General features: G+C 34.1%; 12 protein-coding genes and 1 long non-coding RNA gene across 14 annotated transcripts in view; 12 read left to right on the forward strand and 1 right to left on the reverse strand.

Moving 5' to 3' along the window:
• Positions 1-740, forward strand: part of LOC123682707 — a 1,799-nt gene extending 1,059 nt beyond the window's left edge. The window contains exon 4 of the mRNA XM_045621468.1: positions 165-740. Within this exon, the coding sequence (XP_045477424.1) occupies positions 165-404 (240 nt within the window). The 3' untranslated portion in view covers positions 405-740. The remainder of the gene's footprint in view (positions 1-164) is intronic.
• Positions 741-11,777: 11,037 nt separating this feature from the next.
• Positions 11,778-17,935, forward strand: LOC123683023. The gene is made up of 5 exons (XM_045621921.1): positions 11,778-14,782; positions 14,916-15,298; positions 16,344-16,433; positions 16,497-17,717; positions 17,806-17,935. Exons 1-5 carry the CDS (start codon positions 14,182-14,184, stop codon positions 17,854-17,856), a joined length of 2,346 nt encoding a protein of 781 aa, XP_045477877.1. The 5' UTR covers positions 11,778-14,181; the 3' UTR covers positions 17,857-17,935.
• Positions 17,936-25,647: 7,712 nt separating this feature from the next.
• On the forward strand, positions 25,648-27,033 carry LOC123683024 (E3 SUMO-protein ligase ZBED1-like). The gene is made up of 2 exons (XM_045621922.1): positions 25,648-26,473; positions 26,540-27,033. The coding sequence occupies exons 1-2, from the start codon at positions 25,648-25,650 to the stop codon at positions 27,031-27,033; spliced, it is 1,320 nt and encodes a 439-aa protein (XP_045477878.1).
• Positions 27,034-37,850: 10,817 nt separating this feature from the next.
• LOC123682706 lies at positions 37,851-40,636 on the forward strand. Of its 2 annotated transcripts, none has more exons than XM_045621466.1 (2): positions 37,851-38,420; positions 38,502-40,636. In XM_045621466.1, the coding sequence occupies exon 2, from the start codon at positions 39,739-39,741 to the stop codon at positions 40,447-40,449; it is 711 nt and encodes a 236-aa protein (XP_045477422.1). In that variant the 5' UTR covers positions 37,851-38,420; positions 38,502-39,738; the 3' UTR covers positions 40,450-40,636. Both variants share the same exon structure in this region, with proteins under 2 accessions (XP_045477422.1, XP_045477423.1).
• A 12,499-nt stretch (positions 40,637-53,135) lies between these two features.
• Positions 53,136-53,746, forward strand: LOC123682714. The gene is made up of 3 exons (XR_006747857.1): positions 53,136-53,199; positions 53,258-53,458; positions 53,530-53,746. It is a non-coding gene; the product is annotated as an uncharacterized LOC123682714 (long non-coding RNA).
• A 313-nt stretch (positions 53,747-54,059) lies between these two features.
• Positions 54,060-64,186, forward strand: LOC123683025. Its single transcript, XM_045621924.1, has 8 exons — positions 54,060-54,088; positions 54,156-54,931; positions 56,442-57,077; positions 57,144-57,392; positions 60,157-60,231; positions 60,297-60,377; positions 60,533-60,741; positions 61,848-64,186. The coding sequence occupies exons 1-8, from the start codon at positions 54,060-54,062 to the stop codon at positions 63,321-63,323; spliced, it is 3,531 nt and encodes a 1,176-aa protein (XP_045477880.1). The 3' UTR covers positions 63,324-64,186.
• A 4,748-nt stretch (positions 64,187-68,934) lies between these two features.
• Positions 68,935-77,607, forward strand: LOC123682709. Its single transcript, XM_045621470.1, has 6 exons — positions 68,935-68,941; positions 69,206-69,262; positions 69,380-69,559; positions 69,681-69,909; positions 74,475-74,782; positions 75,850-77,607. Coding segments are annotated over exons 2-5 (420 nt in total). The 5' UTR covers positions 68,935-68,941; positions 69,206-69,260; the 3' UTR covers positions 74,484-74,782; positions 75,850-77,607.
• A 7,713-nt stretch (positions 77,608-85,320) lies between these two features.
• On the forward strand, positions 85,321-87,541 carry LOC123682702 (piggyBac transposable element-derived protein 3-like). Its single transcript, XM_045621462.1, has 2 exons — positions 85,321-85,440; positions 85,715-87,541. The coding sequence occupies exons 1-2, from the start codon at positions 85,418-85,420 to the stop codon at positions 87,474-87,476; spliced, it is 1,785 nt and encodes a 594-aa protein (XP_045477418.1). The 5' UTR covers positions 85,321-85,417; the 3' UTR covers positions 87,477-87,541.
• A 2,926-nt stretch (positions 87,542-90,467) lies between these two features.
• Positions 90,468-95,528, forward strand: LOC123682705. The gene has a single exon (XM_045621465.1). It carries the CDS (start codon positions 90,772-90,774, stop codon positions 91,744-91,746), a length of 975 nt encoding a protein of 324 aa, XP_045477421.1. The 5' UTR covers positions 90,468-90,771; the 3' UTR covers positions 91,747-95,528.
• A 14,328-nt stretch (positions 95,529-109,856) lies between these two features.
• LOC123682701 (piggyBac transposable element-derived protein 3-like) lies at positions 109,857-112,392 on the forward strand. Its single transcript, XM_045621461.1, has 2 exons — positions 109,857-110,087; positions 110,306-112,392. Exons 1-2 carry the CDS (start codon positions 110,068-110,070, stop codon positions 112,122-112,124), a joined length of 1,839 nt encoding a protein of 612 aa, XP_045477417.1. The 5' UTR covers positions 109,857-110,067; the 3' UTR covers positions 112,125-112,392.
• Positions 112,393-126,511: 14,119 nt separating this feature from the next.
• LOC123682704 (tigger transposable element-derived protein 4-like) lies at positions 126,512-129,780 on the forward strand. Its single transcript, XM_045621463.1, has 2 exons — positions 126,512-128,297; positions 128,358-129,780. Exons 1-2 carry the CDS (start codon positions 127,903-127,905, stop codon positions 129,577-129,579), a joined length of 1,617 nt encoding a protein of 538 aa, XP_045477419.1. The 5' UTR covers positions 126,512-127,902; the 3' UTR covers positions 129,580-129,780.
• A 3,802-nt stretch (positions 129,781-133,582) lies between these two features.
• Positions 133,583-135,282, forward strand: LOC123682710 (brassinosteroid-responsive RING protein 1-like). Its single transcript, XM_045621471.1, has 2 exons — positions 133,583-134,477; positions 134,659-135,282. The coding sequence occupies exons 1-2, from the start codon at positions 134,383-134,385 to the stop codon at positions 134,978-134,980; spliced, it is 417 nt and encodes a 138-aa protein (XP_045477427.1). The 5' UTR covers positions 133,583-134,382; the 3' UTR covers positions 134,981-135,282.
• A 5,068-nt stretch (positions 135,283-140,350) lies between these two features.
• On the reverse strand, positions 140,351-141,233 carry LOC123682708 (exosome complex component CSL4-like). The gene has a single exon (XM_045621469.1). It carries the CDS (start codon positions 141,096-141,098, stop codon positions 140,484-140,486), a length of 615 nt encoding a protein of 204 aa, XP_045477425.1. The 5' UTR covers positions 141,099-141,233; the 3' UTR covers positions 140,351-140,483.
• Positions 141,234-144,179: the final 2,946 nt, after the last annotated feature.

Here is a 144,179-nt window from a genome sequence, read left to right on the forward strand (position 1 = left end):
TTTTTCCTCAAAAATGGGGTATTTGCACCAATTCTACATTTTTATAGATTTCATGATCCATATTTCATGGAGATTTTCATCAATAAGAAATTTCCTGTAGAATTAATAATGAAAAACTTATTTGAATAATGCTAAGCACTGAATGTGATTATTTTTATTTGCAGGTGCAGGGTGGCAGTAACTTAAATGGAGACTGGTCCCAATATACACCGGGGCAGATGAGGACGCCCAGAACAACTATCTTGAGAAAACTGCCACAGAGTTCTGTTGATGTTGACGAAAATGGTTCCTTTGTTTTAAATTTAGAAGGGTTTCTGAGTGCAGAGGACAAAGAAAACATGGTTATCACTACCCCATACACATCTTCAACAACTACAGAGATCCACACCCTAGCATTTCAGTAGCAGAACCGGACCTGCAGACTTTTAAAAGGCCTGCAATTACACCTTTGACTGCACAGGAAATGGCACCAAAAATATTTAAGCCTAACAAGGAAAATTCTTCTAGGCATCAACTGAATAGAAGAAGACCTGTTATATCACAGGAAAAAAATGAAGAACTTGTGTCCAAAAGAGTGGAGGCCCTAACAAAGGTGACATCTCATGCCGAAGAGGAGCACCAGATTGTTATGAAAATTCACCATGGAAACTAAAGCATGAGAGAATTCGGACAAGATTGCTCCTCCTGGAACTGAAAGAGAAAAAAAGAATGTTTCAAAATTGAAATAATGAATTTTTTTTGAAACGGCAAGTTATCTCTCTACATTCTTTCTTCAAAAACTGTTTTAATATATTTTAATATTATACAGGGTGTCCCGTAAAGACCACGTCAAACCGAGGGAGAATGTAGATCAAAGGATAACCCACCTACTATGACAAAATTCCTATAATAAAAGTCTCACCGTTTTCGAGATATTTTTTTTTGGAAAATAATGAATTTTTGCCCCTTTCTATAGTTTTGTCCTTACGGTTGGTACAATTTTACATCTTACTGGTTAATTTTTTCAGTTAAATATTGCTGAAGAATGATTTTAACGTTTACATTAAGAACATTCCCCGAAAATTTTAAAGGGGGGCTAAGAGAAATATTTTTGTTGGAAATTTTGGTAGTAGATTATTTTGTTTTTGAAGTTTAGCCCATCGTAGTGGAAAAAAAATGTACCGAGCTACTGCTGCACATTACTCCAATATTTTGTCTATTTTATAGTGATTTTAAAGAGGTATCACACAAGTAATTTGTTATTCGAAAAAAAAAGATATGGCTGTTTTTATCCAAATGGGTACGTTTCTGACGAAATCAAGTTTGTCAATTCTGTTAAGAAATCTTCGATGTTGCATTACTTAGTGAACAATGGCAATTGTTCACGTGCGAAAATATTACTCGCATAATTATTCATCTCAACGAAATTCAATTTTGCCGGCAAATTTTGGAAAACATCATGCAGATCCAGATTTTTTTAATAAGATCATTTGGAGCGACGAGTCTTCCTGTACCAAGGATGGGTACATGAAGACCTAAATCCTCACCGGTGGATTAGAAGGGAAGGTGAAATTTTGTGGCCTCCTCGTTCACCTGACCTAAATCCTATGGACTTTTAATATTGGGGCTGCCTAAAAGACAAAGTATACGCAACACCCATACGTGATGAAGCCGAATTGCGGATGCGTTCTCTCAATTCGGCTTCATCACGTATGGGTGTTGCGTATACTTTGTTTTTTAGGTAGCCCCAATAATAAAAGTCCATAGGATTTAGGTCAGGTGAACGAGGAGGCCACAAAATTTCACCTTCTCTTCCAATCCACCGGTGGGGATAAGTTCTATTAAATGTGCGGTATCTTCGAGTCCGTAATGTGCTGGGCATCCATCATGTTGAAACCACAGACTATACGGCACATCTTCCAAAAAAATGGGCAGCTGGTTGGTTAAAAATTCCAAATAATTGTTTGCGTTCAGTGATGGCGGCAGTTCGATCGGGCCCAAAATTGCACCATTAAATATTCCAGTCCATAAATTGATCTTGAATCGATATTGTGATCTATCTTCTCTCACCTAGTGTGGATTTATGATATTCCAGCTATGCAAATTGTGAAGATTCATGTACCCATCCTTGGTACAGGAAGACTCGTCGCTCCAAATGATCTTATTGAAAAAATCTGGATCTGCATGATGTTTTCCAAAATTTGCCGGCAAAATTGAATTTCGTTGAGGTGAATAATTATGCGAGTAATATTTTCGCACGTAAACAATTGCCATTGTTCACTAAGTAATGCAACATCGAAGATTTCTTAACAGAATTGACAAACTTGATTTTGTCAGAAACGTACCCATTTGGATAAAAACAGCCATATCTTTTTTTTTTCGAATAACAAATTACTTGTGTGATACCTCTCTGAAATCACTATAAAATAGACAATTTATTGGAGTAATGTGCAGCAGTAGCTCGGTACATTTTTTTTTTCTACGATGGGCTAAACTTCATGAACAAAATAATCCACTACCAAAATTTCCAATAAAAATATTTCTCTTAGCCCCCCTTTAAAATTTTCGGGGGATGTTTTTAATGTAAACGTTAAAATCATTCTTCTGCAATATTTTACTGAAAAAATTAACGAGATAGATGTAAAATTGTACCAACCGTAAGGGCAAAACTATTGAAAGCGGCAAAAATTCATTATTTTCGAAAAAAAAAATATCTCGAAAACGGTGAGACTTTTATTATAGGAATTTTGTCATAGCAGGTGGGTTATCCTTTGATCTACATTCTCCCTCGGTTTGACGTGGTCTTTACGGGACACCCTGTATAATATAATAAATGAGAGTAAGCCATTAATGATAAATAATGCTCTAATCGAGAAGAAATTTAACAGACTCATCAAATTTGAGGTGAAGATTACGAATCCGCTGTAAAAAACTACTATCGCATTTGGTTTAAAAAAAATAAGAAAATTTTCACCAAGGTAACCCACTTATTCCTCTTATACACTGTTGATTTGTGGTTTATTTGAAAGGTATTCGCCTAATAATCAATATCAATTATGTGTTACGCATTTTCCAACACCAGTTTGTATAAAAAGCCTGAGGAATTAATATTTATTTTCATTTGAAATCGTCCATCTTGAATTCCGATGACATATTGCGCTTTTTTTATTACGAAAAGTCTTAAGCCTATCTTCGTTAACTCTTTCCAACACATATTCCATTACATAATACTTTGTTCTATTATTTTATGTAAAAATAATATAGTTGGAAAAGCTATCCAGCAAAGACCACGAGGAGGTGTAGGCCACCTTTGCCAGGAAAGGATATGGTTAAAAGGAAAGTGTCGGTAAGGAAAAGAATTGGAAAAACATATAAAAATGAGCAACAATAACCTGAAGATAAAATAACCGGAGAAGCAATACAAAGGGTAGCCGCAATCTGAATATTAATTAATAATAAAAAATCGAGAGAAAATTGAACTACTGATTATCACCCACTTCATGTTGAGTATCTGGAGGATATTCTTCACCTATATATTTAAAAAAACTCGAGAAACCTTCTAGGGTGGTCAGGAAATTTTATATGGAAGTAATATTCAGCTAAATAAAATGTTATTGGAACGTTCTCCGTCCCTGGGAATATCACCCCTGATGTCCCTCCATAATCTCTCCACATTCTCGGTATGAGCACCAGAGTCAGGGTCCACAAAATTTAGATGTTGAAAACCCTGATTATGCAAGCAGTCATCGGATCTCCAACACTCTGACTTAAGGGCGTCCATCTTCACATGAAAGGTAAATATCTGCAGACTGTATGGATAAATTCATATGTATTGTTCGGAGGGGTAAAAAAATTCGATTTGATTTGGAATAGTGGTTCCTGGAAGAATTCACTGCTGAATTATAGCCAACAAAGAATCAGTGCTCCTATCGTCAACAGGAACAAAGAATACTTTCTTGGTTTCACTTTCGATTCCTCCAAACATCCACTCACCCATTATAATTTTACCCCGATTGTACTTTCTCTTCCCGCAGTTCGCTTCATCAATTTCTACAATTTTTTCCGGCCCCCCTGAAATTTCAGCATGATCTCGCATTTTTACAAAGCAAACGTCCCTACAAAAACTTACCCAATCTACCAATGTGCTACAACCCCAACTCATCTCATTTTTAAGTTCTTTTTGCTTCATACCGAATAGCCAACATCCAACAAACACGCAGATTTCCTGTATAGATTTATTGCTGTTACAAAAAAATGTATTTTTTCTAATGAAATAGATGAAACCACATCTTGTGCGAATTCTCATCCTAGTATTTTGGACTACCTACTGTTGTATTATTACATACATACCTATTTCTGTCTTCATAAAATCTGCATGGGTTGATGCCTTTTGGGCATATGATTTCCCTCCGTGAAAAATCACACGATGCAACTTGAAAAAATTTTTCAACAGTCGGTTAATGCAATGGATCAATTACGATCTGAACAAGAAGTAACTGGAAAAAAAGAAGGGAGGTGTTAACATTAACACAAGCTGTCAGCACCAGATGGAATTCTTGTTTGGATATGCTGGAACGATTCGTAAAGTTGTCCGCTCTGCTTTTAGCTACAAAAAGTCAGTCAAATAAAAATACACCAGATATGGTTGCAAGTTCACAACTCCATGTGATCCGAGATATAATTGCTCTTCTTGTCCCATTCAAAGAAGCCACGGAAGAAATAAGTGGTAGCAATTATACCACATCAAGTTTAGTTATTCCACTTTCTAATTTACTACTTCAAGTAACAGACCAAGCAGCTCCATCAACCTCAGTAGGGCTAATTGTAAAAGAAGCTCTACTAAAAAAAATCGAAGAAAGACTAGCTCCTTTAGAGAAAAATACCTTCCTCTCCATAGCCACCATTTTGGACCCCCGATTCAAGAAAATCAATTTCAATTCTCCAATAGCAGTGGCAAATGCTATATCAAAAGTGGGAAGTGAAATTCGTATAGAACATAGGCGAAGAGGCCAGTGTTCTCCAAAATCATGTCCAGTCGTCCAAGAAGAACCTAATGAGTCGTCTATTTGGAGCAGACATGAATTACAATTAACTCGCTGCTTCGCACGAATTTTCAAATTCTGGCTCCATCCATAGTGAATTAAAACAGAATTGGGACCAACCACTATTGGAGAGAAAGGCAGATCCAATAAAATTCTGGAAGAATTGTGAGAATTTCACGCCAGTTCTTTCAGAAATAGCACTAAAATATTTGATATGTCAAGCTTCCATAGTCGCTTCTGAAAGGGTTGCCTCAGCGGTAAATATATCAGTTTCGGATAGCAGAATCCGAATGACAGAAGAGCACATCAAACAGAGAGTGCTTCTGATGTCAATACCAGATGAATACTGGTTTCAGTAAATTATTGATGATTTTTTTTGTCTTATTCATAATAAAAATAATGTTGAAATTGCCAAAGACTCGTTTCACACGGTTCGATTCGGTTCGGTGCGTATTCGATTCGTTTTCGGTAGATGCCGAAAAGTGTGAAATGGTGTGTGCTCGGTACCTAATAGATAATTGATAGAACTAGGGCTGTGTCGATCACGATCGATCGAATCTCTTTGATTCGATTATAACCTATACAAGAACGATCGGGTCACGGATCTCAAAATGATTCAATCATCCGACCGACTCGATCATATTCGAATATTCTTCGAGATTTATGGTAGATTTCTTTTGTTGCAGAAACCCATCGAAAGTTGTGGTATTTATCTGATGGATGGTAATAGACACGAAATTGTCAATTTTTTGATATTCATATTGAATTACCTTCATCAAGTAGACTCAATAAACTTTTATAATCAAAAACTGGTTTTTAATTTATTAGAATATGACGATTTGATCAATCTTTATGTTTAAAATGAAAAATACATCTAAATATTAACAATTGAACAAATTATGGTATCTATCTATTATGGCATCTATATCGGAGGCTGAGTCCAACAAATGAAAAAAAAAAGGAAATTGATTTTCTATGGAATTGATATCGAAGAAATGTATTTAAACCTAAACAAAAACAAACCAATATCCATTTCGAATTATTTCTCGAGTGAGTTAATTAGTGTTCTGTGATAAAAACCATAATATTTCTATAATGTTGTGTCGAAAACAAAAAAGAATGCTTGTCGAATTCGTGAGTGAACATCCATAGTTATGTTCCGGAAAATTCACTCAAGTTTTCACATTTAAAAAGGCGCAAAGTCTTTGGGAGAAAATCACCTCCCAATTAAATAAGGTTCCAACCGGTACCCAAAAAGACTGGAAGAAATGGAGAAAGGTACCTAGTTGTGATTGCAATCTGATTCTCCATGCTTTTTTTTTTATTCCAAACAGACTTGGCAAGATTTGAAAAAGGGAGCAGAAGCCAAGGATGCCGCTATAAGAAAACATTCAAGACAGACAGGAGGGGGTCCACCTACATCAATTCAGTTGACAGAAGTAGAAAACGAGGTGCTTCAATTGATCCCGGATGTCCAGAAAAGAGGGGTGGATTATGAAGTTGAAGAGATATTTGACTTCAATAATAATAATAATATAACGTTTATTCACTATAAACATAAAAAAATTACAATGGAGACATTAATGTAAGTTCTTCAAATGGGGTACCTTAAACTCAGGGTAATTTATATTAATTTTTGGTTTCAGGTTGTTCATCCCCTATCAGCAAACAGTTGCGGAATAGTTGTCAATATCCTATGAATTGTCTGCTGAACGCGTTCGCCAGGGAGCGTATGCTATGGAGCGGTCGCCATTTTCGGTAGCGAATTTATTTTAAGCTTCTTTCAGGGTTCTTATTATAGGAGGGGGTTGCTAAATAAGTGAGCATTTGGACAAGGGGGTGACTGAAGAAAGGGAGAGCAAGCTATGCCATTGGAGGGAAATCAAGTCACAGAATAGAGAGGCACCACACTATTCTGTGATGAAGGCATGTGGTGTCAGTATTGTCAGTTCAGTATATGAATTCAAAGGTATCTCTGACCCGAAAGTCAAGAATGGCAGAAAATACAGTGGTGTATATTAGTGGATATTTGGTGATACGCCTCTTAAAACTTTTGAAATGTTCCGATTATAAAAAACTTTTACAATCAAACCATGAACTTGTTCAAAATATGGATTTCATTGAGGCTAGAAGATATAATGGAAAATCTAAATTGCTGATACCATTTAGTTTTTTTTATTACTTAGTTACTCTGTGCTTTTCACGTCTATATCATCTCATTCCATGCTTATGCCATATTAAACAAATTCCTCAGGTTCTAAAAAAAATATTTTACATATAATGAAAGATACTGCCCAAAATCTTGCCACTTTTATGAAGGAGAGCTGAATAAGTGGGAATTGGAAAATAAAATTTCTGCTGTAATAACTGAAAACGTTTCAAATGTGGTAGCTGCAGTGAGAATGACTCTACATGGAGACATTTTCCATGTTTCGCGCACACTCTGAATTTAATTGTTCAGGACAGCCTGGAATCCATAGAACCACAATTGAGGAAAGTTAAAAAAATTGTGGAATATTTTGAAAGAAGTAATTCTGCACTAGCAAGACTACGCTAAATACAGATCCAGTTGAATTGTCCTGAACTCAAATTGAAGCAGGACTGCCCAACAAGATGGAACTCAACATATGATATGTTGGAAAGAATCTTGTTATTCAAGAATGCAGTTGTCAGTACTCTCGCCATAGGAAATCCTGGAATAAATGCACTTCAAATGAATGATTGGAAGATAATAGAATATTCATTGAATGTCTTGAAAATATTCGATGAAATTACGAAAGAGGTGAGTGCGGAAAAGTTTGTTACCTTCTCAAAAATAATAGTTTTCGTGCAGGCGATCAGAGATCATATTCAAGGAGTACAATATTCAGAAGTGAATGATATTTCTGAAATACGTCAACTTCTTCAAAATATTCAAAATGGAATAGACGAGAGATTTAAGGATGTCGATTCCAACGAACTGTCAATACAGGCAACCCAGATCCCAGATTTAAAAGCTTTGGATTCTCTGAATCAAGATACGAATCAACATTAAAACTGATAAGACAGAAAATATTTCAGATTACAATGGAAACGAAGAAAGCACTTCCTGGGTACCCCAGTCATACCCCAATCTGCACCAACGCCTCAACAAGACCCTGAAAACCAGAGGCAAACGATCGCCCCCATCCACGGTCCGCAAGGCTTGGTCTACCAAAAGTTCTACCAAAGACCAGATATTCCCCAGCCACCAAGGACATTGGAGGTACGACCTCCGCATTCGAAGGTACGACCTTCGATGTAGATCACCAATTCCAACCAGCACAGTGGCCACCACTGAACAAATGTTGGCCACAGAACCAACAGGTCGTGTGGCCACGGCCGAGCAGAACAAATTCGAAATAATGGCGACCCCAAGGAGGCCCAAATCCTCCGTGAAGCCAACATTGAGATGGAGGCGTTTGGTGTTCGATGAGTCGGACCATACACCTTATCCGCTGAGGAGGAGTGCGAGAAAAAGGAATTCATCTGATTCATTGAAAAAGAGGATGGCGATTGAAAGCCCTGAAATTTCTATACTGAATAAAGCATTTATCGCGTCTCCCTGAATGTAGAGGCAACGATTACCAGTGTGGCCACAAAAAAGCCAAAGACTGGGAAGACCTGCCGTAGTTAGGAAGTAGAGGAATAATGTTTCTGTATCACCCGGACTTAATTTCATGCTCTTTCTCTAGTAATATATTCTAATTAATATCTATCTATCTATATATATATATATCTATATATATATATATATATACTTGGCTTTACTCCTATTGAAGGTGACGACAGGATTTTTACCTTGGTGCTCCCACCCGGTTGATCCTATATAACCACGAAAGTGTGAAGGGGAAAAAAAAAAAAAAAAAAAAAAAAAAAAAATAGATATATATATATATATATATAAACAATGGTTTAAGGGGTGTTGGAATTAATAAACCATTGTTTATTAATTACTTTAGGAAATTATCACATTTTGTATATATATATATATATATATACATACATAAATTTAAATTATAGGAGTCTTTGAAATTATAATTGTAAAATTCTAAAAAACGAGTCGTTTTACCCTTAGAATTCCACATAATTATATATACATATATACTGGAACTGAGGTATGTTTATTACATCTGATCTGATATCAGTGCCTTTGCAGAAAGCCTACTTGGCTTTCATTAATTCGCAAAAAATCGAAGATATCCAAGAATACAATTCATTGAAATTTGTTGAACAAAAATAAATGAGAAAACGAGTCAAAATGAAATGGTGGGCATCAAAAATGTAATGGCCTTATACTTTGAATCGATTGAAAAGAATGATCAGGTTTGTTTCCAAGTTCTCTAGTTGCTCAGAACTACTTCCGAATCTTGTCCATGCTCAATCTCGGAAGTGACGCGCCACTTCTCTGTAATTTCTAAATTGGCGAACATTGAAAGATAAACTAATTGAGCTTCTTCTATGAATACGTAACAATCGTCCCCCAAATTCAAACACAGGGGCCGAAACTGCTTAATAATCAATGCATTTTTAAATTGGCGAACATTAATTAGAATAATAATTGACCATCTTCTCTAAAGACGAGAGAATCGACTCCTAGAATCATTCTCAGAGGGCGCTACTAATGAATAATCAACGAATTTATGGATTAGCGAACAATAATTGAGAATATTATTGCACGTCTTCTGTAAACACGAAAGATTCCTCGCCAAAACTCACTCTCGGAAGGCGCCACATCTGAATAATAAATGCATTTTAAATTAGCGAGTATTGATTGAAATTGCGTCTACTTTGAAGACAAAAGAATCGACCCTTAAAATTATTCTGAACTTCTCAATAATCAATGGATTAATAAATTAGCGAACAATAATTGAAAAATCATTGTCTTCTATAAAAAAGAAAAAATACTGTTTGAAAAACAAATTGAGCGTCTTATATGCAGACGAAATAATCTATCCTAGAAACATTTTCAGAGGATACCACCCCTGAATGATGAATGCATTCATAAATTAGCCAACAAAAATTAAAGAATTATTGAGCATCTTCGGAAAAATGAATGAATCGTCGCCTGAATTCACTCTCAGGCCAATGCTGAATAAAAATTGGATTTTCAAATTGTTGAATATTGATTGAAAAACTAATTGAGCGTCCTCTTCGAAGACGGAAGAATCAACCTCCAAAATCGTTCACAGAGGGCACCACTTCTGAAAAATTAATTTATCAATGAATTAGCGAACAACAATTGGAAAAATCATTGAGTATCACTAGGAACAAATTATTTTTCTATAAATTATTCGTATATTATTTATCAGCTCATTTCAATGGGTTCTCCCAGTGATGATATACAGTTCCACGGTTTGGGGACAAACCGCGAAACCCACCTCAATAACCTAGAGGTGATGCCGAGCAAGATCCTAAGACAAATAACCGATGCCCCTGGTTCAGAGAAATAAAAACATAAGAAATGATCTCCAGATCAGCAGGCTAAGCACCAAAATACGACGTGAAATGTTATAGGTTAATGTTGTTGATAAAAATAAAAATATTCTGTTTGTAATAATATCCCAATCGGAACGCAATTTTTTTTTATTTTCGTACTAAGAAAGAATTTACTTTTTACAGATATCGTTTTCTGCCAGAAATACTTTGAGGGTTATGCTTCAAAATCGAACCATGCGACAGAATTATGCGATGAAAGCGTGGAAAGTTTTAAGTCGACAAGTAGGTACTTATTCACGGATATTCATATTATTGCAACAAAAGGATACCTAATTTTTTTCGTTTGCTATTTCAGGAGACCCCAACATGAAATGGGATTGTAATAAAATGAAATTACTAAGTTGTTGTTGAAAGGAGAGGGTTGAAGACAACCCTGGAATGAAAAAGGAAGAAATATGGTCCAATATAAAAGACGTCTTTTACAGCAAAGGTTGCAACATTAATGAGGATGGATTAGACAGAAAATGGAGAAATTTGAAAAAGACATACACAAAAATATTGGACGAAACAAAATCTACTGGAGGAGAAAGAGTATCTGGGCAATATTTCGATGACTTCGAGGGCATTTTCAAAAGAAATGAGTGCATAAATTTGCCCACTACTAGGTCTTCATTCAGTATGTATGTACCGATTTGCCCCCTTCAACGGAATCCCTTAATTCCAATCAGTCATCAAGTTAAGCAAATTTAACAAACTTGATATCATTATCATCCTCAGAGTGTCCTGATTCAGACTGCAATTCAAAAGAATCAAATTAAAAAAAAAAGAGGTCGATCTAAAAGTAACGATGAGTCGGAAGAGAAAGAGAACAAAAGGACGCGAAATACAATATTATACGGTCATAGGAAAAAAATGGTCGAAATTGAAGAGAGGCGATTGGGCCACCTTTCGCAAATATCGAAGGATTTAAAGGAATAAACTAGGTTGATGGCAGAAAAGAATAGGTTAACGGCAGAAAGGAATGATATCTTAAGGAATTTGATACCTAACTCGAATGAAAAGAACGAATATAAAAATCAAATTCCAAAGGAATTTTATGTGGACCACTTGAATTTGCAGTGATAATATGGGAAAGATCCTACAATAGCATAAATTAGAAGATTACGTTTTCGACGCATTGGCTTTCCTAGAAATATGCAACTATCACAGAGAAGGGCCAAGTAATAAATATCAGCTTACATACTAGACAATTTCATTGCAAACACAACTATGCAATGAAATTGTCTAGTATGTAAGCTAATATTTATTACTTGGCCCTTCTCTGTGATAGTTGCATATTTCTAGGAAAGCCAATGCGTCGAAAACGAAATCTTTTACCCATGTTGCAATTGTTTCACCTGAAAAAGATGAACATGTCTTTTTCAATAGGAAAAATTACCATTCTATGAATGTACAATTGGTACATTATAAGATGAATATTTGTTGGATGATCTTATTGTTATTTAGTCTTTTCAGATTTGTGATGAAAATTTGTGGATCATGCATGCTAATCCCAAATTGAGTGGCAGCAATAATGATCCTTATATTTGGGGCAAGTCTGATATTTCAGACATTTTGCAACGTGTTCATCGTGAAAATGGAGAAACTTTCTTTCTACTGGGTGATTCAGATATGAACAATTCAATAGGGACTACTAGATTCATTTTATTCCTTTTATTTTAATCTTTAAAGCATGTTACTCTTGGTTTTTTTGTGCCTATGTTGATGCCTTATGTTTGACCTGAGCTAATAAAGATCTAAAGCTTACGAATGCACCATAAGGCTCAGAAACAGACACGGAAAAGGCTTAATATAATCACATTTAGGTTGGTTTTTTATTACTTCCATATTTGAATAATCTTGAATTTCTATTGATTTCTCATTTCCTTCTTGAAGGATACCCTCTAAGGCCTTGGTTACTTACACCATCAAAAATCCTTCAAGTGAGCAGGAGGAAAGATTCAATAACCAATTCAAGAGGGTAAAAAGCATCATAGAAAGGTGTAATGGCTTACTGAAAAACATTATCAACCAAAGAAGGCAGTATCAATAATATTGGCATGTTGTGTGTAACATAATATTTGTGTGGTAAATAACATTGAAGAACCAGTATAAGATGAAGAATTCATGAATGCTGATCAGGGAATTATTAATGAAAGAAATTACTCGTTAATAGACAGAAACCCAACAGTTCAAGATGATTCAAGGACTCTTCTTCTGGAGCAACAGATCCCGACATCAGAGAAGCAATAGAGCCCCACATTAGAGAAGCAACCGATCCCGACATTAGAGGAGTGGCAATGTTCATTTCAGAACAACAAAGAAATTTTTTCATCCTGTGTTGAGCCTAGATCATTAGATTGTTGGTTTAACAGGAAAACTTCATAATTTTTGTAATAATTTAAAATTTCAAATCACCAAGTGGTTTCGAGTAAGTTACTCTAGAACTATAAAAACCATAATATTTCTAGAATGTTGTGTCCCAACCAAAAACGATTGCTTGTTGAATTCTTGAGTGAACAACCAGAATTATGTACCGAAAAGTTCACACAGGGTTTTACATTTAATATGCGCAGTCTTTGGGAGAAAATCACCTTCCAATTAAATAAAGTTCCAACCGGTATCCAAAAATATTGGAAGAAATGGGGAAAGGTAAGTATTTCTGATTGCAATTTGATTTTCCATGCTTTTGGTCCCAAACTGACATGGCAAAATTTAAAAAAGAGAGCAAAAGCGAAGGATGCCGCTATAAGAAAACATTCAAGGCAGACAGGAGGGTGTCCACCTACTTCAGTTCATTTGACGTAAGTAGAAAACGATGGGATTCAAATGATCCCGGCATGGATTACAAGCAGAAAGAAATGCATCCTAGATCGTAGAGACGGTTTCAGCCCAAACCATGAAAGCCATGATGAACGTGAAAATGGCACAACTGACACTAAGGCTGAACCAAGAAATAGCGGTCCTGCGAGCAGAAGTGGCGGCATTTCTTCAGGTGAGTGAGAAGAGGAGAATTTCTTCAGGTGAGTGCAATATTTAAATATTCTTCAAGATAAATTTAAGGTATTTCTATTCTTTTTCTGAATATTTTATTTAGAAGTACTTTTTATTTGATTAATAACATATTTGTTTTTCAGGTAAAGGAATACTTTCCACATTGAACTGCACCAGAAAAAGGCATTTGAATGCAAGGGAGCAAATTCTATACGAAATCATTTGCAACATGAGAAAAAAAAATGAATCAGCAGAAATACAGGATTCAAAATTACAAAGAAAGGGTTAGGCACAAAAATTATTAGCAAATGGTGGGCTACAAAATGTTTTTAGCCAAGTAAATGAAGCTACATGCAATTTCATCCGATGTCAGATTAGAAATAAAAATCAGAAACGGAATGCTTGAAGATTCACATTTGACGAAAAAGTTCATTATACAAAGCGAGCCCTGAAGGTTATCGTCTCTTGTATAAATTATTTTGCCTTCCTTCAAGCAGAACTTTATCAAGACTATTGGAAAAATTAACATTCAATCCAGGATTAAATGCTCACATTTTTCAGCAACTTAAATCTCGTCAAGATAAAGTATGCGCTCTTATCTTTGATGAAATGTCATTGTCCACAAATTTGAAGTATGATCAAGTTGCTGATAAGATCATAGGAGTGGAGGATGATGGATCTGAAAGAAAGGCAAGGTTGGTTGATCATGCCAATGTATTTTTCCTCAAAGGGATTATACAGGCAATACAAGCAACCTCTTGCCTTCACTTTCAGTAAAGGTCCCATTACCAGTATAACTTTGAAAAATTCAATCAAAAAATTGATTGGAGAATGCCAAAAAATCGGATTGAATGTTATGGCCACCATCTGTGATCAAGGGACCAATAACCAAGCAGCCATAAAACTGTTAATCCAAGAAAGAAAGGCTTTCTGCTTGGAAATGGGAGTGGATGATAATTATTTTGGCTTCTTAATCAATAACAAGGAGGTAGTGCCCCTCTTTGATACTCTTCATTTATTTGAGGGTTTGAGGAACAACCTCCTTGTTAAAGAAGCACATTTTTTTTTTAATAGGGAGAAAAAAATTGCCAAGTGGTTGCATATTGAGCAATTTTACCATTTGAACTTAACAGACCAAACATTACGAATTAACAACAAACTTACAGATGCACATGTAATCCCTGAGAAGATCAACAAGATGAAGGTGAAATTGTGCACCCAGGTTTTCAGCCATTCGGTGGGGTCAATGATGAAATTGATTTCTAAACGGGGTAAGTTCATGTGTTTTTTCAATAATGGCTTATTATTTATTGGCTGATGTTCCAAGATTTTCATAATATGAAAATAACAAAAATTGATGATATACTTTTAGTTTTAAGAACATAGTTTGATTTTTTTTTTCAGAAATCAAACATCCTTTTCAGCTCACTTTGGAGGCTGCAGATACAGCAGATTTAATACTTCTCTTAGATGAATTATTTGATTCATTAAATGTGAGCAAAGCATCTAAATCTGCTGCAAAATTGATGAAGAGACCAGTGAATAAGAAATCAAGCCACAAAGTTTTTTGGGAGAATGCAATAGAAATTTTGAAGAGTATGAAATTCTATTGTCCCAAAAACAAACGCTTGGTTGTCATACCCAGTATAAAAAATTTGATTAGAAGTCTAAAGGGTTTTCTTTATTTGAGCAGAAGACTTCTTGAGAACAAATTTAAATATTTTTTGACTGGGTCGTTCAATCAAGATTGTTTAGAAAACTTTTTTGGCAATATTCGGGACCATGAAGTGAGGAACACTAACCCGAATGTTGAACATTTTATTGCATCATTCAAAACTTTAGTGATAAATAATTTTCTTTCAGTTCATTCTGTAGGATATAATTCAATTGTCAGGAAGATAAAACAGAAAGTTCTTGTTTGGACAATCTAAAATCTTCCTTGACAACAAATAGAACACGAGGTACTCCTGCTTCGCAAGATTTTTCATCTATAGATATTCCCAAGGTTATAACTTTGCAAGAGGCCACTAAATTAAGCAGATGCACCCTTGAACATTGAATGATACAATGATAGAGAGGCGAAATTCATGGAGAATTCCCCGAGAAAGTCCTGGAACATTGAATGATACAATGAGAAAGAGGCGAAATTCATATCGAATACCAAGAGAAGATTTAAACCCAACGGTCAACATCAAGAGAAGACATTCATACAAAATTCCTATTGAAATAAAAAAAAAATCAGATTTAAGAAAATATTGGATGCAAAGATTTTCTCTCTTCAATCGATTCGACGAAGGAATCAAGCTTGACGAGAGGAAGTTATAAATAATTTTCTTCTTATACTTTGAATATAAGTTATATTGGCATTCTCTGATCTCACTTTTTTTTATAAAGAGTTGGTATTCCGTCACTCCGGAGTTTACGCCAGAAAAACTGCAGAGAGGTTGAAAACTGATGTCATAATTGATGGGTTTTGTGGAGATGGAGGAAATGCCATACAGTTCGCCTTCATTTGTAACAAAGGTAAGGAAGTAAAATGATATATGATTCATTCCGGAACTTCACAGTTCTGGAACATTGAATGATACAATGATAGAGAGACGAAATTCATATCGAATACCAAGAGAAGAAATAAATCCAACGGTAAAAATCAAGAGAAGACATTCATACAAAATTCCTATTGAAATAAAAAAAAACAGATTTAAGAAAATATTGGAAGCAGAGATATTGATATTACGACTCTATTACCTCACAAATATTAGCTATAAGTTAACTATCTCCGTCCGGCTGTTAGCTTTTGTGATATAAAACCTATACTATTTCATCTATTAGTACAAACTCCCTGTTAAAATGGCACCGTCTAATGAATCTAGGGCATCAACCCCAGGATCCACTGCCGTTGGCACCATCAAGTCACTTACAGTATACTCCCCCAGAGGCACAAGACAGGATGCTGAGAATGAAATTCAGTGGGAACATATATAGTTTCTTGACACCGAACTTTGGAACAAGACTTACCCCAACGCTTATGCAGCAAAGAAGGTCTTGATACGGGATGAACAGCTAATATTCATCGCGGCTGAGTCCCCTCATTACCTATTTGCAGAGAAAACGTTTAAGTTCTTCTATCAGTGCCAAGTGGGGAAAGACGGGGCCACTCTTGAGCACGCGATAGCACGAGACCAACTGCTGGACCTCTCATCAGACATACGCTCGTTCACACTTGCCGCCAAATGTTCCCTCCGTATTGCGGGAAGAACCCGTCTTTGTCAGGCCCTTATTGCCACCAGAGCGGACACATTCGATCCCAAGGCAAAAGACATTGCTGAGACATCTGATACGCTAATTGATTCTTCTGGTACCGGACCTATCGCAGATATAGGTGTCACCCCTGGACAGAGTCGCGCCCTGGTTAAATTGTACTACCATAAATACCCTCAGGCAATGGGCATGGGTATGACACAGCTCATGCCCAAGACACCTGATGTGTGCCGGGTAATAACAACAATGTATGTCAACTCTCTATTAGCAATAGTTCCAAACGATATCCATCAAGAGATCATAGACGGACTCAGCAGTGCTGTCCTATCAGGGAACATCAAACTCTATGAGATGAGTGATACAGAGTACAAAGATATCCAGTATTACCGTGCATCACCTGAAAGAATAATGTACTGCGCCTTTATAGCAGGAACCGCTTTTACTAAACAAGGAGCCACTGGAGTACAGATCACGGATTGGTGTAAGAACAGACTAGGGGCTATGTTTGCTAGAGCGTCCCGTGCTCCCATCGCGCCACCTGCAGAGGTTAGTATGGAGCTCCCCATATTAGCAGAGATATTAGGCAATAATATAGAGGTCAGATCGGCACTCCTCCGGCCAATAATTCGACTACACAGTGAGGAAGAATCCAGAGCACATACCACTATCTATACAGCAGTCCAATCACAGATAGACCTTGTAACTCAAAACTATATGATGTCCACACTCAGAATGTCCCTCAATTTCCACGACATGTGCGAGACACAGGCCAGTACGTTGCATTCTGTCTTCTCTCAGGGTGACGAACTAACCGATCAATATCGTGCACTGGAGGCTACAGTAAAGCGAGAGGAAGAGATCAAGATCCATCACTACTGTGTGGTAAATCCTCGCCCAAAGTGGATGGAAGCTAGTGCTTACCCCGATCTGGCATTCTGCGCTCAGGTGAGACAGACTGCACTTGGCGGTGCATCCTGGGCCAACTACAAGGGCTCCAAACTTGAAACAAACATTAATAGATCTACCTTAATAGAGAAGACTGCTATCAACCTCGGCAGCGAGGGAGGCATCGGAGTGGGATTAGAACCGGCAATTGCTCAATATCTCCAAAGCAAAGGAAAGATCATCGACCCAAAGATCGCAGCTGACAACAGGGTCCTCAGCACCCAACTGAAAACCTCTTAGGTGCGACAACTCCGAATACGGACTGACTCATAACTGATTTTAAGTTTAAGAGATTTTCTCGCTTCAGTCGATTCGACGAAGGACGAGGGTAAGTTATAAATAATTTTCTTTTTATACTTTGAATATAAGTTACATCGGCATTCTCTGATCTCACTTTTTTTACAGAGAGTTGGTATTCCATCACTCCGGAGTTTATCGCCAGAAAAACTGCATAGAGGTTGAAAACTGAAGTCATAATTGATGGGTTTTGTGGAGATGGAGGAAATGCCTTACAGTCCGCCTTCACTTGTAACGAAGGTAAGGAAGTAAAATGATATATAATTCACATAAAAACAAAATTAATTTCAGTAATAGCAATCGACACCGACATGATAGAGAAATATTTCCCGAAAAGATCTATCAGACCCGAGGGTTTTCCCTGTTGGTTTTCCTTTGAATCAATTAAGTTAACGAAAAGAAAGATTAAAGCTCATAAAAAGTTCCGTAAAACCGATGACTATGTTTATTTTTCTGTTCTTCGTAAACAATGTAAGAAACTGATTGAAAGAGATTACTCTGATTATATTGCACATATCGAAAATAATATATCTAAAAATCCAGAGAATCCAAGAATGTTGTTAGCGAAATTGATTTGTTTAATTTATCCGACGAATACACCTATCTGGGAGTTGTCTTCGATACTACAGGGAAAGACGACGTAGAAATAAAAAAGAGAATAACCCAGGCTAGAAGAACAATTGGTTGCCTCAATGGAATATTCTGGTCTCAAGAAATAGGGAAGCAGCGGAAGTTCAATATATATGAAACGCTTATTAACAGCAACCTTCTATATGGAGCCGAAACGTGGAGAATATCAGAGAGAAATAAAAGAAAACTGGATGCAGTGGAAATAGAGGTTTTCAGGAGATCCTTGGGAATATCTCGTAAAGATCGAGTAAGAAATGAAGAAGTGAAGCTCCGAATGGGTGTGGAAGGATCTCTGACAACGGACATTGAAAGAAGACAGCTGATTTGGTACGGACACATCCAGAGAATGCCTAGCACGAGAATACCTAAAAGAACTATGGAGTGGATACCAGCAGGACGAAGGAAAAGAGGAAGACCGAGGAAGACCTGGAAGGAAGGAATATTGAGAGCGATGAGTGAAAGAAACCTTACTGAAGATCAATGCAGTGATCGTCTGACGTGGAAATTAGGCATCGGACAACGTCGAAAGACGTTTTGAACCCGATTTATATATATATATTTATATATTTTTATATATATATATATATATATATATATATATATGCTGAAATCCGTGTACGGTATGGAAGGGAAATGTCATCGACCTTAAAATCATGGTCATCTAATAACATCAAGTTGGCAGCGTTGCGGAATCGCAGGGTGTTCCTGTTGGAGTGTAAAAGGCTAGGTTTACATCCTAAACACATGACCAATAACTTCAGTCAATTATATGGATCTGTGACAGACGAGGTGTCGTCCAGACAAGCAGTGAACATGGAGAACAAGGTATTAAACATGTTCTTAAAATTTGAAATTACAGTAACAATAACAAAAATGAAAAGAATAGAAAGAGAAGTTGAACGACTTAACCTACTCATTCAGCATGCACTTCCTGAAGATATTACTAACCATTTTTTCTCTTATCAGAACAACAAGTATAATAGACGTTTGCATTGACGAAACAAAAAAATCTGGATAAGGTGAGAGCTTTGACAGATGCACAATTGGGAAAAGTCAGAACACAAGAAAGGTGGGTTAAAAATATAAGTGGAACAAATGTCCCAGATAGAGTTCTAAAATTCTTGTCGCTGGGTCCTAAATTCAGCATTGATATTCCTAGGAAAGAAATCTCAATTCCGAAACTTTTATCTGATGTTGAGAATGTCATCAACCTCAATGACTCCTTACCTCCTGATGCTAAGAACATAAAAAGCGCCATGGCCACTAACATTATAACGAATAATATAAATAATAATAATAATATAATAATATAATAAAGTTGTCAGAAACGTACTACAGAGAGAATTTTATAATTGTAAAAGATATCTCAAAGAACATCCAGACTTACAGGTAATACAATCAGACAAAGGCAACGTAAGAGTTATTATGGACAAGTCACAATGCATAGAACTATCTATTGGAATTCTCAATGATCTTGACTATTACAGAAGACTACCTAGAGACCCAACAACTACTATACAAACTAAAGGTAACACATTGATTAAAAAATTGGTAACAAGTGGTCATATTTCCCAAATGCAAGGAAAATCTTTGTACAGTTACAACTCCATTCCTGCAAGATTTTATGGACTACCTAAAGTCCATAAACCTGTTCTCTTCCTCAGACCCATCATATCCTCTTTAAATACACCAACATCTAAGATATCAGGTTATATATCCGAAATAATTTCAAGTTATTTAAGTGCTTCTAGAGGCAGATATTACGTAGAAGATTCTTTCTCTTTTTCCACCTTCATTAATGAATTCCACCTACCAGAAGATTATGTCCTCATCAGCCTTGATGTAGTATCCCTCTTTACCAATATTTCATTAGAATTAGCTCTGTCTGCAATTCAACACAGATGGGAATCCATCAGCAGCCACACCACGATACCAAAGGAAGACTTCATAAACATCATCAGATTTCTTTTTAACTCAAACTATTTCATCTTCCACGGTAATTTTTATAACCAAATACTAGGTTCCCTAATGGGGTCTAAATTCAGCCCTTCCATTGCAGAGATAGTGATGGATTTCCTCCTAGATGGCATCCTAACAGATATCCCCTTTGAGATGCTTTTTATTAAAAAATATGTAGATGACATCATTTGTGCAGTTCCCAGTGATAAGACCTCTTACACTCTTGAAAAGTTCAACAGACAGAGTGAGTCTATCAAATTTACCATAGAATTAGAAAATAACAATAGTGTGCCCTTCCTAGATACCCTAGTCATTAGAAGACCTGACAATACACTGATTCTTGATTGGTATAGAAAACCCTCGAGCTCAGGTAGATACTTGCATTATTTTTCCAACCACCCTCAGAGACAAAAAATCAATATGGTTACAGGATTGAAGAATCGTATACAAAGGATATCACACCCGACTCTAAAGGAGAAGAATATGAAACTATTATATCAGTTGATGCTTGAAAATGGTTACCCCAAGAACCTCTTAAAGAAATTGATACACAATTCATCGAATTCTGGACAGCCACAGAATAACGATGAAATCGCATCCACCAATTTAGATCAGAGAATTATATTTACTTCCATTCCACTGATTAATGTAATGACAAAATCCTTAATAAACTTATTAAAAACTGATAATATCAAAGTGATACCTAGAACTGAATTTAAATTAAAGAGCCTTTATAGTAATTTGAAAGATAGGATAGAAACTGAAAAGAAAAGCTGTGTTGTATACAGAATACCCTGTCAAAATTGTGATGAGGTGTATATCGGACAAACATCCCAACAACTTAAAAGAAGAATAACCCAACATATTAGCGACATTAAGAATCCTAGAAAGATATGTGCACTGGCAGAACATGTAAGATCAGTTGACCATCGAATGGACTATGATTCAGTGAAAGTCTTGGAGTACGAGGAGAATATAAGAAAAAGATGTTTCCTGGAGATGATTCACATTAAGCGACATGAAAATTCCATGAACTACAGAAAGGATATAGAGAATATAAGTAACATTTATTCATATCTAATACACTCAAACCAATTTAGTCAGAGTGAATTGTTGATCTCATCAAGTCCTATGTTCTCGAATGTCAGTTGAAGATCTATGATGTTCTATGAACCCGACCTAACCCCTTTCGTTTTTACGCAGTTGTCAGATGAATGAAGAAAGTTTTTCAAAAGAATTTTTCAAGAGAATAAAGAAGTGTGTGATATCAAAGACGTTATTGTATTAAAGACTATTTTGTGTTCAAAAATCAATATCTTCTAGAAAGGTAAGTACCTAGTTGTGATTGCAATTTCATTCTCCATGCTTTTTTTATTCCAAACAGACTTGGCAAGATTTGAAAAAGGGAGCAGAAGCCAAGGATGCCGCTATAAGGAAACAATCAAGACAGACAGGAGGGGGTCCACCTACATCAATTCAGTTGACAGAAGTAGAAAACGAGGTGCTTCAATTGATCCCGGATGTCCAGAAAAGAGGGGTGGATTATGAAGTTGAAGAGATATTTGACTTCAATGAAGACATTAATGTAAGTTCTTCAAATGGGGTACCTTGAACTCAGGAAAATTTACATATATATATTGGGTTTCAGGTTGTTCATCCCCTGTCAGAAGGAACAATAGATATATCCACGTCGATAGAAGAGGTGGTCGCAGAGGAACATGTAAAGTAGTAAATTTTTTAACATCTACCATGTTACTGTAATAAGTGCAATACAAATTCTGAATAAGAGAAACTCTTTACTTTATTTTATAAGGCTGACTTAGGATTATCCCATTTATGTTTGTATTATAAATATTCTTGTTTTATTAATTATTTTATTCTGATAGACTCCTCAAGATCATAGCTATTGCATGAATGTTCCAAGAAACAGGGGGCTGACACCACATTGAACTGAACCAGAAAAAGGCACTTTATGCAAGGGAGCAAATTCTATACAAAATCATTTGCAACATGAGAAAAAAAATGAATCAGCAGAAATATAGGATTCAAAATTACAAAGAAAGGGTTAGGCACAAAAATTATTAGCAAATGCTGGGCCTCAAAATGTTTTGAGCCAAGTAAATGAAGCTACATGCAATTTCATCAGATGTCAGATTAGAAATAAAAATCAGAAACGGAATGCTAGAAGATTCACATTTGATGAAAAAGTTCATTATACAAAGCGAGCCCTAAAGGTTATCGTCTCTTGTATAAATTATTTTGCCTTCCTTCAAGCAGAACTTTATCAAGACTATTGGAAAAATTAACATTCAATCCAGGATTAAATGCTCACATTTTTCAGCAACTTGAACATACCGTGAGTCGAATTAAATCTCGTCAAGATAAAGTATGCGCTCTTATCTTTGATGAAATGTCATTGTCCACAAATTCAAAGTATGATCAAGTTGCTGATAAGATCATAGGAGTGGAGGATGATGGATCTGAAAGAAAGGCAAGGTTGGTTGATCATGCCAATGTATTTTTCCTCAAGGGATTATACAGGCAATACAAGCAACCTCTTGCCTTCACTTTCAGTAAAGGTCCCATTACCAGTGTAACTTTGAAAGATTTAATCAAAAAATTGATTGGAGAGTGCCAAAAAATCGGATTGAATGTTATGGCCACCATCTGTGATCAAGGGACCAATAACCAAGCAGCCATAAAACTGTTAATCCAAGAAAGAAAGGCTTTCTGCTTGGAAATGGGAGTGGATGATAATTATTTTGGCTTCTTAATCAATAACAAGGAGGTAGTGCCCCTCTTTGTTACTCCTCATTTATTTAAGGGTTTGAGGAACAACCTCCTTGTTGAAGAAGCACATTTTTTTTTGAATGGGGAGAAAAAAATTGCCAAGTGGTCTCATATTGAGCAATTTTACCATTTGAACTTATCAGACCATACATTAAGAATTAAAAACAAACTTACAGATGTACATGTGATCCCTGAGAAGATCAACAAGATGAAGGTGAAATTGTGCATCCAGGTTTTCAGCCATCGGGTCAATGATGAAATTGATTTCTAAATGGGGTAAGTTCACCTGTTTTTTTAATAATGGCTTATTATTTATTGGCTGAACACGAGGTATTCCTGCTTCGCAAGATTTTTCATCTATAGATATTCCCAAGGTTACAACTTTGCACGAGGCCACTAAATTAAGCAGATGCACCCTCGTTTATATCAGTGGTGCAATTATCAAAATTATTCAAAAAAAAAAACCATAAAAGATTGTTAAAAAAAATGTAAAACCAATTTGTTGAGTTATTCAGAGAATGTTAACGATTCCGAATTCATACTTTGTAAAAAATATAAATTCGGAAATTTAATCAAGCCTGGACAATATATCAACTTCTTGTTCAGGCATTCACTCGATAAATTGTTTTACATTATTCCTAGAATTTGCGAGAGGAGGAATATCTCAGAATTTCTACAGAATGAACTGAAATCAAATTTTAGTTTTAGAGTTTTGAATTGTCCAATTCATTCACTTGATGAAATATTATGTTCAACAATCGTGAGATGTTCTTTATTCTGGTGGTGCCAACAAGTAAATAGAATTTTAAATGGGAAAGATTCCAAATTCTTTAAATTTCTATTGCTGAATCCCAATAAAGCTTTCATTGACCCCATCAAAATTCAAGCTAAAGCAATTTTTGAAAAAAAAAAGAGATTCAGAAAATAGATTCATATTTTTTCATATTTTATTTATTTATTTACTCAACTCATTTTTATTATAATATATTCTTATTTTTTTATATTTTATATATTTATTCATTTACTCAAGTCAATAATTATATCATTTTAATGCATTCATGTTTTTTTTATATTTCATATATTTTCATTTCATATTGACTTGAATACTTATATACATTTACTTATTATATACATATATTTTTGCTCATAAAATCAACCTTGTTATTTTCTCTTATGGATGATGAAAATGTACATATTTGTTATTCTTTTTTGATGTATTATATATATTTTTTTTTGTTCGTGGGAAATATGAAATATGAAATTATGAATTCTTATAATGCTAATGATTGAACTAATTTGAATTTCGCGCCAAGTGCGGATTCAATCTGTTGTCAATGTAGATATCTGTAATCCACAGATAACAGAGTGCTGTAATACCACAGTTATGTAAGCCTCCAGCCGTATGAGGGCTCAAAAAACAGTGTTTTCCATCGTAGAACGTCAGTGTCCGATCTATTCTACTCTGTTATCTGTGATCACGATCGATCGAATCACTTTGATTCGATTATAACCTATACAAGAACGATCGGGTCACGGATCTCAAAATGATTCAATCATCCGACCGACTCGATCAAATTCGAATATTCTTCGAGATTTATGGTAGATACTGAAAAAACTGAAAGTTAAGGTATTTATCTGATGAATGGCAATAGACACGAAATTGTCGATTTTTAGATATTTATATTGAATTACCTTCATCAAGTAGACTCAATACCTTTATAATCAAAAACTGTTTTTTTTTAAATTCCAGTGGGACCATAAATTATTGGCTACTTTCAGTTATTTCTACTAGAACAATGTCAGATATAACAAGAAAGAAAAGCGCAATATGGAAGCAATGAGAAGGCTAAATGCGAGTATTGCTCAAAAGTTTTGAGTTATGGCACTGGTAATTTAAATAGACATTTCAAAAATTTACATCGAACAGTATCATTAGAACGACCATCAGCAACACATTTAAACCCAGTGGCCGAAGCTATTGTTCAAACTCGCATAGAATCTGCCAGCGCACAAACAAGCCAGAATAGTTTACCTACAAATCCTGCAGAATCGGCTATTTCATCTTCTTTAACCGTTGTTCGGCACCAAGTTGCACTCCCACGCGTGCAAACAACAATTTCAATTTGCAAGGTCTATCAGACCTTTACCAATCAGTCAAACAAAACAGCTGGATGAACAATTGGTTAAATTCATTCTAAAAGGATTCCAATCCTTCTCTATAGTAGAAGAGCCTGAATTTAGAAACATATATAAAATGATTTTACCAACTTATACATTACCCGGACGTAAAACAGTATCGAATAGTTTAATTCCAAAACTTTTCCAAACGACCAAAGAAAGAGTGCAACAATTGATAGCCGAGGCCGATGCGATATGTCTAACCACAGATGACTGGACATCATTAAATGATGTAAGTTACATAGCTCTTAATGCGCATTTCATAGATAAGGACACGGCTTTGAAATACTTCCTTTTGGGCTGCACTGAGTTTCATGAGCGGCACACTGCCGAAAATGTATCTAATTTATTTAATGAAACCATACATTGGGGTATTGCGAACAAGATTACAGAAATAATAACGGATAATGCTGCTAATATAGTGGCAGCCGTTCACTCGACAACCTGGAGACATTTTCCATGTTTTGCCCATACCTTGAATCTAACAGTTCAACATAGCTTGGATGCTATAAATGAACAGTTGGATAAAGTAAAGGCAATAGTTCAATACTTCAAACATAGTTCCTCATCTTGTATCAGACTTACTGCAATACAAAAACAGATGAATTTACCCATTCTTGAACTAAATCAGAGCGTAGTCACGAGGTGGAATTCAACATATGGTATGCCGGACAGACTCCTCAAAATAAAAGATGCTGTTGTTAGTGCACTGGCCATTGAAAAACCTCGGCTCAACAATTTAACCCTTTATGAGTGGACTCTGTTAGAAAAGTGCGTGGAAATTTTAAAGATATTTTATGAGGTGACTGTTGATATGAGCACTGAAAAATCCGTGTCAATTTCCAAAGTGATGGTTCTGGTCAAAATTATGAAAACTCAAGTGGAAAGAGCTATCAGTCAAAGTGGGCCTGATAAATATCTTCGATTAGTATTTACTCTCCGTGACCAATTAAATGAGAGATTTTAAGGTATTGAGAACAACACGTTGGCCACTGAAGCAGCTCTACTAGATCCCACGCATTTTTACATAAGGAGAAATATCATCAGTGGCCTCAACTCCATTAAGAAAAAACTCCGTTCATTATTTGTGGATGAAGAACCACCACCAATACCACAAACATCGAGTCAATTGACTAATGTTAACGTGTGGGCCGAGTTCGAAAAGGAAATTGAAAAAGAGATGGTCCGAAATCCCACAGCAGCTAGTATTATTGAAATCGATAAATATTTAAATGAGCCACTTATAAAAAGAACAGATGATCCTCTCCAGTGGTGGAACGAAAGTCGACTGTTATATCCAAATTTATACATATTAATGAAACGACGATTGTGTGTTCCTGCCACATCTGTACCATGCGAGAGGGTGTTTTCCAAAGCTGGCCAGGTCATCAATACAAAAAGAAGCAGCCTCAAGCCTGAAAAGGCCTCGCAAGTACTCTTCTTACAACAAAATTGGACATGAAAATCTTGTTTACTTAGGATGAAATATTAGTAATAATAATAATGTAAATTATTTGTGACATGCTCTATATATTTTTGGTGTAAGCGTGTTAATGCAATCGTGAGGGGCACTGATACAAAATTTAAAAAAATTTCATTTAATAAACAACTTCTTACTTGGACATTATTATTGATAAAATTCAAAACTTCTGGAGTTATGTGTGATCCAATTAAAAATTTGGCATAGAAATATTTGAAAAAATGTAAACTTCAAATAGATGATTTTTTATGAGAATTTGTGTTTTCCCTGAACTTTAGCCCCTAATCTCGTCAAATATAGGTATTGGATGTGAAGGAACTCGTACTGGAATATAATGGTAATATAGCTAATTCAAAAGGAAATGCTTATTACATTATTTCCGTACGTAGTTTGTTTTCACATTGAAAATCTTGAAGTGAATTAAAATAATTTCAATACGAAGCATTTCAAATTTTCGAGCGCCCATTTTATAATTCCGTAAATAACCGCATGAGGTCTCTGAAAGCAGTGTTAATTTCATCATGAGAGTTTTCATTTCATTCTTTACATACTTGTTCTATGAGGAGACCGTAACAGAGAGGTATAAAAACATCGAAAAATAAAACAAATTATTAAAATTGAGTTAACCTATTTTCAAATTGAAACACACAGTGCTTTCATTTCCACTCAACAAAGTTTTTGGTACGTTTGATATATATTTATTCATTCATAATTTCAACAGGTAGTGGACAAATCAGTCATGTGATGAAATAAGAAGAAATAATGAGAATGTTCGTAATGGAAAATCCAAATGTGCAAATCTGCAACCTGATTACCCATAGGTAGCGACTATAGGTTCAACTCCAAACAGTGCAAGTTCAAGTGGAAAAGGCTTTATATGAAGTCAGTAGACAATATAGGCTCCAAAGGTTCTGGGGAAGCACCTAGGTAGGTATTTTAAATATTTCGACGAGATAGATGAAATATTTTCCGACATGTGGTACCAGTCGCATTGGGATCTTCATCGAGAGGTAGTTTGTCATTTTGCGAATTTTATTATATGAAAGTTGACTAAATTGCTGCATCATAACTTAAACATAACCATATTTTCAGGAAGTTCGTTAGATATCACAAATTTTGGTCCTTATAGGTATATCAAATGCTCAGAATTTAATTCCAAAGTTCATTCAGCTTATGATTTGAAAGAAAAACCTCTTTTGTCTATGGTGAAAGAGATTTCTTCCCAGCTTCGAAGGATGACGAGAAAAAAAGACCATTTCAAAACAAGGTCACACTTGGCTGAACGATCTACTGAGAAATTGTTTTTGGAAGAGAAGATTGCTTCGTTGAGCCTATTTGCCTCCACATTCATCCAATGTCAGCTAAGAGAAGCAGGAAGATTTGGCAGACAGCATCGCTTCACTGTGGAGGAGAAAATTATGGCTTCGAAATTAGAGAGAAAATTGATTTCATTATTCATAAGAAAATTATAATTCAGAAAAGAAAATAACCAATTTAATTAATAACAAAAACAGTTCAACAAAAAAGAATATCTCAAGGAACCAGAAATATCCTAATCATAAATTTTATCCCAAATTCATTAATATTTCTAAAATTGAATTCAGTAAAAAAGAAATTAATCTATTGGAAAAAGGTTTCAAACACAATTTAGATTATAATTCTCAAAATTCTTCAGAATATTTAGCTGTAGATTCAGAAATTGCTATAAGTTGTACTGTGTGATAAAATAAAAGCAAAAACATTTTATTATAATGGACTTGCAGAAAAATATAAAATGAATAAAAAAAAAATCTTTATAGATCAATAATAACTTGAATTCAAATTTTGACAAGCACATATTAGCGGAACAGATAAAAAAGAAAGTAGATGAATACCGGAAACCAAATACTTATAATTTAGTAAAATCACTAATGTTGAAAAGCAACACGAATGATGTTATCTATACCCGTGCAGATAAAGGAAACACTATAATAGCCATCCCCAGACAAGAATATATCAATAATACCATTTCCTCTTCAGAACCAGATAAATTCAAAATTATTAAAAAAGACCCTACAGAAAATTTTCAAAAATAAACTGAAGATATAATAAATAAATCAGTCAGTCTTTTTCAGAATACAACAAAATATAAAATTATTTTGATGAATCCTCAAACGCCGAAATTATACTCATTGATAAAACTCCATAAAGAAAATCATCCAATTAGACCAGTAGTATTATTCATTACCGCTCCTTGTTCAAAATTATCGAAAAATTAATACCGATTATCCAAACGGAGAATAATTTTCATGCCAAATTCTCAATAAAAAATAGTACAGAATTAATGAATAAAATTAAACACATTAAGTTATCTAGAAATTGCAAATGTATTTCATTCGACGTAAAAAATTTATTTCCTAGTATTCCTCCTATTGAAAGCATAAAATTAATAGAAGATCTTTCAATAAAAAACCATGCAAACACAATTGAAAAAGAAGATGAATTTTTTGTAGGTACTGTATGCACTGATCCAGAAATGCAGGAAGACTCTATGGAAATTGATCATGCCCAAGAACCTATACATAAAGGTGAGTCACGATTTTATTGTATTTCAGAAATTAAAGATAAATTCATTTATATTTTTATCTTCTAGATTCGAATGAGCCTTTGGAAATAGAGGAATTCCAGGGAACTTGTCTAGTTGTAAATAATGAGGAGAGGCCTGTTATTGAAAGTAAGTACCTTTTAATTTCTCTTGTAAAGTTAATAATTGTATAATATATGATTACCCCCATGCGTCAATGTTCCATACAAATTGATTGCAATTGTAAATGAATAAAATTTTTCATAATTATTATTCCAGTTGAAATAATCATCTTTTTTTTTAGGTAGTGGAAAATCATTGTTGAGGCAACTAAGAGTTTCCAAATATAACTTGTCTCAACGAGAAAGGATTTTGTTCAATCTTTTGAAAAAATCGAAACGCAGATATAACATGGTCTCCAATAAGTTCTACAAATTCAAGACTAGGATGAACGAGGCAAAAAAATTTATGGAGAGAAATTTATTTGGAAAATTGGCTGCCTTTGTCAACCAGGTAACCTTGGATTTTTTGCCAGTTAAATAAGGAATCAAAGGCGGCAATTTAATGCAAGGAGATTCTCAATTGATGAAAAAATTCTAGCTTTAGCATTATCTATATCATCTCTCAAAGGGTATCGCCTGTTGAGTAAAATGTTTGCATTACCAACAGGTGCTACGTTGAGGAGATTATTGCTAAAGCTAGAATTTAAACCTGGTGTGAATGCTCATATTATGGAGCACCTTAAAAAGACTGTTTATAAGATTAATGCAAAAAAAAAGAGTTTGTGCACTCATATTTGATGAAATGAGTGTACAAACTTTCATCTCCTATAGTCCTTATAAACACTAAATTGTTGGCTTCGAGGACTATGGAGATGAAAAAAAGGCTGTTATAGCCGATCATGCCAATGTTTTTTTTATTAAAGGTTTGTACAAGCATAGTATAAAGAAGGATAGTAATCCAACCATACGGGGTTAAAATTTGACGGCGTGGAGTGCACCAATAGATGTCGCTGGGGATTTGCCATCCAGTGCACGTCTTAGCTTATTTCAGGACGAAGCATGTCGTAGCTTGATTCTGGTACATACTTAGGTTTCGGACAAGACGTACCTCGATAACAGATGGTGCTGACCCAATAGATATAGATGTCGCTGTATTTTAAATCTACCCTGGAATCTAAACACACAGAAAAAATATTGCAAAAAAATCAGCCAGTTTTATTATTGTCAACCCCTAATATGAAGTTAAATGATTAAAAGAGTTATGCGAAGAACATGCATCCACATAGTACTTCACAATATGTAGAGTTCGTTACTCAGTGCACTTTTAGGAGCTCCACCTTGGAAAGGTGGGCGATTTCGAAAAATAATCATATTAAGTTCCCAAAGTAATTTTCATCGAGGAATCAGGTCCTAAAGTCCTTCGCATTTTATAATAATGATAATATAGATATGAAAATGGGACAACAACAATATAGGCCTCAATTATTACGAATTCCATCTTTTTACAGACTACCTGTATACCAATAAATTATATAATTCAGAACTATGACACAACAGTTTTTACAAAAGTTGAAACTACTCATGTCCGTATTTAATAATATAATAATTTTGCGGTTTCAGGTAATGCTGTTTTGGCTGATTTGAGCCCAAATTCATTGAAAAGAAAGCTGATATGTAGCAAACATTTCAATGAAATATTCACCCAATCGACCAAATTGCCGCTAAATGCTGAGCCATTCCGCTATATCAGCGATGAAAGCTCAGGAAGTGAGTCAGATACGGAAAATTCGGATAATCCAATAGCGCACATGAATGTTGTCCCGGTTACAAAAACATATCCGGGCCCGTCAAAAAAGAATTCAAGTGGCCGAAATTATCACATGGAGATTGATCTAATTTCTTCAGATGGTTCTCTTCATGAACAGGAGGATGAAAATTGGCTCAGAGATCTTTATAATCTTCCAACGAAGTCAATTGGAAGTGAAAAGAAAAATCGTTTATTGGAAGAGGAGAACAAACGGCTGAGACTTGAATTGGAGAACAGCAGGAAAAAACTCAATAACACGAAGGTGCAATTGAGAAATGCTAAAAAGAAAATTATGAATGCTGAACATCATACAAAAACATTTGGAGAAGCATCTATAACCGGTTTCGCAAAATCTTTAATAAATATGCAGGTACGTCATAGGGCGAAATCCCCATGGCAAGCAAGCGAGAAACGGGATGCCTTATCCCTCTTTTATAGGGGCCCTAAAACTTATAGATATTTACGGCAAAAAGGAATTAATTTACCAGGGATTTCAACTCTGAAATCATGGATAAATAATTTCAATTGCAAACCTGGGTTCAATAAAAAAATTTTTTTACAATTGTCATTGAAGGCAGATTCCATGATGCCTCGTGAAAAAAAATGTATTCTCATGTTCGATGAAATGAGCATAAAGAGGAATATAGATTTTAATAAACACACGGACATGATAGAAGGTTTTGAAGATCTGGGAGAATTCGGCAGAAAATCTTCTCCTGCAAGCCAGGCTCTTGTATTGATGATAAGGGGAATATACAGCACATGGAAAATTCCTATTGCACTTTTTGTATCGGAGGATGGGGTGTCATGCGAATCCTTATTGCTCATCATTAAGAAGGCTTTGGAAAAACTTCGTGGATCAAAACTAGACACGATAGGCATAGTTTGCGATTTGTCAAGTACAAACAAAAAAATGTTTAAACAATTGGGAGTTGAAAAAACGAAACCATACTTCCATTTAAATGAAAGAAAATATTTCGCATTTTTTGATGTCCCTCATCTCATTAAGTCAGTAAGAAATAATTTCATTAACACTAATTTGATATTGAATGAAAAATATATTTGCTTCTCAGATATAAAACAAGTGTATGATATTGATAAAAAAAGCTCAACCGGAAAAGCCTTGTTGAAACTCACAGATAAACATCTCAACCCTAACTCATTTCAAAAAATGAACGTTAAGTTAGCAACCCAGTTGTTGAGCCATAGTGTTTATGCTGCCCTTATGACATCTTCCAGGACAGGTTCTTTATACTATGGTACAAGTCTCATGAACAACCTTTAGCATTCACATTCAGCAGAGGAGCCATTAATTCTTATAAATTGACATCGCTAATAAAATCACTCATAAAAGAATTAGAATTAATTGGGTTGGATGTTGTGGTCACAATTTGTGATCAGGGCATCACCAACACAAAGACAGTGCAAATGCTGCTTCAGGAAGGAAGACAGGAACATGTGAATTATGACCATTTTGGTTTTTTTGTGGACAACAAAGAGATTGTTCCTTTATTTGATACTCCTTACCTCAATGAAGGTTTAAAGAACAATCTCTTGTCAAAAGATGCACATTTTTTATTAGACGATGACCCAAAAAAAGAATGGAGCCATATCATACAATTTTATAATTCGGACATATCTGAACCATCAACTGATTCACATGTTCTGCCTGAAAAAATTAATGAAATGAAGGTAAAGCTGTGCACACAGGTGTTCAGCAACACTGTAGGAAGTTTAATGAAAAGAATTTCTAAATGTGGTGCGTTGCAGAAATGAAGAACTACTTGTATGATGATTTATTCTTTAAATTCCTACTTGATTTATTAATCAAGATCCATCTTTATTTTAAAATGATACTGAAACAATTTTTTTTTCCTTTCGTATATTAAAGAAAAATGCAGTTTACCTTCCGAAGCAGCAGACACTGCCGAATTCATTTTATTTTTGGATAAATTATTCGTTCTCTCAATGTATCACAGATTCGAAATAAACAGGGTAAGTTTTTGAAGGAGCCAATAACGATTAAATCAGAACATGAAATCTTTTGGGAAAAATCAATCAAAATTTTCGAAAAAATGTATTTTTAGGATGACAAAAGAAATGTGGTGGGACCTACCATAAAATAAATATTTTTACTCTGAAAGCTTTCGTTCAACTCAAAAGGAGATTGTTAACTGAAAAAAATTTCAAGTATATCTTGACTGATGCTTTCAATCAAGATTGCCTTGAAAATTTTTTCAGTTATATCCGAGGGCAAGGTGTAAGGAACACTAATCCAAATATTGGCCAGTTTATGTCCTCTTTCAAATGCCTTACTTTGACTAACTTTATGTCCTCCCATTCTGTAGGTTCCAACTGTGAAGAGGATCTGACATCACATTGTTTGGATAATCTAAAATCATTTGTTTCATCAAAATCTCCTTTACCTCAAATTGTTGTGCTTGAAGATTTAAATATAGTTATTCCAAAATTAATAGTGAACAAAAATCAAAATTTAGTAGATGTACTCTAGTTTATATGTGTGGATTCATTTGTAAAATTTTATTTAAAGATAAATTTATCAAACAATGTGATAAATGTAAAAAAAAATTAACCTTTGACAGTGAAAAATTGGGTGACATGGATTTCATTCAGGTAAGGCAGTATAAACACGGAAAGTTGACAAAACCTAGGCAATGTGAATCATTAATATTTAGGCGTTCTCTAAATCACCTCTTCTATATTATTCCGCGAATTTGTGAAAAAAAACATTTCCCTTTATTTAAAATCGTGTTCAATGAAATATTTGGACTTCAAAATTTCAAACTGTAATGAACATATGTTGGGGAAAAAAGTATGTGAAACAATAATAAGGTGTTCCTTGCACTGGTGGTGCAAGCAGGTAAACGAAATTATGAGTGGTACCGATACAAAATTTTCCAAGTTCCTTTTAACTTCCCCTAGTTGAGAATTAATTGATCCTATCAAAATAGGAACAAAAAGGATCTTTGATACAAAGAGAAAAAAGAAATGATTTATTTATTCAAAGTAATTTGATTTATGTTATTCATTGGCGAATGGCGAGGTGAGGTCCTTCTCCTACTTACACGTGTACAGACAACAACAGCTACATACTTGTAAATTAATAAAATAAATAAGTCCAAACAGGAAGTGTCTTTAGATATATAAAATGAAATAAAACACCAGTATCTAGATATTCAATAATAGTACGTACTGACTCATGTTCAACGTGTCTTGTTCTTCACATTATGATGCAATTAAATTTGAATACAATCAATTAAACAACGAGTTCAGATTCGGAATGAATGCTGATATTGAATACTTTAATCGTGATGAATTGGCAAAATCAAATGATGAGAAAAATTACTTCGTTTACCATCGGATATTTATCAAACTACCAGAGTTTCGCAGTTCTTACACTTACAAACTGGTGTATTAAAAATTTCTTGTATTGATTTCAAATGTACATTAAACAATCTGAGAGAGGTATCTTGACGTGAAAAATGGAGAATTCCTCAGATTGTTCCTTATGACCGGTTCATTATTAAATGCTACTGCATTCATTACAACTCAACAATTAGTCCTGACTTATTGAATTGATTGCCTTTGAAATTGGACCAAAATATGTAAATCATAATTTTTATCATCAGTTTTTAATGATGAGGTATATTTCTTTGATAATTGATTGTTGATGTCTTTATATTTGAGAGAAAATGAATAATTTTGTCTTTGTGGTGAAATCTTTTTCTTGCTTTTATAAAAATATCAAAGGAACTTCTATTATTATTCCGAATTAAGATTATGTCCAGAAAAATAATTTCATTATTTGATTGCAACTCCATTATAAATTCGACTTCATGGTGCAAAATATGAAGATGGTTCAAATTGCTTCAAATTCTGTATCTGTATCAACCAAGCACACTAATAGTCATTCACAAATCAATACCAATTTATTATATGTTTCGTGTGTAGGAAGATATTTTCAAGGTTTGACATAAAGACTATCATGAGGATTGAGTTGAGAGGAGATGCCATTGCTTTTCCATCTTGTTTTTTGAATGTATAATTTCATTGAAAATAAATTCCTTTGACACATAGTTCGAGAAGGGCCAAGATTCCATTTCAAGGTAACGAATTGATTTTATTCATTTCAAATATATCTCCTACTATTTGATATGTTTTGCGACTCTCCTATGCCTCTGTGAGACCTCTCGGAAACTGGAAGTTTCTGCGAGTTAGGAGAACTGTTGCGTTCTGTGTAGGTTTTGTCAGTTTAGACACGGTACTTTTCGGCCCAAGGCTCGAACCATCAGTTAGGTTCACTGAACCAACAGACTGAAATTTGGTATTGTGGGAATATAGTAGTGATATCGAATGATACTAGAATAATGTTGATGGTGGAATAAAAATTTCCAATACCTTAGCAAGTTTAATTGAATTTTTATAGAAAGAATTGAGTTGAAAATTTTTTTGTCTTTTGAAAACTGTATTTTGAAAGCTAATTTTCCAAGCTGCCTATTTATATATGAAACAACGGGCGACCCATCTTCATGAATTTTTCTAGACCATATAATTTAAGAGAATATTGAATTGACTTCACTTCATGGAAATTCATTTTGATCGAATTTAAACGACAGTTATTGTATTTTCACTTGTTTATAAGCGGAATAATTGTCATTTCAATTTCAGAAGTCGAAATCGTTATTATCAACTTTGAGTTTCATGATTCCCAAATAAATCATCAATCACATAAATAAATTAATAAATGAATAAATAAACATCCTAAAACAATAATTTGAATAACTTTGAGAACTGATTAATTTAATTCAAGATAAATCTTGAAACGGGAACCATTTTAACTTATATCGATTTTTTCTACTAGAAATTATTTGTTTTCTTGACATAATCTTCTTTGGATATTGTAACAATAGAATTTCCTTTGTCAGCCACCTTATGAAATTATTACTTTAATCTGTATTGATACAAATATTGATTTCACTGTATATTTTTTACATTGAATTATGTATACTGGGATTTTATTTTGGTCCATATTCAAAAAGCTGAATTTGTTGAATAAAATTTGGTATTTAAGTAATTTGTGAATTCGTTATGAAATTGTGAATGGTTTCTTGTTTGCTATCAATCAGTTTTTTCATTAAATCTTTCAGATTTGATAATATATGATCAAATGTCTTATTTAATCATCTAATGAATCAGGGTGGAGTTCAGGTATGAGTTAGTACAAAATGCAGTGCTTTGATAGGTACTGGTAAATTATACCTAATGAAATGAGTGGTGAAAAACGAAGCTACGTTCTGTTTAAATTGATATGAATTTAACTTTAATGAGTACGCGATAGAAAACGAAGTAATTTCCTTGATTCTTTTTCATATGAACTATCACAATGGAACGGACTACTCCATCAAATGCATTTCGATGAAGCGTAAATTGATGATGATTAAATAATAATTGCATCCAATGATATATGACTTGAACATAGATACATATCCTTTGAACGAAAATTAATTACGGAAACTGAAAGATTGAATAATGAAATGAAAGAAATTGGAGAATATGAAAACAAATTAGTATATTGTGAGTGAATCAAAAAGATTTTCATTTGAATAATGAAAGCAGAAGTATAGGAAGCGCTACTAACAGAACGCAAAGGTTCTTGGATGAACTAGTTCAAAAAATGGAAAATCAAAATTAATGAAGGGGAAACATGAAGTATCCTGTTTGAGTATTGAAATATAAAAACCAAAAATCAGAGTCAGAATAAACAATGAAGGCTAAATACTTGGGCATTATCTTCGACAAAAATGAAATTAAACAAATAGGTATTAAAACAAGAAGAATCAAACTTATACCTTATCAACAACAGAAGCAAATAAAATAAAAACTTGAAGGAAGAATATTCTTCTTCTTCTTCTTCCTCTTTTATATAGGTCGTAACCTGTTCTTCTTCACGGTGAATACATAAATACATAATTAGACCGGTCATGTAGCGAAGTTCTTGTCACGAACTCATCGCACAGATCTCCGAAGAAAAGCATTTAGGAAAGTAACGCCTCATGGTTATCAACAAATAGAGAAGTAAGAAACATAACGAAAACACCCAGATTAGACGACCTGTGGTGGGATTCTGTAACGGCAAAGCGAAGCGAAAACGTGACGAAACGACAGTTTTGCTCGGTTCGTTATTCTGTAAAGGGATTCGGCAATAGTCGTGTTTGCCGAAGCAAAGAACGACCTCATGACGATAACGAAAAATTTTAGGGTTCGTTGTCATTACGAAAAGTCCGACGACGTTTTTGATTGGTTTACTTTTACCACGTGATCAAGTCTTAAGCGTCATATTATGACACTTGAATGATTTCGATTTTGAGGTTATAATTTTGAATGTTTTGCTTCATAATATCACAATTCTTAATATTAAGTTTGAAATTCATTCTATTAATTATTGAAAAATTGCGTTATGAAAGTTATCTTCAAGAAAAGAAGAAGAAAAAGAAGAACGATGGAGTAGGACAACTTTTATGCGTGAAAGTGGAGTACCCAATTGATTCGACAGATAAGGTTCCTTTTTAATTTCGAAATATCTTCAAGTGCTTTTCTCTATTGAACGAGGTTCCAGTCAGATTTTCTTCGAGTGCTTAAAATTTGTTTTTTGTGATAATTAAGAATAGCATCAAGCTCCGAAGGTAAATTTTAAACACTATATTTTGTGAACACTACAATCAATAGCATAACAATTGCTGTTATACTCTGGTTATCGTTATTTCTTATTTGAATTTGCAGAATGGATTGAGAGAAAAGAGCAAAAACCAATCCGATGCAGTGGTCAACATTTCTGGATTTCGTTAATCCAGAAATATTAACGAAAAAATTTCAAGGAATTAATGGCAGGAAGACATATGAAGAAAAATGGGCTGAAATAGTGACTACATTGAATAGTATGGGTTACCAAAATAAACCTGTAGCAAAATGGCAAAAGGTATGTAAACATATTATAATAACGAATGTTATACAGATGTTGATTTTGCTACCAATTATTAATGTTCGAACTTTGTTTTAGGCTGTTGCGGATTGGAGGTCCAAAGTTAAAGGGAAGGCAGCATCCATCAAAAGGGGGTTGTCTCAAACAGGTAGAGGTGGACCTTCATGTGTACTGAATGAGAATGAGTTGAGACTACTGGCCATAATAGGCACAATAGCAGTTATAGGTGTAACAGAGGTTGAAAGAGGAATTGTGAGTAAAAAGAGGCAAATCCATATATTTTTTGTACCATTAGATCCATTTCATTCATCCTTTGTTACTGATTCATATACCAAATATTTAACCTCTTTTATCGTAGGTCCAAGAAGAAATACCGACAACTTCTTCAAATGAAGAGAGGAAAAATATTTCATTATCGCCACCGCCACTTATGCCTCTATTGATGAGTGGTTGTGGCGAGAAGAGAGAATTATTGGAGAATGGGCCAAAAAAACCGTCAAGAAAAATAGGACAATGGAGAAAAAAAAACCACCAAACAATATAAGAAGTTTGCAAAATCTACATGTAGAAAGCTTGCAAGCCATGAAAGAAATTTCGAGACACATTGGATCACTGGCAGAGAGCATTAAACTTCTGGCGGAATCGAATTTAAGCTTAGTGGAACAAATGAAAAAAAGAGACAATTCATGATTGTATATATAAATGAAATAAATTATTTTTCCATGTCTAATTGTATTTCTACCCCAAATATCTATAGATCTGTTTGTTGTGTTTGCATGAAATTTTAAGTGTACCTTTAATCTCTTCACATTCATTTGTCGCTATCGTTAAGCTTAGTCACAGAACATCAAATGAGAGTAGTTTAGACCAGAAATCACTGAGTTATGTTACACGATCTACACTAGTGTACAATATTGTATTTAGTGCATACACAAGGAACAAACCTTATATCATTCTTTTATTGATTCAAAATTATTTCAAATGTGGTGGTAGCTGCAGTGAGAATGACTCTACATGGAGACATTTTCCATGTTTCGCGCACACTCTGAATTTAATTGTTCAGGACAGCCTCAAATCCATAGAACCACAATTGAGGAAAGTTAAAACAATTGTGGAATATTTTAAAAGAAGTAATTGTACACTAGCAAGACTACGCTAAATACAGATCCAGTTGAATTGTCCTGAACTTAAATTGAAGCAGGACTGCCCAACAAGATGGAACTCAACATATGATATGTTGTAAAGAATCTTGTTATTCAAGAATGCAGTTGTCAGTACTCTCGCCATAGGAAATCCTGGAATAAATGCACTTCAAATGAATGATTGGAAGATAATAAAATATTCATTGAATGTCTTGAAAATATTCGATGAAATTACGAAAGAGGTGAGTGCGGAAAAGTTTGTTACCTTCTCAAAAATAATAGTTTTCGTGCAGGCGATCAGAGATCATATTCAAGGAGTACAATATTCAGAAGTGAATGATATTTCTGAAATACGTCAACTTCTTCAAAATATTCAAAATGGAATAGACGAGAGATTTAAGGATGTCGATTCCAACGAACTGTCAACACAGGCAACCTTTTTAGATCCCAGATTTAAAAGCTTCGGATTCTCTGAATCAAGATACGAATCAACATTAAAACTGATGACAGAAAATATTTCAGATTACAATGGAAACGAAGAAAGCACTTCCTGGGTACTCCAGTCATACCCCAATCTGCACCAACGCCTCAACAAGACCCTGAAAACCAGAGGCAAACGATCGCCCCCATCCACGGTCCGCAAGGCTTGGTCTACCAAAAGTTCTACCAAAGACCAGATATTCCCCAGCCACCAAGGACATTGGAGGTACGACCTCCGATGTAGATCGCCAATTCCAACCAGCACAGTGGCCACCACTGAACAAATGTTGGACAGGTCGTGTGGCCACGGCCGAGCAGAACAAATTCGAAATAATGGCGACCCCAAGGAGGCCCAAATCCTCCTTGAAGCCAACATTGAGATGGAGGCGTTTGGTGTTCGATGAGTCGGACCATACACCTTATCCGCTGAGGAGGAGTGCGAGAAAAAGGAGTTCATCTGATTCATTGAAAAAGAGGATGGCGATAGAAAGCCTTGAAATTTCTATACTGAATAAAGCATTTATCGCGTCTCCCAAAATGAAGAGGCAACGATTACCAGTGTGGCCACAAAAAAGCCAAAGACTGGGAAGACCTGCCGTAGTTAGGAAGTAGAGGAATAATGTTTCTGTATCACCCGGACTTAATTTCATGCTCTTTCTCTAGTAATATATTTTAATTAATATATATATATATATATATATATATATAAATATATATACATACATAAATTTAAATTATAGGAGTCTTTGAAATTATAATTGTAAAATTCTAAAAAACGAGTCGTTTTACCCTTAGAATTCCACATAATTATATATACATATATACTGGAACTTAGGTATGTATATTACATCTGATCTGATATCAGTGCCTTTGCAGAAAGCCTACTTGGCTTTCATTAATTCTCAAAAAATCGAAGATATCCAAGAATACAATTCATTGAAATTTGTTGAACAAAAATAAATGAGAAAACGAGTCAAAATGAAATGGTGGGCATCAAAAATGTAATGGCCTTATACTTTGAATCGATTGAAAAGAATGATCAGGTTTGTTTCCAAGTTCTCTAGTTGCTCAGAACTACTTCCGAACCTTGTCCATGCTCAATCTCGGAAGTGAGGCGCCACTTCTCTGTAATTTCTAAATTGGCGAACATTGAAAGATAAACTAATTGAGCTTCTTCTATGAATACGTAACAATCGTCCCCCAAATTCAAACACAGGGACCGAAACTGCTTAATAATAATCAATGCATTTTTAAATTAGCAAACATTAATTAGAACAATAATTGACCGTCTTCTCTAAAGACGAGAGAATCTACTCCTAGAATCATTCTCAGAGGGCGCTACTAATGAATAATCAACGAATTTATGGATTAACGAACAATAATTGAGAAAATTATTGTGCGTCTTCTGTAAACACGAAAGATTCCTCGCCAAAACTTTCTCTCAGGAGGCGCCACATCTGAATAATAAATGCATTTTAAATTAGCGAGTATTGATTGAAATTCTTTGAAGACAAAAGAATCGACCCTTAAAATTATTCTGAACTTCTCAATAATTAATCAATGGATTAATAAATTAGCGAACAATAATTGAAAAATCATTGTCTTCTATAAAAAAGAAAAAATACTGTTTGAAAAACAAATTGAGCGTCTTATATGCAGACGAAATAATCTATCCTAGAAACATTTTCAGAGGATACCACCCCTGAATGATGAATGCATTCATAAATTAGCGAACAAAAATTAAAGAATTATTGAGCATCTTCGGAAAAATGAATGAATCGTCGCCTGAATTCACTCTCAGGCCAATGCTGAATAAAAATTGAATTTTCAAATTGTTGAATATTGATTGAAAAATTAATTGAGCGTCCTCTTCGAAGACGGAAGAATCAACCTCCAAAATCGTTCACAGAGGGCACCACTTCTGAAAAATTAATTTATCAATGAATTAGCGAACAACAATTGAAAAAATCATTGAGTATCACTAGGAACAAATTATTTTTCTATAAATTATTCCTATATTATTTATCAGCTCATTTCAATGGGTTCTCCCAGTGATGTTATACAGTTCCACGGTTTGGGGACAAACCGCGAAGACCCACCTCAATAACCTAGAGGTGATGCCGAGCAAGATCCTAAGACAAATAACCGATGCCCCCTGGTTCATCAGGAATAAAAACATAAGAAATGATCTCCAGATCAGCAGGCTAAGCACCAAAATACGACGTGAAATGTTATAGGTTAATGTTGTTGATAAAAATAAAAATATTCTGTTCGTAATAATATCCTAATCGGAACGCAATTTTTTTTTATTTTCGTACTAAGAAAGAATTTACTTTCTACAGATATCGTTTTCTGCCAGAAATACTTTGAGGGTTATGCTTCAAAATCGAACCATGCGATGAAAGCGTGGAAAGTTTTAAGTCGACAAGTACGTACTTATTCACGGATATTCATATTATTGCAACAAAAGGATACCTATTTTTTTTTCGTTTGCTATTTCAGGAGACCCCAACATGAAATGGGATTGTAATAAAATGAAATTACTAAGTTGTTGTTGAAAGGAGAGGGATGAAGACAACCCTGGAATGAAAAAGGAAGAAATATGGTCCAATATAAAAGACGTCTTTTACAGCAAAGGTTGCAACATTAATGAGGATGGATTAGACAGAAAATGGAGAAATTTGAAAAAGACATACACAAAAATATTGGACGAAACAAAATCTACTGGAGGAGAAAGAGTATCTGGGCAATATTTCGATGACTTCGAGGGCATTTTCAAAAGAAATGAGTGCATAAATTTGCCCCCTACTAGGTCTTCATTCAGTATGTATGTACCGATTTGCCCCCTTCAACGGAATCCCCTAATTCCAATCAGTCATCAAGTTAAGCAAATTTAACAAACTTGATATCATTATCATCCTCAGAGTGTCCTGATTCAGACTGCAATTCAAAAGAATCAAATTAAAAAAAAAAGAGGTCGATCTAAAAGTAACGATGAGTCGGAAGAGAAAGAGAACAAAAGGACGCGAAATACAATATTATACGGTCATAGGAAAAAAATGGTCGAAATTGAAGAGAGGCGATTGGGCCACCTTTCGCAAATATCGAAGGATTTAAAGGAATAAACTAGGTTGATGGCAGAAAAGAATAGGTTAACGGCAGAAAGGAATGATATCTTAAGGAATTTGATACCTAACTCGAATGAAAAGAACGAATATAAAAATCAAATTCCAAAGGAATTTTATGTGGACCACTTGAATTTGCAGTGATAATATGGGAAAGATCCTACAATAGCATAAATTAGAAGATTACGTTTTCGACGCATTGGCTTTCCTAGAAATATGCAACTATCACAGAGAAGGGCCAAGTAATAAATATCAGCTTACATACTAGACAATTTCATTGCAAACACAACTATGCAATGAAATTGTCTAGTATGTTAGCTAATATTTATTACTTGGCCCTTCTCTGTGATAATTGCATATTTCTAGGAAAGCCAATGCGTCGAAAACGAAATCTTTTACCCATGTTGCAATTGTTTCTCCTGAAAAAGATGAACATGTCTTTTTCAATAGGAAAAATTACCATTCTATGAATGTACAATTGGTACATTATAAGATGAATATTTGTTGGATGATCTTATTGTTATTTAGTCTTTTCAGATTTGTGATGAAAATTTGTGGATCATGCATGCTAATCCCAAATTGAGTGGCAGCAATAATGATCCTTATATTTGGGGCAAGTCTGATATTTCAGACATTTTGCAACGTGTTCATCGTTGGAGAAACTTTCTTTCTACTGGGTGATTCAGATATGAACAATTCAATAGAGACTACTAGTTTCATTTTATTCCTTTTATTTTAATCTTTAAAGCATGTTACTCTTGGTTTTTTTGTGCCTATGTTGATGCCTTATGTTTGACCTTAGCTAATAAAGATCTAAAGCTTACGAATGCACCATAAGGCTCAGAAACAGACACGGAAAAGGCTTAATATAATCACATTTAGGTTGGTTTTTTATTACTTCCATATTTGAATAATCTTGAATTTCTATTGATTTCTCATTTCCTTCTTGAAGGATACCCTCTAAGGCCTTGGTTACTTACACCATCAAAAATCCTTCAAGTGAGCAGGAGGAAAGATTCAATAACCAATTCAAGAGGGTAAAAAGCATCATGGAAAGGTGTAATGGCTTACTGAAAAACAGGTTTCGCTTTCTCTCAAAACATAGAGTACTCCATTATCAACCAAAGAAGGCAGTATCAATAATATTGGCATGTTGTGTGCTACATAATATTTGTGTGGTAAATAACATTGAAGAACCAGTATAAGATGAAGAATTCATGAATGCTGATCAGGGAATTATTAATGAAAGAAATTTCTCGTTAATAGACAGAAACCCAACAGTTCAAGATGATTCAAGGACTCTTCTTCTGGAGCAACAGATCCCGACATCAGAGAAGCAATAGAGCCCCACATTAGAGAAGCAACCGATCCCGACATTAGAGGAGTGGCAATGTTCATTTCAGAACAACAAAGAAATTTTTTCATCCTGTGTTGAGCCTAGATCATTAGATTGTTGGTTTAACAGGAAAACTTCATAATTTTTGTAATAATTTAAAATTTCAAATCACCAAGTAGTTTCGAGTAAGTTACTCTAGAACTATAAAAACCATAATATTTCTAGAATGTTGTGTCCCAACCAAAAAAGATTGCTTGTTGAATTCTTGAGTGAACAACCAGAATTATGTACCGAAAAGTTCACACAGGGTTTTACATTTAATATGCGCAGTCTTTGGGAGAAAATCACCTTCCAATTAAATAAAGTTCCAACCGGTATCCAAAAATATTGGAAGAAATGGGGAAAGGTAAGTATTTCTGATTGCAATTTGATTTTCCATGCTTTTGGTCCCAAACTGACATGGCAAGATTTAAAAAAGAGAGCAAAAGCGAAGGATGCCGCTATAAGAAAACATTCAAGGCAGACAGGAGAGTGTCCACCTACTTCAGTTCATTTGACGTAAGTAGAAAACGATGTGATTCAAATGATCCCGGCATGGATTACAAGCAGAAAGAAATGCATCCTAGATCGTAGAGACGCTTTCAGCCCTAACCATGAAAGCCATGATGAACGTAAAAATGGCACAACTGACACTAAGGCTGAACCAAGAAATAGCGGTCCTGCGAGCAGAAGTGGCGGCATTTCTTCAGGTGAGTGAGAAGAGGAGAATTTCTTCAGGTGAGTGCAATATTTAAATATTCTTCAAGATAAATTTAAGGTATTTCTATTCTTTTTCTGAATATTTTAGGTAGAAGTACTTTCTATTTGATTAATAACATATTTGTTTTTCAGGTAAAGGAATACTTTCCATATTGAACTGCACCAGAAAAAGGCATTTGAATGCAAGGGAGCAAATTCTATACGAAATCATTTGCAACATGAGAAAAAAAAATGAATCAGCAGAAATACAGGATTCAAAATTACAAAGAAAGGGTTAGGCACAAAAATTATCAGCAAATGGTGGGCTACAAAATGTTTTTAGCCGAGTAAATGAAGCTACATGCAATTTCATCCGATGTCAGATTAGAAATAAAAATCAGAAACGGAATGCTGAAGATTCACATTTGACGAAAAAGTTCATTATACAAAGCGAGCCCTGAAGGTTATCGTCTCTTGTATAAATTATTTTGCCTTCCTTCAAGCAGAACTTTATCAAGACTATTGGAAAAATTAACATTCAATCCAGGATTAAATGCTCACATTTTTCAGCAACTTAAATCTCGTCAAGATAAAGTATGCGCTCTTATCTTTGATGAAATGTCATTGTCCACAAATTTAAAGTATGATCAAGTTGCTGATAAGATCATAGGAGTGGAGGATGATGGATCTGAAAGAAAGGCAAGGTTGGTTGATCATGCCAATGTATTTTTCCTCAAGGGATTATACAGGCAATACAAGCAACCTCTTGCCTTCACTTTCAGTAAAGGTCCCATTACCAGTGTAACTTTGAAAGATTTAATCAAAAAATTGATTGGAGAGTGCCAAAAAATCGGATTGAATGTTATGGCCACCATCTGTGATCAAGGGACCAATAACCAAGCAGCCATAAAACTGTTAATCCAAGAAAGAAAGGCTTTCTGCTTGGAAATGGGAGTGGATGATAATTATTTTGGCTTCTTAATCAATAACAAGGAGGTAGTGCCCCTCTTTGTTACTCCTCATTTATTTAAGGGTTTGAGGAACAACCTCCTTGTTAAAGAAGCACATTTTTTTTTGAATAGGGAGAAAAAAATTGCCAAGTGGTTGCATATTGAGCAATTTTACCATTTGAACTTAACAGACCAAACATTACGAATTAACAACAAACTTACAGATGCACATGTAATCCCTGAGAAGATCAACAAGATGAAGGTGAAATTGTGCACCCAGGTTTTCAGCCATTCGGTGGGGTCAATGATGAAATTGATTTCTAAACGGGGTAAGTTCATGTGTTTTTTCAATAATGGCTTATTATTTATTGGCTGATGTTCCAAGATTTTCATAATATGAAAATAACAAAAATTGATGATATACTTTTAGTTTTAAGAACATAGTTTGATTTTTTTTTTCAGAAATCAAACATCCTTTTCAGCTCACTTTGGAGGCTGCAGATACAGCAGATTTAATACTTCTCTTAGATGAATTATTTGATTCATTAAATGTGAGCAAAGCATCTAAATCTGCTGCAAAATTGATGAAGAGACCAGTGAATAAGAAATCAAGCCACAAAGTTTTTTGGGAGAATGCAATAGAAATTTTGAAGAGTATGAAATTCTATTGTCCCAAAAACAAACGCTTGGTTGTCATACCCAGTATAAAAAATTTGATTAGAAGTCTAAAGGGTTTTCTTTATTTGAGAAGAAGACTTCTTGAGAACAAATTTAAATATTTTTTGACTGGGTCGTTCAATCAAGATTGTTTAGAAAACTTTTTTGGCAATATTCGGGCCCATGGAGTGAGGAACACTAACCCGAATGTTGAACATTTTATTGCATCATTCAAAACTTTAGTGATAAATAATTTTCTTTCAGTTCATTCTGTAGGATATAATTCAATTGTCAGGAAGATAAAACAGAAAGTTCTTGTTTGGACAATCTAAAATCTTCCTTGACAACAAATAGAACACGAGGTATTCCTGCTTCGCAAGATTTTTCATCTATAGATATTCCCAAGGTTATAACTTTGCAAGAGGCCACTAAATTAAGCAGATGCACCCTTGAACATTGAATGATACAATGATAGAGAGGCGAAATTCATGGAGAATTCCCCGAGAAAGTCCTGGAACATTGAATGATACAATGAGAGAGAGGCGAAATTCATATCGAATACCAAGAGAAGATTTAAACCCAACGGTCAACATCAAGAGAAGACATTCATACAAAATTCCTATTGAAATAAAAAAAAAATCAGATTTAAGAAAATATTGGATGCAAAGATTTTCTCTCTTCAATCGATTCGACGAAGGAATCAAGCTTGACGAGAGGAAGTTATAAATAATTTTCTTCTTATACTTTGAATATAAGTTATATTGGCATTCTCTGATCTCACTTTTTTTTATAGAGAGTTGGTATTCCGTCACTCCGGAGTTTACGCCAGAAAAACTGCAGAGAGGTTGAAAACTGATGTCATAATTGATGGGTTTTGTGGAGATGGAGGAAATGCCATACAGTTCGCCTTCACTTGTAACAAAGGTAAGGAAGTAAAATGATATAATATGATTCATTCCGGAACTTCACAGTCCTGGAACATTGAATGATACAATGATAGAGAGACGAAATTCATATCGAATACCAAGAGAAGAAATAAATCCAACGGTAAAAATCAAGAGAAGACATTCATACAAAATTCCTATTGAAATAAAAAAAAACAGATTTAAGAAAATATTGGAAGCAGAGATATTGATATTACGACTCTATTACCTCACAAATATTAGCTATAAGTTAACTATCTCCGTCCGGCTGTTAGCTTTTGTGATATAAAACCTATACTATTTCATCTATTAGTTCAAACTCCCTGTTAAAATGGCACCGTCTAATGAATCTAGGGCATCAACCCCAGGATCCACTGCCGTTGGCACCATCAAGTCACTTACAGTATACTCCCCCAGAGGCACAAGACAGGATGCTGAGAATGAAATTCAGTGGGAACATATAAAGTTTCTTGACACCGAACTTTGGAACAAGACTTACCCCAACGCTTATGCAGCAAAGAAGGTCTTGATACGGGATGAACAGCTAATATTCATCGCGGCTGAGTCCCCTCATTACCTCTTTGCAGAGAAAACGTTCAAGTTCTTCTATCAGTGCCAAGTGGGGAAAGACGGGGCCACTCTTGAGCACGCGATAGCACGAGACCAACTGCTGGACCTCTCATCAGACATACGCTCGTTCACACTTGCCGCCAAATGTTCCCTCCGTATTGCGGGAAGAACCCGTCTTTGTCAGGCCCTTATTGCCACCAGAGCGGACACATTCGATCCCAAGGCAAAAGACATTGCTGAGACATCTGATACGCTAATTGATTCTTCTGGTACCGGACCTATCGCAGATATAGGTGTCACCCCTGGACAGAGTCGCGCCCTGGTTAAATTGTACTACCATAAATACCCTCAGGCAATGGGCATGGGTATGACACAGCTCATGCCCAAGACACCTGATGTGTGCCGGGTAATAACAACAATGTATGTCAACTCTCTATTAGCAATAGTTCCAAACGATATCCATCAAGAGATCATAGACGGACTCAGCAGTGCTGTCCTATCAGGGAACATCAAACTCTATGAGATGAGTGATACAGAGTACAAAGATATCCAGTATTACCGTGCATCACCTGAAAGAATAATGTACTGCGCCTTTATAGCAGGAACCGCTTTTACTAAACAAGGAGCCACTGGAGTACAGATCACGGATTGGTGTAAGAACAGACTAGGGGCTATGTTTGCTAGAGCGTCCCGTGCTCCCATCGCGCCACCTGCAGAGGTTAGTATGGAGCTCCCCATATTAGCAGAGATATTAGGCAATAATATAGAGAACAGATCGGCACTCCTCCGGCCAATAATTCGACTACACAGTGAGGGAGAATCCAGAGCACATACCACTATCTATACAGCAGTCCAATCACAGATAGACCTTGTGACTCAAAACTATATGATGTCCACACTCAGAATGTCCCTCAATTTCCACGACATGTGCGAGACACAGGCCAGTACGTTGCATTCTGTCTTCTCTCAGGGTGACGAACTAACCGATCAATATCGTGCACTGGAGGCTACAGTAAAGCGAGAGGAAGAGATCAAGATCCATCACTACTGTGTGGTAAATCCTCGCCCAAAGTGGATGGAAGCTAGTGCTTACCCCGATCTGGCATTCTGCGCTCAGGTGAGACAGACTGCACTTGGCGGTGCATCCTGGGCCAACTACAAGGGCTCCAAACTTGAAACAAACATTAATAGATCTACCTTAATAGAGAAGACTGCTATCAACCTCGGCAGCGAGGGAGGCATCGGAGTGGGATTAGAACCGGCAATTGCTCAATATCTCCAAAGCAAAGGAAAGATCATCGACCCAAAGATCGCAGCTGACAACAGGGTCCTCAGCACCCAACTGAAAACCTCTTAGGTGCGACAACTCCGAATACGGACAGACTCAGAACTGATTTTAAGTTTAAGAGATTTTCTCGCTTCAGTCGATTCGACGAAGGAATCAAGCTTGACGAGGGTAAGTTATAAATAATTTTCTTTTTATACTTTGAATATAAGTTACATCGGCATTCTCTGATCTCACTTTTTTTACAGAGAGTTGGTATTCCGTCACTCCGGAGTTTATCGCCAGAAAAACTGCATAGAGGTTGAAAACTGAAGTCATAATTGATGGGTTTTGTGGAGATGGAGGAAATGCCTTACAGTCCGCCTTCACTTGTAACGAAGGTAAGGAAGTAAAATGATATATAATTCACATAAAAACAAAATTAATTTCAGTAATAGCAATCGACACCGACATGATAGAGAAATATTTCCCGAAAAGATCTATCAGACCCGAGGGTTTTCCCTGTTGGTTTTCCTTTGAATCAATTAAGTTAACGAAAAGAAAGATTAAAGCTCATAAAAAGTTCCGTAAAACCGATGACTATGTTTATTTTTCTGTTCTTCGTAAACAATGTAAGAAACTGATTGAAAGAGATTACTCTGATTATATTGCACATATCGAAAATAATATATCTGAAAATCCAGAGAATCCAAGAATGTTGTTAGCGAAATTGATTTGTTTAATTTATCCGACGAATACACCTATCTGGGAGTTGTCTTCGATACTACAGGGAAAGACGACGTAGAAATAAAAAAGAGAATAACCCAGGCTAGAAGAACAATTGGTTGCCTCAATGGAATATTCTGGTCTCAAGAAATAGGGAAGCAGCGGAAGTTCAATATATATGAAACGCTTATTAACAGCAACCTTCTATATGGAGCCGAAACGTGGAGAATATCAGAGAGAAATAAAAGAAAACTGGATGCAGTGGAAATAGAGGTTTTCAGGAGATCCTTGGGAATATCTCGTAAAGATCGAGTAAGAAATGAAGAAGTGAAGCTCCGAATGGGTGTGGAAGGATCTCTGACAACGGACATTGAAAGAAGACAGCTGATTTGGTACGGACACATCCAGAGAATGCCTAGCACGAGAATACCTAAAAGAACTATGGAGTGGATACCAGCAGGACGAAGGAAAAGAGGAAGACCGAGGAAGACCTGGAAGGAAGGAATATTGAGAGCGATGAGTGAAAGAAACCTTACTGAAGATCAATGCAGTGATCGTCTGACGTGGAAATTAGGCATCGGACAACGTCGAAAGACGTTTTGAACCCGATTTATATATATATATATATATATATATATATATATATATATATATATATATATGCTGAAATCCGTGTACGGTATGGAAGGGAAATGTCATCGACCTTAAAATCATGGTCATCTAATAACATCAAGTTGGCAGCGTTGCGGAATCGCAGGGTGTTCCTGTTGGAGTGTAAAAGGCTAGGTTTACATCCTAAACACATGACCAATAACTTCAGTCAATTATATGGATCTGTGACAGACGAGGTGTCGTCCAGACAAGCAGTGAACATGGAGAACAAGGTATTAAACATGTTCTTAAAATTTGAAATTACAGTAACAATAACAAAAATGAAAAGAATAGAAAGAGAAGTTGAACGACTTAAACTACTCATTCAGCATGCACTTCCTGAAGATATTACTAACCATTTTTTCTCTTATCAGAACAACAAGTATAATAGACAGTTTGCATTGACGAAACAAAAAAATCTGGATAAGGTGAGAGCTTTGACAGATGCACAATTGGGAAAAGTCAGAACACAAGAAAGGTGGGTTAAAAATATAAGTGGAACAAATGTCCCAGATAGAGTTCTAAAATTCTTGTCGCTGGGTCCTAAATTCAGCATTGACATTCCTAGGAAAGAAATCTCAATTCCGAAACTTTTATCTCATGTTGAGAATGTCATCAACCTCAATGACTCCTTACCTCCTGATGCTAAGAACATAAAACGCGCCATGGCCACTAACATTATAACGAATAATATTAAACCTAATAAAGTTGTCAGAAACGTACTACAGAGAGAATTTTATAATTGTAAAAGATATCTCAAAGAACATCCAGACTTACTGGTAATACAATCAGACAAAGGCAACGTAGCAGTTATTATGGACAAGTCACAATACATAGAACTATCTATTGGAATTCTCAATGATCTTGACTATTACAGAAGACTACCTAGAGACCCAACAACTACTATACAAACTAAAGGTAACACATTGATTAAAAAATTGGTAACAAGTGGTCATATTTCCCAAATGCAAGGAAAATCTTTGTACAGTTACAACTCCATTCCTGCAATATTTTATGGACTACCTAAAGTCCATAAACCTGTTATCTCCCTCAGACCCATCATCTCCTCTTTAAATACACCAACATCTAAGATATCAGGTTATATATCCGAAATAATTTCAAGTTATTTGAGTGCTTCTAGAGGCAGATATTACGTAGAAGATTCTTTCTCTTTTTCCACCTTCATTAATGAATTCCACCTACCAGAAGATTATGTCCTCATCAGCCTTGATGTAGTATCCCTCTTTACCAATATTTCATTAGAATTAGCTCTGTCTGCAATTCAACACAGATGGGAATCCATCAGCAGCCACACCACGATACCAAAGGAAGACTTCATAAACATCATCAGATTTCTTTTTAACTCAAACTATTTCATCTTCCAAGGTAATTTTTATAACCAAATACTAGGTTCCCCAATGGGGTCTAAATTCAGCCCTTCCATTGCAGAGATAGTGATGGATTTCCTCCTAGATGGCATCCTAACAGATATCCCCTTTGAGATGCCTTTTTTTAAAAAATATGTAGATGACATCATTTGTGCAGTTCCCAGTGATAAGACCTCTTACACTCTTGAAAAGTTCAACAGACAGAGTGAGTTTATCAAATTTACCATAGAATTAGAAAATAACAATAGAGTGCCCTTCCTAGATACCCTAGTCATTAGAAGACCTGACAATACACTGATTCTTGATTGGTATAGAAAACCCTCGAGCTCAGGTAGATACTTGCATTATTTTTCCAACCACCCTCAGAGACAAAAAATCAATATGGTTACAGGATTGAAGAATCGTATACAAAGGATATCACACCCGACTCTAAAGGAGAAGAATATGAAACTATTATATCAGTTGATGCTTGAAAATGGTTACCCCAAGAACCTCTTAAAGAAATTGATACACAATTCATCGAATTCTGGACAGCCACAGAATAACGATGAAATCGCATCCACCAATTTAGATCAGAGAATTATATTTACTTCCATTCCACTGATTAATGTAATGACAAAATCCTTAATAAACTTATTAAAAACTGATAATATCAAAGTGATACCTAGAACTGAATTTAAATTAAAGAGACTTTATAGTAATTTGAAAGATAGGATAGAAACTGAAAAGAAAAGCTGTGTTGTATACAGAATACCCTGTCAAAATTGTGATGAGATGTATATCGGACAAACATCCCAACAACTAAAAAGAAGAATAACCCAATTAGGTAAGTACCTAGTTGTGATTGCAATCTGATTCTCCATGCTTTTTTTTATTCCAAACAGACTTGGCAAGATTTGAAAAAGGGAGCAGAAGCCAAGGATGCCGCTATAAGGAAACATTCAAGACAGACAGGAGGGGGTCCACCTACATCAATTCAGTTGACAGAAGTAGAAAACGAGGTGCTTCAATTGATCCCGGATGTCCAGAAAAGAGGGGTGGATTATGAAGTTGAAGAGATATTTGACTTCAATGAAGACATTAATGTAAGTTCTTCAAATGGGGTACCTTGAACTCAGGAAAATTTATATATATGTATATATATATTGGGTTTCAGGTTGTTCATCCCCTGTCAGAAGGAACAATAGATATATCCACGTCGACAGAAGAGGTGGTCGCAGAGGAACATGTAAAGTAGTAGATTTTTTAACATCTACCATGTTACTGTAATAAGTGCAATACAAATTCTGAATAAGAGAAACTCTTTACTTTATTTTATAAGGCTGACTTAGGATTATCCCATTTGTGTTTCTATTATAAATATTTTTGTTTTATTAGTTATTTTATTCTGATAGACTCCTCAAGATCATAGCTATTGCATGAATGTTCCAAGAAAAAGGGGGCTGACACCACATTGAACTGAACTAGAAAAAGGCACTTTATGCAAGGGAGCAAATTCTATACAAAATCATTTGCAACATGAGAAAAAAAATGAATCAGCAGAAATATAGGATTCAAAATTACAAAGAAAGGGTTAGGCACAAAAATTATTAGCAAATGCTGGGCCTCAAAATGTTTTGAGCCAAGTAAATGAAGCTACATGCAATTTCATCAGATGTCAGATTAGAAATAAAAATCACAAACGGAATGCTAGAAGATTCACATTTGATGAAAAAGTTCATTATACAAAGCGAGCCCTGAAGGTTATCGTCTCTTGTATAAATTATTTTGCCTCCCCTCAAGCAGAACTTTATCAAGACTATTGGAAAAATTAACATTCAATCCAGGATTAAATGCTCACATTTTTCAGCAACTTGAACATACCGTGAGTCGAATTAAATCTCGTCAAGATAAAGTATGCGCTCTTATCTTTGATGAAATGTCATTGTCCACAAATTTGAAGTATGATCAAGTTGCTGATAAGAACATAGGAGTGGAGGATGATGGATCTGAAAGAAAGGCAAGGTTGGTTGATCATGCCAATGTATTTTTCCTCAAGGGATTATACAGGCAATACAAGCAACCTCTTGCATTCACTTTCAGTAGAGGTCCCAATACCAGTATAACTTTGAAAGATTTAATCAAAAAATTGATTGGAGAGTGCCAAAAAATCGGATTGAATGTTATGGCCACCATCTGTGACCAAGGGACCAATAACCAAGCAGCCATAAAACTGTTAATCCAAGAAAGAAAGGCTTTTTGCTTGGAAATGGGAGTGGATGATAATTATTTTGGCTTCTTAATCAATAACAAGGAGGTAGTGCCCCTCTTTGATACTCCTCATTTATTTAAGGGTTGGAGGAACAACCTCCTTGTTGAAGAAGCACATTTTTTTTTGAATGGGGAGAAAAAAATTGCCAAGTGGTCTCATATTGAGCAATTTTACCATTTGAACTTATCAGACCAAACATTAAGAATTAAAAACAAACTTACAGATGTACATGTGATCCCTGAGAAGATCAACAAGATGAAGGTGAAATTGTGCATCCAGGTTTTCAGCCATCGGGTCAATGATGAAATTGATTTCTAAATGGGGTAAGTTCATCTGTTTTTTTTTTAATAATGGCTTATTATTTATTGGCTGAACACGAGGTATTCCTGCTTCGCAAGATTTTTCATCTATAGATATTCCCAAGGTTACAACTTTGCACGAGGCCACTAAATTAAGCAGATGCAATCATCAAAATTATTTAAAAAAAAACTATAAAAAATTGTAAAAAAAATGTAAAATCAATTTGTTGAGTTATTCAGAGAATGTTAATGATTCCGAATTCATACTTTGTAAAAAATATAAATTCGGAAATTTAATCAAGCCTGGACAATATATCAACTTCTTGTTCAGGCATTCACTCGATAAATTGTTTTACATTATTCCTAGAATTTGCGAGAGGAGGAATTTTGTATTTTATTTATGAATTCCTATAATGCTAATGATTGAACTAATTTGAATTTCGCGCCAAGTGCGGATTCAATATATTGTCAATGTAGGTATCTGTAATACACAGATAACAGAATGCTGTAATACCACAGTTATGTAAGCCTCCAGCCGTATGAGGGCTCAAAAAACAGTGTTTTCCATCGTAGAACGTCAGTGTCCGATCTATTCTACTCTGTTATCTGTGATCACGATCGATCGAATCACTTTGATTCGATTATAACCTATACAAGAACGATCGGGTCACGGATCTCAAAATGATTCTATCATCCGACCGACTCGATCATATTCGAATATTCTTCGAGATTTATGGTAGATACTGAAAAAACTGAAAGTTAAGGTATTTATCTGATGAATGGCAATAGACACGAAATTGTCGATTTTTAGATATTTATATTGAATTACCTTCATCAAGTAGACTCAATACCTTTATAATCAAAAACTGTTTTTTTTTAAATTCCAGTGGGACCATGAATTATTGGCTACTTTCAGTTATTTCTACTAGAACAATGTCAGATATAACAAGAAAGAAAAGCGCAATATGGAAGCAATGAGAAGGCTAAATGCGAGTATTGCTCAAAAGTTTTGAGTTATGGCACTGGTAATTTAAATAGACATTTCAAAAATTTACATTGAACAGTATCATTAGAACGACCATCAGCAACACATTTAAACCCAGTGGCCGAAGCTACTGTTCAAACTCGCATAGAATCTGCCAGCGCACAAACAAGCCACCAAGTTGCACTCCCACGCGTGCAAACAACAATTTCAATTTGCAAGGTCTATCAGACCTTTACCAATCAGTCAAACAAAACAGCTGGATGAACAATTGGTTAAATTCATTGTAAAAGGATTCCAATCCTTTTCTATAGTAGAAGAGCCTGAATTTAGAAACATATATAAAATGATTTTACCAACTTATACATTACCCGGACGTAAAACCGTATCGAATAGTTTAATTCCAAAACTTTTCCAAACGACCAAAGAAAGAGTGCAACAATTGATAGCCGAGGCCGATGCGATATGTCTAACCACAGATGGCTGGACATCATTAAATGATGTAAGTTACATAGCTCTTACACCGCATTTCATAGATAAGGACACGGCTTTGAAATACTTCCTTTTGGGCTGCACTGAGTTTCATGAGCGGCACACTGCCGAAAATGTATCTAATTTATTTAATGAAACCATACATTGGGGTATTGCGAACAAGATTACAGAAATAATAACGGGTAATGCTGCTAATATAGCGGCAGCCATTCACTCGACAACCTGGAGACATTTTCCATGTTTTGCCCATACCTTGAATCTAACAGTTCAACATAGCTTGGATGCTATAAATGAACAGTTGCATAAAGTGAAGGCAATAGTTCAATACTTCAAACATAGTTCCTCATCTTGTATCAGACTTACTGCAATACAAAAACAGATGAATTTACCCATTCTTGAACTAAATCAGAGCGTTGTCAAGAGGTGGAATTCAACATATGGTATGCTGGACAGACTCCTCAAAATAAAAGATGCTGTTGTTAGTGCACTGGTCATTGAACAACCTCGGCTCAACACTTTAACCCATGATGAATGGACTCTGTTAGAAAAGTGCGTGGAAATTTTGAAGATATGTTATGAGGTGACTGTTGATATGAGCACTGAAAAATCCGTGTCAATTTCCAAAGTGATGGTTCTGGTCAAAATAATGAAAACTCAAGTGGAAAGAGCTATCAGTCAAAGTGGGCCTGATAACTATCTTCGATTAGTATTTACTCTCCGTGACCAATTAAATGAGAGATTTTAAGGTATTGAGAACAACACGTTGGCCATTGAAGCAGCTCTACTAGATCCCAGATTTAAGAAGCACGCATTTTTACATAAGGAGAAATATCATCAGTGCCTCAACTCCATTAAGAAAAAACTCCGTTCATTATTTGTGGATGAAGAACCACCACCAATACCACAAACATCGAGTCAATCTACTAATGTTAACGTGTGGGCCGAGTTCGAAAAGGAAATTGAAAAAGAGATGGTCCGAAATCCCACAGCAGCTAGTATTATTGAAATCGATAAATATTTAAATGAGCCACTCATAAAAAGAACAGATGATCCTCTCCAGTGGTGGAACGAAAGTCGACTCTTATATCCAAATTTATACATATTAATGAAGCGACGATTGTGTGTTCCTGCCACATCTGTACCATGCGAGAGGGTGTTTTCCAAAGCTGGCCAGGTCATCAATACAAAAAGAAGCAGCCTCAAGCCTGAAAAGGCCTCGAAAGTACTCTTCTTACAACAAAATTGGACATGAAAATCTTGTTTACTTAGGATAAAATATTAGTAATAATAATAATGTAAATTATTTGTGAAATGCTCTATATATTTTTGGTGTAAGTGTGTTAATGCAATCGTGAGGGGCACTGATACAAAATTTAAAAAAAATTTCATTTAATAAACAACTTCTTACTTGGACATTATTATTGATAAAATTCAAAACTTCTGGAGTTATGTGTGATCCAATTAAAAATTTGGCATAGAAATATTTGAAAAAATGTAAACTTCAAATAGATGATTTTTTATGAGAATTTGTGTTTTCCCTGAATTTTAGCCCCTAATCTTGTCAAATATAGGTATTGGATGTGAAGGAACTCGTACTGGAATATAATGGTAATATAGCTAATTCAAAAGGAAATGCTTATTATCTTATTTCCGTACGTAGTTTGTTTTCACATTAAAAATCTTGAAGTGAATTAAAATAATTTCAATACGAAGCATTTCAAATTTTCGAGCGCCCATTTTATAATTCCGTAAATAACCGCATGAGGTCTCTAAAAGCAGTGTTAATTTCATCATGAGAGTTTTCATTTCATTCTTTACATACTTGTTCTATGAGGAGACCGTAACAGAGAGGTATAAAAACATCGAAAAATAAAACAAATTATTAAAATTGAGTTAACCTATTTTCAAATTGAAACACACAGTGCTTTCATTTCCACTCAACAAAGTTTTTGGTACGTTTGATATATATTTATTCATTCATAATTTCAACAGGTAGTGGACAAATCAGTCATGTGATGAAATAAGAAGAAATAATGAGAATGTTCGTAATGGAAAATCCAAATGTGCAAATCTGCAACCTGATTACCCATAGGTAGCGACTATAGGTTCAACTCCAAACAGTGCAAGTTCAAGTGGAAAAGGCTTTATATGAAGTCAGTAGACAATATAGGCTCCAAAGGTTCTGGGGAAGCACCTAGGTATTTTAAATATTTCGACGAGATAGATGAAATATTTTCCGACATGTGGTACCAGTCGCATTGGGATCTTCATCGAGAGGTAGTTTGTCATTTTGCGAATTTTATTATATGAAAGTTGACTAAATTGCTGCATCATAACTTGAACATAACCATATTTTCAGGAAGTTCGTTAGATATCACAAATTTTGGTCCTTATAGGTATATCAAATGCTCAGAATTTAATTCCAAAGTTCATTCAGCTTATGATTTGAAAGAAAAACCTCTTTTGTCTATGGTGAAAGAGATTTCTTCCCAGCTTCGAAGGATGACGAGAAAAAAAGACCATTTCAAAACAAGGTCACACTTGGCTGAACGATCTACTGAGAACTTGTTTTTGGAAGAGAAGATTGCTTCGTTGAGCCTATTTGCCTCCACATTCATCCAATGTCAGCTAAGAGAAGCAGGAAGATTTGGCAGACAGCATCGCTTCACTGTGGAGGAGAAAATTATGGCTTCGAAATTAGAGAGAAAATTGATTTCATTATTCATAAGAAAATTATAATTCAGAAAAGAAAATAACCAATTTAATTAATAACAAAAACAGTTCAACAAAAAAGAATATCTCAAGGAACCAGAAATATCCTAATCATAAATTTTATCCCAAATTCATTAATATTTCTAAAATTGAATTCAGTAAAAAAGAAATTAATCTATTGGAAAAAGGTTTCAAACACAATTTAGATTATAATTCTCAAAATTCTTCAGAATATTTAGCTGTAGATTCAGAAATTGCTATAAGTTGTACTGTGTGATAAAATAAAAGCAAAAACATTTTATTATAATGGACTTGCAGAAAAATATAAAATGAATAAAAAAAAAATCTTTATAGATCAATAATAACTTGAATTCAAATTTTGACAAGCACATATTAGCGGAACAGATAAAAAAGAAAGTAGATGAATACCGGAAACCAAATACTTATAATTTAGTAAAATCACTAATGTTGAAAAGCAACACGAATGATGTTATCTATACCCGTGCAGATAAAGGAAACACTATAATAGCCATTCCCAGACAAGAATATATCAATAATACCATTTCCTCTTCAGAACCAGATAAATTCAAAATTATTAAAAAAGACCCTACAGAAAATTTTCAAAAATAAACTGAAGATATAATAAATAAATCAGTCAGTCTTTTTCAGAATACAACAAAATATAAAATTATTTTGATGAATCCTCAAACGCCGAAATTATACTCATTGATAAAACTCCATAAAGAAAATCATCCAATTAGACCAGTAGTATTATTCATTACCGCTCCTTGTTCAAAATTATCGAAAAATTAATACCGATTATCCAAACGGAGAATAATTTTCATGCCAAATTCTCAATAAAAAATAGTACAGAATTAATGAATAAAATTAAACACATTAAGTTATCTAGAAATTGCAAATGTATTTCATTCGACGTAAAAAATTTATTTCCTAGTATTCCTCCTATTGAAAGCATAAAATTAATAGAAGATCTTTCAATAAAAAACCATGCAAACACAATTGAAAAAGAAGATGAATTTTTTGTAGGTACTGTATGCACTGATCCAGAAATGCAGGAAGTCTCTATGGAAATTGATCATGCCCAAGAACCTATACATAAAGGTGAGTCACGATTTTATTGTATTTCAGAAATTAAAGATAAATTCATTTATATTTTTATCTTCTAGATTCGAATGAGCCTTTGGAAATAGAGGAATTCCAGGGAACTTGTCTAGTTGTAAATAATGAGGAGAGGCCTGTTATTGAAAGTAAGTACCTTTTAATTTCTCTTGTAAAGTTAATAATTGTATAATATATGATTACCCCCATGCGTCAATGTTCCATACAAATTGATTGCAATTGTAAATGAATAAAATTTTTCATAATTATTATTCCAGTTGAAATAATCATCTTTTTTTTTTAGGTAGTGGAAAATCATTGTTGAGGCAACTAAGAGTTTCCAAATATAACTTGTCTCAACGAGAAAGGATTTTGTTCAATCTTTTGAAAAAATCGAAACGCAGATATAACATGGTCTCCAATAAGTTCTACAAATTCAAGACTAGGATGAACGAGGCAAAAAAATTTATGGAGAGAAATTTATTTGGAAAATTGGCTGCCTTTGTCAACCAGGTAACCTTGGATTTTTTGCCAGTTAAATAAGGAATCAAAGGCGGCAATTTAATGCAAGGAGATTCTCAATTGATGAAAAAATTCTAGCTTTAGCATTATCTATATCATCTCTCAAAGGGTATCGCCTGTTGAGTAAAATGTTTGCATTACCAACAGGTGCTACGTTGAGGAGATTATTGCTAAAGCTAGAATTTAAACCTGGTGTGAATGCTCATATTATGGAGCACCTTAAAAAGACTGTTTATAAGATTAATGCAAAAAAAAAAGAGTTTGTGCACTCATATTTGATGAAATGAGTGTACAAACTTTCATCTCCTATAGTCCTTATAAACACGAAATTGTTGGCTTCGAGAACTATGGAGATGAAAAAAAGGCTGTTATAGCCGATCATGCCAATGTTTTTTTTATTAAAGGTTTGTACAAGCATAGTATAAAGAAGGATAGTAATCCAACCATACGGGGTTAAAATTTGATGGCGTGGAGTGCACCAATAGATGTCGCTGGGGATTTGCCATCCAGTGCACGTCTTAGCTTATTTCAGGACGAAGCATGTCGTAGCTTGATTCTGGTACATACTTAGGTTTCGGACAAGACGTACCTCGATAACAGATGGTGCTGACCCAATAGATATAGATGTCGCTGTATTTTAAATCTACCCTGGAATCTAAACACACAGAAAAAATATTGCAAAAAAATCAGCCAGTTTTATTATTGTCAACCCCTAATATGAAGTTAAATGATTAAAAGAGTTATGCGAAGAACATGCATCCACATAGTACTTCACAATATGTAGAGTTCGTTACTCAGTGCACTTTTAGGAGCTCCACCTTGGAAAGGTGGGCGATTTCGAAAAATAATCATATTAAGTTCCCAAAGTAATTTTCATCGAGGAATCAGGTCCTAAAGTCCTTCGCATTTTATAATAATGATAATATAGATATGAAAATGGGACAACAACAATATAGGCCTCAATTATTACGAATTCCATCTTTTTACAGACTACCTGTATACCAATAAATTATATAATTCAGAACTATGACACAACAGTTTTTACAAAAGTTGAAACTACTCATGTCCGTATTTAATAATATAATAATTTTGCGGTTTCAGGTAATGCTGTTTTGGCTGATTTGAGCCCAAATTCATTGAAAAGAAAGCTGATATGTAGCAAACATTTCAATGAAATATTCACCCAATCGACCAAATTGCCGCTAAATGCTGAGCCATTCCGCTATATCAGCGATGAAAGCTCAGGAAGTGAGTCAGATACGGAAAATTCGGATAATCCAATAGCGCACATGAATGTTGTCCCGGTTACAAAAACATATCCGGGCCCGTCAAAAAAGAATTCAAGTGGCCGAAATTATCACATGGAGATTGATCTAATTTCTTCAGATGGTTCTCTTCATGAACAGGAGGATGAAAATTGGCTCAGAGATCTTTATAATCTTCCAACGAAGTCAATTGGAAGTGAAAAGAAAAATCGTTTATTGGAAGAGGAGAACAAACGGCTGAGACTTGAATTGGAGAACAGCAGGAAAAAACTCAATAACACGAAGGTGCAATTGAGAAATGCTAAAAAGAAAATTATGAATGCTGAACATCATACAAAAACATTTGGAGAAGCATCTATAACCGGTTTCGCAAAATCTTTAATAAATATGCAGGTACGTCATAGGGCGAAATCCCCATGGCAAGCAAGCGAGAAACGGGATGCCTTATCCCTCTTTTATAGGGGCCCTAAAACTTATAGATATTTACGGCAAAAAGGAATTAATTTACCAGGGATTTCAACTCTGAAATCATGGATAAATAATTTCAATTGCAAACCTGGGTTCAATAAAAAAATTTTTTTACAATTGTCATTGAAGGCAGATTCCATGATGCCTCGTGAAAAAAAATGTATTCTCATGTTCGATGAAATGAGCATAAAGAGGAATATAGATTATAATAAACACACGGACATGATAGAAGGTTTTGAAGATCTGGGAGAATTCGGCAGAAAATCTTCTCCTGCAAGCCAGGCTCTTGTATTGATGATAAGGGGAATATACAGCACATGGAAAATTCCTATTGCATTTTTTGTATCGGAGGATGGGGTGTCATGCGAATCCTTATTGCTCATCATTAAGAAGGCTTTGGAAAAACTTCGTGGATCAAAACTAGACACGATAGGCATAGTTTGCGATTTGTCAAGTACAAACAAAAAAATGTTTAAACAATTGGGAGTTGAAAAAACGAAACCATACTTCCATTTAAATGAAAGAAAATATTTTGCATTTTTTGATGTCCCTCATCTCATTAAGTCAGTAAGAAATAATTTCATTAACACTAATTTGATATTGAATGAAAAATATATTTGCTTCTCAGATATAAAACAAGTGTATGATATTGATAAAAAAAGCTCAACCGGAAAAGCCTTGTTGAAACTCACAGATAAACATCTCAACCCTAACTCATTTCAAAAAATGAACGTAAAGTTAGCAACCCAGTTGTTGAGCCATAGTGTTTATGCTGCCCTTATGACATCTTCCAGGACAGGTTCTTTATACTATGGTACAAGTCTCATGAACAACCTTTAGCATTCACATTCAGCAGAGGAGCCATTAATTCTTATAAATTGACATCGCTAATAAAATCACTCATAAAAGAATTAGAATTAATTGGGTTGGATGTTGTGGTCACAATTTGTGATCAGGGCATCACCAACACAAAGACAGTGCAAATGCTGCTTCAGGAAGGAAGACAGGAACATGTGAATTATGACCATTTTGGTTTTTTTGTGGACAACAAAGAGATTGTTCCTTTATTTGATACTCCTTACCTCAATGAAGGTTTAAAGAACAATCTCTTGTCAAAAGATGCACATTTTTTATTAGACGATGACCCAAAAAAAGCAGAATGGAGCCATATCATACAATTTTATAATTCGGACATATCTGAACCATCAACTGATTCACATGTTCTGCCTGAAAAAATTAATGAAATGAAGGTAAAGCTGTGCACACAGGTGTTCAGCAACACTGTAGGAAGTTTAATGAAAAGAATTTCTAAATGTGGTGCGTTGCAGAAATGAAGAACTACTTGTATGATGATTTATTCTTTAAATTCCTACTTGATTTATTAATCAAGATCCATCTTTATTTTAAAATGATACTGAAACAATTTTTTTTTCCTTTCGTATATTAAAGAAAAATGCAGTTTACCTTCCGAAGCAGCAGACACTGCCGAATTCATTTTATTTTTGGATAAATTATTCGTTCTCTCAATGTATCACAGATTCGAAATAAACAGGGTAAGTTTTTGAAGGAGCCAATAACGATTAAATCAGAACATGAAATCTTTTGGGAAAAATCAATCAAAATTTTCGAAAAAATGTATTTTTAGGATGACAAAAGAAATGTGGTGGGACCTACCATAAAATAAATATTTTTACTCTGAAAGCTTTCGTTCAACTCAAAAGGAGATTGTTAACTGAAAAAAACAAAGTATATCTTGACTGATGCTTTCAATCAAGATTGCCTTGAAAATTTTTTCAGTTATATCCGAGGGCAAGGTGTAAGGAACACTAATCCAAATATTGGCCAGTTTATGTCCTCTTTCAAATGCCTTACTTTGAATAACTTTATGTCCTCCCATTCTGTAGGTTCCAACTGTGAAGAGGATTTGACATCACATTGTTTGGATAATCTAAAATCATTTGTTTCATCAAAATCTCCTTTACCTCAAAGTGTTGTGCTTGAAGATTTAAATATAGTTATTCCAAAATTAATAGTGAACAAAAATCAAAATTTAGTAGATGTACTCTAGTTTATATGTGTGGATTCATTTGTAAAATTTTATTTAAAGATAAATTTATCAAATAATGTGATATATGTAAAAAAAAATTAACCTTTGACAGTGAAAAATTGGGTGACATGGATTTCATTCAGGTAAGGCAGTATAAACACGGAAAGTTGACAAAACCTAGGCAATGTGAATCATTAATATTTAGGCGTTCTCTAAATCACCTTTTCTATATTATTCCGCGAATTTGTGAAAAAAACATTTCCCTCTATTTAAAATCGTTTTTAATGAAATATTTGGACTTTTAAACTGTAATCAACATATGTTGGGGGAAAAAAGATGTGAAACAATAATAAGGTGTTCCTTGCACTGGTGGTGCAAGCAGGTAAACGAAGTTATAAGTGGTACCGATACAAAATTTTCCAAGTTCCTTTTAACTGCCCCTAGTTGAGAATTAATTGATCCTATCAAAATAGGAACAAAAAGGGATCTTCGATACAAAGAGAAAAAAGAAATGATTTATTTTATTCATTTTTTGTTGAAAGTAATTTCCTTATTGTTGAAACTAATTTATTCATTTATCGTTTATGATTTAATGTTGATGCCCCTTTATTTATTTAATGTTGATTTTTTTATACATATATTGTTTATATTTTGTTGATTTTTTCATTTTTGTTTACTGCTAATAAATCATATGTTTATTCCACTATTGACTTTTATTTGCACAAAATGTAATATCATCACATATTATGCCAGTTATTCATAAAAAAATTTAAATGGTTTTTTGGTCATCATAGCACCAAACACCTTTTAAATTGCTTAATATTTCGTTAATAAATTTAAAACAAGTATAGGAAAACCACTCACTCTAAATTTCTCGCGTTTGTCGAGTTTGTTCTAATCTCGACAGCCAGGGGGAGTTAATTTCAAATAATTCTACTTTAGGTAGGGTAGGATCGCATCCATAGACAAACTAATCTGTAGTTGTCTTTGTAGTTAATTCAATGCCTATATCTGAAGCTCAAGATTCTGCTAATAGTAACATTGAAAATAATTGAGTAGAAGTAATTTTTTAAAGGTTATTATTTAGCACTTGTTGAACTGTAAGTATAAAAAATAATTTGAGTACCAAATACATAAATCTAAATTACATCTAATCGCCTGCAAGCACGTCAATAAGAAAAATTTTTGGTCCTTATAGGTTATATATCAAATGTAAAGAATTTTATACCGAAGATAAATGCAACTATTGATTTCAAAGAAAAAAGCCTTTTGTCAACGGTGAGAAAGATTTCTTCTCAACTCCGAAGGATGACGAGAAGAAAAACTCATGTTCAACGTGTCTTGTTCTTCACATTATGATGCAATTAAAATTGAATACAATCAATTAAACAACGAGTTCAGATTCGGCATGAATGCTGATATTGAATACTTTAATCGTAATGAATTGGCAAAATCAAATGATGAGAAAAATTACTTCGTTTACCATCGGATATTTATCAAACTACCAGAGTTTCGCAGTTCTTACACTTACAAACTGGTGTATTAAAAATTTCTTGTATTGATTTCAAATGTACATTAAACAATCTGAGAGGGTATCTTGACGTGAAAAATGGAGAATTCCTCAGATTGTTCTATATGACCGGTTCATTAAATGCTACTGCATTCATTACAACTCAACATTTAGTCCTGACTTATTAAATTGATTGCCTTTGAAATTGGACCAAAATATGTAAATCATAATTTTTATCATCAGTTTTCAATGATGAGGTATATTTCTTTGATAATTGATTGTTGATGTCTTTATATTTGAGAGAAAATGAATAATTTTGTCTTTGTGGTAAAATCTTTTTCTTGCTTTTATAAAAATATCAAAGGAACTTCTATTATTATTCCGAATTAAGATTATGTCCAGAAAAATAATTTCATTATTTGATTGCAAATCCATTATAAATTCGACTTCATGGTGCAAAATATGAAGATGGTTCAAATTGCTTCAAATTCTGTGTCTGTATCAACCACGCACACTAATAGTCATTCACAAATCAATACCAATTTATTATATGTTTTGTGTGTAGGAAGATATTTTCAAGGTTTGACATAAAGACTATCATGAGGATTGAGTTGAGAGGAGATGCCATTGCTTTTCCATCTTGTTTATTGAATGTATAATTTCATTGAAAATAAATTCCTTTGACACATAGTTCGAGAAGGGCCAAGATTCCATTTCAAGGTAACGAATTGATTTTATTCATTTCAAATATATCTCCTACTATTTGATATGTTTTGCGACTCTGTTGCCTCTGTGAGACCTCTCGGAAACTCGAAGTTTCTGCGAGTAAGGAGAACTGTTGCGTTCTGTGTAGGTTTTGTCAGTTTAGACACGGTACTTTTCGGCCCAACGCTCGAACCATCAGTTAGGTTCACTGAACCAACAGACTGAAATTTGGTATTGTGGGAATATAGTAGTGATATCGAATGATACTAGAATAATGTTGATGGTGGAATAAAAATTTCCAATACCTTAGCAAGTTTAATTGAATTTTTATAGAAAGAATTGAGTTGAAAATTTTTTTGTCTTTTAAAAACTCTATTTTGAAAGCTAATTTTCCAAGCTGCCTATTTATATATGAAACAACGGGCGACCCATCTTCATGAATTTTTCTAGACCATATAATTTAAGAAAATATTGAATTGACTTCACTTCATGGAAATTCATTTTGATCGAATTTAAACGACAGTTATTGTATTTTCACTTGTTTATAACCGGAATAACTGTCATTTAAATTTCAGAAGTCGAAATCGTTATTATCAACTTTGAGTTTCATGATTCCCAAATAAATCATCAATCACATAAATAAATTAATAAATGAATAAATAAACATCCTAAAACAATAATTTGAATAACTTTGAGAACTGATTAATTTAATTCAAGATAAATCTTGAAATGGGAACCATTTTAAGTTCTATCGATTTTTTCTACTAGAAATTATTTGTTTTCTTGACATAATCTTCTTTGGATATTGTAACAATAGAATTTCCTTTGTCAGCCACCTTATGAAATTATTACTTTAATCTGTATTGATACAAATATTGATTTCACTGTATATTTTTTACATTGAATTATGTTTACTGGGATTTTATTTTGGTCCATATTCAAAAAGATGAATTTGTTGAATAAAATTTGGTATTTAAGTAATTTGTGAATTCGTTATGAAATTGTGAATTTTTTTTTGTTTGCTATTAATCAGTTTTTTCATTAAATTTTCAGATTTGATAATATATGATCAAATGTCTTATTTTATCATCTAATGAATCAGGGTGGAGTACAGGTATGAGAGAGTACAGAATGCAGTGCTTTTAAGGGTACTGGTAAGTTATACCTAATGAAATGAGTGGTGAAAAACGAAGCTACGTTCTGTTTAAATTGATATGAATTTAACTTTAATAAGTACGCGATAGAAAACGAAGTAATTTCCTTGATTCTATTTCATATGAACTATCACAATGTAACGGACTACTCCTTCAAATGCATTTCGATGGAGCGTAAATTGATGATGATTAAATAATAATTGCATCCAATGATATATGACTTGAACATAGATACATATCCTTTAAACGAAAATTAATTACGGAAACTGAAAGTTTGAATAGTAAAATGAAAAAAATTGGAGAATATGTGACAAATTAGTATAATTATTGTGAGTGAATCAGAAGGATTTTTCATTTGAATAATGAAAGCAGAAGTATAGGAAGCGCTACTAAGAGTATGCAGAGGCTCTTGGATGAACTAGTTCAAAAAATGGAAAATCAAAATTAATGAAGGGGAAACTTGAAGTATCCTGTTTGAGTATTAAAATATAAAAACCAAATATCAGAGTCAGAATAAACAATGATGGCTAAATACTTGAGCATTATCTTCGTCAAAAACTGAAATTAAACAAATAGGTATTAAAACAAGAAGAATCAAACTTATCCCTTATCAACAACAGAAGTAAATAAAATATAAACTCAAAGGAAGAATAATATAAATACATAATTAGACCGGTCATGTAGCGAAGTTCTTGTCACGAACTCATCGCACATATCTCCGAAGAAAAGCATTTACGAAAGTAATTAACGCCTGATGGTTATCAACAAATAGAGAAGTAAGAAACATAACGAAAACACCCAGATTAGACGACCTGGACTAATAGAGCTAAGAAAAAGCAGAAAAACATCAGAACCAACAACTGAATGAAGCATAATTATGAATTATGCATAATGTTTGAGCTTTTGAAGACACGACAATAAATTCATTTTTTCTACATTCATGCAAAAAGCAAAACTTTATTGAACTATATTTAGTGGAAAAAGAAGTTCTTTATTGCACTAGTGCAATAAAGTTTTTATTGCACTAGATTTCAAATGAAAGGTAATATGATTTAAAAAAAAATATTCCTCTGCTAATACTGAGATTACATCTACACAATATGTTTTGTTGTTTGATGTTGATAATTTGTAGTATTGCTCTATCTCAAAAGAATATATATATATAATTTATTGTGATAATAATATAATATAAATATTAACTATTTTAAACATACTTGATTTTATAATGGTGTTACTGAGTCTTTATATTCATTCTACTATTAGTATCGATATATATTATTCTTAATGTTTCGGAAATATTTTTCAGTTCAGACACAGTATCCGAACAAGAAGATAGTCGTATCAGCCCAACTACAGAGACAATGTGAGTTCTTGAGACAAAAATTAAAATTTTTTGCTTCCACATCTTAACCATTTAACCTCAAACAATTGCTTTGATCAATTGCTTCTGGATAATTTTTTATTTACTTGCTATTTTTAGGTTGTTTGGAGTGGCAAGTAACCAGTTTGATGTTGAAGCTCTGTCTAAAAGCTCATCATCATCTTCAGCAACTCTTACTGCTTCATCTTCAGTTACTCTTACAGCCTCAGAGTGTGAAAACGAACTTTCTAAGACAATTTTTGTTGAACCATCATCCCAAAATGTTCCAAGAAAAAAAAGGTAGGTATTTCAGGAAGCTTCATGATTAAAAAAAAATTTCCACAATGTTATTTGATAATATGAATCATCTCATCATATGTATATTGAAGTATAAGAGTTGACTAAATTTTATTCATTACAGAAAGAGGAGCTATTTTGGCGATTTGTCAAGCAGTGATTTCTCGACACCAGAGAAGCAAAGGAAAAGTTTTCACGGTATAAAGAAAATTGTCAGAAAACAAAAAGTGAGAATACATTCTCTTCAAAATAAGGTCCGTCGTCAAAGGCTTCGAATAACATCATTGAAAAGTTTGGTGTCATTTTTGAATGAAAAGTTTCGTTTATCAGAGGAATCAGAACACACATTATTGGTAAGCAATTATGAAAAAAGTCTTTCAACTAACCAACCATATATTTTAACATTACGATTGAAATTTTCTTCACAATAACCTTTTCTGCAATATAGATAAAAAATATTGATAGTTTTAAAGTTTTTGACATAGAATTTATAGTGGAACATTTGTTTCATTTCATTGAGGCTGTTTCTATCAATTTGAATATATATATATATATATATATATATATATATATATATATATATATATATATATATATATATATATATATCAACAATTTTAATTCCCAATATACAACAATAGTTATAAGTATGATAAGGGGTGTGGGAAAATTGATAAGTGTTATAATTTCACTCTTCTTTATTTCATTTAGTCGGCCAATTTGTGCCGTGTCGACCTTGAGTAAGCCGGTCACAAGGCTAAATTCGGCTCGCGACTACACTCAGTGAAGATGGGAGTGAGTTCTTCAAAATTAGATCTCAGTACAATACTCATTAAAGCCAGTGCAAGCACCGGTTACCTGATACAAAATCAATATTGAAGGTTGACTGCAAATCTAACGGTGAGATCTCTATACGTAGAATATACCATCTACTCAAAGTACACCATATGCCAGCAATATACTATATACTCGAACTGTACTATCTATCAGAAAATACCATCCACCAGAACTTGATGATCTAATATGTGCTGTACCTAAAGACCAGGTTGCTTTCGTTCTAAACAGGTTCAACAGTGAACATGAAAGTATACAGTTTACGTTGGAGGAAGAAACAGCGAGTGGTGTCCCATTCCTGGATACAAGGGTGATTCGAACACCGGAAAATAGGCTGATTCTGGATTGGTACCGAAAGCCAACAAGTTCAGGGAGATACTTACACTATTTTTCCAATCATCCACATGGACAAAAGGTAAACATGATTTTAGGATTGAAGAATCGCATCGAAAAAGTTGCCCATCCAAGTCTAAGGCAGCAGAATCTGAGGTTATTGTTACAATTGATGCTAGAGAATGGATACCCAAAGAGGTTGTTGTCCAGATTGATATACAATACCACTCCTTCGAGACAGCCAACGAATGGAGAGAGGGGCGCATCCACCACTGTGGACACTGAGAACGTAGATAGAATTCTTTACTCTTCTATTCCCCTAATAAATGGTATGACTAATGCATTAATTAACCTCCTAAAGACCACACAAATTAAATTGATTCCGAAATCTTATTTTAAAATTGACAGACTATACAGTCGAGTGAAAGATAGGATGACTGTTGATAATATGAGTGGTGTGGTGTATTGTATTCCATGTTCAATATGTAGTGAGGTGTATATTGGTCAGACATCTCAGCTTTTGAAGAGAAGGATTGCTCAACACAAGAGCGACATCAAGAATCCAAATAAGATTTGTGCCCTAGCAGACCATACCCGGGACAAAGATCACCCAATGGATTATGATTCCACCAAAATTCTTGAATGTGCAGTTAGTGGAAAGAAAAGATGTTTCTTAGAGATGTACCATATTAAACGACACACTTGTTCTATGAATTACAGAAGGGATGTAAACAATATTAGCTCCATCTATACTTATTTGATTCATTATGACCAGTTTGGTGGCAGAGAATTGGACGGATCAAATGGAATGAATATTTTCACAAGTTCTACAGTCGGGATAACGTAATAATGAAATCTGTGTTCCGGACTATTTCTGTGAGAGGGGATTGGATTCGGTTCATGGAGTCTTTCAATAATCGCATTTGTTCTGATTTCGGTGAGAGTGAATTACTGCGACCAAGTGTGATTTAATGCTATTCTATGTTTCAATTGTCATGTGCGTGTATTCTGTGGCAAGTCTGGTTGACAACATTTTTGACAACCTCTCATTTTGTTGATTTTTCTGTTTACCTTATTTACATATGATAATTGATTTCTACTCTTGTGCTAACGAAATATCAGATCTTTTTTCGCTAAATTTGTTGATGTTCTTGTTCATTGCTTTCTTGAGAGCTATTGATTTGTGTTCAAATAAGATCTTTACAACTCTGTATTTCGGTATGTACTATTTTTACGTGTTTTGTGATTGCCATGTTTTTGACTGTTTTCTATTGCTATTGTAGAGTCCTGAAGAAGGTCCCCATCGGGATCGAAACGTCGACTAAATGAAATAAAGAAGAGTGAAATTATAACACTTATCAATTTTCCCACACCCCTTATCATACTTATAACTATATATATATATATATATATATATATATATATATATATATATATATATATATATATATATATATATATATATGTGGCGGAAAACACGGAAAGGCTGGGACTTGACGAAAAACTGATTGAAAAAGCACAGAAGGAGGTCATCTTATGGACCACCCGAATAGTCCGAAGTTTCCTGACCACCAGCTGATAAATGTCTTGATCCGACCGATCCGGCATTATCGACAGCCAAACCCTATTAAGGTGATTAAAAAAAAAAAAAAAAAAAAAAAAAAAAAATATATATATATATATATATATATATATAGGTACTAATATCTGTATAAAATTACGACTTTCGGTTTGACCGTGTGAGTAACTAAGAAGCACGGAACACAGGCATGTAACCTAAAAAGAACCAATCTGTGTCTGTGTTTTGTGCCCCTGAGAAACTCCTGAGTTCTCTATTTTCAAGGCAAGAGCCATTGAGCTTGACTCCTTCAAATCACAATTCTCTATTTATTCTTATTGATTGAAAATTCTGATACTTTACCAGAAGCAAGAGAAGTATTAGTTTTTATGTTAGTCTGCATTAATGGTTCATGGAAGGTGCCTGTTGGTTATTTCTTATTAAATGGATTATCAGCTGTGGAAAAATCAGAATTATTAAAAAAATGCCTTGAATTTGTCAATGAGAGTGGAATCACAGTAACATCAGTTACATTCGATGGCACCGTAACAAATTTTTCAATGGCAGAGAAGTTGGGCGCAGATTTCAGTAATCATTCTGATCTGAAAACTAGCTTCATAGATCCCATCACAAAAAATGAGATTTTTGTTTTTTTAGATGCCTGCCATATGATTAAGCTTGTGCGGAATTGTTTTGCTTCACAAATTGGTCTGAAGGATGGTAAACAGCGAAAGATTCAGTGGAATTTTGTGGAGAGATTAGTAGACATCCAAAATAGAGAGGGTTTACATGCAGCGACCAAAATAAGAATGAGGCACCTTCAGTGGTCGAGAGAAAAAATGAAGGTACGTTTAGCTACCCAAACGTTGAGCAGAAGCGTTAGTGACGCACTTAAATTTATGTGTAGAGATCTGAAACATTCAGATTTTATGGAATCAGAAGCTACTACTGAATTTATTCGCCTTTTCAATGATTTATTTGATATATTGAATTCAAGGAATACATTTGCGAAATATGAATTCAAAAAACCGCTCTCTAGACAAACTGCACAATTTATCTTTAATTTTTTAAATAAAATGGGAGATTATATTCTTGGCCTCACCCTGAATGATATATTCATTCTTGAATCACCTAGGAAAACTGGTTTTTTAGGGCTCCTTATATGTATGGCAAGTTTAAGAAAAATATTCTAGATTTATGTTCTGGAAAAAGAATATATGAGATATATTTTGTGCCACAAACTTTCCCAAGATCATTTGTACTCTTTTTCGGTGCAATCAGAAGCAAAGGCGGTTACAATAACAACCAAACAGCTAGGCAGTTTGAAGCATCCTATAAACGCTTGCTGATTCGAAGTGAAATTGCTGCTTCTAATTCTGGGAATGCAATTAATTTGGAAGCAATTCCGATTTTAACATGTGGTTCAGGAGCAAAAAAAAATTGACAGAAAATGGAACAAATTTAGAGGGAGATGAAGAGTATTTGTCTTTCATGGAGAAAACGAAAACTGACTTGGAGGAATATAATTTCCTAGGAACTACGGCATGGGATCTCACACCATATGTTGAAGATATTGTTGCATATATATCTGGATTTGTAGTGAGAGGGGTAAAAAAATGTTTGACATGTGTAAAATGTTCTAATTTATTAGAGAGCAATGTTACTATGTCCCATCTTCAGCAACACAAAACATATGGCAAACTGTTTAAATGTAGCAATATGACATATGATATATGCAAAGTCGCTGAAAAATATTTCAGGTTTTTCCATAAAACCAGCAATATTTTCAATCCCAAGGCTCATACGAAGTTATATCAGATTCTCATCAATAGAACCATGAAAATTATGCCCCTGTCAGTATTTGAGAATTTTGGAGACCATTTATATGATGATGACCCCATAGATGGCCATTCTATGGAACTCATCATAATGATATTGAAAAATTATTTCAAATTGAGGATCCACCATGAAACTATGAAGAGTTTGGACCAAAAAAGAACAGCAAGATCACGATCACTATACACAAAATTGATTTTATTCAGAAATGAATAATTTTGTCTAGTTTGATGCATTAATGTTTCAAGAATTTTATTGCTTTCACGTCTTAATCTCAAACAGAATTTCTTGGATGTGCTTGAAATACCTTAATATTCAATTGCTTCTGCATTATTTTTTATTTACTTGCTATTTTAGGTTGTTTGAATTGGCATGTAACCTGAATGATGTCAGAGCTCTGTCTAAAAGTTCATCATCTCCAGCAACTCTTACTGCTTCATCTTCAGGTATCCTCACTGCCTCATAGTTTGGGGTCTAAGGGTACCCAAAAATGGTTATACATATTTTTAAACATAAAATATTTCAGCCACACTTCGCTCCTGATATGTGGGAGAAGGTGAGAGTTGATGGAAAAAGGAAGTTGAAACACAATGCTGTTCCTACAATATTTCCTTTCCTATACAATACTGAAGCAATATTCTTTGAAGAACCATTAAATTATGAAGGTAGGTAATAATTTGAAGAGCCGATTTCAGGTGAAATGCTTTAAATATTGAAAATATAAATGTGGGATCCGAATTCTTAACACCCAACTGAATGATACGCTACTGACTTGACTATACGAAAACTACGCGATCGATCCTAAAACGGTGGACCATGCAGTTTTTATCGATATAGGGAGACGTAAGGGGAAGAGGTACTTGAGACTTGAGACTGGAGTACGATACATACGAACGAGGGTGGTATTCGACGTTAGAGAATAGACGGACATAGATGATTCGACGTGATAGACGCATATGATTCGACGTAAAATATATTAGACGCAGCTAGTTAGATAATTCGACGTTAGATATTGACGGATCTACTCGAATAATCAAACAATAGACGAAAGTTCAGTGGCTGTACATTCAATTGACGTTGAATTGTACATAGTGTAAATAAACTATAGTTTAGTACCGGCGGCCTTTTTATATTTGTACTTTTTCATTGAGATAATTTGACATCCGCAATTTAAAACATTTATGTTAACAAATTGTTTCGAAGAATAATTTTATATCTTTCTCGAAATTTTTTTGAAGTAGAACATTTTTGAAAATAATATTATTGATCAGTGCTGGTCCAAGTGAGCATAAACTTTTCGCAGTTTCTCTCTCTTATTCTTATTTTTTTGTTTGTTATATTTTTTCCAGGGTTTTTCACAATCCGAATATGCAGCTAAATTTCTTTTCTTACCCATTATCATTGCTCCACTTGGGTAACATCGTTTTTCTCTCTCTTCCACTGTGTTATGGGCCCCTAGAGTTCTCAGTGTTTTCGCTGGAATATGTTTAGGGAATTGTCTTCTCTTTTCCGGCCAAGAATGAAAAGATTCCTGGGGTATATCAGGTGGTGCATAACAATACAATATAAACCCCTAGACAACGATAATGAAACCCTACATAAATATAACCGTTTTCCTAACATCTAGATATAATACCTTGAACTCTCGTCTGAGTTGAATGTTCTGATTACATAGTCTGGTTGCACATGATAATTTGTTATGTAAACAAATATAACAAATATTTATTTGCAGGTGTTCCTGATCCGGAGTCAGGTACAGATACTAGTGTATCTTATAATGATGTGACTTACAGTGACTATAGTCACTGTAATGAAACGATAGTTGAAGATCCCCCTGAAAATATACCATTAGATAGCAGCAATGATGGAGGATGGGCCAAAAAAAAACCGTCAAGAAAAATAGGACAATGGAGAAAAATAACCACCAAACAATATAAGAAGTTTGCAAAATCTACATGTAGAAAGCTTGCAAGCCATGAAAGAAATTTCGAAACACATTGGATCACTGGCAGAGAGCATTAAACTTCTGGCGGAATCGAATTTAAGCTTAGTGGAACAAATGAAAAAAAGAGACAATTCATAATTGTATATATAAATAAAATAAATTATTTTTCCAAGTCTAATTGTATTTCTACCCCAAATATCTATAGATCTGTTTGTTGTGTTTGCATGAAATTTTAAGTGTACCTTTTATCTCTTCACATTCATTTGACGCTATCGTTAAGCTTAGTCACAGAACATCAAATGAGTGTAGTTTAGACCAGAAATCACTGAGTTATGTTACACGATCTACACTAGTGTACAATATTGTATTTAGTGCAGACACAAGGAACAAACCTTATATCATTCTTTTATTGATTCTAAATTATTTCAAAGTTATCGTTCAGTGGAAACATAAACATGTATATATTTGAATCATTTTTCATACGTATATATAGATATATATGATTGGCAAGAAAATTATTATTTACCTATCTGCTATTTGTTAACTTTTTTATTTATATTTCACAGAAACTTCAAATCAAGGGGAAGACAGAGAAGTTGGTGAAACTGAAGGAATACAATTCCAAAGTGATGCTGAGAGGGAAGTATCAACAGAGAAGAACAGTTGAAGAATTTTAAGCAGCCTCAGAAAACTTCAGTGATAAATAGAAAAAGGTTAACTCAAAATGAACGTTTTCTATCAAAATGTCTGATTGATCAGAGTAGAAAACTGAGACTTTCCCAAAAAAAAGTTTCTTCATATAAAGAGCGGCTAAAAAATGCCAAGAAACTCAATTCATCAGCAAATTTCAGTAGACTGATGAATTATGTTTCTCCAACTGCTTTCAATTTCATCATGTCCCAAGTGAGAAATCAAAATATTAAGTCAAGAGGTAGGCGTTTCAAGCTTGAAGACAAAATTTTGGCGTTATCACTCTTGAAGGCAAGTAGAAGAGCATATCGCTTACTTTAAAAAATTTTCATCTTGCCTTCAAGAAAAACATTAACAAATGTTTCAAATAAAGTGCCCATGAATCCTGGAATTAACAAACACTTATTTGTTGCCTTGAATCGAACTGTAACAAAAATGTCGGAAGAAGAATAGTTTTGTATTTTGATGTTCGATGAGATGTCCATCACTACCACGTTGCAGTATGATTCAAGGCAGGACATCGTGAAAGGAATACCGGATACTGGGCATTCTTGGATGCCGGATATTGCTGATCATGTCACAGTTTTCCTTCTGAAGGGACTGAGAAAACAGTGGAAGCAACCGATTGCTTACACTATCAGTAGTGGTCCTATAAAGAGCGCTCTTCTGAAGAACACTGTGACAGAGGTTATTAGGAAATGTCAACATGTTGGTCTGAAAGTTTTTTGCACTGTGTGTGACCAAGTAGATGCAAATTCGGCTGTAATCAATGGTCTTTTGAAAGAGAGGAGAGCATATTGCCTTAAAAGAGAATTAGATGATAATAATTTTGGGTTTATTGTGAATAATGAGGAAATAATCCCTTGGTATGATGGTCATCATTTAATCAAAGGGATTCGCAATGACCTCATGACGAAAAATTTATATTTTCGGTATGAAGGCAATCAGCGAATTGCCAAGTAGTCACACATAGAGAAGTTCCATTATCTGGATTCTTCTAAAGATGATAGAATATGCCCAAAACTGACGGACCAACATGTTCTAAGAGGAAAAATACGAAAAATGAAGGTCACGTGTTGTACCCAGCTATTCAGCTATCAAGTTGGATCCTTAATAAAAAGAATTGCAGGCTGGAAAATGTCATAAGAGTAGTTATTAGGTTGGCCACATTGGGCATGACAAATGACTCTATGTTTATGTTCTATGATTAACATGTAAATAGACAGACACAGAGAAGACAGTTGAACAATATATAAATATACAACCTATAAAGTAGAACGTGTTCTTTTATTAAAGTTTGATTAGAACGCTCCAACTAATCAATATAGTTAGAGTCTTAGGACCTATTATTACAGAAAATATATTCATAATTTTTTTCTTTAGTTCAATAGTTATTTCGAATATTTTAATCAACATAATTATTTCAATGAAGTAGATTATTTAGATGATATCTGCACCATGGAAAAGGGCGCACTTCTGGAAGTAGTTGCGAGTTCCACATTTTAAACAAATGGTATAGTAGAGTTTTCAATTCTGATCGAATCAATTTAGAACTATTCATCGCAATGAATTTGATGAAAATACATATAGGTACTAATGAATGTTTTGCTTCATACATATATCAAGGACAACAATAAATTGCCACCAGAAGCTGTGGACACGGCAGAGCTGATCCTTTTCATGGATAAGCTCTTTGATAGCCTGAATACCAGCAAAAGGTTGGCTACAAGCGGCAAACTATTGAAAGCGGGTGTAACAACTGGATCTCCTTACCTGGCGTTCTGGAGAAGTTCTATTGCATTTCTGCAGCACATGAAATTTTTTTGTAAAAAAAAACTGTCTGGTCTCAGTACCTTCAATTAGAAATTTTATTTTTAGTGTTAGAGGGTTCATAAGATTAACAAAAAATCTGTTGTCAAAACATAAATTCAAGTATGTTTTGACAAGAGCATTTAATCAGGACCCTCTTGAAATTTTTTTGGAGCAATTAGGAGCCATATTTCACCAGATGCCTCTCATTTTGAAAATTCATTCAAAGCTTTATTAATAGATAATTTTTTATCATCACATTTTCCGAATTCAAATTGCGAGAATGAGGAGTCTGAAGGTGCGTTAAACAATTTGTATTCATTCCTTAATCAAAATTTGATTGTTGAGTCTGGTTGCTCCATAGAATCGCCTATTATCCCTAATCTTCCACCAAATATATCTCTGACCCGAAAGTCAAGAGTGGCAGAAAATACAGTGGTGTATATTAGTGGATATTTGGTGATACGCTTTTTAAAACTTTTGAAATGTTCCGATTACAAAAAACTTTTACGATCAAACCATGAACTTGTTCAAAATATTGATTTCATTGAGGCTAGAAGATATAATGGAAAATCTAAATTGTTGATACCATTTAGTTTTTTTTTATTACTTGGTTACTCAGTGCTTTTCACGTCTATATCATCTCATTCCATGCTTATGCCATATTAAAGAAATTTCTCAGGTATCAAAAAATATTTTACAGGAACAGGTAAATTTTAAGCCAATTCATTGTGAATTGCATCCTGAATATGGAACGGCTGGCTGTAAATTATATGTGAAATGCGCTTTATATTTTTGGTGTAAGCGTGTTAATGCAATCGTGAAGGGCACTGATACGAAATTCAAAAGTTCTGGAATGTGTGACCCAATTAAAAAGTTGGCATATCAAAAATATAAAAAAAGGTTAAAAACTTCAAATAGATGATTTTTTTATATGAATTTATGTTTTCCTTGAACTTCAGCCTCTAATCTTGTCAAATATATTGGATATGAAAGAACTCGTACTAGAAAATAATGCTAATATAGCTTATTCCAAAGGAAATGCTTATAACCTTATTTCCGTACGTAGTTTTCTCTCACATTCAAAATCTTGTGAATTAAAATATTTTCAATATGAGGGAAGCATTTCAAATTTTCGCGCGTTCATTTTATAATTTCCCAAATAACCGCATGAGGTCGCTGAAAGCAGTGTTAATTTTAACATGAGAGTTTCCATTCTATACATACTTGTTTTATGGTTCAATCGGTCCACGGGTTTTGACCCAACAGCGGCACGAGCGAACCTACGACGAAAGGGACTGGCCACGGCGAGCAAATGGCGGCCTAACCGATTCGTATCTTGCCGATTAGCATAACGGGATAATACGGGAAGAAGTGCGAGCGGAGCCAGGAACTTCAGTGCGAAATATTGAACGCCGTACTGGAGTCCCCAAATCCTCGGCACAACGAATTTTGAACAGGAACAAATACCATCCCTTCCACATTCAACGCGTACAAACTCTACAGCCGACTGATTATGCACCGCGTGTTGAATTTTGTCGAAAAATGATACAAAAGTGGAGAGAAAATCCCAACTTTTTTAATGAAGTGTTGTGGAGCGATGAATCGGCCTGCAGACGGGACGGATACACCAACTTACATAATATCCATAGCTGGCAACTAGAAAACCCGCACGAAACAAGAGCAGACCGGTCCCAATACCAATTCAAAATCAATTTGTGGACGGGAATTTTTAACGGCCAAATAATAGGACCGGTCGAGTTGCCAGCTATTTTAAACGGGGCAAACTACCTGGAAATGCTTCAAAATGACCTGCCAGGATTATTGGAAGACGCGCCGTTGGCACTCAGGCAGAGGATGTGGTTCCAGCAAGATGGCTGCCCGGCACACTACGCTCGGCGGGTTCGCGAGCACCTCAGCAACACATTCCCCGACAGGTGGATTGGGCGATTAGGACCCATACTGTGGCCACCGCGATCCCCGGATTTGAATCCACTGGATTTTTTTTATTGGGGATGTTTAAAGGACAAAGTGTATGCAACACCAATAAGAAGCGAGGAAGAATTGCGTGAACGCGTATTCGACGCAGCCCGGACCATATCGGAAATTAGTTTAAGAAAATTGAATCGTAATTTTATAAAACGGTGTCATTTATGCATTAGAGTCCGAGGGAAACAGTTTGAACATTTACTGTAAGTTAGATTTAAGAATTAAATAAATAATCGAAAGTTAAGTCTGTTTTATATATTCTTTTTCGCTTCCCCTAATCCATCTTTTTCCCTATTGTGACTTTAACAAATAATAACAAAGCCCGGTATCAAATGTAATGTCATAGCAAGCGGCAAAATTACCTGATAGCGGGGTTCCTAGTTTCAACTTAGTTAATTATTTCTAAATCTGTCTAAAATGCCCAATTTTTTGATGTTACTTGCTCGTTTTGTTTCAAGGATTTTTTTTTCACAGCAGGTGTCCAAAGTCGAAATTCTCGTTTTGCTAGCAATTGAAATCAAGATTTATCCATTAATGTACGGAAATCCACATAACTTTTTGACAGAATCATACTCATGTCATCTTAAATAACTATTTAAGATTCCATTACAACAAAAAAAATAAGCTTCGAGAGCTTTCCAGCAGAATTCTGACCCTGACAATGTTAAAAAAAAAGGTGAAAATTCACTAAAAAACGTAATTTGGTAATAACTCGAAAACCATGCAACTTTTACTGGGGTCATGTTAGGCTGGTTAGGTCCCTCTTTAGCTGACCTATCTCCGGTGTCACTGTGACGTGCCACTTATGGGACACCCTATATATTGTATCGATATTTTCTGACGCTATCGAAATATGTAAGAGTAAAAATATCGATATATTGATATATATCGCTGTTGGTAATATTTTGGTGTGAGAAAATTCTATTGAATTCAAAAAAGTTTTTCTAACATGAAGTGAATAATAAGATTCAGATGATGATATTCAGTTGAAAACGACACATTTAGCTCCCATTTTTATGGAAAATTTTCGTTAAGCAGAATTTTAGTGTTACGATTCTACATATCAATATCTATTTTAGAGTATCTAATTCGATATTTTTCAATATATCACATCATGATTTCGACCAGACGGAAGATATTATGTTCTGGTTCCATAAGTCGAAAATCCTGATTTATCGTGATAAAATTCAGTTGAAAACGATTGATATTTCGCATATTGATTTCGACCACACGAAACATATTATGATCTAGTTGAATTAGTCAAAAATTCTGATTTATCGTGACCAGATTCAGGTAAAAACACATATTTAGTAGTTTTCAAAATGAAGTAGATACTTCAGTTCTGAAATTCTACATATCGAAGGTACTCGATATTTATTTTAGAGTGTCAAATTCGATATTTTTCAATATTATTATTCGAAAATCCAGATTAATCGTGAACAGATCATGTTGAAAACGACATAGGTATTTAGTAGTTCGCATATCTTCAATATGTATGATTTCAAAACTGAAAATACTACTTATTGTATAGGTAAATATGGGGTAGGTACAAGGGATCTTGGGAATTCCAGCAATTACCAATAAATGGTTCAGACGTTTAGGTGCAGAAAGATATTTGAAAACGGCCGTTGAATTAAATTCCAATTTTATTGTGTCTATTTATTTCTTGTGCTTTAAGAAAGGTTAAGACATAACTTTTTTCTTTCGATGTGTAGAATTTCAAAACTGCTCTACATATTTATAGTCCGCTAAATCAAGGAAAAAAATAACGAATTCAACGAAGTAATGATGTATAGGGTGTCCCTATGAAAAAAATATAGGTTTGTGTTGAATCTTCAAAACCATACCCCGAAAAAAAATTGCGTACGCCACTGGATTCAACGCACAATTCTGATTCAGACGTAGTTTTCACCTCTGCATTATTTCTAATAACTTCGGAGATAAAGGAGGAGTCCGAAAAGTATCAATTTCCAAAATCACCCTGTATCTCTTGAACGGAAACAGTTGTGCAAAATCTGATTAGACCAACTTGAGTTTCACGAAAAAGTAGGACAGGAACGTGAAAACCGCAAGGCTCTATCTTGAATAACAAGCGAGAAACCTGGGAGTCTCACCCAAAATGGGATGCACTGTACAATCCCGATTTTCCAAAATCCGAAACAAACTATTCAAAAATAAAATCCCGATTAACCGAAAAAATTCGCATTATACGAAACGCGTCTAGGATTCACCTATACTGTTAGGTGGTCCCTCTCGGGGTTTCACGGCAATACGACAGTCTAAAATGCTAATTGTTTTGTTTAACTGACACTGTTGAAAGCACATAATTGTATTAACGTCTGTTTTTATCGCAAAAAGAGTAGTTTTATTCTCAAATATTTTACAAAATGCAGTGTAGTCTGGAATGTAGAATGGGACATATTTTATATTTTACTTTGCATGTAACATGTCTTTTATGAATGTACATATGTACATATTTAGGCATTTATGTACATATTATGTCAAAAATAATTGAGTAATAAAGATTAAACAAATTCAAAATCTTTTGCTGACAGAATTAAGTCCCTTAAACCTTGAAGTTGTTTTTGAAGTTATGTTCATGTTTTGTAAATAAATATTTGAAAGATTAATATTTTCGCCATTAATACAATTCCACAATCAACAAAACATGAATTGCAAACAGAAACGTTGTTATAGAAAGTGTCCTTTAAAATTTGAACAATGCCACATCAAACAGATAAAAATGGTGTTGGTCGACCTGCATTTTGATATATCAGGGTGAAATGTTTAATTGATGCTTGATTCAATTGTGAAAAATAAGCCTGTAGGCATACTCATTCAGAAATGGACACAATTAAGGCCTAATGTGATACGGGGATAATGAAAAATTTCCCAAGAAAAAGAAGAAGAAAAAGGTATCTGCTCTATGAAGATCTCCACCCTAATTGTGAATCTGTGTTCAAGTAAATATATTAAAATTTTAACATATTCATCCAAATAATTTTTTCTGTTTGAAATACATGAATAATTAATCTTTTTATGGCATACTGTTATGTTTTCATCAATTTGATCGTTCAAAATCAATATTATAAGTTTGAGAATAGAATCCTAGATCCCAAAGAAAATAAGAAGAAAAAGGTATCTGCTCTATGAAGATCTTTAGCTTCATAGTTCTGTTCTCCCTATGTTTTCATTCAGTGTCTCGCTAAACTTAGTATAAGTTAGTAGAACAGTCTTTAATTTCAAATATACAATTCACAATGTCTGAAAATCTATTAGATGCAATTTGTTTCATCCCTGTTAATTATAATTTAACAAAGGAGGAACTTAATAGAATAGTGTTAGACTCTATGGAAAGTTAAGGATGTACATCAAATTTTTTAACAATTCTTGAAATATCATAATTGCACTGTACCTGTGTAATTTTTATTCTATATGTGTTAGAAATGTGTATGAAATGAATAATAATCATATTGTACCTATCAAACAACAAATTAATACGTATATATTTTTTTTTCTAGAGGCGTACTAATAGGAGAATGTAGCGTTTGTCTCAGCGAGATATCAGGAGACATATACCTCACAGGATGCATCCACTGCTACCATAAGGAGTGCTTGCAGCAATGGGTTGCGCATTCAAATGAGTCCTGCCCCTTATGTAGGACATCACTAATCATAGAGAAAACCTTCCGGATATTTGATATGAAATCGAATCGATGTATCATGATTCATCGATTCCATCCGGAAGGTTCTTTTTTTTTTAATTGTATACTTTTGTAAAAAGGATCTTTGATATAATCATTGACATTGAATAAATAAATATAAATATTGTATAAATAATATTGTGTAAATAAAATGTAATTTATTTAAATTATTTAAAATTTTTTCTTCATCCCAATTCCCCTAAAGCTAACTGATGAAGCGACATTTGATTGAAAATGTAGATGAATGTTCTAAATAAAACAATAATAATATATTTCAAAAATAATCTAGCCATATATGGCATTTGAATTAGAATTGATTTCGCTTGATCAAATTGTCAAGAATAGGCATGCTCATTCAGAAATGGACACAAAGAAGGCCTTTTTTTCTTGATTGCACTAATTGTGCAAATATTGCTTATTTTAAATGTGCACCGAAAGACCTTGATAGGAGCCGCGTGGCGTTGATGAAAGAATGTGGCTTATAAGAGGATTTTGATATCTGTATGAACAGATTAGTGCACAATGACTCAAACCTCATTCTGGACATGGATACAAATGTTGCAGAACATTATAATTCAATTGTCAATTGTCGAATTTGTGGGGGCAAAAGGATCAATTTTTCCTTGGTAGGAGGCTAAGAAATGAGATGTAGAGCAGCTGCTACTTCATTCAATGCTGGTGGCAGTTATTACAGTATTCTATGCAGAACAATAACAAACAAAAGTCCACCTCCTCCAAAAATATATCAACGAAATTAATTATTCATTCAATGGTCATTGGCGGTAGTGAACAAAGTGCAGTTATCATTATTATTAATAGGTGAGAAAGAAGGGGCTTTGTTTGAAAAGGAAATATACTCACAAGAGAGTTTGACAAGTGATTTAAGAAAGAAAAACTGGATTTCAGAGTGCTGAAATAAATTTGAATTTAAAAATTTTTCATTGCTTAACCCATATGAACCTACGGTCCTTTTAAAAGGTCGGTAAAAGTATTCTGATTTACGGATCTCTGTAGACGTCTCGGGTTGTATCTCCTAGATGGCATTAGTGGATTTACATAAAGAAACCTTTTTCGCAAATCATACCATAAACTGAGGTTATATTCTACGTGCTATATCGTTCTGAGATAACATTAGATCTGCACTTCAATTTTGTGGGCTAAATATGAGTGATTATAGTGATAAAAGGTGAGTTCATTCATTATTCTCCAGATTTTTTTTATATACAATATTGAAAGTATATACCATTCGTTCCTTTTAATCGAGCATATTGTCACGATTATGAATACGAGTTAAGTTATACGTCACAAAAATTGTTGGTCCTTTTAAAAGGACGGTAGGATTATACGATACGATTATAATTAGTTCTTTAGATTTCATTATTTTTTATTCATTCGGTTCGGTACAGTGATGGTAAATGGTAATAAAGATATACTTTTAATAATATACTATATCCTTTCAGGTATTGGAAAAAACCTCTTACTTTGAACGAATTGCTTGAAGAAATTGAAAATATCGAAAATGTAACCGACATTCCTGATGAAATAATTTTATTTCCTCCAACGAATGCGAATGAATACAACACTGATGAAGATTCAGGAAATGATGAAAATGTCAGCCCGAATAACCTACCAGGATCCCAGTTAATGGCTGATGTAGAATTTTCCATGAGGGAAAATCGCAGAGAAAATTCAATAGATTCTATAAAAGATTGGGAAAGCGAAGATGAATTACCTTTATCAAATTTTGTAGCCAAGAGATTGAAAAAAACCAAATTATTCAACTATACCCTTGGAAAGGACTTGTTAGAAACTTTTCCTGTATGGAATTCAGTTTCTCATGTAAGGAACAATCGTAGTCCTCTCGAACTATTCAAGTGTTTTTTCGATAAAGATCAGGTAGACGAGATTGTGCATCATACAAATGTATATGCTTCTCAGAAAAATCGACCACCTGATGTTACAGCTGACGATTTATATTGCTTCATTGGGGTATTACTTGTCAGTGGATACTGTTCCGTTTCAAGGAAAAAGATGTACTGGCAAAATTCGACAGACAGCAACAACGCGCTTATATCGTCATCAATTTCGAGAGATCGTTTCCAATATATCATGAGTAATTTTCATTGTGTTGATAATAATATTTTGGATAAAAACGATCGATTTGCCAAAGTAAGACCAATTTTCAATTCGCTCAACAGAAAATTCTTAGAATTCGCCCCGATCGAAGAAGACCACTCAGTGGATGAAGCTATGGTGCCTTATTTTGGGCGCCATGGCTGCAAACAATTCATAAAAGGAAAACCCATAAGATGGGGATATAAATTCTGGGTTGGGGCCACTCGTTTAGGGTATATCGTGTATTTTGAACCTTACCAAGGCTCTAATACTCTTTCATGCGAAAAATATAAGGAATTGGGACTCGGAGCGTCTGTAGTCTTACAATATGCAGACATCTTACAGTCAACCAAATTCGCCAATTTCCACATGTTCTTTGACAATTTCTTTACATCACTGTCATTGATGAAAGAATTGACGCATCGAGAGATACGAGCTACAGGAACAATCAGGGATAATAGACTTCCAAAGTGTCCATTGACAGACGTGAAACAATTCAAGAAGAAGAAAAGAGGTGATTTTCAACATGCACTGGTAGACAACGAGATAGTCATTTGTCGATGGAATGACAATAATGTGATTACGATTGCCTCTAACTCTACTTCCGTATTTCCAACAAATAAAGCAAAGAGATTTTCTCAAAAGGAAAAAAAGTATATTCATATTGATCAGCCTAAACCGATAAAGAGTTATAATGAAAATATGGGTGGAGTTGATCGGAGCGATCAAAACATAGGGCAGTACCGCATTTCGATTAGAGGAAAAAAATGGTATTTTCCATTGGTGACCCATTGTATAGATATGTCCGTTCAAAACGCGTGGTATTTGCAAGTGGTTGAAGGAGGAAAATTGGATCAACTTGCCTTCAGAAGAGCCTTAGCCACGGAACTATTAGAAACTCATAAGGTTTTGACTGGAAGAAAATGTTCGAGAAAATCAGAACATTATAAGGAACATTCTCGATATGATCGAATTGATCATATGATAATATATCAAATGAATCAAACGAAGTGCGCAGTGTGTCATAAAAAGACGAATTTTCGTTGTGAGAAATGTGATATCGGATTACATCCAAAAGAATGTTTCCGCTGTTTTCATACCCAATGATGTTCAGTAATGTTCATATTCCGATATCAAACAATGTATTGCAAATAAAATATCATTCACCTGAATTCATATTTATGGTCACCTCTAGTCCTACCGTCCTTTTAAAAGGACGACGTATATTGCAAAAAGTAAAACATAGATATTTTTTTAAATATTTTTTGTTGGCTTTTCTGGTCATAAAGAGCCGATAAAAGAAGAACCAACTTGATTCGCAAAAAAAAAATATTCCCGGGTTATAAGGGTTAAAATCAATTGATAAAACACATACTTTAATTTTACAGAGTTCAATGGCGGAATCAGCCAAGCAACTTTTTTCTTCCTTATTGAGAAAATGAAAAAGGAAATTCTCACCACAACTGAGGCAGTTTGCATTAACACTGAATTTTTATTCGAAAAAGGCCTATAATTATGTTCGTCGAACATTTTCGAATGTGTTACCCCATACAAGAACGCTTGCAAAGTGGTATTCCACCGTTATTACTTCTCCAGGTTTCGTGGAAGAAGCTCTTTCTTCGTATTTACAAACAAGGCATTAGACCAGCATTCTTGTATGCAAATCCCATTTGGAGCAACACATCGAAAACCAACTACAAAAAACTCCAAATAATACAAAACAAATTTCTTCGAGTCATTCTGAATAAAACAAGATACACGAAATTAAAAAAATTACATTCAACCGGAAATATTGAGACCATCCAGGAAATAATACAAAACCAAACACACAAATTTTTCAGTTACACTTCCAAAAAACTGGAAAAAACTAATTACCTCGGCACGAAAACTACGCAAAATACTAACATCAAAATAAAGCATAAACTTACTTATCATATCACATTGATATGATTTTTCTTCTTTTCCATTTACCCACCCTAAATCCACCTGAGACGTATATGTGTTTTTTTGGTTCAACATACCTCTAGAAAAATTTTTACTTCACTCACATCTATGTATATAATTGTATATAAATCAAAATTTTCGTCATTAGATATGATCACAGATTAGGTGCTAATTATAATTATAATTTGAACAAATGTATCATGAATGTTTCCCCCTGTAAATAGCCATGTATATATAGTTTAGAGAAAGTTATAATAAAATATGCAGGATATGCAAATATGTGTTTTTTTGGTTTTTGGCAAAGCCATCATAATATTTTGAGCTTTCGAGTGCAGAGGTGTTTTTGTGTAGTAGTGACTTTGAATTTAAAATTCTATATTCAATATGTCTTCTCGATTTTTGGACATAGAAGCTGAAGTGAGCAGTGAGGTGAGTTGGCATATTATATTTTTTCTTTTCATTTCATTAATATTTTTCTGATAACTATGAATAACCATAAATATTTTAATTTTATTCTTCATACAGTTTCAACAAATATCTTTCAATTTTTCTTTGCTGGATGAATTTGAGATCCAGAACCCAGACGATAAACGTAAAAAAAAACAAAAAGTGGTAGATAGTTCCGAAGAAGAGGAAGGTAAATATTTGTTCAACTAATTTTTGCGTATCTTATTATTCCGATAATTATTTGTTATTAAGTTTGTTGTTTACTTATTTCAGATGATGATGAAATGTTCAGAGAAGAAATCAAAGACTTTATTGATGACGATTCTCTCAGTGATAGCATAAATACGATGTTCCGAGATTTGTAGTAATTATCATATAGATCTAGTGTTATAGTTACTACATTGGAGATTAAAGATGGCGTCAAGAAGCAATGTTGTTTCTGGAGTGAGTTGTAAAAAGTGCTCAAAAGATGTGAAAGTATATATTGTTTGTGGAAAATGTTCGTCCTCATATCACCCCAGTTGTGTACTCAAAATTAGTGGTACATACGTAAACTCTGAGGGTGTGGTAATCTGCTGTGAGGACCTGAACAAGAAACTTTGTGCATATGAGAGACAAAATGAAGAAATTAATACTCTTAAGAAAAGACTATCAAACATAAATGAATCCTTGTATGAAATATCAATAACAAAGGAATTAAATGACGATAAAATCGTGGAATTGGCTGAACTCAATACGGATGTTAGTTGTGACAGAGTTGACATGGGAGAGGAAGAGGCGAAAAAAGACAGTTCAAAATACCTGGAAATTATTATCGAACAGAAAGATATCCTTATTTCGGAACTTCGGGATAAAATAGATCTACTCAAAAAACATATAGGTCTTTTAGATGCACTCCGGTTTGAGAATGAGAAAAAAAGTTCAAAACAATCCATATCGCAAGTGTCGGAAGAGGCGCCTTTGTTGAACGTCAAAACAAACAATCATGCTAATATGGAGAAACCTGTAACGAATAAGATGAAATCTGTAACAAGTAAGAAGAAGGATAAAATCAGAGACCCAATAATAACACAACCGGTCAACATATGCGATCCAGAGGTCAAGCAAACTTCTGTAACAGCCAGCAATATCGATAAGATCGATGAAAAATTGGGGGAAGTGGATATAGATGGTGCCACGTATCTGGGAAGCAATGAAAAGCGCAAAAGAAGAACTAACGAAAGAAAATCTACAGGTGGTCAAATAATTACAGGCAGCAGGGATGATGGAGAAGAGTTCAAAGGAGCTGAACGTCTTGCTTGGCTATACGTTGGCAATGTAAACAGGAACACGACGGAAGAAAATATACGGAAATTTTTAGAAGGTCAGTTTAATAATGAAACTTTTTTAATAGAAGAAATAAAGAAACATGAAACTAACCATAGTAAAAATAAATCTTTTAAAGTAGGTTTCAGTTTTGAAATTTTAGAAAATTTGACCCAACATGAGATCTGGCCCAGGGGAGTTGTGGTAAGAAAGTATAATTTTTTCCGCTACAACAGAAACAAACTGATAGCAAATTAACTGAACCAATGAAAAAGTTTGAACAGGTCGATTCATGTTTGACAAAAACAGATAAAATATTTTTGACTATTGCCAACATTAATGTACAATCCTTAGGTAATAAAATTGACAACTTTACTCATTTCCTAAATGACCAGAACGTGAATATTGGGTGCATAACAGAACATTGGCTCTCCTCCGGTATACTTGATAGCATAAACTGTATTTGGAGAAGTATGAAAATAAAGTTTTTCAGGCATTAGAAAGGGGGGAAGAAGCCCATCCAGAAGTAACCTACGACTTCTATTATCGCAGTTTCGTATTAAACCATAATATTAGTTTCGGAACTCCTAGGTCTGACACATGTCAAACTTGCGACAGGTTACAAAATCTTATACTCGCCGAGATAGATCCTGAAGAGAAAAAAGCACGTCTAACTGAAAAGGATCTCCATATTCGTAAATCGGAGATGTTTTACAAAAAATTAAAAGAAGTTATCATTCTAAGTAAAGAAGACGAGTCTATCGAAGTATTGTGTTTCGATTTCCAGCAGAATTTACCTTTACCCCATGTACCAGCCGGAGATGTATTCTACAAAAGGCAACTTTGGGAATATAATTTTTGTATTTATTCGGGAACATTTGGGACGTCAACTTTCTACATGTACGATGAGCAGACCGCTAAGAAAGGAAGTAATGAGGTCATATCCTTTCTTCATCATTATATACACACATATTTGCCTGGTTCAGTAAAGACGTTATACATTTTTTCGGACAATGCCTTTGCACAAAACAAAAATCAAACGCTAGTGAAATATATGTTTACTTTGGTAAATACAAACAAAAATATTCGTGAAATACATCACCAGTACCCCGAACCTGGACACAGTTTTTTACCGTGTGATAGGTCATTTGGACTCATAGAAAAAAATAAAAGGAAGAAGGAAAGAATATATCTACCGTCAGAATGGATAAAATTAGTTGAACAAACTTCGAAAAAATTTAAGGTAGTTCCTCTAGAACAAGACATGATTCTTAACTTTTCGGACCATTTTAAGCAACTTTTTAAATCAGCCCCCAAAGGACCAAAAAGAGAAAAGTTTGCTATATCAACCTATAGATTAATGAGGTATACAAAAAATCATCAGTATATTGAATGCTCTGTAAGTTCAGGATTTGTTATTTCCACAAAATTTTTCATGAACCCAAATGGAAATATAGCATTCCCAATGCCTAATAATAAAGCACACTCAAGGCCTTCGGAGATAAATCCTAAAAAAATCAAGGATTTAAGAGACTTAGTACAAAAGTATGTACCTTTAAATGACCAAGGTTATTATAACCGCTTGTTTGACAACATTACTGATAGAGGCGAAGATCCACATTCTGGAGATATAAACGAAGATTGCGATGAAGGTAGTGTTAGTGACTCTTCTTATGTTTAAAATAATTATTTAATCATTATATGTTCATTTTTATTTGCAATAAAACTCCAAAAACAGTGCACTGTTTCATTTTTATTTGTAAAATGTGATTTTTGGAACAAAAAACAGGCAACTCCATTTTTTCAAATCAAAAATTTTTGCGTCTAAAATATGAAAGAAAAGTAGTGATTGAATAAATAAGGCTTGTCTAATGTTCCTCTAGAGATTTTGATTTCATTGAGCATAATTTCTTCACATTTTGTGAAAATATAAAGTTTTTTTTGATTTCCCAACAATTCAGAAAAGTGGAGTTGCCCGGTTCTTGCACCGAGGTCTTCAATTCTAGTTGAAATTAAAAAAAATGGAAAGGCTACGATTCGAATTTGTGGTACAGGCGGCAACGATAATAATATGCATAACTTCTATAGAGACACCGGAGGAACATATTTTTGAAATTCCAGACAAATTCATGCCGGCAAGTAAACATACTGCCCTTACGTCTTTGGAAGTTTTTAAGAAAATGAAAAATTCACTAGAAAAGAGGCACCAAACACGAAGAATATGGATCGCTTTGAATGAGGAGTTAAAAAATATTTATTTGGACGAAGGTGAAAATTTACAATTCGGTGATCAATATCTGGAAGAAATAACAGGAAACGAAATACTCCAATACGGAAACACGACCAGCAATATGTCTGAAAAAATAAATCTAGGAAAAATTTCTGAAAAGTTCTTAATGGATAAATTTTCCAATAAAACATCAAATGCTAACCGATGGATTCGAAAGTGAATGTAAAAAATTCGAAATTGTAGAAGACAAAGAGAAAATTGAGATTCTCAAATATCAGAAGCAATGGAAAACTACAGCCTGTTCAAATCCAAGAGAACGATTGTGAAGCGATTCATTACTAGGATCGAAAACTGGTTAAATGGAAAACCAGATGAACAGGATGAAGAGATGCTGTCCAAGAAGTATGAGGCCTTGGTAGCAGCGGGAAAAGAATATAGCAAGTGCCAAAACATGATTGAAGAGCTGGAAGACTTTGAAACCTTCGATAGCGAAGACCGAGACGCAATGAAAAACCACATTGAAGAATTTGAAGTGAAATTCGAAAAATTGTTGAAGAAATTCAAATCAGTCAAGGTTAATAGCAGCCCTTCAGGCTTTCAATATGTTTTTGCACAGATAAGATTGCCATAAATCAATGCAATTATGCTTTTGTGTACTCTGTTTTTTGTATTCACCTTGTGTTACACGTGTATTCAAAGAAAGTATTCTACCAATACTTTCTACGTCACAGAAAGTAAACCTGTTACCGGGAAATGGGACAGTTTTTTCAGATGGTAAATGACTGGTTCGAAATAATGAATTCTTATACTCCATCAATATCCATCCCTACAAAAAAAACAATATGGAACTAACTTGGAGATGCAGAATGAAACATTGAACAAGATGTTGATAACTATAACTTCAATGAAATGTATTGGTAAACCGTTTCTCCAAGTTTTCCAAAAAGGCATAATAATATCTGTTAAGTTTTGATCAAGGTTCGTAGAACTGAGCGCCGCCATTGTCCAAAGATACACTCCTGAAGTTGGTTATAGATAATTCCGCGCACTTTATGAGTGCGCTGCGCGCAGTCGTCCTTATAATGATGGCTGGCTATAATGATATTTTAATTATGTCCGTTTTATCTGTAGCACTTCTATGTTCTTAACCCTTTTCGATGGTTCGACAAAAAGGTCGAGGTGGGGTAAGAAATCGAACTTCACTTCAATTAATTCGAGTTCAAGTCAGTTCAGAAATATTCAACACACAGTCTAGTAAGTACAAGTCAAGTACAATATAGTATAGTTCGTCGTTGCTCTCGCCCCTTGAGACACAGTGTTCAGCTTGCACATTTTCAAGTTAGTGAAATATTGGCCTTGTCGCCACGTGGTTAGAAAAGACCCTACAGTCGGTCATCGTTAGTACCCAAGTCGGTAAATTGTTATTGGATAAGTGCGTGGAACTGATTCATAGTTTTCGATAACTAGTTAAGCGAATCTTGTAAAGTGTACATTGTGTTATTGTATATATATAAACATACTTCAATAAATAGTGTGGAAAATTTCATGGTCCTTCGAACTTCATAAACCAGTACCTTACAGTCCAATTTATGTATGGATGTTCTCATCTAATAGCTACATACATTTGATCCTTCGAGCCGGAAATAAATTTGATCCTTGGAGCCGTATATAAATTGAAGATATCCCTGAAGAAATTATCAATTTCCACAATTGAAGTATTAGAAAACCCACGTGCCTGAAGCGGACATATTGGTTAACTAGAGGTTAACTTTATCAACGCATGCGCAAAGTGTGGTGAAGTCTTTTGCAAGAAGAGGTCGCTGTCTATCAAGAATCGTTCCAGTGCAAGCAGTTTTGGATAGTGATAAGTCAATTTTACAATTTTTATTTATTTTATATATTTACTTAATTATTTCTTTTGTTCAAAATGTCTACTATTGATACTTTGGTTAAACAAAGAACCATACTTAAGAGTAAATTAACTATAATGGCCAATTGGTTCGGCCAAGATGTTCTCAAAGATAGAGAAGAATGTAGTGCTCGTAAATGTCAATTAGAGCAAATCTTCAAAGACTACGAACTTGTTCAAACTCAGTTGGAGTTATTTGACTCTGCCTCATATGAAGAGGACAGAGATATTGTGGAAAATAAGTATTTTAAGGTTATATCTATGGCAACGAGAACTATGAATCAGTTCGAAAACTCACAAAGTCAAAATCCTAATTCTTACGTTGTCTTAAGTCTTACGTTGGGTCATAATGTACAATCGTGTTCTAGTCAACACACCTGTTTCAATTGCCATAGAAAGCATCATAGTTTGCTCCATTTCAGTAGGACTTCAACTCGCCAATATTCCAATGAAGTTCCTAATCCAAGATCCAACAACGAAGTATCCAGATCAAATAATCTATCACAAATTCAGAATGAATCTCAAGCAGTTTCTCATTTGTCCACTAGTGCTCAACCAACCATCACAACTTCATAACTGAAGATCTGGTCAACAGACTTCATCTCGAACCTTATAATCAAACTATTCAAATTTCTGGAATCTCACAAAGTTGTTCTATGTCAAATAGAATGATAGATCTAACAATTCATTCGTTAGTATATCCTCATCGAAAGTTTAAGGTTTCCTGTGCTATCCTCAAAAATATAACATGCCAACAACCACAGTCATATATCAACTCGTGTTCTCTCCCCATTCCTATTGGCATTAAATTAGCGGATATCAAGTTCAATATTCTTTCCAATATTGATATTCTCTTGGGTTCAGATATCTATTTCGAAATCATTATGGATGACATTATTACATTAGGTCCTGGTCGACCTGTTCTTCAAAATTCCCACTTAGGATATCTAATTGCAGGAAAAGTCCCACAGTCAGCTCACATATCTCGCGCTACTCACTTAGCATTGGCACAATCTTCCCAAAATTCAACTGAATCTTCAAAGTCAATTGTAAATCAAGAAGATTCACTAAATAATATTCTGACTGAGTTCTGTGAAGTTGAGGAGATATCTAATCAATCTGAACACATTTTATCTTCAGCAGAAGAGAATGCTGAACGGATAGTCAAAAACAAAACCATTCGGTTTCCGTCGGGTAGATTTCAAGTTGACCTACCATTCAAAACTCCAAACGAACCATTTAAATTAGGTGATTCATATTCGCAAGCGAAGAAAAGATTCTTGAATATGAACTGATTCATAGTTTTCGATAACTAGTTAAGAGAATCTTGTAAAGTGTACATTGTGTTATTGTATATATATATATATATATAAACCTACTTCAATAAAGTGGAATATTTCATGGTCCTTCGAACTTCATAAACCAGTACCTTACAGTCCAATTTATGTATGGATGTTCTCATCTAATAGTTACAATATCCATAATATCTCTGAAGAGCCTGTTCGAAAGAATGGAGAAGGATTATGATGTAAAATATATATTGACTCGTAGATTAAATCAGGACCTTCTGGATAATTTATGTACTCGCAGCAGCATTAAAGCAAGCCAAAATAGGTGATTTGAAAATAGCTGCTGTAGAATCATCAAAAAACCTGAATGACACAATGGAGAGTGAAAGTACCACCTCTTCTAGTAGCATTAGTTCTTATTTATCGGAAAAGCATCAATCGGAGAAAGATGGGTTGTCATACATAGCTGGGTATTTAGCTAAAAAGCATAAGGAAATATACCCATATCTAGGAGACTATTTATATAAGAAGGACACTGCACATAACTACTGTATTCCCTCATGGATACAAAATCTATCCTTTGGATGCTTAACAACGCCGTCAGAAGAATGGTCTCAACAAGTGATTAAAATGGACAAATATTTCCAAAAAATGCATAAGGATGAGTTTTGTGATCTAAAAGAGATTGTTAAAAGAACAACAAAAAAAAAAACACAGATGTTCCTAAGGAATTGGTGAAATCCTTTTGTTCGCAAAGAGTGTTCATTCGCATAAAATACCTCAATGCAACTACGGAAGAACAGAAAAATTCAAAAAGAAGAGCTTCAAATGTATTGAAAAGTCAGGTTAAAAAAAAAAAATTAAAAAAATTGTCAATTAGTTGATTTATGTACATATTTGAAAATTCTTACTACCATGTTTTCTTTACCAGTTTTCCTAATTTTCGTTTATAACAAGGATTTCTTTTGAATTTCTGTAGTTCTTCAATAAATACTGCTGGAGAAATTGCAGTTGTTATGAATCATAGACTTGAGGAAAATCCCATAGATGGCGGCAGCGTCAGTTCTCTTTTATATATATATATATTTGATTCAATTTAATTATTGAATTATATTCTCTGTTGTATTCCTTCCTCTGATGAGTTTTTCTAATGTAAATTACATAATTTGTATTTATTGTATAATTTTAGATAAGTCTTCTTGATTGTATATTCATTAATTCTGTGCGTAATATTCTATGGTAAAAGTCTATGTTCTGGAAGCATGAGATGATTCTAACCTCTCTTCTCTCTAGTTAGTTGGTGTATAGTTAACAGTGTCGTTAACTGTCTCGTGTTTAACACGTGCTGGTAAAGTCTTAAAGTGTTAAAAGGCTTTCGTTTTTAGAGCTATCTGTTTTAGCTCTTGTATAGTTAACAGTGTCGTTAACTGTCTCGTGTTTAACACGTGCTGGTAAAGTCTTAAAGTGTTAAAAGGCTTTCGTTTTTAGAGCTATCTGTTTTAGCTCTTGTATAGTTAACAGTGTCGTTAACTGTCTCGTGTTTAACACGTGCTGGTAAAGTCTTAAAGTGTTAAAAGGCTTTCGTTTTTAGAGCTATCTGTTTTAGCTCTTGTATAGTTAACAGTGTCGTTAACTGTTTCGTGTTAAACACGTGTGTTCGTGAGTCTATGTTAACAGGCTCACGTTTTTAGTTCTAACTGTTGTTAGTTTTAAGTATTCAAATAAAACCATTTAACCAGCACAGGAATCATTATTTTATATTATATTTTATACAGTCCATTAAATCGTAAATATTTACATGGTCCTTCGAAGCCGCATATTTTTATAGAAGCTTCGAACCGTTTAATTCCAAGTTACTACGTACATAGTATAAAGAAGGATAGTAATCCAACCATACGGGGTTAAAATTTGACGGCGTGGAGTGCACCAATAGATGTCGCTGGGGATTTGCCATCCAGTGCACGTCTTAGCTTATTTCAGGACGAAGCATGTCGTAGCTTGATTCTGGTACATACTTAGGTTTCGGACAAGACGTACCTCGATAACAGATGGTGCTGACCCAATAGATATAGATGTCGCTGTATTTTAAATCTACCCTGGAATCTAAACCAGTGGCGGATACTAAAGTTGGGCGGATTTGAATCGCTTCTTCAAGTTTTTTCGAACGTGATTATATCGAAAAATTAATGATTGATTGTTTTCTCAATTCTGGTATTATTCGCATGTATGTATATTGTATATACTTTGTTTCGGCGTTAGTCTGGAATAAAATTCATTTTCTTCAACCAATAACTGAGAATAAAAATGCGTAAACCCGTTAATCGATTATTAATTTTCTCCAGTTTTTGATAATAAAATGTTTTATCTACTCCTATTGAATTATAAACTCATTATTCAACTGCTTTTGAGCAATTAATAGTATCTATTAACAAACAGCGTGATTTATAATAACTCACTACTATAACTCACTATTATAAATCGGAAAATATGTATCTGTGCTTCTATACTTCTCTGCTTCTATTCGATTGGCCGAAAGGGAACATTCCATTATTGTTATTGAGGGGAGGAATGTCCGAGGGAATGTCACTTTTGACGTTTTCAAATCAAGTTGATATCTAATTATTGTGAATGTTTTGCTGAAAACGATTAATTCAGATAGTGAAGATGAAATATTATAAAGGTATAATTTTCCAAAAGACAAACAGCTAATGTTACCATACAGAATTAATTGCCCGAAAAAATATAAAGGAGTTTGAAAAAATTTTCAAGATTGGTGTAGCAGTAAGATCATTAATTCATCGTTTACAGGGAATATTTTTTGGTATATTTTAATGCATTTTTATAGGCAATTATTAAGGTTTTTCAATAAATTTCTATGTCTGTACTCTGTACTGGATTCGAGCTAGCCGAAGCTAGTTTGATTGTGATTGGTAGCACTAAGTTTCCATCTCTCTTGTACGGGATCGAGCACATTATGTTTATTTCCCGTTCCTTCTGTCTTTATTCTAAGTCTGTATTTTTTTCTTAGTATTTATTGATATAGTCGTAGATAAAGTATAGTATTCAACTCGCGGTAATGGTCATAACTCACTTGATGAATTACAGCACTCGCCTGCGGCTCGTGCTGCAAACATCATCTGCGTGAGTTATGACCTACATTACCGCTCGTTGAATAATATACTATTTTTCCTACAACCCTTTGGCTGCAAACTACCAAACTTTCAAATGTAAATATATGTCATGTGTGGGCTCTTTGGAAATTTTATGAAAAATGAAATATTTCCATACATTTGTAACTTACATGTACATTTGACTTTCATGTTGTTATAAGGAAAATAAATAAATAAAACCGATTGGTATGCTGAGTTTTCGTTATATTTACATAAACATAATATATAATATGGCACAATTTCATACATTTTGCGTATATCCAAAACGCCCATAATGATTTGGATGAAATTTGGTATTAGGATGGTGTTTTGAAAAACATCATTAAAAAAAAAACTTATTTGATAACTATTTATGATAGCCTTTCCAAATGAGAACACCGGGCAAAGCTCGGTCGTCAGGGTACTAATTCCTAATACATGCACATGTATTTTACGTAAAAGAAGCAATTTGATTATGCAATTCCGGACATTTTCCCTTCGATAATAAAATGTGATTCGAACAGACAAATAATAAATCAAATCTTGATATATAATAAAATTGTAAGGGGTCCGACGTCTGTACATGAGAGATATTTGAAGAAAACCAATGCTGGGAGATCTTATATGAGTATTAGAAGGCAGAACAACCATTTTTAAATTTTTTGTCTGTCTGTCTGTCTTTTTGTCTGTATGTAAATTCGTTTGCGCATCACGCAGAAACTACAGCACAGAATTTTATGCGGTTTTCACAGTTGTGTTCCTGAAGATCTAACTTAAAATCTGGTATAGGTTTCATTTTCATACGCCCTCCAGAAGTAAAAAAAATATATTTCAGTTTTTGATAGTTTCCAGGAATTCAACCCTTCTTTAAATTTGTTTTAATGACCTTAATTAGCTCTTGGATATCGTAAATAATCATGGTGAAAGTTTCTATTGTAAATATTTCAGTTTTTGATAGTTTCCAGGAATTCAACCCTTCTTTAAGTTTATTTTAATGACCTTAATTAGCTCTTGGATATCGTAAATAATCATGGTGTAAGTTTCAATTGTAAATATTTCAGTTTTTGATAGTTACCAAGAATTCAACCCTTCTTTAAGTTAGTTTTAATGACCTTAATTAGCTCTTGGTAAAATGAAAAAAGGGGTTGAATTCCAAGTACCTGTTCAAGATAATAACATCGCATTCTTCGAATTTTGTGCTTAAATATAAATTTGCTGCCGACTGAAGTATTCTTTCATTTGTGTGTTTCACTTTGCATATTGTGTTGAAGTGTATTTTTGTGAGTTCCGTTCGACTTCATTTCAGTCTTCATTGGAAAATTCTGGACAAGAACGTATTTTATTTGAAGGTGAGTGCACTTCATTTGATTTTCGACAATATATAATTGATTCCAACTTGAAATACTGAATTAATAGATATATGATTTCTAGTACCTTCAGATTATTAGCCCTGCATAAACAATTTAAAATTAGCATATCCATATAACACCAGTGCAGTGCGATAATCTGTATAGGAAAATCCATACTTTTATCATAGTATATAATATACTATGCTATACTTATATACTACTATATGCTTTTACTGATGATAATTTCATACCGTACCATATATGTTCTCAATATTTCAGAAATGGCAGGTAATAAGTGTGTTTATTACAACTGTGGACTAAGTAAGAGATCAGATCCTTCAATTAAGATGTACCAATTTCCGGTGAGGGACGCTGCTAGATGTAAAACTTGGATTATAAACTCAGGTGAGTTATCTATCTTTCTGAATTTATTTTTTTCCGGGGAAGACGGAAGAGTATACAGAGTGTCTGTGAATAAATGCGAAGGTATTTGGGAGTTGATTCCTTCATATAATTTTTTTTTCGAAATAATCCACTCTTTCAAAATACAGCCGTGGTATATATTATTATTTTTTTTGAAACACATCAATGTGTATATGTATACTATATGGTATATATTGTTATGATTCCTGTTCTATTTAAATTGTTTAATTCAATTTGATGTTGAATTTTTATTCAATTTTTTTTTATCAGAATCAATAATTAATAAAAAATCTAATTTTGGATTGTCCGCCAGAAAAACTTTACAGTTTATGTTTTCACTTGATTTGTCCTCCTTTTTCTTCTCGATTTGGTCCTCTATATTTCGATTCACGCATGTACTTTCTCGAAATATTTATTATTTTAGAAATTCCCGATATATTTTCTTTCTGTGAGAAAGATATTCAAAAAATTTGCCATTTTCAATTCCTCATTCCATCCTGCAGAAAATTTGTCTCCTTCCAAATTTCGATACAGTCGATACTTTTCTCACACAGAAAAAATATTGCAAAAAAATCAGCCAGTTTTATTATTGTCAACCCCTAATATGAAGTTAAATGATTAAAAGAGTTATGCGAAGAACATGCATCCACATAGTACTTCACAATATGTAGAGTTCGTTACTCAGTGCACTTTTAGGAGCTCCACCTTGGAAAGGTGGGCGATTTCGAAAAATAATCATATTAAGTTCCCAAAGTAATTTTCATCGAGGAATCAGGTCCTAAAGTCCTTCGCATTTTATAATAATGATAATATAGATATGAAAATGGGACAACAACAATATAGGCCTCAATTATTACGAATTCCATCTTTTTACAGACTACCTGTATACCAATAAATTATATAATTCAGAACTATGACACAACAGTTTTTACAAAAGTTGAAACTACTCATGTCCGTATTTAATAATATAATAATTTTGCGGTTTCAGGTAATGCTGTTTTGGCTGATTTGAGCCCAAATTCATTGAAAAGAAAGCTGATATGTAGCAAACATTTCAATGAAATATTCACCCAATCGACCAAATTGCCGCTAAATGCTGAGCCATTCCGCTATATCAGCGATGAAAGCTCAGGAAGTGAGTCAGATACGGAAAATTCGGATAATCCAATAGCGCACATGAATGTTGTCCCGGTTACAAAAACATATCCGGGCCCGTCAAAAAAGAATTCAAGTGGCCGAAATTATCACATGGAGATTGATCTAATTTCTTCAGATGGTTCTCTTCATGAACAGGAGGATGAAAATTGGCTCAGAGATCTTTATAATCTTCCAACGAAGTCAATTGGAAGTGAAAAGAAAAATCGTTTATTGGAAGAGGAGAACAAACGGCTGAGACTTGAATTGGAGAACAGCAGGAAAAAACTCAATAACACGAAGGTGCAATTGAGAAATGCTAAAAAGAAAATTATGAATGCTGAACATCATACAAAAACATTTGGAGAAGCATCTATAACCGGTTTCGCAAAATCTTTAATAAATATGCAGGTACGTCATAGGGCGAAATCACCATGGCAAGCAAGCGAGAAACGGGATGCCTTATCCCTCTTTTATAGGGGCCCTAAAACTTATAGATATTTACGGCAAAAAGGAATTAATTTACCAGGGATTTCAACTCTGAAATCATGGATAAATAATTTCAATTGCAAACCTGGGTTCAATAAAAAAATTTTTTTACAATTGTCATTGAAGGCAGATTCCATGATGCCTCGTGAAAAAAAATGTATTCTCATGTTCGATGAAATGAGCATAAAGAGGAATATAGATTATAATAAACACACGGACATGATAGAAGGTTTTGAAGATCTGGGAGAATTCGGTAGAAAATCTTCTCCTGCAAGCCAGGCTCTTGTATTGATGATAAGGGGAATATACAGCACATGGAAAATTCCTATTGCATTTTTTGTATCGGATGATGGGGTGTCATGTGAATCCTTATTGCTCATCATTAAGAAGGCTTTGGAAAAACTTCGTGGATCAAAACTAGACACGATAGGCATAGTTTGCGATTTGTCAAGTACAAACAAAAAAATGTTTAAACAATTGGGAGTTGAAAAAACGAAACCATACTTCCATTTAAATGAAAGAAAATATTTCGCATTTTTTGATGTCCCTCATCTCATTAAGTCAGTAAGAAATAATTTCATTAACACTAATTTGATATTGAATGAAAAATATATTTGCTTCTCAGATATAAAACAAGTGTATGATATTGATAAAAAAAGCTCAACCGGAAAAGCCTTGTTGAAACTCACAGATAAACATCTCAACCCTAACTCATTTCAAAAAATGAACGTTAAGTTAGCAACCCAGTTGTTGAGCCATAGTGTTTATGCTGCCCTTATGACATCTTCCAGGACAGGTGAACTTGTCTCACCTACGGCTGAAAATACTGCTCACTTTGTGAAAACTATGGATAATTTATTCGATGCTTTGAATAGCACACGTTTGCATTCCACAAAACCTTGCAATCGTGTATTGAGCGATACCAATCCTGAGGTTTTAGCAGCCATAAATGAAGGTTACGAGGTCTTGGAAAATCTGTATAAAGTTGGGAAAAAGGACAAATTAACCAGACCTGATTGTTACGACGGTTTTCTCTTAACCATAAATGCGGTAAAGCAATTTGCAACTAATGAGAAAAATGAAGGTTACAAATTCTTGTTTACAGGAAGGCTGATTCAAGATCCACTTGAAAATCAATTTTCTGTATATCGTCAGAGAGGAGGATATAACAGAAATCCTACTGTGCGAACTTTTAGATCGTCTTTCAAAATCAGTATTGTCACAAATTTTATGAGGACACCTAGAAGTGCCAATGCTGGTGGACAACCAGATGATGACGATAATTTTTTACTAACAGATGGCAATGAAGCCCTTGCTTTATTGAATGTGGTCGAAGAATCCCCCTCATCTTCAGATACGGATTCATCCAGCAGTTCGTCTGATGGTTCTGTGGTCCAATTGAATGATAGTGCAACATTAGAAAAATGTTCTGTTATATATTTTGCCGGTTATTTGGTAAAAAAATGTTTGGATCGTTTCGAATGTGAAGACTGTAAAACCAGTTTGGAAGCTGATAAGGATTTCGATAATGAAGGAGAGATTTTAATTTTTTTCAAAAATTATGATTTGAAGTATGAAACCGGTTTGAGAACTCCAACATCGTTATTACGAGAATTCACAAGAAGGGCTCTAGATTGTTTCAGTAGAGATATAGGAAAACATTTGAATCATAAATTAATGTCAAATTTGAAAAGGAAACTTGTGAAAAATATAAAGACCCATTTACCGGAATGGTTCGCAACAAATATGATATGCGAGAAACATAGACAATATATTTTGGAGTTATTATTACGAACACAAATATTTAAATACTGCAAATATATTTCCAGCCAAATGAAAACCAGGCAATCAACAAATAATGTGAAGTTGACAATTCTTCAGCATAATTGAAAAACCAAAATGACCAATTTTCACGTTCGGAATGATCTAAACATTTCTTGACCCAACAAATTAACTCGCAGAATATGCAGCAGAAAAATAATTTTAGTGTTGCATCATCATTCGTGAAGGATGCAGAAGAAATGAGAGAAAAGCTGAATCAATTTGTTCTGAAAAATAGCTACATAAATATTATCGCCAACATCTGGTTCAAAGATTAAAGAGATGTAATCTTTGATCTGCTTATGAATCAGCCTTCCGGAACCCCTATTCAATGATTGCGACCTAATTCATTATTGTTGAATGAAAATCGGCAGAATTATTAGATTGGTATCGCTTTATATACATAGGATTGCAAAGTTCAGATGAAAATATTCCGAGTATCAAATAAATTATTTAGCTCCACAAAGTAGGTTGTTTTCAACTTAGCAAGTTAGCTGCATAAACACGGCTCAACAACCTGGCTGAGGTATTTTTCGAGAGTTTCAAAAAGTTTTCGTAGTGAAGATCAATGAAATAATAAGTATCCATTTAGCCACACAGAGTAATGCATAGGAAACATGTGAGAATATAGATTGTTCAAGGATTATTTCATTTTTTATACCATTTCGACGCATAAAACGACATCATTCAATCCACAGCAACAAGGGTAAAATGACGTTAATCCATTCAGTAATTTAAAAATAAAGTTAATTCACCACTGAATTCCTCCAAGACTATCATATTTTTTATGACAATTGCTAACAATCCAATACCCAGTGTCGTAGCAATCACCAATTGGAGCGGTACCTTTCATCTCATTTCATAGTTATTTCTGGAAACTGTTCATTTGAATCCCCATCAAATGGGGTAAAATTTTGTATACATTACGTGAGTTATACATGTTTATTTATTCGAAGAAATTAACCCTCGAGCCCGAAGGGTGAGTTAGTCAAACTTTCTTTTCATGAATAAACATTCATTTAACTACCTACCATACCTGCAAACTGTATTCTATCGAAATAATAAATACCTACGAATTTTGAAAAGACTATTTTATTATTTATTCCCCAATAGCTGAATTATTTTAAATTGAAAAATTTAGCTGAGACATAATGTCTGTTTATTCTACAAATTATTATTAATGGTTATTGTGCAAGCAAAACCATACTATGGCAAAACCCACTGAAAATTGGATCTTTCTTCAGAAATGCACAATAACCTTATTGAAAAAATAGTCAACTCTTTATGAAATCAATGAAATTCACCTTGGAAGGAACATTTCGAAATGACCATTCGCTACAGCCATTGTACAAAAATTCTGAACACAAAGCAACAGCGTTATTTATCAAGAAATCAATAACATGGACTATACACGCCACTGTCTCGGTCTTCTTTCATATTGTTAAGTCTACAATAACGTCTGTTCGAGTTGATTACAGTTCTGTAGATATACGAAAATATAGAAAACTTCATTCCTATCTTCTTGTACCGGCAGAAAAGTATTAGTTCCTTAAAATAACTGCATTTTTTTTGGAGGTCGCCACTTTACAGACCATTTTATTGCAGTATTACAACGTGAACACCAGATGGCTCTCGAAATCGCTTCAAATCGCTTTAACATTAGGACTGTCTTACTATCCTTCTTTATACTATGCTACGTATTTCCATGGTCCTTCGGAGCCTGATATTTACATGGTCCTTCGGAGCCTGATATTTCCATGGTCCTTCGAACCTCATATTTCTATAAAAGGTTCGAATCGTTTAATTCCAAGTTACTACGTGTACCGCATTCTGGTTAGTGTGTAAAACATCGAAAGACTGGTGACCTTTCTGTTCCTGTTTTGAAGAAGACATCAGTGGAAACCGAGAAAGTGCCAGAGGAAAAGTCCATCTTTCGAGTTGAAGTCTCCAGAAGAATACTGTTTTCGTGTGAGAAAGAGCCAAAGGAACCCATTTGTTAAGTATTCTTTGTTTTACCTACCAATACTATTTGAGTCAACAAATTTATTCACTTATATAGTTAGTATATTTATCAGTTATCTTTATTCAGTAGGTATATTCGTATCATTCATTATGGATAAAATGCTTGTTAGAAAACGTGCTATAGTAAAAGCAAAGTTCACAATAGTTGCAAAGAAATTAGAACCCCTCATTGTGAAATTTGAAAGTGATTCATCTTCTTTGAGTGAAGGAGATTTTGATTTAATTAGAATGTTTAAAGATGATTTATCGTCAATTGATGAATCCTTTGATCAAGTTCAGTCACAAATTGAAATGTCTTGTGAAGACGATCAATTTGATAGTGAAATAAGTCAAAGAGAGGAATTTTCTGACAATATGTGTTGGTGTCGAAATAAAATTAATTTGATGTTGAATAAGAGAAATGTTCTCAATCATGATATCAAATCTGAGGCAAAGTCAAGGGTACAATTGCCAGTTATAGACTTGCCTAAGTTTAATGGTACATATGAAGGATGGTTGAGTTTCAAAGATATTTTTTATTCTCTCGTTCATTCAAGTCAATTGATGAGTAATATTGAAAAGTATCATTATTTGCGGGCTAGTTTGAGTAGTGCCGCATCCGAAATTATAGAGTCGCTTGAATTTTCATCAGATAATTATTGTATTGCTTGGGACTTACTCTGCAACCGGTTTAATAATAAAAAGGAATTTCGAATTTGGATAAAATGTTGTGTATTAACATATTTATTAGTATTTTTATCGTAGCTATTTTATGATTGAAGATATTAAAGACTATTTAGGATATGCTACAAATAATGTACGCGATTAAACTTATAAGAAAATCCGTGAAAACCAACAATTTCATCGCAATCTAATGTTATTTATTTGAATGTGGAAACTGGGTGACGTCACGAATGGTTGACGCATTGGTTGAAAGTTACGAGACAACCTGTCAAAATCTATAAACCTTGCGCCTGCTTAAAATGCCCGAAAGGCAGCGGCGTAACTACATGGAAATAACAGGGTTCGTTTGAAGTAGCAAAAAACAACTTATTTTCTGAAAATTTTTTATCAAACTTCCATGTGAAAAATCAATAATGGGTACCTTTCATATTTTGATGATAATTATCAGCATCATAACCCGAATAATCCGTAGCATAAGGTCGATAAGCCATTTCCGTGATATTTTCAAAATGAAAAACTTAAAAGTACTCACCCACATACTCGTACAACTTGATTTTGATAAATACACTAATTCACTTAATCACAAATCTAAACTATCAACTCATAGTTCCTCCACACAAATTCAAGGCTTTCATATCCACATAAGCATAAAATAAAATTGTGCCTACATAAGGACATTTCCTTTGACATTCATGTAAAATCCCGTTAACAAAATTAATACGGTCTTGACTCTTCGAATGACTACACTAAAATGACTGAAATTTCAGGTTTGAGGCATATAAATAAATACACAATTTCATCCCTACTCCTACAACCAACCACCCCCCACCATAAAGTAATTTGTAGTTCTAACCAGACCCTTCGCCATAAATTATTTCTAGTTCAATTACTAAGAACTTGGTATGCCTCATTGAGTTTTCCTTTCGATTATATACCCGTAAAATCATCTGTTATTTTTGGATGAACCTCATCATTTTCAAATTATGAGACTTTTGAAATATCACAAGAGCAAGCTTATCACTAATTACAGAGATAACAGAGGAGAATTATTCATTTCATCATAATAACTTGGTGCACTGAATTTGAATTATTCTTATTTTGAATGTTTTGTTGCTGAGAACCCAAATGTAATTACTGTTGGAAAGATTTTACCTAAGTACTGAATTAGTTCTTGAGTTGAGCTAAGAAATTGGTATCGTAAACAATGATAAAAATATTATAATAGACAAGATAAACCTGAAATGACGAACTAAATATAAAAATTAAATTTGAACTTTCGGAATATGAATTGATTGTTGGCAGAAAAAATTGAAAAACCTTGAAACAGCAGCAAATTCACTATAAAAAATAGTAAAGTCTCTTAAAAAACCAAACAGCAGAATGAAAACGTTAATTGAAGACAATAGAGAATATACAACGGAAATAGAAAAAGCAAATTTATTGGCAAAAAATTTCGAGAAAGTATTTAACATGAATGACAGCAATACAATAGAGCAACAGGAAATAATCCAAGAAGTTGAAAATTTTAGTTACAACAATGATAGAAATACCTAAACTAAGCAAAATACTGTCGAACGGTTTCCGGAATAAACGAAAACCTTCCTAGAAAAAGAATCTTGATGCAAATTACTAACTTCAGCATTGGCCTTCTTCTTGGCAAACGCATTTTGCCGATATCTTAACTACCTGTACCTACTTAGTAAATTCTGAGAAAAAGTGATTACAGACAAAGCAGAGTAACTGACAATTTGAATTTTTAAATCAAATTGTTTCTTTGTTGTCAGGTATGTTCGTCAGTTAAGTTTATCTGAACTATGTAATTGTTTTTATAGGCATAATAATATTGTATTCAAATCAAACATCAAATACTTACTAGTGGATTAGTGAGTTCGGGAGTGAATATAAAAGATTCCAAATTCTACAGGATGAAGTGAAAATTGAGATTCTTGAACATATTCTAGAAAAACAGTGCTTGGATTGTTATAGCAGTAGGTTACCGCGAATAAATTATTACAATATCACACAAACGTTTTGAAAAAATATTATGAAACCTGGAAAATCAGTTTGAATGAAAGTACCGTACCTCCCCATTTCCTACCCCAAATTATTTAAATCAGGTTTTTATTTTCAATTTTCCTGAATAAATCCCAATGAAAATATATGAGAATAAATAAACGATACCAAACAAAAATCTCCCTCATCCCCAATTACTTTAAGATTACATTCATTTCTATAACTATAAATTAAATGTATATACTTGTATTAAGTAGAAGCTTTTATAGCCCCCCATGTATTTATAAATAAGTTCATATCCCTAAACTTATAATGTATTTCATAACAGTATAATAAACATATTTGAATTGAATTGAATGAAAGTAAAACCGAACAAATTATTTTCAACAGGAAAACCAAGAACAATAAAATATGTCCACATCTGAAAATAAACAACAAAACCATCATCCCAAAAAATTCAGTTAAATACTTAGGTGTAGAGCTCGATTCTAGACTAAACTTTCATCACCACATAGATCAAACCCTAGGTCGAACCTACGCAAAGAATACCTTATTCTACCCTTTAATGTGCAGAAAAAGTAAACTAAACAGGGAATATAAAAAACTCATTTACACATCACTAATAAGACCTATCATAACATACGCCGCCCCTGCATGGTGTCACCTGAAACTGACACCATTAAAGCCCCTTCAATTATTCCAAAATAAAATACTCAGATTGATACTTAATAAAAACAGATACACACGCATCACTGAATTCCACGAATTGGCACAAATTCCTACCATAAGAGAATATGTTGATAAGACATCATTAAAATTTTATGAAAAACTGAATTATGTGAGCGATTCTACGAGGAAAATTACCCGAATCCGAAACAATAACAAAAATCTCAATGATAAGCATATGAAGTCTATATGAACTTTGTATATTTTGTACATAGTTTCTTTCAATTTCCTTGAGCAGGTTTTTTATTTTTATTTTCCTGCATGAAAACAAATATATCCTAAACTGAATCACATCATCCTTGTACAAAAAAATTTTATAAACTTTATGTCCTTTATGTTATGAAAACTGTAGTTAAGCAAAAATTATTTGCAGGAACTAGCAATTATATATAATTAACTGAAAACTATTGTGAAAAATATCTTGTATGAAAAACGTGTAAATAAACTCTTCTTGTCTTGTCTTGATAGCAGTAGGTTAATTAGATTGACGATGAGTCCTGAATGGACAATATGGAGAGAAAACTTTTTTGTGAAACATGGAAAGAAAGGTCGGACACAAGTGAAATATGCATTTAACCCATTACAGCCCCGTGGCAACTTAAGTTGCCACGGCGCATTCGACTACATTCTATGCGCACGCGCATAGATATTGAAGTTCCATTGGTAAATTCCGGTCATGTGATATGTCCTGTCTCGAATAGCACAAACGTCAGTCAGATATTGTCAAACAGTGAGTTAGTGTATAACGATTTATTCAGAGCTCTTGAACTTTTTCATTCACCATAATGGCCGTCGATGAGAGATTGTAAGTATTCTATTTCAATAATGCATGCACATTTGTATTTTTGTACCAGTTTTATTCAATATGAATTCAGCAGTATATTTCTTCTTCACAGTAATATTTTCATGCAATATTTTGCTTTTGCCATACGGGCAAAGTTTGATGGCAACTAAAGTGGCCAACGGGAACACGTGACAACGGTTTCTGCAATATTTACATTTCTTACTGAATGATTTCGACAGGTATACTCGTGGAAGATCAGGCACTGGATTACTTCTTCATGAATTAATTGACCTTATCGAGAACGATGAGGACATATCAGCCACCAATATAGCCATATGTCCACCTGATGAACTTCCTGGTGCAGATACAGATAAGGACTCTGATTTATCGGATGAAGAGGTAGTTGGAGATTTTGACCACCTTCCTGCCCGTATATTACGCTCTCAGGTGGAAATGCAGAATCCAGAAATCGATGATGATCACGGCAATCCAGTCGTCCAAGATGAGAACCATTCAGAAGAACCTAGACCGACGACTTCTTCGCAGACAAGAGTAAGAAGCACCAAACGTAAGCGTCCCACAGAACGTACTTGGAAGCCGAAAATGAATGGGTTATCTTCAAGTATTCCTGAACTTGAATGCGAATACCGACCGGTAGCAGAAGATCTTCTGAAAGAAACGGTAAAAAGCCCTATTGAGGCTTTTAGGGCTTACTTCTCGGAAGATTTATTGAGTCATATCGTAACCGAAACTAATCGTTATGCTATGCAGAAACTCGTTCACAACCTGAATGCCACTGCTGAAGAAATGATTACATTTGTCGGAATTATGTTGATGTCAGGTTACCACCCTCTTCCATATAGAAGACTCTACTGGAAACAAGATCCAGATGTTCATTCGCACTTAGTTTCCGATGCCATCCGTCGAAACCGATTCGATGAACTGATAAGTTTTATTCACCTTGCCAACAATGAAAACAATGATGGAAGTGATAAAATGTACAAGGTCCGACCTATTTTTGATCACCTCAACAACTCTTTCAAACAAATCAGTCCTGGGCCCACTATTAGTATCGACGAGAGTATGATTCCTTATTACGGAAGGCATGGGTGCAAACAGTTTATTCGCGGAAAACCTATCAGATTTGGGTTCAAGTTATGGGTTGCCGCGGATCCATCTGGATACATCCATCATGTTGAACCCTATTGTGGAAGTTCAACTCGTCTTCCAGAAACTGGACTCGGTCAAGGAGGTGACGTAGTAATTGGACTTGTAGACCACATGAAATTGTCAAAGGGTATTCGACTCTACTTTGACAATCTTTTTACATCGGTTGGGTTGTTGGAAGAGCTTAGTTCTAGAGGACTTGGTGGAACTGGTACTCTGCGTGAGAATCGCTGTAGTGTTTCAATGAAACTTCCAGATAAAAAAACGTGGAAAAATAAACCCAGAGGTGAAACATCCACCAGTTCTTCAGGAGATATTTTAGCAGTCCGTTGGAATGACAACAATGTTGTTACTGTACTTACTAATTGTGATAATGTACATCCTATGTCAAAGTCAAACCGATACTCCAGAATTGAAAAGAAGGTCATTTCTGTCAAAGTACCAGGTCCTATTGCTCGTTACAATAGTAACATGGGTGGAGTAGATCTTTCTGATCAATTTTTGGCTTCCTACCGAAACAGAATCAGGTCGAAAAAATGGTGGTGGCCTTATTTCTCTTGGACTGTGGATGTATGCAGCACACAAGGTTGGTTACTGTATCGTCGCCTTGGGCATGATATTCCTCTATTGGATTTCAGACGTCAGTGTGCTATTTTCATTCTGAAGTCTTACGGCAGTCCTCCAATGGTAGCAGGAGTTCGATCATCTCTAGAGTTCACACCAGCTCTCGAAGAAATAAGAAAAGATCGAACAGATCATTTCATCGAAAAAGGTGAATCCAAGTATCGCCGTTGTAAAGTATGTGGCAGGCGTACAATTTTTGTATGCAAGAAGTGTGAAGTTCCTGTTCATCCTGATGAGTGTTTCAAAATTTTTCATGATGTAAAATAATAATATTTTATGTAATTTCATAGGAAATATTATACGGTTGAATCACAATAGATGTATACGATTGATATGCTAGTTTTATTGTACTTTGGAAAATTTCTTCATGAATTATCCCAGTGGCAACTTAAGTTGCCGCTTCATAGTAACTCTCCTGCATGTTCGATCATTATTTTTATAACACAATATCACTTTTTGAGTCTAAATAACTCATCAGACAAAGTTTCAGTTGAAAATCTTCACGGGGGAATTATGGGCTTTAATGGGTTAATATTAAAATTTCAATCTTAATCATTATTAGAATATGCCACAACAAAGGGGAAAACTATTATTAGAGGTCAACAAGAATATTAACACGCCAATGATGAATATTATTGTAATGGGATAACTAGATGATATAATACTTAGATAAAATTGATAAAGAATATGATGATGAATAAATGAGGATGATCATGAAATTGGTACTCCTAAGGAAACGAAAAATGAAATAATCTTCAAAAAAATTAACGTTTTCCTGTTATTTCAATGAAGTTTTTCATCATAACCTTCCTGGTATTTGTGTTCATTTTAATGCCTGGAATGAAGTAATGGGTTCAGTTTCAAACAAACTTTTCTGCTCTTGGCATGTTGATAGAGCACGGTAACAAAATCTCAACAAGATAAATGAATATAACAAACATGACGGTACATACAAAACCATTAAATATTTAAAATCAGCTGCCGAGAATTTATTTTACGTTACTTTTTGGTAACGTGCTGAGTAGGTGAAAAGTCACAATTGTTTTGGGACGAAATTTAAATGTGTCATATAGCTAAAATAGAAATTCTAACATATAAGTTCAATAATTTAACTTTTGAGGTTACTGAAACTTTAGAGGTGCACCATCGACTACAAAATGGTAAGTAATTAATGCGTGAAATGTTGTGGTTCATGTTCCTGTTGATTAAAATAAAAATCATCCTTGCATAATGATATTTTTGTGTTTAGATAAATATTATTAATATCCTAATCGGAACGCAAAGATTTTTGTTCATTTTCTAAGGAAGAATTGCTTTGTACAGATATTGTTTTCTGAACAAATACTTCAAAGGGTACGCTTCAAAATCGGGGAATGATGCTAGATTAACGTGTTCAGAAAACCCACATCTACCGATATATGCATTCCACTAGATTCAAACCATCCATATTCCAAAAAAAATGTCGACATTCCGATCAATGATTCATAGCTTCAACCTCACCACTACCCAAAATAAAAGGCGAAATTGAAATAGAAACTATAAAACAATAGCTGCAAAAAATAGTTTCAAACATACATTTATAGAAAATTTAGTTAAACAAAAAATTTCAAGCCGTAAGTTAAATATATTCATCATAAACTCTGAAGAGCACAAGAAAATCATTTTTCTACATTCATGCAAAAAGCAAAACTTTATTGAACTATATTTAGTGGAGAAAGATATTCTTTATTGCACTCATCTGTCATTCTACTTCAACGTGCTGTCATCATGACAAACAAGTACTTATTTCAGCCTGAAGGAAATAACGATGTACAGTTACCAGGTACTAGTACGTTCACAGTAGTAACAAATCAAGAAGTGGATTTAAAAAGTACTTCACTACGAAATATTTATATGGAAAATTGCACCAATTGTTCATTCACTTTCAACATTGAGGGTAAAAATAAAGTTTGAGTTAAATTGTTCGTAACGTATTAGTTCCTCTTTCAATGCAAATCGATATTAATAATAAAGTATTCAAGTTGCGCTTTTCATTTTCCTACACCTAGTGCCGCACCTCAATAAATCATTTTTTGCTTGAACGTAGAAAAAATGTTGTATGCAACTCGTGCAAAAATTGTTTATTGCACTCGACGTGAATAAACATTCACTTTTTGCACTTGTTGTATAAATAACTATTTTCTCTCGTACTTCGGCGATATAAGTGAAATAGCCTTTCCAAATTAAAATTAAATATTGCCTTCAAACCAATAAATAAAATTTCATCGTTGTTGTTGAATGCAAAAGACTCGACCCCAAATACAAGCAAGTCAGGAGTTTATGAGTTGCAATATGAAATATATAGGACAAACAGGACGTTCATTCAAAACTAGATTAAAAACCATCGAATAGATTTCACCAAAAATAAGCAACTCTCCACCTTTGAAACACATTGTTTATAATCATCCTTTCCCTACAATTGATAATATGAAAATAATACTTGTAGAATCAAAAGACAGCATACTAAACTATTTAGTATCCATTGGAATTAATAAATTATTGAACAGAAATAGTTTTGAAATTATGAACGAACAAACAGAACTCTGTTATTCTAAAATATTCAATCCATAACGGCCAAAAATGTTTGCTATCAACTGAATTTATAGCCTCGTTCTGCAGATAGCAATTAGTCGGAAGAAAAACATAATAAAAGGACCCGATATAAGAAGTTGTGAATTCAGAGCCGTCGCTATTTTAAATTTTTTTTTTTATGAAAACCTTTATATGAAAAACTGAAAATGAGTACCTTTTCATATTTCAAAGATGATTTTCAGCATCATATTTCTAATAATTCGTAGGCTAATGGAAAAACTTAAAAGTACTCACCCCCATGTTTCATACTCATTCACAAAATCACAGATCTACACTATTAACTCACAGTTCCTTCATACAATAGAACAAAATTGATACAACTTAGCGACACATATTTATATTCGACATTACTTTTGAAATTCATCTCAGTAATGAAACTATTTGTCGTCTTGCCTCTTTGGATGTCTACACTAAAATGACGTTTAAGTCAGGTTTTAGGTACCTATATCGATAAATACAGAATTTCCTCCCCACTTCTAAGCCAGACCCCCCCCCACCAGATAAATTTTTAGTTAATTTAACTCGAATGAATTCTGAGAACTTACTGTGCGTCACTAAGTTTTGCCCTTCAATTATTTACCCGTAAAACTTATATGGAAAAGAAAGTTTTCAAAGGGAGCTCATCATTTTCAAATTACGAAACATTCAAAATATCACAAAAGCAAGCATATCCCAAATAACATACAGAACGTAGTAGGCAGAAGAATCATTTATTTCATTAGTAATCATGACTACCTAGTAAACTAATTTTTTAATTTTTTTTTTCAATATTTTGCTTCAGCTGATAATATTATTTATTATTAATATCATTTATCCTTATTGTATATAAGGAATATAAAACTTATGCATATACTTCATAAGTTAATTATATATTATTCTACAAAAAAAAAAAAAGAATACTCAAATATCAATATACATATTTGGTAGCAATACAAAACATGAACTTGATCAAAATTCTGAAAAGGTAGTTAATTCGAATTTTTGTATTGCTGAACTTTTGTAATTGGATGGAAACTTATTGAACACGATCATTATTTTCAATGATTAACAATAATATTTGATATAGTTTGAGGACAATGGTTATGTAAACCTTAGTCTCATTAATAATTTAAAACTGAATTCATGATGAACAAACGAATGAAATTTTCAATGATTCATTTCAGCATTGATATGACCATTTCACGATGTTGTCAAATTGTAATTCTGATTGTACATCGGTGTGATAAACAAAAAATTTAAAATTATGTATTAATAAATGCCTTAATACACAAGTGGAATCCCACCTCAGCTATCACCCCATTTTCGAGAGTCTGATATAATATTATTCGTTTTTTCTATTGTTATTCGGAACGTTACCGTTGCATATGTCAGATGTCATGTCATTGTTTGATATTCTGTGAATTGTCAATTATGTCAGATGTATGACACTGTCGATAAAGTTTATGATTGTTGTAGTGGAGAAAGAGTTTATTCTGTTGGAATTGGAATTAAACCAGAGAATTTTGGTCAATCCTCTTGATATTGTAAAAAAGACAAAAACTAAATGATACTTGATACCTGTATATTTTGAAGAGTGAGTCCCCATTTTGTTGTTGCAAGGAGATCACATGTCCATTTTTTTTTGTTCATGAGAAGTCATGAATATTCAACTATTAGTTGAATATTCAGCGAATATTCAACTATTAGTTGAATATTCAACGAATATTCAATGAGTGTTCATTGATTATTCAGTGATTATTCATTGATGACAACGATGACAGGACTGGATGACAGACTTAATCTTTAGCAATAAATATGCACAAGTATTTGACAGATCTATTCAACGAACAACTAATTCTGAACATTGAAACTTTAGTTATTCTTGGAATAATGGAGGTAGCCTGGTTATACCGAAAAAATTGACATATTTTTATAATGAAATGGTCGTTTGGAGAATCCAACAATTGTTTGTATGACAAGAAAAGATAAAATTATTGATCCTTTGGTTGAATAGAAGTAGTAAAACTTTCGTTGATGGGGCGCTACTTAGGCTCATTACAGGTATAAACCCATTATAAGAGGTGATTAAAAATTCAGTAGGTATCAAGATTTCAGGGTCGTAATTTTCAGGTCAAACGCTCTTTACCGAGCTTTGAACTTTCAAGATTTTTTCAATTTTTTTTTCATAGCTCGTTCAGCTTTTAAGATATTAAGATCAAATTTGTAATATAGGTTCGTTAGGTTTCTTATTTTTAGTTAATGTTTAAGGAAACTTGTAATTCAGATCACGAACCAAATATGTGATAGGTTTCTACCATTAGTTAATTAAATTTTAACGATTTACAAGAAAATTAATCAACTTTTTTCTCGCCTTTTGCAATCTCTGAAGCTGTCTCAGGTCATCACCAATTTATTATTTATGGCATCTCTACCAATACTTTCAAAGATCATGCCGATATTTCAATCATTATCACAAAATTTTATTGACAAAGAGAAGAAGGATCAAACGGATTCTGAGAACAATGAATCCTTCAAGAAGTTCAATTCTACGAAAGATTCAACAAACTTTGTTTTTCTTATTCAGTTTGGTAGGGGAGGGGAGGATGTTACCCTAATTGATGTGTGTACATTTTTAGAGCCCAGATTCAAAAGAATAGAAAGATTAGTCGGTTTGCAATTCAGGATCAAACCATATTTGAGCACTGAAATAGCGAAATGTCCAGAAATGTCAATGCATACGGAACAGAAAAGCAAAGTTTCAAATGAAAAAAATTTTGCAATCTATTATGTTATATATTTAAAATTTATTATTAATTATTAGTCTATGGAACGCCTTATCCAACACATGTTCCTCATCCTATATGTACGATGTAGATAATTTCATTTATCAGTATTGAATAAAAAGCTGAATGGCACACAATAAAATTATTTCGCGATATTCCAAATATCTAACATATTAAAAGACGTCATTAGATTCATTTAGTTGAAACGTTAAAAATAATACGTATTGTAAAAATGAAATAGATATTTACGATGAAGATTATCCAATATACAAAAATTCAAATCCACTAGAATGGTAGAAAAATAATCAAAACAAGTTCCCCAAAAATTGACTGCTAGCAAAAACTATCTATGTATCTAATTGTATACCATCAACATCAGAACGTGCGTTTACACGAATGTAGAGCCTTATATTCAATTTTTATATTTTTCCATTCTTGAAATTATATTTATATAAATAAGTACCAGTTTCTACTATTAAATGAAATGAAATGTAAGTACCCCTTTCGAAAGGTTGGAATGAGTAATTTGAATTCAAATTGTATCTCGTCAGTTTCAATATAATTTTTTAATTTTCAGTAATTTTAATATTTATAAAATTACAATAAACTACAAAAACATGTTTCAATTATTCCTGAATAGTAAGTTGAATGATTATTGAATCTTTCAATTGTAACTTCCCGAATTCGATTGGAATTTTTAACTAATTTATATTTACGCTTTAAATTCGTGAATTATGTCTGACGAAATCGATTTAACATCAACACAATTAAGAGAAATGCAAAAAATGTCGCAAATCATTTCACTGAATCCAAATTATATTATATTGACAATTGACGTATGTTGAATTTTGATTGGATTGAAAGTCTGACTAAACAACCACAAAATGAAAAATATAACTTATATGCTGTAATGAGTTCATTACAGCACTGTTTTTAGAACTGTAATGAACTCAATACGATACTGAAATAGAGAAAAGATATTTCATTTTCGAAAAATGCATAACACTCTGTATTTCTATTTGAGTTTCAATATCAATGCTATCAATATGGAGTCATCCATACCTAATTTTGTAATTTTCAATAAAATGTTTCATTTTGAATAGCACGCTATCTGGGCATCTATTACGTAATAGCTACCCAAATAGCGATAGATGTCAAAATATGACACCTTCAAACGTTTGAAGGTGTCATGTTTTTACATTGGACGAGTATAAACTACGCAACTGCTTGAAATGGAACGATACACGATTCAACAACGCACTGAAATTGTTAAAATTCACTATGAAAATAGTGAAAATGTTGTGGATAACCCTTTTAATTACAGCTAACTGCTTTCTTTTATATTTCCTTGAAAGATTCCTAAAAAAGAAAACTAATGTAAAAATGAATTACAAAGTAATCTTGAAATAATTATGGATTCAATATTTTTGATAATTCATTGTTAAAAGTCACTTCAAACTACTTTCAGGTATCCAAGTTCTTAAAAACTTCACTTTTACGTTGAAAATTTGTGCAGTAAAACTGTCTGCGCGAAAATTTGAAGTGCACGTCTCAGTTTAGTTTTTAGAGTGTTTCCGAATATTAAAACAGATTTTCAAAATTCTAATGTACAGGGTGTTGTTCCGAGGATGCAAACGATTCATAATTTTCTGTTAACCCGGACCTGGATTTTCAAGGCGGTTATTGCATGATACGTTTGGGCTCTCAATTAGGAACATATTTGCCAAATATGAAGAAAATATACCGGGTGGTTTATTTGATATGGCCTCAGAAAGAAACGGGCAAAAGTAATAAAACACCCTGTATCTCGGCTACGAAGACAGTAGGACCCAGTAAATGGGGTATCTCCAGAACCGCCTTGGTGCCACCTATGCACCTGTGAAGTATTTCTGTTTCCCAATGAAACACCCTGTATAATAACATCAAATGAATTTGAGTTTTCCACATTAAAGGCCGTTTTTAAAATATTAAAATAGATTTTTCGTTATCTTATTTCTCGAATTCAATTTAATAGAATTGATTTAAACGGTGTTGATTCTTATCGACTAGCACGTGGCTGCGAACGCCAATCAGGGCAATTTGACGTCATAGCACTGAAACGTTTAGAACATAGATGAACTTATCTTATCTAGAACTAGCTTATCCATGGTTTAGAACGTCAGATATAATCAAACCGACTTGACTGTCAATATCAGCTGATAATAGTTCAGTTTGATATTACAGCGATATATCGATATATCGATATTTTTACTCTTACATATTTCGATAAATTTCGATAATGTCAGAAAATATCGAAAGTTGTTTGTCCCTTTCCCTAAATCAAACTAGTAATGTGCAACGATTTTGCACGCTTCATTCCATGTTACGCTACTGGAATTTTTGAAGACGCGGTAATTTGTCAATTAATCGTATCATATCGTGTACCATCGGTCGGAACGCAGATGCTCGGATCTAGAGAGAAACTTCTGAAAGATTTTCAATGATTATTGAGACTTCAGCAAGAATACGTACCTAAGATTTAGATTTCAGTCATTATAAATTTAATTTGAGACTCGGAATCTGATTTATCGGCGAGAATTGTGTCGGGATTCTCGCACCTCCCGTGGGATTGGAACAAAGAAAACCTCCCGAGGAATTGGAACAACAGAAACCTTCTTGAGGTACAGAATTTGGGATAGTACGTATGTAAGATCACTTTGGTTCCTGAATCCGAAAGAATACCTGCGTAATACCTGGCATTATCACATCAACTTCGTTGGATGAGGATTGGAATACTATAGCTTCCTGATAAGAATTGGTGTTCAGAAGGCTGAAGATAATTTACAGAAGAGGTTCCTGTTGATATAACAATTGTGTGAATCTGGCTTAATTATTCCTATTCTGTGATCATTGACACAGTACACGGATTCTAACCTAAGTTGACACTTGATAGAGAGAAGTGTGAATGTCAGACTGTTAAGTTTATCGGAATCTCTTAGCTGAAAATAAAACTTCTTAAAATCAAAACCATCTTTATTCTTTTGCACCATAACTGAGCTTCCAGAATTGCAAACTCTACAGGTTATGTGCCCAGTACAGTTATTGAGTGTCAAAAGCGTATAATAAAGAACAAGTTAGAATTAAAACTTGGAACACGTTGAAATGGCGACGTTAAACTCACAGCTAGCAAACCTAAAACCCTTTAATGGCACAAACTTCTCGAACTGGGAATTCCGTCTGAAGATTTTCCTGGAACAGCATAATGCATTAAATGTATTGGAACAAAATGCACCAACAGGAGAACAACAACTGCAACAGTTCAAGAAAGATGATGCGAAAGCAAGGAACATTATGGTACAGTGGTTAGCAGACGACGTGCTGGAAATGGTAAAAGATAAGAAGACAGCTAAAGACATGTTTGAAACTTTGAAGTACACATATACTCGAAGAGGACTCTCGATGCAGGTGGACCTACAAAGAAAACTCAGGAATATGAAATACAAGGAAGGTAACCTCTCTGATTTCTTTTTGGAATTCGACAAAATAGTAAGTGATTTGAAGGCAAGTGGAGGAAATTTAGAAGAACCGGAAATAATATGTCAACTTCTAGCAGCCATGCCTGAAAATTACCAAGCATTAACGACTTCAATTGATTTGATGTTCAGTACAAATCCAAAGGATGTAACCGTACAATTTGTCAAAAACAAGTTGCTACAGGAGGAAATCAGACAAGGAAATAATGGTGATCAACAGAAAGAATCAGTTGCTTTCACTAGCAAGTACAGAGGAAATGGTAACAGAGGAAATTTTCAAAAACGAGGAAATAGACAAATTCGAGGACAAGAAAAACCAAAGTTCAACTTCAAATGCTATAAATGTGGAAAACATGGACACAAAAGGAATGAATGCAGAAGCAGTGCAAATGTTGCAAACGGTGAAGACTCCAGAGATGAAGAAATATCGTTCATTGCAAACAAAAATGATAGAACAGTTACAGATGAAACTTTGATGTTCATAATCGATTCAGGAGCAACAAACCACTTAGTAAATAAACAAACTAAAGTTTATTTGTCAAATATTAAACCTGTTAGTTGTCAAATAAATGTTGCCAAGAAAGGATCTGTTGTAAATGTTACAAGAAGTGGAAACCTACATGTAACTGACAAGAATGGAAGAAATTTTAATCTGAAAGATGTACTACAGAGTGATGACTTGGAATATAACTTGTTATCGGTAAAAAGAATAGAAAAAGAAGGATTCAAGGTAATATTTGAAGATGGAAAGGTAAGGATATGCAGGAAAGGTAATGATACAATAGTTTTAGAAGGAAATCTAAAAGGAAACTTATATGTAGTCTGTTTTAATCCTAGATTTGACTGTTTGAACATTGCTGTTGACCAAGACTTGCTGCATAGACGAATGGGACATTCTTCGAAATATCCACCAACATCCCTATGTGAAGTTTGTCTGAAAGCAAAACAGACACGAACCCATTTCAAATCGATGACTGATGAACGGAAGCCAAAGAGAGTGCTGGAAGTCATCTCATCAGATGTCTGTGGACCAATATCACCCCAAACGAGAGATAATATGAAGTATTATGTAAGTTTTGTTGACCATTATACTCATTTTTCACAAGTTTATTTAATGAAAAATAAATCCGAAGTTCTTGAAAAATTTAAAGAGTATGAAGCTCAAGTAAGCTCTAGGTTTAATAGAAAAATTTCAAGAATTCGTTGTGACAATGGAGGTGAATATAGTTCAGAAACCTTCAAAGCATTTTGTAATCAAAAAGGTATACAGATTGAATACACGATACCTAGGAATCCTGAACAAAATGGAATTGCAGAAAGATTCAACCGTACTATATTGGAAATGTCACGTTGCTTAATTTTTGAATCAAAATTAGACAAAATATTCTGGGGAGATGCACTACTCACTTCAGTATACTTACTCAATAGATTAGAATCATCAACGATACCTAAAAACACTACCCCGGCAAGTATGTGGTATGGATATAATCCTGACTTAAATAAAATCAGAGTTTTTGGATGTGTGGCATATGCACATATACCAAAAGAAAATCGTATAGGTAAATTGGATTCTCATTCCAAGAAAACCATTCTCATTGGATATTGTAATAACGGTTATAAATTATATGATATGGAAGAAAATTCAGTAGTTGTAGCAAGATCTGTTGTTTTTAATGAAGAAAAGGAACTTACTGATCAAAATGATAAAACTATAAGAATTTTGGAAGATAATGATGAATGTGAAGTTGAAGATAACAAGAAAACACTAAACTCAAATATTGAAACAGAAGAATTAGGAATTGGTAGGGGTAAAAGAAACAAAAGATTGCCAGCTCGATTACTTGACTATGATCTCGATGATGAAACTGAACTACTAGCAGCTTTGTCTGTTGGATATTTACCAGGTGAGGTGCCTACATCTTATGAAGAAGCCGTATCTATAGGAGGAGGTTGGAAAGAAGCTATCCAAGAAGAGTTGAAGAACATAGAAGAACAACAAACATGGGAACTTGTAGACCCTCCAAGTAATGTGAAAGTGATAGACTCAAAGTGGGTGTTTCGCGAAAAGGAGGTTGATGGAAAAGTTGTGAAGAAAGCTCGGTTAGTGGCTAGAGGATTTTTACAAAGTTTGAAAAATGAAGATGTCTATTCACCAGTTGCAAGAATGGTGACCATAAGAATGTTACTTGTATTATCCTTAGAACAAGATTTACATATACTACAAATGGATGTAAAGTCAGCCTTTTTGAATGGTATGTTAAAATCACCTGTTTATATGCACCAACCACCAGGTTTTAAAAATGAAAACGATAATAATTTGGTATGTAAACTTAATAAGGCCCTTTATGGTTTGAAGGAAGCCCCGAAATGTTGGAATGACACGTTTCATGATAAAATAATAACTTTAGGTTTTCAAAGATCAAAGAAAGATCCGTGCTTGTATTTTAAACCTCAAGGTATATATTTGTTACTCTATGTGGATGATCTGATCATTTTTGCAAAATATGAGGAAGATATAAATTATATAAAGCATAAATTGTCAGAAATATTTAAAATGACTGAAATGAAAAATGAATCGTTGACATTTTTAGGATTAGAAATAAGTAAATTTCGAAATGAATTGTTTATTTCACAAACCAAGTTGATAGATAAAGTTCTAATTAGGTTCAACATGAATGATTGTAAAGGTAGTGATATTCCTATGCAACCAAAACTATATTTAGCATCAGATGACAAATGTTCAGAAAATTTACCTTATCGGGAATTAATTGGTTGCTTGATGTATGTCATGTTAGGTTCAAGACCAGATTTGTGCTACTCAATTTCTTATTTTAGTCAATTTCAAAATGCTCATGGAAAGGATCACTGGCATTATTTGAAAAATGTTCTTAAATATCTGAATAGGACTAGAAATTTTGGACTAAAATTTGTAAAAGAAAATAAATCAGATATTCAGATTCATACATTTGTAGACTCAGACTATGCGAATGATCCAAATGATAGAAAAAGTATTACAGGATTTTTAATCAAAATGAACAATAATACTATATTATGGAAAACTAAGAAACAAAATTTAGTTGCATTATCAAGTACAGAATCAGAGTATGTTGCTTTGTGCTCATCCATAATGGAAAGTTTATTCATAAATCAGATACTGTTGGAAATATTTGTGAAAAATAAACCGATTGTTGTTCACGAAGATAACCAGTCCTGTATTAGAATTGCGTCTACTTTAGAAATGAATAGAAGTAAGCATATTGATGTAAAGTATCACTTTATCCGTGATTGTATTGCTCAAAATAAAGTTAAACTTGAATACATTCCTTCAGAGGATCAACAGGCAGATGTATTGACAAAAGCATTGCCTCGAGTGAAATTTTGTTATTTTAGAAATTTGTTAAATGTAACTGAATTGTAATATTTTGTTGTATTGTCAGATTCATAAAATTGAAGGGGTGTGTTGATATAACAATTGTGTGAATCTGGCTTAATTATTCCTATTCTGTGATCATTGACACAGTACACGGATTCTAACCTAAGTTGACACTTGATAGAGAGAAGTGTGAATGTCAGACTGTTAAGTTTATCGGAATCTCTTAGCTGAAAATAAAACTTCTTAAAATCAAAACCATCTTTATTCTTTTGCACCATAACTGAGCTTCCAGAATTGCAAACTCTACAGTTCCATCCTAGTATCAGAGTAACTCATTTAAAATCGTTTTAAGTTAAGTTTCTATTTTATTATTTGTTTGGAGTGAAAAGGATCGATCATTGTATATTTTAATTTTATTAAATTTGTAAAAACCTGGGTAGGAGTTTTGTTGCCAAATAAGCCAAACCACCCCTAGAAATTAGTCTTTAGAGTCTCATGGGCAATTGTAACGTTACAAATGAATAGCGCGGGCGCACATTCAGTATCCAGTCGCGTTAGTCGTGTACGTGTTTGAGTACTTAAGGGTGCTGCTACGCTTACTAGTTTAGTATCAGTTTGACAGTGTGCAGAACAGTTGATTTTAAAGCTGAAAAGATGTCTTTAGACCATCTATATGAATTCAATTTTGAAAAGTTGTACAACGATTGTACAGAAAGATAATGCTTTGACATCATTTTTTCATTAATTATTTTTGAAACGATATAATCCAATGTCATCTTTAGTTTCTATAAAATTGACTTATAATCTGCACTGCAATATTTGAGAATGTTGCATTCTTATAAAGAAATTTTTGTTCAATATATGTGTATGAAATGAACAATAACCATATTGCACCTACAAACAGTGAATTAATATGTACTTTGTTTTTCCTAGGGGTATAACATTCGAGGAGGATTGTAGCGTATGTTTGAGCAGATTGACAGGAGAATTGTACCTTACCGATTGCAGACATTCATTCCAAAAGGAGTGCATCGACAGGTGGTGCTGCAATTCCAAATGTTGTCCCATGTGCAGGACAAATTTAATTTTCGAAGAAACCTTCAGTATCTTCGATACTTATTAGCAACCTGTTAACACGTTCGCTACCAAGTGGCTCATATGTGAGCCAGGCCGTGTCTACAAATATACCGAGGACTCATATATGAGTCGGAAATATTAGTGATTTTAAGGAACGTTTTCAGACGCACAGTTTATGCAATCGGTTTCGTCTTCACGCACGGTCTGTGGGAAGGTCTGACTCACATACTAGCCGACTGGTCTCCAGATAAGTTGTTTACATTCGACATAATGAGCGCGCAATATTCCTAACCTTCTCGTTGTGACTTGTTCAGCAGAGTGATTTGTTTCTTTTGATTATTCAGTGTTTTGAGTGCTCTGAAGTGAAGAAGGCTATTCTGCTTGTTCAATTTGGTGAGTATAAATTTTATTTCTGAAATAGTATCATTATTATGGTGTTTTCGGGTAGTCATTTATATTTTAATTTATTTACTTTTTTATTACAGATACTTAACAATATGTCTCGACGTCTAACGGATAAAGAATTACAAAGAGAAGCTGAAAAAATTATGGATGGAGTTTCCGATGCTGATAGTTCAGAGGATATTCCAGAACCGTATTCAGATTCAGGAAGCAGTTACAGACCATCTGAGTCTTCAAACTCAGATTTTAGTGATGAAGAGTCAGAAGTATCGGAGACAAATGAAATAGACAATAATCAAATTGAAGAGACTAATCAAAATGAAGAGACGATAGACGCAGAAACTGTTGAAGATGAGTGGGTGGATGTTGATTGTGACCCTGATATTTTCGATTTTATGGAACCCGAAGGATTGAAGAGAAACGTTTCTTCTACATCAACTCCGTTGGAAATATTTGAAATGCTTTTTGATGTTCCACTTCTTGAAAAAATTGTAGACTGGGTGAATCTTCGGGCGAAATCTATCAAAGACAAAAACGTATCCCTTCATTCAAATATGAAAAATTGGAAAGATACCAATTGCGACGAAATTCGTCGCTTTCTTGGATTATGCCTCATAATGGGCAACATATCAATGCCAACTATAAAAAATTATTGGGCTCAGAATAGCATATATAATCATCCAATTTTCAGCAAAACAATGCCAAGAAATAGATTTGAGGCCATTTTGAGATGTTTGTGTTTCTACAAAAATGAAGATGATAAATCTTCCCGTTTGTACAAAGTAGATCAAGTGGTCGAACATATCATGCAAAATATACGGGCTATTTATTATCCAGGACAAAACTTGTCTCTAGATGAGGCTTTATTGCTTTGGCGTGGGCGTTTGCTCTTTCGCCAATATATACCAAACAAATCCGCAAAATATGGTATTAAAATTTATGAACTGTGTACTCCAGATGGATTTGTATTAGACATTCTTATTTATACAGGACGAGGTACGGTCAACAATGAAACAGGACATGCACAATCTGTTGTAACGCACCTAACGAAACGTATTCTTGGAAAAGGACATATACTTTATCTGGATAACTACTATAATAGCGTAAAGCTAGCCAATTTTTTATATGAAAATAAAACTCATGTTGTGGGTACTTTGAGAAAATCCCGAAAAGAAAATCCGAAAGTTGTAGTGAATGCCAAACTAAGAAAAGGTCAGACTATTTTCAGAAGAAAAGGCAAAGTTTTAGTTATGAAATGGAAAGACAAAAGGGAAGTCCTCATGATATCCACAGCGCACTCAGCTAAATGCACAACTCATGTAAGTAAGAGAGGCACACAATGTGAAAAGCCAGTCGCTGTAATTGATTATAATAAATTTATGTCTGGAGTGGATAGATGCGACCAGATGGTGTCATACTACACTACGCCAAGGAAAACAATTCGATGGTACCTGAAAGTATTTTTTCATATGCTTGATATTTGTCTTTGGAATAGCACATACATATACAATCTGAAACATCAAAAGAAAATCAGCTATCTTAAGTTCAGAGATATGGTCATATCTAGCTTGTTGTTGCCGATACCGGAAAATGTGCCTAGAAATAGATCAATTAATCGATCTGTAAGCCACTATCCAAAAAAGATTGAAAAAAGGATCAGATGCCAAATTTGTTCCTCAAAAAAAATTAGGTCACAGACTTTTTATATTTGTGACGTATGCAAAGACAATAAAGGTAAAGTAATTGGCCTTTGCGTCGATCCTTGCTTCAAAGAATATCACGAGAAGAGTACATAGGACAATTTATTTTTGATTCAAACTTTTTAAGAATAAGTTTTTGAATATTGAAATGTACGGAGTTTTTGTTTTAGTTTTGAAATAATAATTATTGTTTTATTTTGTGTTCAATAAATTGTTAAAAACATATTACAGTCGAACCTCTATAACTCGAACCTCTATAACTCGAACCCCTCTTCAACTCGTACTCTCTGAGCGTTCCCTTCACATTCTCGAAAATTCCCTGTATTTCGACCTCTATAACTCGAATTTCTATAACTCGAACACCTCTTCAACTCGAACTCAATGATGCGTCCGTTCAGAGTAAAGATCTCTTTAAGTCGAACATTCGAAAACAATCAAATCGGAGTTTTGGCTTCTTGCCACAAGGTGTCAGCGTAGCTGGCTGAGATGCTCGCGTTACCGACATTTTAGGGTATTCCCCCAACCAAGTGTGAAATACCGCGAATGAAACATCATAACAATAACACCAATCTGATTCTGGAATGAAATATGTTTGGAGTTGGTGAGATGTCGAAGCCGCGTAAACTGAAGTCTTTAACGATCGGAAAGAAGTTAGAAATTTTAAAAAAAGTGGAAAATCGTGTCAACAGAAAAATCATTTGCCAAGAATATGATATTCCGAAAAGTACATTATGCACTATAATAAAAAACAAAGATACAATAGCTAAGTTTGGTGCAGAAGTGAATAACCCTTGTGTAGTGAAGCGAAATAAGCCTAAGAAGAAAGTGAACACTGCATTGATCAAGTGGTTCGAAGCTTCAAGAAAAGCAAATTTGCCAATCTCAGGGCCCATTTTGCAACAGAAGGCATTAGATTTTTCCAGAAAATTGGGAGATGAAAATTTCAAGGCTAGCTCGGGATGGCTTGAAAAATTCAAAAAAAGGTAATGATTCTTATTGTTTCTGTTCGATACATGAGTACATGTTTATTTTTCCCGTTTTAGACATGGTGTATTGCAAAAAAAAGCGTGTGGGGAAAGTGCTGCTGTTAATCAAGAAGAGTGTGATAACTGGATTCGAGATGTTCTTCCTACAATTTTAGCTCCTTACGAAGCTGACGATATTTTCAACGCAGATGAGACTGGGTTGTTCTTCAAATGCTTACCAGATAAAACCTTAACTTTCAAAAATGAAAAATGTTACGGAGGCAAATTATCCAAGGAAAGGGTGACTCTTTTATTAGCAGCAAATATGAGTGGCAGTGAGAAATTGAAACCTGTAATAATAGGGAAAAGCGCAAAGCCACGATGTTTCGCAGGAGTGAAATGTTTACCCCTTACTTATTACAGTAACAAAAAGGCCTGGATGACGAGTGAGATATTTGAAAAGTGGTTGTTGAATCTAGACAAACATTTCCAACTTCAAAATCGTAGAGTTCTATTACTGATTGACAACTGCCCTGCTCATCCAAATATCGATCATCGATTGAAGGCAATAAAGTTGATTTTTTTTCCACCCAATACGACATCAAAATTACAGCCTCTTGATCAGGGAATTATAAAAAGTTTCAAATTTCATTATAAACGCAGGATCTTACAAACAGTACTAGATGGATTTGAGTCCAATGGCACTATCCCCAAAATTGATCTCTTGGATTGCATTCATACGTCGGCGGCAGTGTGGAGAGTAGATTTAACCCAGGAGACTATTCAAAACTGCTTCAGAAAGGCTGGTTTTGGGACACATAACTTCTATGACTATGAAGACGAACTGCCGCTATCAGAATTGAAAAAAATTATGACCAGTGAACAAAAGGTAGCTTTAGATCTCCAAGAGTCTGTTTTTAAATGTTTGGAGGTATTGAATGCTGATGATAAGGTTTCTTTGGAGGAATATATAAATGTGGACGTGGATCTTATAACAAGTGAAAATCCTTCAGAGGATGAGATCTTGGAATATGTGAACAATAAACAAGAAGACTTGGAAAATTTTTCAGAGACCATACCTGAAGATGACGATGAAGATGACAGTGTAGGAGCTGCAAGACAAAAGCCTTCTGACGCTGAAGTTGCTAAAGCAATTGAAACCATTCGGCTTGCGTTTTCAATGAATGAGGCTGCAACTGATGACGATTTAACTCTCATATTCGAAATAAGCAAGAAATTTGAAGCCTATCGTCTAAACAATAAAACATTTAGGCAAACTTTAATAACTGATTTTTTTTAATTCGTTATTGTTTTAAGATCATATTCTAGTTTGGATGATTCAAGTTATCAGAAATGAATTTTAGTTTGTTATATTATTATTATGAGGTAATAAATTTTTTTTGGAAAGTATGTGTTGGATATTTCTCTAAGTTGAACTCTCCATAACTCGAACTTTTTTCGCTTTCCCTTCAAGTTTGAGTTATAGAGGTTCGACTGTATTTGCATTGTTTTCATACCGACTCATATATGCGCCAAGTGGGCTATGTAAAGAAAAACTACAAATAGCCCGACGGCTCATATATGAGTCAGCTCAAATTTGCATGGTGGTCTCTGTGGACGAAACATAAATATGGCCCTGGTAGCGAACGTGTTAATATCCATCGGTTCGACAAGATGGACAGTGACGAAGAAGATGATGAGATGTTATCGTTTATCGTTGTAGCACTACTATTAGTTAGTGGTGGCTACTATTTATCTGATCGTTGTAGTATGGATACTACATATATTTACCTTTGAAGTTGTTGTTAATCTGACTGAAGTGTCTTTTAGATATGCAGAGCAAATTAATTTTGGCGTAACTGAGAGTATTCTTTGGAGTAATTTATTATTTTGGGTCTGTAAAGATTCAGTTTTTTTTTCCTTATTTTCTGTGTACTGTTGCAATATTCCGTTTCCTTATTTTTCCTTCAATTTCCATTTATCTTATCGTTATCATTGCAAGTTATATACTTGCTGGCGCCCAACATAACGTTGCTGTGAACTTTCAGTTATATCACTTCAATGGAGAGGGAGGTAGGGAAGTGAATCCTTGAGCTCAGTTGATTCATATAAACGTCAGTACAGAACATCTTTGTACACATTATTTGACTATTTTGAGCCACTTATGGCTGATTTTTCACAGGCGGCGTTAATTATCTTTTACCTACTTTGTCGAATGTTATCGCATTTTTTCGTGATCAATAAATATCGATTTTACCTTACCTTTTCATTACCAGATTTGACGTTATATTTGCTAATTTTGGATTTACCTCAATTTAGTTTCATTATCGGATTTGACATCGTTCTATGCAAGGAACATAGAATGATGGAGTCTTTTTTGAAAATTTTGGACTCAAACTAAAAATCTTCCATGCCCCCCCTTTCTGGTCCACCATCGTCTCGGGTGTCAGGAAGATTTTTCTTGTTTAAGTGCACATTAAATTAATTCACTTTTGTTTAGTTGAGACGGTTTTTTTAGTTTTCATTTATATAACCGCAGCACTGTTTACTTTCTAGTAGCAGTGGCTGAAATGTATATTAAAATTTTTGACGATGGGTCGTTTGGGCATGACTTTCCAGAATCGGTAGGATGATGGTATTTCACACCAGTGTGAAGTATCCTCATCCCTCTTTCGTTTTTTAGAGAGAGGCCTTCAGCAACCGACTTCTGTTTCACCTTTTCACTCAACTCTGAGTAGTTTAAATATTTAGGGTGTAAAGAAGTTCTCATTGAGCTCCTTTACACTCATCCCTCTTTCGTTTTTTAGAGAAAAGCCTTCAGCAACCGACGTCTGTTTCACCTTTTCACTCAACTCTGAGTAGTTTAAATATTCAAGGCAAAGATTAGGGAGAGAAAGATAGGAAACGAAGCGGCTCAGACGACGCCAGCGACGTCTGGTGTTTCAGTTGTAAACAAAATTGGTTAAAATATTATTACGGAGGCTATTTATAAACTGCAAAGTTTTTGACGTTTTTGTCAGAAGATTAATCTAATCTTTGCTTTTGAGTTAAATCAAAGATTAGGGTTAAATCTTTGTTTGTAAACGTGCTGTGCAAAGATTAGGGTTGCGGTTATTAAGCTCACGTGTTATTGAACCTGTTTATCAAAGATTAATATTAATTTGCTGTTCTTGTCAAGATGAGTCGTGGTTCATATTGTTTGGTATCAACCTGCCCGAACAATAAAAATAAAAACCCAAAGCTCGCGTTTTTTACATTACCGAAGGACATGAAAATGTAAGTTTAAGTAGTCAATTCAATATAACAAAATCATCTAATTTCTATTATTATTCAGTGGCAAAAGATGGATCGAATTCTCTGGACGCAAAGATCTTGATCTGGGTGCTTCGAAAACTATAGAATGTGTAGTGAGCATTTCACAGAAAACCAGTTCAAATGTATAAATCCACGGACATTGCTTTGGCGTGGAAGTATTCCTCATGTGAATGGACCTAAATCAGATGTTCTTCCCGAATCAGAGTCTGAGATGATCATCCATGAAGAAACTGTTCAAACGGATCAAAACGTACCTCTATCTAATATTGGTGAGTTTTTCCTGTTATTAATTGAATCACAAATGTATAGATTAAATATCACACAAAGAAATTGAAAACTGAGTGACATTGTATTTCTTTTTTTGTAGAAAGATTCTGCGTTTGCTGTGAACAAATATTATCATTTGATAATTTTTGAAAAGAGGACACATGAATGCAAATCATATTTGTAAGTCTATTTACTTGAAGTTGTTGAATGAAATTATCAATTCAAATTAGTGATAAATGCAATAAGATGAAATTGTTTTTCTTTTTTCTAGATGTTACAATGGAATCAGAAGGTTTTATAGAAGCAAGTAGCAGTTCGCCAACCCCCAAACGTAGTGGTAGTAAGCTGAGCCCCTTAACCAACCAGAGAATTGAAAGAATGAAGGCTAAAATCAATTCTTTGAAGTGCAAAATATTTAGGCGTAAAGTTTCCCACTGTTTTTGCAAAGGAAGACCCATCGAGGCTACCAATAGAACAAATATCTCAAGATTGATATGTTAATCAAAACGTTACCTTTCCAAAGATGCTCATATTATTTTTGCTAATGAGTTGAAAGCAAACTTTGATAATAAATTCAACAGAAGATATGATGATGACTTGAAAGAAATATGCTTGTTATGGTATTATGCTTCACCAAAGGGTTATAAAGCATTATCCAAATCACTCAACTTACCCACTGTTAGGAGTTTGAGAAATTGGCAGGCGAAGCTTAAAATTTCTCCTGGTATAAGTCCAACTATAGAAGAATCGCTCAAAATTCATTTTAAAAATTGCACAGACCAAAAAAGAAAAATTTGCATATTGATTTTTGACGAAATTTCACTTAGTGAAGAGATTCATTGTAATAGGGCGACAGATAGAGTAATTGGAGTTGTTGATACTGGCAACATAAGGAGAAATGAGAAGGCTACGTCTGCACTTGTCTGTATGGTAAGGGGCATCGTTTATAATTGGAAATTCACTTTGGGGTACTGGTTTTTGGGTCGTACGGCCACAAATGAAATTTTACCATCAATTTTTTTCTGATTCACTTGACTCTGCTTTTAAAGCAGGACTCATAGTGAAAGCTGTAGTCTGTGATCAAAATCCTGTGAATCAGAATGTGGCCAGGCAGCTCAAAATTTCAGTAAACCATAGTTGTTTTTCAGAAATGTAAGAAAATTTTTTTTCTGTTTGATGCTCCTCACCTACTGAAAAGTGTTTTGGCAATTTGGAGAAATATGACCTAATTTATAAAAACAAAACTGTTAGGTGGAAAAACATTGAATCAGCTGGAAAATCTTCAAACCCTCTACGTGTGCGCTTGCTACCTAAACTCACTGAAGAGCATTTCAATGTGACATCGTTTAATGCAATGAGGGTAAAATATGCCACTCAAATATTAAGTGAATCGGTAAGTGTAGCAATGCTCGTACTACAGCAGTTTGGAGAGTTGCCAGCTGATTCCTTAGCTACAGCTGAGTTTGTGAGTGATATGGATAAACTGTTTGATTCTTTGAATAGTAGCAAACTCGATACTGATTTACTGAAGATGAGATATGCCATGAGTGATGGATCACCTCATGAGAAATTCATTTCAGAAATCAGGGACAATTTCAAAAATTCGAGGTTTCTACTATCTAAACGATCTATCCCTCCCTGCATTAATGGTTTTATCATAACAATTAACAGTGTCTTACAACTTGCAGAGGACTTGCGTTTGAATTATGGTGTTGCGAAATTATTGACAAGACATCTGAATCAAGATCCTGTGGAAAATCTATTCGCCACTGTAAGGCAACAACACGGTTGTTGCCGGAACCCAAGTTCTTTGCAATTTGAGAATGGTCTGCGGCATACATACCTCACAAGTATTTCAAAGTTGTCAAGTCAGACAAACTGTGAAGATGACTTTTCATTTTCATTGAGAAAATTAAGTGAGTTGAGTGAGCTTTCCGAAACTCAAATAAAAAGTCAACCTGAAGCATCTTTGTCTTGGAAAGCTATCGATAATATTGATGTTGACCTGCAGGATGAAAATGCCATATATTATGTTAGGGGATATATGGCAGAGAAATTTCTAAAATTGCACCCTTGTGAAAAATGTAAAAGTTTACTCGTGGACGATGAAAAAAATTAACAGGTCAGCATCAATTGTTCACATATTTCACTGCCAGAATCTGAAGGATTGCTTTATGCTTCTCAAAGTTTTTATGAATATATAAAGAAGCTTGAAGTAATCCATAATGTGCACTTCAAGGACCTTCTACATAGTAGGCATATAGTGGGGGATTTAGTGGAAATAGTCAGAGGAAAAAATAAAATTTCATTTGATCTGTGTACACCAGAAGCCTCTGGCCATTTCCTCAAGATGTTTATGACTATACGTTGTCTTTGGGGTTTTCGGTTCGAAAATCAAAATAAAATAAAAAAAGTGAATACAAAAAATCAAAAACTCAGAAATCTATGCAATGAATAATGATTCACATTTAAGATTACTTAAGAGTGCTGGTACGCTTACTAGTTTAGTATCAGTTTGACAATGTGCAGAACAGTTGATTTTAAAGCTGAAAAGATGTCTTTAGACCATCTATATGAATTCAATTTTGGAAAGTTGTACAACGATTGTACAGAAAGGTAATGCTTTTACATCATTTTTTCATTAATTATTTTTGAAACGATATAATCCAATGTCATCTTTAGTTTCTGAATGTTGCATTCTTATAAAGAAATTTTTGTTCAATATATGTGTATGAAATGAACAATAACCATATTGTACCTACAAACAGTGAATTAATATGTACTTTGTTTTTCCTAGGGGTATAACATTCGAGGAGGATTGTAGCGTATGTTTGAGCAGATTGACAGGAGAATTGTACCTTACCGATTGCAGACATTCATTCCACAAGGAGTGCATCCGCAGATGGTGCTCCAATTCCAAATGTAGTCCCATGTGCAGGACAAATTTAATTTTCGAAGAAACCTTCAGTATCTTCGATACTAATTGGCAACCTGTTAATATCCATCGGTTCGACCAGATGGACAGTGACGAAGCAGATGATGAGAGTGAAGAAGAAGAAGAGGGAAATGAAGAAGAGAATGAAGGAGAAAATGAAGAACAAACCAACGAGGAGAGTTAATGAAATTTGTGATTCCTGCCTTTTTGCGTGATTTCTTCTTTTTTTGTACATGTATTTATGTTTTGTTTAATATCCACTTGTATTTTCTTTGTTTGGATTCATGCTGTATCGTTTTATATATACATATTTTATTTTGAATTATGTTGTGTTCATATGTCATCATGATTTCTGCAAAATCTACTTTAGCGCCATACTTGATATCAGTATTCAGTTTTCTACTGAAAGATTTTAACTTTCAACTGCTTTCGAACCATTCAAAATACTTCGATCTCTTTTGGAATACTTACATATTTTCAGATAAATCTCAAAATATATTTATACAGGGTGTTCCGGGAAGAATGCGACAAACGGAAACCATGAATTAAGGCTTCATGGAGGACTCGTATCAAGAGGTTTCAATCGCCTGAGTAACTTTATTTGGAATATACAGGGTAATGTTCATCTTATGAGTGAAATTTGACAGTTCAATAACTCTTTAACTAATCGACCGAATAATTTCAAATTTTGAAGTTTTGTCACCCTTTACCATCGCATTCCTTCAATATATCTGAAATCGAATAAATCAGATCTGGAATAGGAAAATTTCAGAAAATTTCTATTCTCGTGAATATTGGATCAGTTTATTCAGACGAAGAAGACGTCATTTAGAAGTAGGTAACAGAAAATCAATCAAAATTTCTTCAATTCAAGATATCTTGAACTATGAAATTTCTTTCATAAGGAAATATTTATCGATCACCCTGTATGACCATGCCAAGCAGAGAATAAGAATTTTTATTATGACTTAATGCTTTGTGCTTACGACAACGAAAAAAATCATATTGACGTACAGGGTGATTCAATATTCACAAAAATAGAAAAAGTTTCTTGGATAAACCTACAAATCAGCTTTGACAAGCAGCGAAAAGAATCCTACGATATTTGAAATATACTATAGATATGAAATTGGTTTACCAGATTTCCAGGAAAGAGGAATATTAAAAGCTTATTCAGATGCAGATTGGGGCAATGATCAAATAGATAGAAAAAGTGTAAGTGGTTGCGCGATTTTCTTCGACAACAATTTAGTATCTTGGATTTCTCGAAAGCAAAGTGTAGTGGCACAATCCAGTCATGAAGCTGAATACCTGGCTAGTGCAATGACAGCATCAGAACTAATATATCTAAAAGAGCTAATGAAAGACTTTAATTTAACTGATACAAAAGCAATATTGTTAGTAGATAATCAGAGTGCATTAAAATCAATTCAAAGTTTTGATAATAGCATAGCATAAGGAAAGGATAGTAAGCCAACCGCCGTTTGACGGCAAGGAAATAGTCACCAGGGGTCGCTACTGTAGTTGGATTTCTGTTGGAATTAATACATTTTGAATATACACTCCTGCTATTTATTATTTTGAGTTACCTTATGTAACATTTGACAGTTGTTGTTTTGATGTCATTAGTAGAAGTTATAATAAAAATATTGCGTTCAGTTCAGTTCTTTTAAACTGCGTATCAACTAAAATAATAACTACAGGTTATGGGCTCAGGCATTCAGTTTGCATAAAAAGACCAAAGTTTTTTGCAACTGTTGAACAAATAAAGAACGTAAAATTCGAGAAATTGAAATATCATAAAAGATATCCAAGAAAATGGCTCAAGCATCAACAAGTTATAGAATAGAATCATTGAAAAATGATAACTATGATACTTGGAAGCTTCAAGCACAAGCAATTTTAACAAGAGCTGGTTTATGGGATTATGTATCTGGAAAGAAAATCAAACCCGGTGACACAGCAGACGAAGAGACTAAAAATAAATGGATTAACGATGATTTAAACGCAAAATCAGAACTTATTTTAATAATATCACCAAATGAACTGAGACCGATTAAAAACTGTTCAACATCAAAAGACATTTGGGATACATTGAGCAAAGTTTACCAAAGTAAAGGACCTGCTCGTAAAGCAACATTATTGAAAAATTTAATCTTGCAAAAAATGAATGAAAGGGACAATATTCGGCAACATCTGAATAAGTTTGCTGATACAGTAGATAAATTATCCGAAATGGATATCCAAATTAACAATGACTTACTCAGTATTATGTTGTTATACTCTCTTCCTGTGTCATTTGAAAATTTCCGAATAGCCATAGAATCCAGAGATGATTTACCTACACCAGAAAATTTAAAGATAAAAATTCTAGAAGAAAGTGAAGCCAGGACCAAAACTTATCCAAGTAATAATCATGGAGAAGAAGCTCATCTTGGAAGAAACCGAAGATATCGAAATAAAGGGTTCAAAAATCTTGGAACAGAAAACAGATTTTCTAAGAACAAAACCTTCAGGCAAGAAAATAGAACAAACTGTGAAAATTGTGGTCGTTTCAATCATAGAACCATAGAATGCAGGGCTAAAAACAAGAATGAAAATCCTAAATCTTTCAACACCGAAGAAATTTATCTAGCCACTGGAAATAAGAAAGGACATGTAAATAGTTGGTGCCTCGATAGTGGGTGTACATTCCATCTCTGTTTTACAAAAGAAATGTTCAGAGAAATTAATGAAAATTCCGAAAACGATTGTTTGAAACTGGCATCAGAAGACCAAACAACACCAATAGAAGGAAAAGGCGAAGTCACATTGACATTTCCAGATGAAGATGAGATAATAAACTTGCCAAATACACTTTACGTATCAAATCTTACAACTAATTTATTGTCTGTTAGCAAAATTACCGACAAAGGGTACACGGTGTTATTTAAGAAGAATAATGCAATAATAAAAGAAAAAAAGGGCAACCAATACTGAAAGCACAAAGGAAAGATAATTTATATTACATACAGAGTGAAATTTCATCCAATGATGAACAAGAAATTTCATTTTATTCACCTAAAATGATGTTGTGGCATGAAAAATTAGGTCACATTAATGAAACTGATCTTAAATCTGCTATGAATCAAAACATAGTAAATGGTTTAGATTTTAATGCATCAGACAAATTAAATGATTGTGAAATATGCATAAAAGGAAAAATGACGAGATTGCCATTTTCTCCAAGAGAAAATCAAACAAAAAATATTTTGGAAATAATTCATTCTGACGTATGGGGACCAATAAAAATGAAGTCACATGGTGGTTCTCAATATTTTGTCACGTTTACGGATGAATACTCCAGATATTGCAAAATTTATTTCCTCAAACGATAAAATGAAGTACTAGAGATCTTCAAAGAATACAAAAACGAGGTAGAAAATGAACACGACAGAAAAATAAAATTTCTTCAAAGTGATAATGAAAGGTGTGAATATGTCAATAAAGAATTCGAAACATTTCTGAAGCAAAATGGTATCAAAAGAAGATTATCCTGTACATACACTCCACAGCAGAATGGTATTGCTGAAAGGAAAAACAGATCATTGCTTGATAAAGCACGATGTTTAATGATTGCAGCTGGACTTCCGTTAAATTTTTGGGCCGAAGCCATCAACACAGCTAACTACTTGATAAACAGATTGTTAGGATTAGACATTCACTCGATTATATTGTTGGAATATATATTATTGGTTGTTCCCTGTATAACGTGAATTGTCAAATTAATTCTGACAAAGTGTCAGTTTTCAGACTGTTGTATTATAAAGTTGATTAAAGTTCACATTTCTTATTCTCAAAGTATTATCTACAAATCTATCAGGTTATGGGCCCAGACCTAGTCATTTAGAGGAGTTAGTGAAGTTCATTTTCTTGTACTCGAAGATCAGTTATTATCATCGCAAAAATATGGCTCAAAATTCATATCGAATTGAACCACTACGTAAAGATAATTATGATACCTGGCGATTACAAGCAGAAGCGATCCTGACAAAAAATGATCTATGGGATTACGTCATCGGTAAAACTCCAATTCCTGCAGATGCTGAAGAAAGAACAACATGGCAGAAGAAGGATTTATCGGCTAAATCAGAATTAATTCTGATCATTTCACCAAATGAACTGAAACAGATAAAGAATTGTACAACCTCTAAATATGTATGGGATACTCTCGAAAGTAAATTCGCCAGTAAGGGTCCTGCAAGGAAGGCAACATTATTAAAACAGCTCATCTTGCAAAAATTAGGTGAAAATGGAGACATTCGTGAACATTTAACAAATTTCATGGACACAGCTGATAAATTAGCTGACATGAATATAAGTGTTCCGAAAGAACTTCTCCGTATAATGATGCTTTATTCTCTACCATCCTCATTTGAAAATTTTCGGATAGCAATAGAGTCGAGAGATATTTTACCTGATCCTGAAGCTTTGAAGGTGAAAATATTAGAAGAAAATGAATCAAGGAGAGATCATGATACTGGACAGACGAAAGAAAGTGCATTTTACGGTAAAGGCAAATATAAAAAAAGGCAGTTTCAAAGAAAACAAAATATAAGAAATGATAACACTTCAAGAACTCGTTGCGGAAAATGCAATAAATTCGGTCATTCTACTTCAGACTGCTGGTCTGGAAAGAAAGAAGCTACATTTATGATTAATCATCGAAGTCTTGCAACCATTGATAATCCTGAACCGAATCCAAATATTTGGTATCTGGACAGCGGATCAACTTCCCATATGTGTTCAAATAAAAAAATTTTCAAAAATTTGACCGAAGAAAGTCTAGGAGAACTCCGATTAGCTTTAAAAAATCGAACTGCACCGATATCTGGAAATGGTTTGGTACAAATAACTCTTAATCCTTCTGAAAATGTTAATTTGCCCGATACATTTTTCGTTCCCGATTTATCGGCTAATTTATTATCGGTCTCCAAAATACCAGATAAAGGAAATAGTGTATATTTCAACAAAAATAAGGCGATAATCAAAAACCCAAGTGGACAGGTCGTTTTGGAAGCAAAAAAAGAAAAACGGTCTATATTTGGTTGCTGCAAAAAATATTGAAGAAATATCGGCAACGTGCAACATCATTTCAGAGCTTACAATAAAAACTTGGCACAGAAAATTGGGTCATATTAACGAAAGTGATTTGAAATCTGCTTTTAAACGAAAATCATTAATTGGTTTGAACTTGAATGAAAGTGAGACACTTGGAAATTGCGAAACATGCATTCAAGCAAAATTTTCACGACCGCCTTTTCCGAAACCGAACAAGTATAAAAGGACTAAAGAACCTTTACAAATTATTTCATCAGATGTGTGTGGACCGATTCGTGAACCTTCTCATGCTGGTGCTAAATATTTTGTAACTTTCGTGGATGAATTCTCAGGTTATACTCGTGTTTATTTTCTCCAGGGAGTTTAAGTATTCAGAGGCTAAGCCCGACCTTACCCCTAAGGCAGTGTCGACGGTAGCAACAGCAGAAAAGAACGACCCCATGATAAACGATATGATGGTCGTCGATGGCATAAATGGATATGTGGAAGTTACGACGAAAAGATCTTTCCAACTAGACTATTCACAGTACATACCGTTGGTGAGGGCATCATATGATGCAGCCACAACGTTTTTTACAAAGATTTATTTAGTACAAATATTCTGTCAAGTGACCAACTATATCATTAGGAATTTTCTCAGGAATGATTTTTGCCACTTTTCTTGCTTCCTTTACGTAACTTTTTGTACACTGCATCTCATTCCAACTGATGGGTATCATGGGATGTCCATGTTCGGAATGAGCAATTGCTACCCCCAATTCATTTTCTGCTGTTGAAAGTTGATATGTATGAGCTTCGGTAATTGGCATCACTCTGGCTAATATAATATCACCAGGCCTAAAACACTTGAATACCTCAATTCTATCTTTTTCGGTTGCACGAATATCCTCTCTCCTAACGACACCCTTGAAATGTCTTTTTAATATTTTGTGTCCAATACATTTGATGAGGCACTTTACATATTGCTGAGTTATGATAGTAACTTCTGCAGTCACAATGTCACCATGCGCTGGTACTATGGTTTGCACGTTAGGATTTACAACTTCTATAATTTTAATATTATTTTTTTGAATGATATCAACAACACCGGCTAAATTTGAGTAAATATACCCAAGTCTTTCGAAAGTACCATTTCCACTAACATAAGTTTCGTCTTTTACATATAATCTTTGTCCTGGAACGCAAATCTTTTTTTCGGCCATTTTTTTCTTGAAAAATTTTTGGGAAAATATTCTTTCAATAATAAAATTAGTGATGAAATCTTAATCAATTTGATTTTTGTAGGTTAGTCTGCAGTCTGCAGGTAAACAGTATCAGGTACACAGAAAAGTGTATTCATTTCTATTCTTGAGCGTTTGGTCTCTCATGCTGATCACTGCTGTACTGTATTGACATTTTGCGTTCAGATAATTGACCGACAAATGGTTAAATGTTGTTTAGGCACTCAGGCACCACTTTTCTGAAAAACGTTTGACCGAGGTCTGAAGAAGTATGTATCTTATTTGCAGTATCAATATTATTACGTAGTCTTGATATGGAAGAGGATTTATGATGTTCTCGCGGCTAGAGGCCACTTCACTTTCGAGTCTTTCGAATTAAACAAAGTGTTAAGTATAGACCTACCAGTGCCAGAGGACGTCAATCTGTATTTACAGGGAATCGGTGATATCAAGGACCCGTCGTCGAGACAGTTCCATTTAGCACTACAAGCAGTGCTCACCCCGCTAGAGATCAATGGAGCGGCAGGATTTTATGGACGAGTAAGCGACGTGAATCATATTATTTATGAAACAGTTCCCTCACCAGGTGTTGCCCTTCTTAAGGGTACGGCCATGGTGAGCCGCTTCTCGCGTCTCGCTTTATCGCGGCTGATTAGACTAGCGCTCGGCGACTGGTAAACCTGCTAGATTGTAGCAGGTGGTGGTCATAGTGCACCGCTCGTCAAAACGTCTCGTTGTGTTTGCCGCTGCAGCATAATTCATTTTTCATCATGAATTTATGCCGTGAGGATCTTTTGGCTATCTTAATAGCTAGTGATAATGTTTCTTTGAAACTAAAACATGGAAGGTCTACTGACGTTCATGAAATAAATAGATCACGCCAAAAAGTTGGTGAATATCATACCTTGTTTTCACAGCTGACGGCCCATCCAGAAAAATTTTTCGAATATTTCCGCATGCAAGAATTGACATTTAAGTATATTTTGAATCTAATAGAAAATCGTTTAAAAAAACAGTGGTGCAACTTTCATCAACAAAGAATTCTGCCGGAAGAACGTCTTACGGTCACTCTGAGGTAAGTTAGGGTAAATGCATTGGTTCTCGACCAGTTAACAGAAACATCGATTTCGAGCACGATTTTTTCACACATAAACTTATCAAATTTTAATGGTATTGGTGTTCATCGATTCTTTGGCGAGTTTTAAGCGTTCTTTCCGCATTTAACCTTTGAAATGTGAAAACATATAGAAAACCTCAATAACCTTCGGTTCTCGACCACGCCGCAGAGTTCTCGACCATTTTTGTGTTATTTTTCGACCACTAATAATAGTGGCCGCTCCACTTGAAAATTTTATAAAAAACTTTAGAGCGATATGAGTGATTAGTACTTACTTTCGTACCGTACCATCGACATCACTACCTATCACTCAGATTGATAATGAGTAAAAAAAATATAAAACACCGACCACCAGTGGTCGAGAATTAAGTATAATCAAATTGGTTCTCGACCGCGAATAAATAAAGGGTAGAAATAAGTGTTTCAACGTTAATTCGGTGGTCGCAAACTAATATTCAGAAAGTAGATATATAAATGAATCAGGATATCGAAAAAAAAAATGAAAATGATCCAACAGAAATATATCGGTTGAAATAAACAATTATTGAAGTAACATATTGGTTCTCGACCACTTTGGTCGAGAAATAAAAGGTACAAATTTTCCAATACCAGTTCGCGACCGCCGAATATTGAACAAAAAAATATACATTTATTTGCTTTTTGATTGAAATGCACTCGAAAATATATTTTATAGTTGATATGGAACAAAATATACACACATAATTAATTTAAAATAAGAAATAATTACTATTTTCTGGTCATATATCACAAAGCACTTTTCTAAGAGAGGACGAGAAAGAACCCTTTTCTATGAAAGACGATTATAAACTAATTTTTAACGCGAAAACTTTGACCTATACCACTACTATGCAAAATATCTTGGAAGGGTAGAATGGTCGAGAGCACGTACCGCGAAAATATTTTGCACTACATGATATATTTTAATTATTATTTTATCTCAAATCACGGAATGGTCGAGAACCAGTGCATTTACCCTAATTCTCTTCATATTTTTGTTTATTGGTTCAGTACCCTGAGTATATTTGTTTATTTCATTTGCCATATTTCGACTCATATAATTTCCACCGACTGAAAGATGAAGATGAATTTCTTGTAATTGAAACATCAAATTTTCTCTTAAAAAAATTATATTGAATAAGTAAAAAAAATAATATAAAATAACAATATCCCATATCAAGCTATTTAAAAACACTTTAGAAATCAAAATTTCTTTATTAATGTCCATCCTATCGATATTTATTCACTACTACGTCCAAATTCCTTTATGAAATCAATCGAGCGGGCTTACCGGCAAGCGAGAAAAGAATTAGTAATTCATTCCGGTAAAAGCGAGAAGATGCTGGCTGAGCACTCGGAAGCGGGCGAGCAGGCGCACTATATCCATACCAGATCATTTCTTCGTATGTTTATTACCCGCTAGCAAGACGCGATAAAGCGAGACGCGAGAAGCGGCTCACCATGGCCGTACCCTATGATCAGAGCTGATATGCAGCAGGGCCCAGATATCTTACCAGATTGGGATTTACCAGAAGAATTGAGGCCAAACGATCATAATGCGACGCTCCCCACCGCTAATTTGTTGGGATGGAGTAGAATTGAAAGATTGAGTGAAGATCAACTTAGAGCCCTGAACGAAGCAGGAATTGATGAAGACACCTTTAACGTAAGGAATGTTGCAGGGATAGGAATAAATCTTCCTCTACTTAAACATGTCGCTGGGCAAATAGAGAATTCAAAGTGTAAAGCTATTGCCCTATTTCCAACATCCACTCAAGGTAGTCTATCGCAGATACCTTATAGCACTAGATGCTCTACAGATGTTGAGATACAACCATGGATCAACATAGCAAGCAAGCAGATTATGGTTAAATCGATAACACATCATATCGTCCTGGCCCATCCTTGACATTCTCTGGATCCTGTAC

Source organism: Harmonia axyridis, chromosome 6 (genome assembly GCF_914767665.1).
Source record: "Harmonia axyridis chromosome 6, icHarAxyr1.1, whole genome shotgun sequence".
Classification (NCBI taxonomy): domain Eukaryota; kingdom Metazoa; phylum Arthropoda; class Insecta; order Coleoptera; family Coccinellidae; genus Harmonia; species Harmonia axyridis.

Excerpts from the sequence above, each read along its gene's own strand:
- LOC123683023 (XM_045621921.1), top strand. The coding sequence starts at position 14,182 with ATGATGGATCTGAAAGAAAGGCAAGGTTGGTTGATCATGCCAATGTAT. Across the intron at positions 14,783-14,915 it reads GAAATTGATTTCTAAACGGG|AAATCAAACATCCTTTTCAG; the intron begins GTAAGTTCATGT and ends TTTTTTTTTCAG. Across the intron at positions 15,299-16,343 it reads GCAATATTCGGGACCATGAA|TACAAACTCCCTGTTAAAAT; the intron begins GTGAGGAACACT and ends TTCATCTATTAG.
- LOC123683024 (XM_045621922.1), top strand. The coding sequence starts at position 25,648 with ATGATTTTACCAACTTATACATTACCCGGACGTAAAACAGTATCGAAT. Across the intron at positions 26,474-26,539 it reads GGAAAGAGCTATCAGTCAAA|GTATTGAGAACAACACGTTG; the intron begins GTGGGCCTGATA and ends AGAGATTTTAAG.
- LOC123682706 (XM_045621466.1), top strand. The coding sequence starts at position 39,739 with ATGAATGATTGGAAGATAATAAAATATTCATTGAATGTCTTGAAAATA.
- LOC123683025 (XM_045621924.1), top strand. The coding sequence starts at position 54,060 with ATGCTAGAAGATTCACATTTGATGAAAAA. Across the intron at positions 57,078-57,143 it reads GGAAAGAGCTATCAGTCAAA|GTATTGAGAACAACACGTTG; the intron begins GTGGGCCTGATA and ends AGAGATTTTAAG. Across the intron at positions 57,393-60,156 it reads CCGAAATCCCACAGCAGCTA|GTACTGTATGCACTGATCCA; the intron begins GTATTATTGAAA and ends AATTTTTTGTAG.
- LOC123682709 (XM_045621470.1), top strand. Across the intron at positions 69,560-69,680 it reads AATGTTCCAAGAAAAAAAAG|AAAGAGGAGCTATTTTGGCG; the intron begins GTAGGTATTTCA and ends TATTCATTACAG.
- LOC123682702 (XM_045621462.1), top strand. The coding sequence starts at position 85,418 with ATGAGTGATTATAGTGATAAAAG. Across the intron at positions 85,441-85,714 it reads AGTGATTATAGTGATAAAAG|GTATTGGAAAAAACCTCTTA; the intron begins GTGAGTTCATTC and ends ATATCCTTTCAG.
- LOC123682705 (XM_045621465.1), top strand. The coding sequence starts at position 90,772 with ATGTTTTACAAAAAATTAAAAGAAGTTATCATTCTAAGTAAAGAAGAC.
- LOC123682701 (XM_045621461.1), top strand. The coding sequence starts at position 110,068 with ATGGCCGTCGATGAGAGATT. Across the intron at positions 110,088-110,305 it reads ATGGCCGTCGATGAGAGATT|GTATACTCGTGGAAGATCAG; the intron begins GTAAGTATTCTA and ends TGATTTCGACAG.
- LOC123682704 (XM_045621463.1), top strand. The coding sequence starts at position 127,903 with ATGTTTGGAGTTGGTGAGATGTCGAAGCCGCGTAAACTGAAGTCTTTA. Across the intron at positions 128,298-128,357 it reads CTTGAAAAATTCAAAAAAAG|ACATGGTGTATTGCAAAAAA; the intron begins GTAATGATTCTT and ends TTCCCGTTTTAG.
- LOC123682710 (XM_045621471.1), top strand. The coding sequence starts at position 134,383 with ATGTGCAGAACAGTTGATTTTAAAGCTGAAAAGATGTCTTTAGACCAT. Across the intron at positions 134,478-134,658 it reads TACAACGATTGTACAGAAAG|GGGTATAACATTCGAGGAGG; the intron begins GTAATGCTTTTA and ends TGTTTTTCCTAG.
- LOC123682708 (XM_045621469.1), bottom strand. The coding sequence starts at position 141,098 with ATGGCCGAAAAAAAGATTTGCGTTCCAGGACAAAGATTATATGTAAAA.